Here is a 118,300-nt window from a genome sequence, read left to right as displayed (position 1 = left end):
CAGCACCCACCAATGCTCTCCTTACAGTGCCGAGAAGCATTAAGAAACACATTAAGAACGTTTGATCCTTTACTATCCTTGGTTCCTCACATGTCCATGTCCAAGTGCCTCATCACAAAGCACTCACCACTCCCTTGAAACTGTGCAGATCTTCTCTAATTGCCTCTTTCTTTCCCATAGTCTTGCTGGCAGCAATGTCTGAATGTTGCCAATACAATAACCATTCATTGGGATTTGTTTGCCTTTAAGCCATGTTGAGTTGGATCTGTCACATCTGGAACAATTTATAGAGCAGAGAGGGCTGAGGGTGAGCTCTAGTCCTTCCTCATGCTGTGCTGATCTTTGAGGCATTTTTGCTGTGAGCATTTCTTGTATAAGCCTGGTACAGGAGCAGCATGAAGAGCTTGGTTTGAGTTTCTGGTAGTGGGGAATGTCAGATTTTACAGCTGTGTCCTGACTGCTACGTTCAGATTCATCACATTCTGTGGAAAAAAGAAAAAAGTTAATTCTATGCCCACCTAATGAAGAGTTTTTGAGTCCATAATAAGCACAGAGGGATGGATGTAAAATGTGTGCCAAATGCCAAACTTGTACCTAAAAGCGGTAGAACAGAAAGTCGAAAGTGTGCAGACACAGCAGGGATGCATTGCTGATGTTCTACTGTGGCCTTTCAGTAAGCAGAGCTGGGCCAGGACACCCAGCTATGCCATGTTCTCCTGTATGCTCATCTGCTTCGTGTGTCCATTAAGGCAGTAGAGCTCTTGTGTTGCAGTCTGTTTGCAGGCGTTTGCTCCAACAAGATCTTTAGTTTAGCCATTTCCTCACTAGATACTTTGGGCAGTTCTCCAAGAAAGTGGCTGCTCCAAATACAGAAAGGCACCAGGAGAGTTGAGCAATGTGCCCTATAGACCTGTGTGCCCTTTTATCACGAGGCTGTGCGTATGACTTCATCCAGGTACCGCATCCTGCTATATGTGTGGCACTTTGGACTGATGGTCCAGTCCAGTCCTGGAAAAGTACTGTGAGCAGAGCTGTGGTACAGACCATGCTCCAGGGTGGAGACTTTTCTCCCAGAGCAGATGCAGTTTGTTGTGTAATGATGCCTGTGAGGTTGTGCAACTCCCTCACATCCTGGGAGGACTTGCTTGATGGCCAGGGTCATTTCACTTTCTCACATCTATCAGAAATTCCAGGCCAGGGCTCTAACAAGCAGCAAGTGATCTGGGATCTCGTGGCTGCTGAACACCAAAATATCTCAGCAGGAGGCCGCAGTCCTCCTCAGAACAGTATTGGAACCATGGATTGCTCTAGAAGCATGAGATTGTGACCTGAAGCCCATACTTGCCCAACATAAGTCACAAGATCTTCTGAAAACATCAGCTCTAGCCCCTAGATGACGATCCCTGCCCTGGACTTCAGGGAGCACACACAACATTCCTTTGGCAATGGGGCATGGGCACAAGGGGCACTGCATCCTCCTTGTGTGGGACCACTGAGGGCCACTGCATGCATTCAATCACAGGTGGCTCCTCCAGGGAAACAGCTGTGTAGCTCCAGAACCACTTCATGGTGGTGATGGGCCAATGGTTGGACTTGATGATCTTAGTGGTCTTTTCCAACCTTAATGATTCTCTCTTTCTATGATTCAGCAGAACTGACCTTGTTTGGATGATGTTGCTGGGTGAAATGAACACAGGAGAGCCTGGTGACTGTATCTTATAGGTACGATTCTGTATTTAAGCTATAAAACAGCATCTCACCTTCCCTGAACCCATCCTCACCTCTGCCCTACACTGATCCCCAACAAAGTGGTACCTGCACCAGTGCCACCCAAGCCTACAATCTATAGTGACTCATTGTCATCTAATCTTATTTAAGCACTTATTGACCAGATAACTCTCCATTAGACTAATGAGTCATTCCTTTACGCCCACCAAATGCATAGCTGGGATGCTGCTGCTTTCTGCTATTTATAAATTAAGGGGAGAAGGAGAACAGCATCAATCCAGAAAATATTTCCTCCGCAGAAGCATCGGGGTTCTGTCATTCCCTACAGATGTCTGTGACCACCACAAGGAGCAGAGCCCTTGCCATCCCCTCCTCCTCTGCATCAATGGGAAATTCCCAGCTGAGCTCTGTGTGGCTGGTTGCTGTTTGTGGTGGCAGCTCCATGTTCCACATTCAGGAATTGGGGTTTCTGTGTGTTATATGGAAAAGCAGAGTCTCCAATGACTGCTGCAGAGTTGGTACCACAATGTGGTATGTTTCTGCAGGCCAACAGAAAAATGCTTGGTGTAATGCAGCTATGTGTGTGCAAAATCCATGCAAGCATCTCTGACATAGGAGATGGGGCACTCTTGGTTCTTGCTGGCTTGGAAATGCTTTGAGTGCTCCTCAGCATCCCAGAAGATGAGGATTTCTGACCGAGGCATGAATCTGTTTTTTCCTTAATACACTTCCTTAGGGCTGAGAGCAAAAACTTTAAGAAATCAGTTGTCAATACGAAAGTGTCTCTAAGATATAATTTGCTGAGAAAAAAAGAATGCGGTTTCTCATCTGAGACCCAGATGTTCTGCTTTTTATATGCTCGACGTGGTCTACAACATGTGGCTGTAGCTGAACAATTCTGACCTCTTCCAGTCATGCTCTGTGGTCAGGGAGAAGCAAACGACCAGTGCCCTGGTGACAGAAACAAAAGTGATGGGAGAATTTCTGCTGACCTTCTCTGGTGTGTGCTGCTGATGGGTCCAGAGTGTTACACCAGAGCACAGTTTCACACTGACCATAACTTCACACAGAGCACTGTGCACAGCAGCTGCTTCCCACAGACGGGCAGCCCGAGGCTCCTGGGATTAGTGCAGCTCCTGGAGCTGCAGCCTCTGGGCTCGTTGGGATGATGCTGCATTGCTGTACTGCATGTGGGCCCTCAGGGGGTGCTGTTCTTTCTTTAGTAAGAAGCAAGATTCTAGTAAATCCAACCTCTAGATCATGTGAGACCCTGCTAAATCTCTGCTGCTATATACATTTGGTTTATCCACTGTGGTCTTCGGTGGACTCTGAAGTACTGAGTTATCTATAGAGATGGACTCCAAAGTGACCTACGCTCCTGTATGGAGCAGATGGTTCTGCTTATATTTGCTGTTTCGGACAGTGGAGAAGGCATCTCCATAGAGATATTCATTTAAAAGGAGATTTCTGAACTAATTCAAATGAATCCAGCCCTGGGGATGCTGCTTGTTCTTCCTACTGGCTGTGAAGAACGGCAGGCAGAAGTACTGTGCTTTGAGTGTTTGTGTTTTGTGCTGTGCCACTGCATCTCTCTTCCCACAGCTTTGAGAGCTCCAGGCGCTGTCAGTGTGAATTTTTTGTGAACTGTTCACCTGGAAATGAGAGGAGGAGCCATTGCTCATGGGAGAAACCACCCCAGGTGCTGCAACGCCCACCCCACTGCTGGGCACTGTGCCTGCCCTTCTCTCTGCCCTCCAGCAAGCTTGGACAAATACCAGACATATTTTCTCCTCCTATTGAGGGAGCACGCACAGCATCAATTAGGATAGGGCTTCCCCATGTGTCTGACACACTAATCCCCCTTTGAGAGCTGCACCAGTGGCTTTGCTTCCTGCACGGTACAGCTCCTCCAACACTTCCACTGCCTCCAAAACAAACAAGGAACCTACACAGCTGTGCCCAGTGATTGACATCGAAGAGAAGACACAAGAGACACAGCAGAGGAATGTGCTGCATGCAAACCTGGAAAAGTGAGTCCGTGACCAAATGCATAGGTCTTCAAACACCTTCAGTCCAACATCACAGCCAACTGCTCAGTCATCTGGAGTGTCACTGCCTTTGTCTCTATGGCAGCTGTGTGCTGTGGGAGGAAGAAGCCATACTTAAATGCAAAAATCACAGCTAATCCCCAAATCTTCATAGAATCAGAATCATTTGAGTTGGAAGGGACCCTTAAAGGCCACCCAGTCCAACTTCCCTGCAGTGAACAGGGACACCTATAGCGACATTAGGTGCTCAGAACTCCTCCAGCCTGACCTTGAATGTCTCCAGGGACAGGGCATTCACCACCTCTCTGGGCAGCCTGTGGCAGTGCCTCACCACTTGTGTTGTAAAAAAACTCTTCCCTGTGTCTAGTGTAAATCTCTTCTCTTAGTTTGGAACCATTCCCCCTTTTCCTATCATAACAGATCCTACTAAAGAGTCTGTCCCCATTAAAATATCGAAATGGCACTCTCAGGTTTCCCCTGCGCCTTTTCTTTTCCAGGCTGGAACAGCCCCAGCTCTCTCGGCCTGTGCCATTCTTCAGTGACTGCGACTGCAGACCCAAGCAGCTGCTGTTGCAAAGCTCAGATATTGCCATGCTCACCTGCTGCCCTTGGACGTGCACACACCACAGTCTCAATGTGCTGATCTGAATAGCACTCAGATTGGCTGCGTGGATACCAGCACCCAATTTGCTGTGAGGGAGCAGGTAGAAATGGCAGTGATGTGCCAGAGGAGATTCAGGTTGGATGTTAAGAAATACTTCTCCGAAAGAGTGCTCAGGTGCAGGAATGGGCTGCCCAGGAAGGTGGTAGAGTCATTGTCCCTGGAGGTGTTCAAGAAACATTTAGATGTTGTGTTGAGGGTGGTGGTTTAGGGGGAAATATTGGTGATAGACAGATAGTTGGACTGGATGATCTTAGAGCTCTTTTCCAACCTTGGTGATTCTATGATTCTGTGATGCACACAGAAGGCCCCTATGTGTGCTTAATGTGAGTTGGATCCTTGAGCCAGGATCCCCATTACATGTGCAAGCTTAGATACACTCACAGCATTACAGTACCAAGGCAGGATGGCACACAAACCTGCCATGATGGCTTTAGGAGAGTTGAGCAGTGCTGAGACGAAAGACTGCCACAGTAATGCACTTCTGACTACACAGGACCAAATTTGGGCTGCCTGATGCCTTTGGGCTCTGTTTATGCCCTCATTGCTCACGAGAGTTGAAGGAGAAAATGGAATGCAACCCCCCTGACCTTCTAACTCTTGCAGAGGCAGAGCTGTGCAGAGACATCTGGATGTGCTCCTGCAGCTCAGCCGTGGAAAGCAGTACTGCTCAGGCTTGCAAAGCAGTGTGAGAGTGTGTACGTGCAGTCTGCAGCCTTCTTCCTCATTCCCGGTTTTCTCCAGTGCAATGCTTTGCTATAGCCGACCTCTTCCTGCTCCATACCTGCAGATCACCCCTGCCCTGCTGCGAGACACTGATGCCAATCGGTGCCTTTGATCCGTTCCCCTTTCAACTCACACTGCCATCTTCTCCCTTGTCTTCCTGCAGGCTCTGCTCCAAGCAGAGACCATACAGCTGCCACATCGCTCATTAGTGCTAATGGCCATTGCACAATGCCCAGCTGCAGTGTGGCTGTACAGTGTGCTAGGAGTATATCTCACCTGTATAGTGCAGGATTGCCAGCCAATGCGTTTAAATGAGGGGCATCCCTTGTTGCAGCTGAATTCATCATTCATGGAAACCTTGAGAAGTCAAAGTAGGAAAAAGCCTTCGTGGTGTCTCTCTATTTACATCTGAGCTGTATCTGTATCCCCTCTTGCATGAGGCTTTGCTGCCCCACAGCCAACTGTTGCTGCACTGCAGTAAGGGTGGAGCTGGTGTGTGGCAGTTCGCACTGTTGAGGGCACATCGCAGAATGTGTCCTAAATGCGGCTGAGTGAAATGAGTGCTGGGGCTGAGTGATGAAGGCACAGGGCTGTGGGAGTCTGATGAATGCTACCGTGACTTGGAAACAATGGAAAGTGTTAAATAAGCCCTAATTCCCCGCTGGCACATGGACACACTATAAATAAACATTGCAGGCACGCAAATAGCGCACAGCTCCCAGGAGCTGGATCACCCTGCTGAAATAGCAGAGGTGTCTGCTGCTCGACAATGGAGGGATTATGTAGGGCCAAATGATGCAATTCATTTAAATGCACACTGTACGGCAACATAATTGTTGGAAACCATAGTGTTTGCCCCTTCACAGCGATTCCCAGAAGTAATTCCTGCAAGGAGCACACACCCAAGGCAGTCAGAAGTTCTGGAATGGCATTCTTGTTGCTCAACACCTGGTTATGCAGATAGAGGAGAAAACTGAGTGACACCTCAGCCCATAGAGCAGATAAGGGTGTGAGAATCCACTCGCTGGCTAGCACATGAAAGCATGATGACCTCGCCCCACGTCGAGGATTGCTCAAGCCAAAAGAGATGGCAGTATTGATACACACATCTTCGTTTATAGTCAGAGGGTAACACTCTTTCCAGTGTATGCTGCTGCCCTCAGACCTTAAGCCTCGAATGGAGAGAAGGTGCAGTGCCTGTTGAGCAAAGCACTTGCAAACTTGTTCACAGCTGCCTGCAGAGTGGGGTCACCAGAGTTCTGTCTTTCGTTATTCCATCCAATGGAAGACTTTCAGATAAACCCACATGTAATTAGAAGAGGTTGAAGTAACAGGTTCTTAGTTTTCTTCAGACTGAGATTGGTGGCTCTGCTGTATTATTCTCCCACAGGGTGAGAGGGTGATCATCCCCGCATTATGTAGAAAGGAGATCCTCTGGGTCATAGAATCATTGCATGTATTCAGGGTCTTCCTAATAAAGTAAAGCTTGAATCAAACAGAATTTTGTGCGTGCCCTCAGTATTTTCCAGGAATGGTTCCTGGAGTTCTTATTTTGGTCCACAACTTGAAGAAATACCAGTGGGTTAGTTTATTGACCAGCAGATGTTGACATCTGTGGCTCAGGAGTTGGAAAGAGGACAAGGGAGATGGCACAGTGTTCCTTCCTCCTTGTCCTAGCTGAGGTACAGAGATCATCTTGAAAATGTGAGATGCAAAGAAATAGGTGGAGGATAGAAGCTGGGACAGAAGCGACACCCAAACCCTTGCGCCAGCAAAACACAGGGAGGTTTTGGAGCTGATACCAACTCAAGAGTCCCCCAGGAAGATGCTTGCAACAGATGCTGATACATGTCCCAAAGCACTGAGGAGTCCCTGGGCTGTAGGCTGGCCTGCAGCTCCAGGTTTTCTACACTTCCCTAGCAATGAATCAAAACCTTAGTTCCCAATCCTGGCACAGGTTTTTCAAGTTACTTGAACGTGCTCTGAGGAAGAGACAGTAAAGGTGATGAATGAAGAAAGCAAAAGGGAAAACTGATTTTTCCCTTTCTGATCGTTTTTAGTCATTTTAAAAGCTGCACTTTAACTGACCAACAGAAAGTTATATAGGGGTCTCCTGTTGGTTGTAATGTGAGGTTATAGCAGAACACTGCTGCATGTTTCCAAACTGTGGGAGATGGACTGGACCCCTAGTTATAATGAGGTTCTTGATGCCTGCTGGAAGAAAAGGATCTTTGGGTATCTGGACCTGGCTGTCCGATGTCTTCACTTCAAATGTATTAACAAGTTGAATCAGTGGCCACATCAGATCATGTCCAGACTTTTCTATCATGGATTTGCTTCAAGTCAAATCAATGGCACTATCTGGTAAGCAGATATTCTTTGTTGATGTGCACAGAAGTGTTCAGTGAGAGGGCACTTCAGTGCGCAAGCATGTGTGCACTGGTGGGCGTAAGCAGCACTGGGTTCATTCAGAATGTTACCTATCCATTAGCCAAGATAATGAGAGAGTAAAGGAATTATTTAAGACATCATGACAATATGGAGGAAGCTGTTCATTGCAAGCTGGCTGAAGTATGGACAGAAATCCCTGACATACCCACTTGGAGACACTCTCAGTGTAGTGGATCCAACAAGCAGGTTCTCCCTTGGTGTTAGAAGTGGATGCCACTAGAGCACAGTCTGGGCAGCAGTGATTCAAGAAGTTTGTTTCAGGACAAACACTGCTCCTACTTCAAACAGCTGCAGATGGCTGCATGGTTATTCAGACCAAGCAGCCAGGGGCTGTTGACAGCCAGCTCCTGTCCAGGGCAAAAAAATCCCATCCATGGCTTTTTAATGCTTATTGGCTAGCTCTCACTCAAAAGGCAGAGCATGGCAGAAGTGCTCAAGGGTATTCATTTCATCAGAAAAATCTGTTTCAGTGAGAATATAGATTTTAAATAGTCCTTTGATTTTAAATTTAATAAAATGAATCAGTGGGAATGTTTGGGTTTACCCCCAAAATGCTGCTCTGCTTGTTAACTGGATGAAGGTACGAGGGAGGCTCCACCCTAGTATTGCTTTGGTTGTAGATGCTCTCTGTGCTCTCTGGAAACAGCAGAGGTTTCTAGAGCCATTAAATATTTCCGTGCGTGACTGAGGTGCACTTTCTTCTGCTTACCTGCACTGCTAACGCACTTTCCCCAGGAGATGGAATGTTTGCTGTACCAAAATAGCAACAGGATGAATGAAAGTTCAGGCAAGGCTATATATAGAAAGGGCACCGGGTTTCACCGTGCGTACATGAGCTGCCTCACACCCACTTCCTCATCTGCCATTAACCCGGGGAGCTGAATGAAATCACCTTTCTGCACTTCAGGAGAACAAGTATCAGAACAATAAAGAGACCAAATTGCTACAGAAAGTCACTGAATTTCTGTATAGGGAGGATGGAGAGATGATTATAGATATATAGAATGCTGTGCCCCAAAACCGGGGCTGCCAAATGGTATAAACATCAGCAATGCTCACATGGGAATCTAAGGATGGAAGAATAAAAATACCTCGGGCAGTTTTTCACCTTCCCCATTCCTCTTGAGCAGTCCCTCTGGTGCACGCTGTGGGGCAGAGCCGGCTGCAGCCAACCTCTGCTGCATGGTGCAACCGTCACCATAAAGGCTCATAAACCCTCTGACGACAACACACTTCCTGGTGTTTCCTCCAGACTGGCACCGTCCAGGAGATCTCTCGTGGAAGGATGTCAATAGTCAATAGCTGACATCAAGATAAAAAAGAAATAAAGCTGAAGAATGTGGCTGAGTCAGGCCAGATGAGATGAGGTGGAATTTACTACTTTTAGTCTTGCTTGTTGGAAATGGAAACCAGACAAAATCTCACTGAGAAGAAACTCCTGCCCAAAATGCAGGCTTATAAAAATGTAATGACGAGCCAAGGGGCTGGGTTTGTTATTGTCTCTGCATGTGGCCTGACATCTGCATATGCAATGGGATGTCCTTTTCTCTCTTTATTGAGGTTGTTTGAAGGCTGGCATGTGTAACACTTGGCCCTGTGGTAGTTTCGTGCTGTTTCCAGGTGCAAATGTGATAATGAGTAACAGAAGGCAGCACCACGACATGTCTCAATGCGTCTCGTCTGCCGATGGGAACCACACACCACTTGTGCACGGCTGTCTGAGCGAAGCTCCCTCTGATCCTTATCGTCTCACTCCCAGCAATGGAAGTGGCTGTACGTAGAGAAATTTTGACTTGAATAATGTTGAGGAAACCAACTGGAAATGCTGACAAAACAGTTTCCTGCCTCCTCTCTGAGCCGTGAGCACGCTGGGTATTTGCTCAGCCTCCTTTCCATCTGTGTGCTTGGCGCTGGGGCTGGGTGGAGGTGTGCTGCTGCACCACTCCTTGTTACCTTGGGATTGCATGTGCCAGGTCAGAGGGTCACTGCCAGTCTCTTCTCTCCCTCCTCTGTCCCAAAACATTGCCACAGGAAAACGGTCAGAGCGAGAAAAGAACTGTCACAGCGTTTATAAAAATGCTGCAATATGAAGCTGTTTATCCAGGGCTTGCACTGCTGTACACAGTGTGAGCAAGGAAATAATCTGTCTGGGAAGGTGCTGCTGTACATGAAAGCATCTGCCTGCAGCTAGATCCATCAAAGAGGAGATCTGCGGATTGATCTTCCCAGTAGGACATCTCCCATCTGCAGAGCATTCCAAAGTTCTTTGATTGGCCCCGCTGTTGAGCATGACTCCAGCAACATGATGAAACAGTGTATCACAAGGCACAGCTCCACCAGCACTGCCCCATAAGCAGTGCAGAATGTCCTGTGGTGAGGTGGTAGCAGAAGTAGAGCCCTGGTAACAGGGACAAGGGAGGAGCACATGGAATGCTATGAGCGCAGGCAACGTGTGTGGTGACATTGAGCACTGGGAGCAGCATTTCCCACTTTAATTCTTCATGGAAGCCCACCTATCTGTCAGGGACAAAGGCCAGGAGTCAGCCTGTGCCTGCACAGCAAACACAAATATTGTGACTTACTGTGACTTCTGCCAGTGGAAATGTGAACTCTTATTTATCATTCCTACCTCTCCATTCTGGTTCTCTGCATGCATGGGCACCTTCCTGCACATTTTTTTTGCATTTGCAGTGATGCCATGGACAACCTTTTTCTAACTTATGGCCCACAATAAGCTGAGCTCTGCTGGCTCATAAAACAATGGAGATGGAAGTCAGTAAGGATGTAGGAATAAGGTTAGTTGAATGAACTCAGCAAGCAAAAGGACAGTGGTGACATGTTTGATTCAAGTTGGATATTAGGAAAAATTTCTTCTCAGAAGGAGTAGTGAGGCACTGACGCAGCCTGCCCAGGGAGGTGGTGGAGTCACCGTCCCTGGAGGTGCTCAAGAAAAGAGTAGGCGTAGCACTGAGGGACATGGTTAGTGGGCATGGTGATGGGGTCCCATGGGGATGGGCTGGGGGTTGGACTGATCTTAGAGGTTTTTTCCAACCTTAATTATTCTGTGTGATTTCCACAGTGACCTGCCACAGCTATGTCAGTAGTCAATGGATAGTAGAGGCTGTCAAAGATATGGACACTGCAAAACACATTCCCTAGGGCTGAGTCTCTGAAGCTTGAACAGCCACATCAAGCAATTCAGAACATGGTATGCAACATGTCAATTTGCTGGGGACTGGGCTTTGCCACAGGACATGCCAACACCATACTAGAGATCTGAAAACCCTTGGAGCAACCACACCAATTTGCATGTTCTCCTCCAGGAAAGGATTTTATTTGGTGGCTTGGGACATTTATTTAGCACCAGTATACTCAACCTTTCAGAAAGCTCAGTCATTATGCTGTCACAATATGGTCTCTTGTGTCATAGTGAAGATACACTTAGCCGTTCCCTGTGTCTTTAATTTATGGGAGGGAACACGTTGTTCCCCAAGAGCATTTCCTACTGATCCACTTCTCCTTATCACCCAGTTTCCTTACAGGTCTGATCTTGACTCCTAACCACACCCAGGTTCCCATTGACTTCAAGGAGCAGGATGCTGTGGGGGCAGCGTGGAAGTCACCCAATAGAGGTCTCAAAGAGGAAACTGCTGAATTCAGCAGCAGCAGCATTTACATAGATCCCAAAGATGCTAACAGGTTTGCTATGGCAAACACAGCATGCTGCACCAATAGTGCTACGACCAAAGGAAGAAGGACCATTCATTCATTCCAGAGGAGTCCTGGGCAGGCAGACAGTGCCCTGTCCATTGGCTGAAGGCTTGTACAGCCATAATGACAGCAGTCATAACCTTTCTTAAAGCAGCTCAATTGTTGGATTTCCCTGAAGGTGAATGCTGGGCTGGGTGCAGCCCTATTCAGGAAACAACCCACAGTACCATCAGCTGTGATGGCAGCACTCCTCAGCTCACAGTAATCCTTCCCTTCTACAGCTGCAACTCCTGCATGTATGCAAGAATCTCATCTCATCTTTTTTTTTAATGAAAAAAAAAAAAAAAAGAAAAAAAAAAAAAGGAAAAAGAAGCATTTTTACACCCCATAGTCTTGCAAAAGATATTACAAAATGGTTTGCTTCAAGGCCTCCAGTCTCTGGAGCCATCAATCTTTTTCATCTTTCTCGCGCATCATTTACGTGTGGAACTCATTGCCACTGCCCATATTGAAAGTCCAAAGTGTGAACTGCTCCAGAAATGACCTATAAAGATCCAAAGCACATGCACCCAGGGATCATAATGGTGTGAGTGTTATGTTACTGTCTTTAATTTCTTTTTTCTTTTTTCAAAGTGTATATCCCACAGGCAAAGTGTATGTTATCAGTGTTACTTCTGGTCTTGAGAAGATGTTGCTGCACTTATCCACAGCAGGAATAGGGGTTGGGGTGGAGAAAGACCTTCCAGGCCCACATCGCATGCAAGGACCACTGCGATGCATGTACTGATTTGATGGAGGGGCAAGCCTTCACCTGTGTATGCAGTACCAGGCTTCTGTGCCAGGATCTGCACATTTCTTTCCAGCAGAAATCCTAATGGTCCTGGCATCATTGTCCTCAAGAGCCCTGAGACAGAGCTCAGAATTCATTCTTTGATGCCAAGGTCCAGCCTTGTGCTCTGCTGGGGGACAGCGTGACTATGGTGAATGCTACGTGAGTACCCACAGAGAAACTACTTAGTGGGCTTCTGCATGGCTGTGAATTCTGATTCATCCTAAGGCACATGGAGGGTCCTGAAGAGTTCCTTTCCGTCAGAGCCCCAAAGAAAAATGTACTGAGGTGGTATAATGCACAAGGGAATGTAGAGAGGTGACTGTGAGACCAATAAAACTGAAAAATCCATCCCAGGCAATGGTTTTTGGACAGGCCAAGCACATAGAGGCTATTTCCTAACACCAATCCCCAGGCCTTGACTTCCTGCTCTCTATCAGGAAGGCTATCTAGACATTACTCTGTGACAAAATGATGTGCAGCAAATAATGACATAGGGTCATTTGGTGCAACTTATGCAATTCTGGCTTGCAGAACGTTTGCATGACAATGAAATCCTTTCAATGGATTGCAAGGCATTTTCAGGAGCAATAGAGAAAAACTGATCCTTGAGGTATGCCTGTGCTGCAAGTGCTGATCTCCACCAGCCTTGTCTCATTCCAGCTTCTAACATCGTTCATCCACAACTGTGCCTGGGTCAAAAGAGAACCTTCTCTCTATTCCACCCAGAGTAACAGGCTCCTGCTGTGGAGCTTGCTGCTTGCTGAGGCAGCAGAGCTGGTGTTGTTCTCACAGCTGGCTTGCCCTTCTGCATTCCTTTTGGCCCAAAAGCCTTTTGGCCCAATGCATTTTGCCTCTTTTGCTACAGTGGAGAGAAAGATGGTATCGCTGTGCCAAAGAGAAGAGTTGCAGGTGGGAGGGAGGAAGGGGGATCACGTCCAGGAGGTCAGCAGCTCCATCACTCAGAGACAGCTCTGAGACAGGAATCACTGAAACCAGCAGAGCAAGCAGTGCTTTATCTCAGGCAGGTACCCAGACTGACCGGCTGCAGGTTGGAGCACTTTGCTCTCTGTCTATCTTCATTAATATAAAGAATTTGAGCTGGGGGTAAGAATTCTGATGTGTGTAGCCTGGGTTTGAGATATTATCATAGGGGGTGACCCTAAGCATCACTCAGATCTCACAGAGCTGGCAAAACCAATGTGGAAGTATGGAGAAAAGGAAGAATAGGAGATGCAGAAGGCTTAATAATCTACTGACAAATGTATTCTCAGAGCACATCTAATTTGCAGCACAAATTTAGGCCACAGGTGCTCTTCCAGTTGCTGGGAATGCTGAGAAGACTGAAGGCAGACCAGTATAACTGTCCTCACCCACTATGCTCACTGCCATGCTGCACAGACAGCCAGGTGGTGGAGTTCACCCAGAGCTGGTTGGATCACACGTTTCTTCAAATAGAGCCACTGTGAAGGAAGTGGGATACTTCCTGTATTTGGGTACCCTTGGAAGTAGCATGTCTGTACAGCACTCATTTGGCTGCCTTATGTGTATGCCTGATGACAGAGCCCCATTACACACACAGGCAACATTTTATTTCTGCCTCCTTTCCTATACAGGACAGGGCCTGCTCTAAGGATGAATCAGAGGACTATTGTCTAGAGCATCCCCTCTTCCACATCTGGGTTGGAGTACCCCTCTTGCACTGCAGCTTCCTCCCTCCTACTGGTGAATGTTTCCAGGATCTGGCAGAGGGTATAAAGAAGACCCACGCTGTAACCTGGCTTTTTTCCATCAGGAGAGCTCAAAGCTGGAGGTCCTTTCGCTGATCTGGAAACTGGGGCACAGAGAGGTGAAAGTCAACCAATGCACAATTGGCATCCAATACATCAGGATGTCATGGTCATACTGCGGCCACAGCTTGCCAATGTCTCCTTCTCTCAGGGGCAACTGCAGGACTCCAGATGGTCTCTCTGGACAGAGATGGGGCTGAGCTTGAATCTGCTGCACAATCCCTTTGATCTCTGAGCCTCAGAAGGTTGGCTGCAGCCCTGCAGGTGCTCAGAAGAGCTGGAACCATCCCCAGTGTGGGTCACCACAGCAGCTGAGGGAGTGTTTTGTTTCACTGTAACTATGGTTGCAGCAGCCCATAAATGTGCACATTTCCGTTCTGGAGCACCCATGGAGTGATACAGATGTCCCTGGTGCCTCAGGGCTGGTACCACACAGCACAGTTATTTGGTACAGCAGTGACACACCACTGCTGGGCATGCCAGGCTGTGTGTGCAAAGTGAGGAGTCACCCAAGGTTTATGAGAGGAAGGAGTGTTCTCACCTACTCAGGAAAGGAATTAGGTGAAAGGTGGAAGTTCCTCCATTTTCTCAGCACAAGCCCTACATCCTCAGTGCACAGAAACCTGGGGTTTGTGCTGGGGTGAACTGTGAAATTCAGAGTGAAGGATTCCATGATTTATCTCATTAATGATACATCCAGGCAATGGGCTCAATATGTATTTTTCAGCATCTGTAAAGGAGGACTCCTGTACCAGGAGTAAGAGTGTAAGTGCGTCCTTTGCCCACCAACGTTAGTGAGAGCACAGGAGCCTTTGGAGCAGCTTCGATGTGGCAGTGCTCCTCTGCTCTCCTGGTTGACAGGAACCAGAGCTGCAGAGGTGACACTGACACAGTGGCAGATGGCAGAGCTTCTTGCGCTGACCCTGGCTGGGAGGAGATCCTATCTCCCGACAAGTTTGTCTAGCCGGATAATGACGGTAATTAGCCAGGAGGCAAGGGGGCGGATCGGAGTGTTCTGCATGAGTAAGAGGGATGTTTTATGGCATGGAATTAGGAGGAGGATGGAAACTGTTAATATCCTCAAGAAAAGCGCTGGAATAGCACAGAGGACTGACCCTGGCAGGAGATCCCCCATTCCGTAAAGTGGACAGCTTGGAAAGAAAAGTAATGTTGTTCAGAATAAGCCCATACTAAGCCAGTACCAGCACTGAGCAGCAGCATGGTGACCCTTATCAGTACCCCTGCAGTTACAGAGCTGCTCGGTGGAGCATGCCTCCCACTGCGCCAGTAGATCATCACCTATCCTTATCTCATGTCGTTTCCAGTCAAATATTTGCAAAGTGCTCAAATACCGGGCAGATAACAGCCCACAGACACGGAGAAAAGAGAATGTTTAATTCAAAAGGGCACGGCTTCTCTTCCTGCAGAAAAATGCCTTTCTTTATAAAGCAAAGGTGAGACATTCTTTGCAAACAGGTAGCCCTGGTGGCACAAGGCGATGCAGTTTTGTCTTCTTGGGGTGCTGCCAGACACCCTGAAATGATAGTGTGGAAAGGAGGAATGTGAGATTTCCCCTTTCATCATAATGGTTGCTTTGAAGCCTAATTATAGCCATTTAAACACCAACCCATTCTCCATGCTGCTGCTGATCACTGGGCTGAAATGTACAGCCAGACAGGGTAGTCCTCTGCTGGAACTGGTGTTGAGGCTCACGGATTACACAGGAGTTTGGAAAGGGCATGGAGCAGTGGAGGACTGGGCCCAACTCCCCCACTGTGCTGAGATGCACCATGGGTCATGTGGCAGTGTGGCCGCTGCATGGTGGTGCTTGGCATGCAGGCTCTTGTTCATCACTGGCAAAAATGCATAGCTGACGGTGGTGACTATGTTGAAAAATAGTGTTTCGTAGCTGAAAATTTGCTCTATCAAATAGTGTTATTGTGGTCTTCGTATCTGTTGTATTTTCCATGGAAATAAATGGAAAGCATTACTTTCGAGCAACCTATGTTTTCTCTATGAGGCCCAAGACTATTCCACTGTGACCTAAGCAAGCCAAAAGGTTGGACATTCATGCACATGGTCACACTGTAACATATGTGAAGGCATCATGGGTTTACTTCCTCAGGTTATTTGGATATAACACAGTACAGTATAGCAGTGCTGCCTTGGGATGAGGTGGTGTCCTCTGAGGGCTGGAGCAGGAACAACAACCGCTGTCCCAACGTGTTCCCACTGCTGAGAACCAAAGCCCTTACTGAGATCGTGTCCTGTCCAGACACGTCTGATGTTTGTTCTTGCAGACACAACATGCAGGCAGGGATCCATCCTTTCTCAAGTGCATCTTTATTTCTCTTCTGCAATGGGAGATGAGCACAAACTGAGACGTGCGCTTGCTGAAAGGTTGGGAACAGGAAGTGCTGATTAATTTGCACAGTCACTGGTTTTGATGAAAAGTAGGAAATGTGAATAACAGCCTTTTACTGCAATTTTGGCATTAAAAAATGCCTTCAGGGTAATGCCCAACTTCATGCTGCGTGGAATTAAGCCAATGGCGTTCAGCGGAAAGTACAAGACAAAGGCTTGGTTCTGGGAGTGCTTTGCTTTGTTACATTCCCCATTCAAAACTAAGCTTTGAGAAACCACAGAAAGAGCAGCACCATCAATTTGCTACTAGTGGCTATTAATATTTTCACATCATTTTTACCTTTAAAAGGCATCTTCCCTCTTCCTGCCTGACATCTTCTCAGTGCTTAGGAAAAGCCCTTAATTAAAAAATTTTGAGGAATAAAATCAAGATTATCTTTCCAACCATAGTTTTCTTCTCTTTTGATTTCCTACTCTTATTTCATAGAATCATATACTCATGGAATCTTTAAGGTTGGAAGAGACCTCTAAGATCATTCACTCCAACCTACCACCATTATTGCCCACATATGCCTTAGTGCCTCTACCTTTCCTTTTCTGCCCTTTCCTTGAACACTGCAGGGATGGTGACTCCATCACCTCCCTGAGCAGCCTATTCCAGTGCCTCACCACCCCTTCCGAGAAGAAATTCTTCCTAATAGGCACCCAGTTCTATTGGCCTTGTTTTCTGTCTTCTCTGATCTTCTACTTCTTCCGTGGAGGAATGTGTCTGGTTGTACCGAAACTCTGAAAGCAACACCTGACTTTTAGATTGCAGATGAGTGGCTGAACACAGAAGCACCTGAGCATAAGTGAATCTGCACTTTGCATAGTGCACTGCTTATGCCACCTGAAGTTCAGTCTTGGCTTTAACCCCTGTGGATTACAGACCCAACACCTATGTAATGACACTGAGTGATTGGGGCTGATGTATAGATGTGATGGTATGACACCAAACATGCTACCCTAGCACTGAAAAGGACAAATTTCTCTTTGTTTTCACTTCAAACAACAAGTCCGTGTTGTGTGTTTGAGAATCTGTGTGTTGCAGAAAGGGGAAAAAAGCTAGAGACCTGATAGCCCACTGTCATGGCAATGGCCATGCATGACCTCGGGGTTGTGAGATACTGAAGTGTTGCAAACGAGCTGTCCTTTGAGCAGTGGAATTAATAAATCCCAGTTCTGTGGGTCCCTCTACTCCATCCAAGGGATGGAACACCTACCCTATGAGGACAGGCTGAAAGAGCTACAGTTCTTCAGCCTAGTGAAGAGAAGGCTCCAGGGAGATTAGGCCTTTCCTTATCTAATGGGGGGCTATAGGAAAAGAAGGGGACAGATTCTTTGGTAGGGTCTGTTGCGACAGGACAAGGGAAAAGGGTTTCAAGCTAAAAGAGGGGAAATTTAGATTAGATATAAGGAAGAAGTTATTTACAGTGGGGGTGGAGGGCACTGGCACAGGCTGCCCAGAGAGCCCCATCCTATGGAGGAATTCAAGGTCAGGCTGGTTGGGGCTCTGAGCACTCTTACGTAGCTGTAGGTATCCCTGTACACTGTAAAGGAGTTGGACTGGATGGCCTTTAAGGGTCCCTTCCAATTCAGGTGAATCTATGGTTCTATGATTCTATGATTCTGTCCTTAGTTCTCCCACCACCACAAAACCTCTACTGCTGCGTAAAATTGAGATGAAATTAGTCAATGTATTCAACAGTTATGATGAGGAGACTGACAAAGGATGAGATGTAACACACTCATAGTAGGCTGAGCTTCTTTGGAATCTGAGTTGAGAATGACCCAGACAGCCTCTGCCCAGCCCAGCAATTATCACTTCCAGCAGTAAATAGAAACACAATATAAACAACTTGAGTTCATCTCCATGCAAATATTACATTGGTATTCCATGCATGGGTGTAATGAGTGTTATTGGGGATATACAGTTCTGAGATGGATTTTATTAACCATTCCTGTGAGTGATAAGGAATCTATCGATACCAGCGTTGTTAAATACAATAAAGATGTACAGAGTGGAAATAGTGGCACGGGTTTCAGAATCACAAGGGAGAGATCTTGCGTCATGCCTAAACGTATCTGAAGAAGCTTGCCCTCACAGTGATGCCACCTCCTGAATAGGACCATGCTTTGTGTCTCTTTTCTCATGGTGGTTGTTCTGAGAGCTTGGTTCTAAAGTCCCATGTACTAATATTCTGCCATTTTTACATGTATATGTTCATTCTTAAGAACGTATCACTATGGAAATGGTACAAAAAGAGAAGAGTAACTTCAAGAAAGAAGTAAGTGTGAGCAGATGGCCATCACTGCATGTCCATAATCATTATTCAAAAAAATTTCTAAGACTTTTGGTATGGTTTGGGACCTCAGGCCTGAGTTTCCATAGCTGATGTTGCTGAATGGTGCACTCCTGCTCTTAGCTCCGCAGCTGCAGAAAATATTCCCCTGAAGCATTCAGTTCACAGAAGGACCTCAGGCTTTTTTTCTGCAGGGCTCTACCACCAAGTCTGGCATTGCTGAGCACCTCCCTGCTGCTCACATCAGCAGATGCTTCTGCCCACACTTAAGTACAGGCAAATCTGGGGGCTATGAGGTTGGTTTAAGTGCTGTATTTCTGTATCACCTGTGGAAGCTTTGAATCTGATGGCTTACACAGAGGTATGCCAGAATAAAGGGGCTGCTTACATGAGCAGCGCTGTTCCTCTGTATGGTGCAGCATGGGAACATGATTTGGGTAGAATCATAGAATCATTAAGATTGAAAAAGACCTTGAAGATCATACTATCCAACCGTCCACCTACTACCAATATTGCTCATTTACCATGTCCCTCAGTGCCACATCTCCACAGTTCTTGAACACCTCCCAGGATGGTGACTCCACCATCTCCTTGGGCAGCCTGTGCCAGTGCCTTGCAACTCTTTCTGAGAAGAATTTTTTCCTAATATCCAAACTAAACCTCCTCTGGTGCAACTCAAGGACATTTCCTCTTGTCCTCACTTTCTCACATCCTATGATGTGGCCACATGGTGTGGTGCAGAGAGATAACAAGGAGGTAAGCAACTCTCATAAAGTGATGTGCTGGGGTGGGAAAACCTGCCTTAATGATTTGTGCTGAAGTATTTCAGGTTGGTATAACCAAGATGGGACGGTCCAAGTCGCATTCCCACATCCTTCCTGAGGTGTATGTATTTTGTTGGAAATTTCTGTTCAGTGAAAAAAGGGCAGCTATTGGACTTGGGGTGGGACAAGGAAAGTGCCATGATTTTTGGAGGAAGAAAGACCTACTAACCCCGCTGTTACATCTGCAGAGGCTCAGGAGGACCAGAACAGCCACGCCAGTCTTCTTCAACTCAGGACATAGTTTGGGATCTCTGGAAGCCAATGTTGAATGTCAATGCCTGGGCTGCTCAAGGCATTGATGTCCAATTCCACAATTTTTTTCCCGCTCAAGGAGCCCAGCACCAGTGTTTCTGCTGGTCTTCTGTGTTAATGCACCTGGCCTGCTGAGCTGTCTGAAGGTACTAGCTGCAGGTTGTGTCTTGCTGGCATCATACTGTAGGAATGTGAGAGCTGATAAAAAAAAAAACTTAGAATGGAAAAATAGGATTTCTGCAGGCTGAATGGGAGAGAACTCACTCTCATCTTTGCTGTGCAAACAATGTGGATCTGTGCCTTGCAGCATGTCCCCACTGCGTGGCCACCAAGAAGCTCCACAGCATGTTCAACCAGCTCTTCCACCGTGCCTCTAGGCTGCAGCACTCTGTCATTATATCATGCGTGCCTGAAACATCTCAGCAGAATTGGAAGCTTGGAACAAAAAGACATGTTGCTGACTTTGCTCCCACCAACAAGCAGCAGAACTCTGTGGTTCCTGGGTGGCTTTTCGAATGGGTGAGGAGAGACAGACTGAGACCTCAGGAGCACCTGAATCTTCCTGCAGTACTTCTCCCTGAGTTCTTTTCTGGAGAACTGAGCTATCCCAAGAAAGTGTGCACCTTGTTATTGTGCATACAAAGTCTTTCATTAATTGAGTTCAGCCTGTGCCACAGACGAGCTTTGTCTGCGGTATGTGTGTGGGAGAGCACATGCATGCACACTGAGGTACACTTGTATCATTGTTGAATTCACTTCTGGGTAGACTTCAGATTCAGAAGGAAAAAGGAAAAAAAAAAAAAAGAAGCCTGGACAAATGCAGTTATAAACACAGCATATTCTCCCAAGATCCACACAGCCACCTTCATGGGAGAGCAGGAGTTTGTCTACAGGATGGGCCCTGTCATTTCTATCAGGAGATAATTTCTTGTGCTTTCCTCATTCCTTTCTCCTGAGTAATACCTTCTCCTGTAAATAGAGGAGAGAGGGAGGGAAAAGGAAACCAAGCAATTTCTTCACTGACTCACTAAACACGAATATCCCCAGAATATTTGTTTGGGCAAATAAAAAGGATTCACTGGACCAGGATCAAAGCCTATTGGTCCCCTGTTTGCAGGTCACCCAGCTCACCTGTAGCTAGCTGGCTTTGGCATCAGGAGGAAAATGGCCTATAGACCAGAGAAAGGCCAGGAGGCACAGCGTCAGCCCTGCCATATCTATATGAATCCAGCAGAAACTGAATGCTTTGGCATTTCCAAGTGGAAATCACTGGTGCTGAAAGTTCTGTTTTTCTCCTTTCTCCAGGTCAAAGCCAATGCCAAAGAAGAACTTATAGGATAAGATAAGACTAGAGGGAATGGCCTCAAGTTGTGCCAGGGGAGGTTGCGTTTGGATATTAGGAAAAATTTATTCTCAGAAAACATGGTTGGGCACTGGAATGGGCTTGGGAGTTGGTGGAGTCATTATCTCTGAAGGTGTTCGAGAGCCTTGGAGATGTGGCACTGAGGGACATGACTTAGTGGGCAGTATTAATGGTGGATGTGTGTTTGGGCTTTATGATCTTAGAGGTCTTTTTCAACTTTAATGATTCCATGATTCTATGACTTCTATCAGCACCAGAGCAACACTGCACGGATGTGCATAGGGATTGTTTCTGGGCTGCCCATCTCTTGAGTGTCTTATCATCAAGCTAGTTCAGAGCTTTGCCAAGTTCCCTCCATACCCAGACCCACAGTAGTTCTTTATCGTCTCCTGCTGAAATCAAGAACCAACTGGTATCCTGCTGGTGTCCTTCCAGTAGGTCCTGCTCTTCATACCCACTCCATTCCTGGAGTGCCTCCTAACAGAGAACCCTAGGGATCTGCATACAGACACAGTCATGGGTGAAGCAACAACCGAACAAAACAACGCAGCCCAGTGCAGTGCAAACCTGGGTAAACTCTCACATTAAAAACTGAGGCTGGAGATGAGTAGAGCTGTCAGACCTCACTGCTTCTCACAGCAGTGACACATTTCTGACTGTGCCAGAGGTGAGAGGATTGCATCACAACTGCTGAGAGTTTTCAGAAATCTTCAGCACGGCCTCCAGCTTTGGCCCTGTTGGGATCAGTGGGAAAATGCTGCAATGCAATGCTGCAACCTTAGGGTGTGCTCCAGGCTTCTGAAAACTGAGCAAGTATTTCAGTAGGACATCTGCTGTCATCTGTGAGACTTGTACCAAATGATGTTATTTTTGGAATAAATAAAAAACGTTTGGTTTGAAAAAGCTGAAATCAGATGTTTCTACATTTCTTTATTCCTGGGCCAATTTCACAGATCTCCATAGATCTCTTCATAGAGGTGTTCTGAGCAGAAGAGAGAAAAGTAGCCTGCTCCCTGTGATGCCTCAGTCAAGGATGAATAGCAAACACTTCACGAGCAATCCTGACTGCTGATCCTAGGACAGATTTCCTCCTGCACAACCCCCCATTTTGCAAACTCCTAATGAGGAACCTTCACCCTGAGAAGTGCCCCAGTCCAAGGACAGAGGTCAGCTGAAATGGAATGGCAATGACAACTCAGAGGCTATGCCAAAAGGGCAAGTTCCTGCTCACACCGACTCAAATTGTGATTCCTCACTGTCCAGCTAGAAGCTGATAAATTCCACATCAGACTTCACTTCCCACTGTCTAACTTACATCCCTCTATCTTCAGTGTCTGGATAGCTGTTCCTATAACAAATCCCATTCAAAGGTGTACAGATTTCAGACATTGTGATATGACAAAGGAGAGAGGTCCCACAAAGCATGTGGGTTTCCCTGATTTTTTCTTGTTTCCTGCTGGGACCATACACCTCTGGGTCTCGGAGAGAGTAGGACCTGGTTTATTTATGTGGCTCTCGTCTGTGCACTAAGCTCTTTAAATAAGGCAGACTGCTCTGCCATGTGGACGCACAGTGGGACCCCAATGAAGAGAAGGATTTTGCTTTTCCTTTAGGCAGTTCTCCTTCCACTGGCTCTTTAATTTGCATTCATATTCCAAGCCAATCTGAACTAAAAATAGGATTCCTTACTCAGAATGGCAGTGGCATGGCTCACCTGCTGCTGCATTCCCATCTCACACTGCATCCTCACACCTCCGGCTAGAGGAGTGTGCTGCAGCAATCATTCACAACTATGTGCTCTGTGAGCAGGTTTTGAAGCTCTGCCACCCCTTGGAAGCTCCCACTACTTTTTCTTTCATGTGCTAATGCAGTTTGCTGTCTTATCTCCTCTCACATCCTTGAGGCACTCCTCATTGCAAGGCTGTACACCAGCAACCCAACTAAGTGGGAAAAACACACAGAGATTCAACTGTCCTCCCGCTTCACCTGTACACTTTGGGGCAACCTGCAGCTCTCAACTGAAGAGTGTGCTCTTTTCACTTGCATTCAGGAAGAAACAATTTGCTGCTGGAAGGTGCATCCTTTGGCTTCCACCAGCAGCCACTCCTCCTCAATGCCTCACAAAATGTACAGGTGTGGGAGGCAGACAGACCTCCCGCCAGCTCTAGTTCAATGAATCCTACATGAGGTCTTGTTTTCTTTTTCAGTGCTCTTTTGCATTTTTGCACACCACTTTCTAACGCAGCGATGTGTTTCCTCCTGCTGTCCATGTGTTGCAGCTGACTGTCATTTATTTGCTCTGATAAGGGGTTAAATATGCACAGGTACACTTGGGCGTGTGTTTGTGATGCAGGTGGCAGAGATACTTTAAAGGAAGAACCTTCCTTTGTTCCCTTAATGATTCATTCATTGGGAGTGTGGGAATTAACCTATATAAATTTTTGCTGGTAGGTAGATACACCTAGATCCTGAAATAGCGGATGGGTGAGAACCAGGTACAGAGACTGTGCATTGCCCTGGTAGCAGTGAAGGAAACAAACTCATGTGGCAGGCTGGGAAGCAATGACTGTTCAGTATTTCTCACGGTGTGGTCTCATCACCTTGTTTTCCGGTGACTCACCAAATATCCTAAAGGGCTGTGAGAGATCCTCTGAGAAAGATCTGGCTTTGCACGAGATCTTCTGGCCTTCGTCTGGGGGCTGAACTCTGGTAGCTGGAACTGCTCAAGGAGCAACTGAAAGAACTCAGGCTCAGCAGTGAGCATGGCAGCTGTGCTTCGGCTGCACAGCACTGGGAGATGGGGTTGAGATTGCAGCAGAAGCCCAAATGAGAAAAGGATGGGCTAGCCCTGGTTTACTCACTGGAAATCTGAGCATCTGAGGAGCTGGGCAGGCTGACAGAAACACAAGGCACTGGCTAAGAGTTGAGGCTCCTGGGGAATGCATTGCAACTGGCAGATCAGGAGGGCATGTGTAGGAGACAGAACACACACAGGACAGAAACTACAGCGAGGAAGAATCATAGAATCATTACATCTGGAAAAGATCTCTAAGATCACCAAATACAGCCCCAACCATCCCCACCATGCCCACTAACCATGTCCCTGAGTGCTACATCCGCATGGCTCTTGAAGACCTCCAGGGACAGTGACTTCACCACCTCCTTGGGCAGCCTGTGCCACTGCATCACCACTTTCTGAGAAGAAATTGTTCCTAATATCTAACCTGAACCTCCCCTGGTTGAGGCTATTCCCACATATTCTATCACTGTTACTTGGGAGAAGAGGCTGATCCCCCCCACCTTCTCACAGTCTCCTTTTGGGGAGTTTAAGAGAGCCATAAGGTCTCGCCAAGCTTCTTCTCAGGCTGAACAGCCCCGGCTCCCTCAGCCATTCCCCATAAGAGTTGTGCTCCAGACCCATCACAGCTCTGTTGCCCTTCTCTGGACATGCTCCAGGACCTCGATGTCTTTCTTGTAGTAAGAGGCTGAAGAAGTAATAGAATGCCAGGGATGAACCCTTCCTGGCAGATGACTGCCAAGAAACAAATGCTTCCAGTGTCTCTGCTCCCATGGCCCTGTATTTGTGCTCAGCCGCCCCAACCACACCAACTAGGCCTCAGAGCTGCCATCGGCCACATGCAACCAAGCAGCGTACTTGTGGGCTGCAGGCGCCCTTTGGAACACATCAGGTCATGGCAGGAGGCGTGTGGGCACAGCAAGCCAATGCAAAGCATTCTCCTTTATCCTGCTTCACTCCAAGACACGTACGAGGTCACCGTCTGCTCAACAGTGTGCATGGATGATACCATCTGCTTAAGCAATGCTCTCCTCGCTGTGAAGCCAGCCCAGGTGCTTTGCATTGGAGACAGTTTTTCCAACAGTAATTAGCAGGGTGAAGGAGGAAGCAATTGTCAGGCATCTTTTTGCATGGGTCGTGGCATTGGCAGCAAGTAGCCCCATCCCTGCTTCCTCCTCCCCCAACAGCTGTGGGCTTCCCCACACCTCACTTTGGTGGCTGCTGCACAGGGCCACGTCACTAACAGGACCTAGGTTCAATCTGCTGCCTTCTCTCCTTCCCATCAGAGGAAGGATCTCCAAGGACCAGATCGGAGAGACTGCTCACTGTGATACTCCTCAGAACCAGGCCAGAGATACTTAGATCTGATGCACATGCATACAAAGAACTGACATCTTCAGGGTTCCCTAAAGCTTCACGCTGAAACATATCTACAGTGATTTCCTCCCCACTGATCCTGCTGTGATGGGAAGGCTCACAGCACAGAGATGAGTGTGATAACCTTGCAGCCAATCTGACACAGCCACTCTGAAGGAAGGGCTGCAGTGCCTCCTGTTGCGTTATCGGTGCCACCAGCGCAAAGCAGCTGAGTTTAGCTCTCACGAAACAAGAGCCTAGCTTGTCTGTGTTTTGGCAGATGTTGGCCATGATAATTCTGCAGCTGTGATGGTGACAAGATAGCAACTGGAAGAACTATCATTAGTGTTCCACTGATATCTCCCTTTGTCCTGCTGCAGCCAGTGAAGGGCTGACCCCTCGCTGGGTCCCCAGGGAGCCGCTGTTCTATCTCAGGTGGATCACCCAGTGCCATGCTTCTGATGCTGGAAGTGGCTTCCTGCAGGAGCTGTGCGGGAGGAGCTGTGGGAAGAGCAGCCAGAACTGGTCCCACCAGCCCTGGAGCATTCCTGCCCTGTGCTGATGCAACTTGATCCCATCTGGCAGAACAGCAGTGCTTTCCAAAGAGCTCCCTCCACCTGGAGCTGAACCTGGAGATGGCAGTTAAATGTGGGCCAAGGGACGGAAGGCCCTCACCCACTGATGGACACAGTGCTTGCTATCAGATTGGCTGCTCCCAGAACTTAGTTTTGCTTCATATTCACTATTCAGTGCATGCAGCTTCTCTCCAGTGAGACCATGGGTGTTGAATCACAGTGTAGAACTGTACGCAACCACTTGGGACACATCCCACAGAAGTGGGAATTGTTGGAGAGTGTTGTGCAACACAGAAGTGAGACAGGAAAGCACTAAGCTATTTCAGTGGCAATGCTCAACCCACTCCCACTCAGGATTTAGTGCATGGCAGCTTTACACGACATGTTCTGCAACTGAGGATGGCCTTAAATGCGTCCTGAAGATGAAGCAGCTGAACTGTGAGCATTGCTTATGTGTGCTTCAACACCAGGCAAAGAGAGAATGCGATCAGATGGTGTGGATGGCTGAAAGCTCCTTCCATCACTCCCCACCACCCATCCCTCTTGTGCTGTCTTTGTTAACAGACACACACCATCAAACCTTGTGCTATGTGCTCCTTAGTGTTGTAGTGACTTCTTATGTAAATTGTACTAGCCCACAGTAAAACCAGTTCAGTTGCAGTCTGCACTGCTGGGGTGGACACAGAACAGAGAAGAACTAAGATGCTAGTGATGTTTTTTTTCTTTAAAAACATGAAAACCGAAGACCCTGTGCAATGACATACTGCAAGACATATCCCCAGCAAGCAGAATCACCTTTCTATCTGCAGAGACCTCTCCAAATGCCAAATTCCAAAGGCTACCTGTTTGCAAGTGCCGTCATCCAACTTGTACACACAACAGCACCTAATTAGAGGTTTGAAACTGAAGAGTAATTTTATCTGTGGATCTCATAACTCTCAAATCTCTCTTTGAAAAGCATGGTTATGTAGCTGATGGTAACACTGCTTTTCCATGAAGAATCTCATAAACAAAAAGACTGCAAACATGATTAAGAAACATAAGCAAGGAGCCATTGTTTAAAGCCAAAGGGACATTATCACATCTCATGGCAGGAGTATTTGTTGGAGAATCAAAATGCAAAATCCTGTACTTCTGGCCTGCTTTGCCTAAGTCTAGCACTCTGCTTCTCATCTCACCCCTTTCCAGCTGACATCCCAGGTGCTGCTGTTTTGTTCAGGCAATATGTGAGTGCTTGCACAGGACATCGCAGCAGGATTAAACACACAGCTACTGTTCTTGAAAAGCTTTCATCACAAATGAGAGGGACTGGGCCCTGGGAGGACACTGTTGCCCTGAGCCCTGCTGTGGTTTTACTTCGTTCCGCTCCACCCAGGAGCTGTCTGCCTTTCATCCCCAACAATAATCATCTCTGGGCGTAAGACAGGAAAGTGCCTTTTGGCTGGGACAGCAGCCAGATCCACAGCAGGCAGATCCTGCATGAAAGCAACACAGACAGATAGCAGCAGGAGCCACACTAACTCTGTGCCTATGGAAATCACATCTGAAAGTTGCATTTGCAACTCTTTCTTTGCATTTTCCATGTGTGCCTTTAATCATTTCAGAGCATAAATCATGCTACTTAGAGATGCAAGGGCAGGGGATGCACAAGGAAGGGCAGTCTTGTGACTGAGATGTGGGAGAGCTGCCAGGTGCATTTCAGGTTTGACCATCACCACTCTATCTTATCATCCCAGCAGTGAAACAGGGAGTGCAAGGCAGATCTGGCAACACATTGTACAGTTTGGGATGGTTTAGAAGTGCTCAGACCATATGCCGATCAGAGCTGTATAATTGGATAATCTAACAGAACACTTCAAATTGCATTAATTGCTTTAGACACCTCAAAAATCACAAATCTGCTGTTTGTAACACACTACCCTGCAGTACTGGAGTGATCCATGTGGTAGATTATGAGGGGTCTGGAGCACAAGACTTAAGGGGAGCAGCTGAAAGAGCTTGGGTAGTTCAGTCTACGAAGAGGTTCAGATGAGACCTTATAGCTCTCTACAACTCCTCAAAAGGAAGTTGGGGTGAAGTGAAGGTCAGCCTCTTCTCCCAGGTAACAATGATAGAATGAATGAGAAGGGCCTCAAGTTGTGCCAGGGAAGGCTCAGATTGGATATTAGGAACAATTTCTTCTCAGAAAGAACAGTGAGGCATCGGCGCAGGCTGCTCAGGGAAGTGGTGCAGTCACCATTCCTGGAGGTGTTCAAGAACCATGGAGACGTGGCACTGCGGTACATGGTGGTGGGCAGTATTGGTGATAGGTGGACAGTTGGACTAGATGGCTTGGGAATCTTTCCCAGTTGTAATGCTTCTACGATCTCATTTCCTAAGCAGGAAGAACCTGATACCAAACACATCCTTGCTGAGCTCTTACAAACAGGAGGTTTGCCCATGAACCAATTGAATCTGTGAGTGACTGCACTCTGATATCCTGATAGAAACCAACCACCAGCTATGTAAGGAAAACTACACTAAGAGAAAGAAGCTGTACTTCAAGGTCTTCACCAAAGCATCCATAGGCAGGAACCCACCAGCAGATAGAGGTAATGACAGCATTACCTGGCTCTGCATGCCCAGAAAGAGGGCTCAACACTTACATTGATTACACAAACCCTGCTTTTTGGCATTAGCCCAGAGTATAGCAAGCCAACAAGAGCTGCTCCCTCTGACACTCACAGGCACAGCTGCCTCAGCTGAGCTACCTCCCCAGTCCTAGGCAAAGCCAGACCTGCAGTGAATGGGGATTACTCACTGGAGGAAGGTGTAACCAGCAGAGGAACGATAGGTATGCGGAGCTTTATTTGCAAAATGAGAAGGAATCACACTTTGCTTATTAAAGGATGTCTGACCGTTCTGTCACTGATTTATCTCATGTGAAGGACCTCTACCAGGCACAGTGCCCTTACACCAAAAGCATGCTCAATTACTGCACTCACTTGTCCGTAGGAGCTCAAAACAGAGCAGAAGATGAAACTGCTGGAAGGAAGGCTACAGAGCTCATGAATAGGCAGGAAGCAGTTCAGCTCATAGACAGCTGCAAAGCATGAAAGAACTCCCCAAATGCTCACCAGGGAAAAAACAGTGTGAGGAACTACTCAGTTTCCTAAAAGATCACAGAGTACACAACACATAGGAAAGGAGAAGGTAGTGTGCAAGAATAGATGGCCCTCACTGTACCATAGTTCTAGGATGTTGAGCTAGGTACCAAAAATGCTTTGCAGAAGCAGCCACGTGCACAGGAAATTGTGCAAGAAACATCAGGTGGGCACTTCATGCCTCATAGGGGGCAGCTGCAAAGATGGGTGTTCAAGGCCAGGTTGGATAGGGCTCTAGGCAGCCTGACAGCCTAGACAGCTGGTTGGCACCCAGCCCACAGCAATGGGTCTGAACCACCCCATCTTTAAGGCCCCCTCCAACCTAAGCCATTCAGTTATTTTACAACATGGTCATAGATGCTCTCCAGGCAGAATAACATCATCACTAGAAGGCCAAAAAAAAAAATGCAGGGGCAAAACCTTCTGATAAAATGTGGGACCAACAACCCATGCTTACTGCAACAAAAGCAACTGCAAGGTGAGAGAAGCAGGTTAGGATCCAAATGGCACCTATCCTGAAGAGCAGACCTGGTTGGGCAGAAGCATGGAACACAGAGACTCAACTTGAACAGCAGTAGTACATGGACAGCTCTGCTCCCATATAAGTGCCTCAACAGTGCTGGATGGGACTGACTCACAGCAAAAGGCTTCTCTCAGATGCAGCAGCCCAACTTTCAGAGAATCAGAGTGTAGCCTGAATCCTGAGAAAGGAACAGGAAATTCACAAGATGCACTGCAGTAGCTACACTGGTGTTAAACTTTAGAGTTGGGAAGGGAAAAAGGAAAATACATCTTGTGACAGCAGTGATTTCACTTGTAAAGTAGCTTTGCTTATAAAGTAACAAACCTGGTATTTACACTAGAAAGAAAACAAAAGGTAGAAATGACTGAGGAAGAGCAGCCTCATGGCTTTCAGGTGAGAGGTGTAATCCATTCCCAGGCTCACTGTGCTATTGCTCAGCCACCACCGAGATTAGGCTTGTTTACAGAAAGCAAGAAGCTTGGCACGACTTATAGCAACAGATTTCCTTGCCAGAGCCCTAATACCAAATGTCTGTGCAAAAGCTGTTTGGAGAAGTGCTATTTACTTTGGTAATGAGGTGAGTTCCCTGGAATGTAGCATTGCAGTGTTCCCAGAAGATGTTGCAATCTACTTACCTGTGTCTCAGCTACGTACCATACCACACAGGCACTCAGAGCCTGAGAACTGCTCAGCTGAGCCAGGAGACAAAGGACTGAAGCTCAGATCTTCCTTACAGCAACGTACCTCACTCCCACAACAAGCACACAACCTGGGTCTCCACTGAAAATTTGCTTGGTGTTTGGTTTCTTTGTAAAGTTTTCCAAGCTGCCACAAGCTAAGACATAGAAATTAACTCCAATAAGAGACCCCTTATGGGAGACAAACCCCACAAGAAGGTCCTCATAAATCACAAAACCCATAAATGTTATGAACTTGTCCTGTAGTACCTCTTTTTGGGCAGCACTGACCTCAGACCCCAGCTCTCTCCTGGTAGCACCTAACAGGAATACCAGCATGCAGTTGGACTAATGATTACCTGCAGGAAAAAGAGAAATTAAAGGTAGACTTTAGAGGCCAAGGCTCCCTTGCTTCTCCGAGTCATGGGCCTGGGGCTACTCCACTCTTTCTCATTTAGGATGGAATCCCAAGCCGCTGCTCCAATCCTTTGACCACACAGATGAAAGACTCTCCTACTTAAAATCCCAGCTCTCCACTTATTTGCTGAAACTTCCATTTGAAATTTTGCTCCCAATAAGGTAGTTCACCAAACCCCTCCCTGGAGTCCAGTACCTGGAGGATTCCTTTGTAGTTGAATTAAATGGACTTCCTACTGAAACAAGTACTGGCATCTGCACATTTTGTTTACAAACAACTTGCATTCCTATGAGAGCACTGAGCTCTACTTTGCACAGTGCTGTAGTTCTTCATAACCCTGTTTCATGCTCTTAGAAGTGTTGAAACTCACACTTAGAGGAGAAACCAAGCTCTAATTAGAAGTGTTTACATGTACTCCTGAGAGCAAGAACAAACTCTTACCATGGTTAGATTATGTAAAAAGTTTAATTATAAAATAAATAAGTTTGTTATGGAAGCATTAAATATTAAATACAATAATAAATATTTACACATTTACAGATATGTCTTGACAATTAATGGTGTTGCTCTGCTACCAGAAGAATTCTGCTCTGTTTATACAGAACACATTCGCTCTTCGAAGAAGAAACTGAACTCAACTACTACAGCGTGCACAAAATTTCACGGACATCAAGAAACTGAGGATAGCTAGGTCAGAAAGGTTTGAGGTAAGTCACGTTCTTCACATCATAATGAAGAACATAGGAGACCACTGCATGCTGAGTAACAATGCTTGAATTTAGTTCTTAAAAAAAAAAAAAAAAAACAACTGGTTTTTGGTCAAGTTCTCGTATTGCCAGATCTGATTAAACTGCTCAAAACAGCACCAACCATCTGGATTACAGAAGCACTGTGTTTCAGCCAATGGATAGAAGCTGCAACATCACTGTCCAGACTTATCAGCTTGTTTGATCACATGTATTCCTTCAGTGACAGAGCTTCAGATCTCACATCTGTTGTCTCAGCATCTTGAGATGAGTCTTAACTCTGCATCACACACACAAATTGATAGCTCCACTCACACAGTCCTATTGGGTTCAGAGGGAATACCTTCCACATGTACAGTAACAGAACCCAGGTGTGGTTGACAGACCTGTCACCAACACCCTGCAAGTCAGAATTAGAGATGAAGAGATGAAATTCTTTGAAGCAGATACCAGCAGGGAGCACAGCAACAGCAGAATTTGGTTTTGTCCACTGAGGTCTAGTGAGATGAGCTCTTCCCTTTTCTACCTTTGAGGAGAGGTATCTCCTCCCCTCCATCTTGCTTTCCTGGGAGCCACAGCTTCTGCCCCTCGGAGCTAGAGCTGCCAAAGGAGACTTGCTAGCAGAAGAAAGTCCATCCACATACAAGCAGAGTCTGGAGGTCCAGCACCAATAGAGAAAGCTCAGGAGTAGTCTCCAGCAGGTCTTGATAGCAGCCCTCTACCTTTATAGTGGCAGCTCCTTCCACATTGTTGTACCAAGTTGTAGCAGTTAACTGTCCTCCCCAGCAAGTGATTCAGCAGCAAATGGCACATTGGGCATCTCCCTGCAGCAGCCTGTTTTGATGAATCAGGGCTTAGTGGCAACAGCTCCAGCCCAGTGTCCAGGTAGATGTGTCAGGTAGCCAGAGGTCCCCTGCAGCTTGGTAGAGGCCACAGAGTTGTTCTGTAGAGGGAAGACCAGGCACATTAACTATCACTCAAAACATGAGCACTCCACACTAGAACCAGAGCAAGCCTACATCCAAGGCAGGCAGCTTTGCCTTTGTCTACAGTCTGTTAGCACCAGGAACTCCCTAATGCCTTGAGGAGATGTGGAAATGCTCATTCTTGCCTAGATTAGTTTTTATTCCCCAAAAGGGAATTTCAAATAGAGCTTTCCGTTAGTGGAATGGATTACTTCCCCTTTGGTTTTTAGCTGTCTTTAAAAGTGCTGTTGAATTCACATGCATAAAATCCAGTGGTTTTAGAAGACCAGTGAGCTGGGTCAAACACATGTAACCTACATGTTTCAAGGCACTTTGAGCGCTAAACAAAACATGAAAGGTAATGCTAGCTTTGCTAAACATGCATGCAACTCCTGCATAGGCAGCTCCAGCTTGGAAAAACTAAGTTGAAAGTTGGCTCACATACCTGCTTTCTCCTCATTTACACACCAACATGGCCATTTCTGTTCTCTTGTCGAAGTTTTTTCCTTTCTTCTTTCTCTTCATACTGAGGACACTTTTTCCTGACCCTGTGGAATTGGAGGGCATAAGATATCATTTTAAAGCCTGGCATCCATCCATCCCACGCTCTGTAGCTATGCTCTTTGGATCCTCAAGCAGCTCCTAGGCACCAGAAAGCATTGAGCACATCAATGTGAGTGTTTAGCTATTTAGCTATGAGATGTTATCAAGCTATTGGATACATCAAGGAGCCTTGGGTTAAGCAAGGAGCTTTGCCACACATATCTGGGGCCTCCTGATGCAAGCACCATCAGGTAGCAAGAGGCTGGGAGCATGCAGAGCACAGGGGGCCAGATTTTCTGGAGGCTATAGCAAACAGCTGCAATGTGCAGAGCCCTGGGAACTTCAAGGAATTCGAGTGCATGTGTCCCATGAATACATCAAAAGCCAGCTGCTAACAGCACTTCTCATTGTTAGGTCTTCACTAGTGTTCCCAATAGACGACCCAGCTTCTCTAGAGGAAGGTACAGTAACATCCATCTCACTGTTTAAGCCTGTGAGGGTTTAGATCATGAAGAGCTAGAACAACCATCCTACTGCATGGCTTGCTTCAGAAGCAAGCAATGCTCATTCTCACTACAGAACTGGTTCTTTCTCATAGCAGAGTGGAACAAAAGTGTTCCTCCCAGCGTGCCTCAAGTTTAGATCTAAATATGAAGCAGCAAAACAAATGCACACCTTGTTTCCTGAAATGCAGGGAAGAGTACAGCATGTACCAAATTATGTTGGCGTACTTTGAGATCTAAAATTAGACTGCACTTCTGAGTTCCACCTGCACTACCCAAGCCCTGCTGCAGTGCCAGACCTGGAGGACTGCTTCTGCATTCAGAAACACCAGAGCCAGGTTCCCAGTGCAACTACTTGAACTCAACACAAGTCCTGGAGAACCAACTGACAAGATGCAGAGGCACAGGCGATCGGAAGCTGCTGGATACTGCTTGTCAGCAGGTAGAAGAGTTTGATGGAATGCTTGAAGCATGCACTCAGTATTTTTTTTTTTAATACTTGATTCACAGCAGGACCTCAGGTTATCTACCACACTACAGCTGTTAATCACAGAACAATTGCTTCCTTTCTTAGCAGCAAGCAGTACAGCACTTCAAACTGACAGCACTTACTCTCCCATTTGATACCCCTGCAGTGCTAGTATTTAAATCCAGCAGCCTCCATTAATTAATGGTCAGCTGGAGCACTCATTCCTCCCAGCTGTGCAGCCAGCTGTTGGATCACAGCTACACACTGAGCAGCTATACTGCTGGCAGGCCTCTTCTACACAAGGATTGGGAAATGCACTGCTGCATCAGCATGAATGCTCCTCCTCCACCTCCTGCTGATGCTCTGCAGCACTAAGTGCTTTGGTTGTAGTGGGAGCAGGAAGACTTGCTTTAGAACTCCACATTCATAGGTTGGCCATAGCAAAAAAAAAAACACAACGGGGGGGGGGGGGCGGGCAAATGAACAGTCAGTAGCTTAGAGACTTCTCAGACCTTCTGCTCTTAAGACACATGCAAGCCAGAATAAGAACTTGTGCTTCTGGAGATCTTCCACACACAGGTAATTCAGATAAGCCATGCATATTTTGCAACTACTGGTCACAAGTCCTGCTCACACTTGAGCCAGACGTACACTAAAGAGCATAATACTTACTGCACTATCACAATGATAAGTACAGCAACAAAGCTGATGCTGGAGAGCAGGACAGCTACCACAACCAACACAGTCTTTGAGTAGTCTGCCACATCATTCTTCCTTTGAGTCTTCATGAACTGTTCACCACAGCGCTCACCAAAATAATCCTGATAACACCTGCAACAAACATCAATACAAATTCTTATCAGCTCCCATGCTATCTGGAGCCAAGGATGCCCACACATAGTCAAGGCTGACTTTGACATCCTTAGAGTTGCACATGAATCTCAAGATGCTCACTTGGAGCATGCTCATAGAACAGTCACTGCTCTAGCAGAAGGTTTGTCAGTATTTCAACAAGTTGAGATTAGTTTGGGCGTGATATCCCAGCAGGACACACCTTTCCATTCTTTAGGTTCAAGTTTATGACCAGCCGATGAGTTCAGTGGCTTGTTATGCATCTCAGATTCCATCAGCACTTAATTTACATGGCAGAAAGATTCTCAGTCAAAATACTGTAGGAGATGTATCTAGGCCAAGCTGACACCAATTTTTCCCTCTAAGCCCTTCTATGCCACCAGCACATGCAAACCACACCTCACTCACTGCACAGAACTTACTTGCAGGTTGCCATCTGAAGATGCTGTAAGTACACGCATTCACCATGGATGCAGAAGTTTTTGTACTCCATTTCACAAGGAGTCCCTTTCTTTTTGTTCTTCCCTTTATTCTTTCTCCTCCTTGGTTTGCCAGCATTCTTCTCGTTCCCCCTCTTCACTGGCTTGGGTTTAACCACAGGCTCCACTGGAAACAACAAGGTCACTCAGTCTAGCATTGCAGAAAAGCTAGATGCTGTGAAATGCTATTACAGGGTTTGGGAATGATTGCAGGAGAACCACTGAGCAGGAAGCATGGGATGCAAGTCAACAAAAGCTGAGTGCTTTATATCCAGCACAGAGACAGCAGGCTTCAAGGCTCGTGGAGTTCAACCCTGCCACCACACGCTGAGCAACACAGAGTGGTGTGAGAAGATGGGCTGTGAAGGCCACCAGAGATGGAGATAGAGTGAAACCGTATAGGTTCAAGCAAGGACCTGTGCTGAATATTATGAGGTTGCACTGAGCCAAACCATCCCTTCATTTTATATCAACTCAGACACAAAACTAACCAACTCCATTGCTCTAAACTCTCTATTTGCATCAGTGATGAAAGGCATTGTGAACTGCTAGATAGTCCCAGGCGCTTGTAGAGGCACGACAGCCTGCTATCCCACTTATCAGACTTGTTTCTCCCAAATAACCTGCAGTGCTATCCTCAGCAGAAGAGATGCTTCATTTCCAGTTCTCCTACTTTGAGAGAGATGCCAAGCGCACCAAAGGGTGAAAGCAGGATCATCCACAAGAGACAGGTTATTTGTTCTGCCACTTGCTGTTGCCCCTCATTATCTCAATTAAATCTCCAGAAGAGTGTGGTTTAAAGGCTGGTGGTGACTTAGTAGTCTGTGGATTTAAGGAAGGGCAATAGTCTTCCTTGCACTGGGAAAACAAGGCAGAGGAGTACCAACACCAGAGGAGTACTGTACTCCTCACCAACAGAGTACAAGCTACATGCAACAAAGCTCTGCAGCATTCTTACGGAGCAGTTCAGTCCAACTCTGGCTCTCCAAACAAGCCATCTCTTTACCACTAGCCATAAGAGAAGTTCTCCCAGAGGGATGCCACACTATTTGAGAACGGCAGTCAACCAGGTAAGTTTCAACAGGTCTCAAAATAGCAGACAGCTGCAGCAGTCTTCCCAGCTGCTTATTTCTCCATTGTGCTACAGAGATAAGTGTAATGGTTTCTAACTACTTCATAGCCCTATGTGTCTGGTGACAAGCAGAGATCCTGCAGAAAGAAACAAGGTGTAGCTCACTATTGTCTAGACAGAAAGCATTTTAAGTTCTAGAGCAACAAGCTTGGCTTGAAGTCACTTAAAAGCAGAATTGCCTTTAGCAACCAGAAGTCTGATTCAAATGGTATAAGCTATATTAATATGCAAAACCAGGAGCACTGCCCCTGCAGCAAGGTTTCCTATCCCTAGGATTGTGAATTCACAGCAGAGTCCTCTCTCCTGTCCTGTTCGACCTGATGCTGAGGTTCACACTTGGATAATTGAGGCTGTTCCCATTCCCCTCTTCAAGGCTGAGGTTGTCAGTTTGATCTATGCCCTGTATGTAAGCTGCAAAGCCAAGAAAGCCATCCACAGTTGAATCATGACTTGAAGGATGTACAGATAAACCTTTTGGCAAGTAGAAGAGCTGGTCTACAAACCAACCACCTCGGTAGCAAGTCTGGTTTCTGTGCAGTTATACAACACCAGTCACCACACCAGTAGTTCTGCTGGCCAAACTGCTCTCTAATCTGATATTCCTGCTCCCCATGGAGGCTTCACACTCCCAAAAAACTGGAGTGAGCATCCATTATTCCAAGTCAGCATATGGAGTAGAGTCCCTCTGGTCTTACCCACATCTCAGGGTGTTCCCTCCAACAGTGGAGCCCACCCTGGAGGGTAGCAGCACCCATCTACAGAGTTCTGTAGAGGAGCAAATTCCTTGGAGGCTGAGGTTCAAGAAGTGCCTCCACGGCTCACTTTACAGCCACACGACCAACCCAACGATCCTACCCCTGCCATATCACTGCTTGGGGGACTGTTCAGGTGTCCTCGTGGTTCACAGGCAGCTTTACAACACATGCACACAATTTAGCATGGCCTAAAGGGCGCTTAATGAGCTCATTTAAACGCCAACTTCGGGGCCGAGCAACACGCTGAGCTCTTGCTGCTGCTTCCAGCCAGGCTGTCCCCCCATCACAGCCCGGCTGGCAGGATTAGCGCAGAGCAGCGGCACGCTCAGCCCACCCGCAACTCTCACGCACCTCCACGCCCCTTCCCGACGCTCACCTCTGACCAGGTCCCCCACCAGGTACTGGTGCGCGAGCGGTGCCTCCTCGTACTCCTCCTCCTCGTAGTCGGAGCCCGGCGCGGGCTCAGGCTCCCTTGGGCTGCCGCGCCGCGCAGGCTCGGTGCCGTTGGGCTCGGATGCAGCAGCGGTTCGGCAGGCTGCGGGGACACAGACAGCGCGGTGAGCGCTCCGCAAACACATCGACATCCCCCCTTCCTCCTCCTCCCCGCCCTCAGCCACGCACCTGCGAGCACGGCCAGCGCGGCCAGCAGCGCCGCGGCGCGCATTGGGGCTCCGGGGGCGACGGAGACGCGGAGAGGACGCGGGCGGAGCGGATACTCGGCGGTGCGCAGCGCTCCATAGGGGCCGCCCGCCGCCGCCAACCGCTTTATAGGCGGCGGGGCCGCGTCACGGGGCGGAGCGGGCAGGTGAGGGCGGGGCGGGGCGCAGGTGAGGGTGGGTAAGCAGAGATGGAGTGTGTCTTTCCAAAGGCAGAGATATGGGCCTGGGGTTTTCTCTGCCCACAGTTGGGGTTTGCTCTGTGGGTACGGCCAAATAACAGTCTGTGTACTGAGACCTTTCCTCACGATGTGCTCCCAGGATGGGGGGATGCAGCCTCCCCAGTCAGTCTTCTGATTTCCCATCCTTTGATCAGAAGGAGATTGACCAGAAAAAGACACTTTAACAGGGTCTGTTGTGATAGGATAAGGGAAACGGTTCCGAACTAAAAGAGGGGAGATTTAGATTGGGCATAAGGAAGAAGCTTTTTATGATAAGGGTGGTGAGGCACTGGCGCAGGTTGCCCAGAGAGGTGGTGGAAGCCCTGTCCATGGAGATGTTCAAGGTCAGGCTGGAGATGCTCTGAGCACCTGATGTAGTTGTAGGTGTCCCTGTTCATTGCAGGGAATTTAACTAGGTGGCCTTTAAGGGTCCCTTCCAACTGAAATGATTCTGGATATATATGGATATATGCTGGATATATGAATTTCACATAATTTCTTCCAGATCAACATGAGAAGCACTGAAGGTTTCAGCCCAGCACTGTGCTTGATATGCTGCTAAGCAATGGAAAATAGCGCCCAAAGGGGAGGAAAGGTTGAGTGACCCAAGTGCAAGTGGCCGTTAGCTGCAGTGTTTGGAGAGCAAACACAGCACATCCCGTGCCTGACTCATTCCTCTCTCCTCCAATCTCCAACCAATTGCTCTGCTCTGCTGGCTGGCAGTGGCAAGGAGTTTGGCTCAGCATGCTCTGAATTTCTCCAGCATTTTCTCTACTTCCTCTTACAGCCTACACACTGCAGCCCCTCCTTAGAGAGGACACTCTGTGGAGGTCACCTCTTCTGGGGACATGCAAGGTCCCTCAGAGCCCCAGTGCTTTGCCATACATTGCCCACACCATTTCCATTGACTGTAGAGGGAGCCAAAGGAATAGGAAGATTTTGGAAACTGCATTGGGTTTCGCTCCCAGCTGAGCTGCTGGAGGACCACCCCAGGGGTGTGGAAGGAGAAGAAGCCATGAAGGAATGTAGGACTCTCCCCACGGGCCATCCTGCTGTGGTGGTGCAAGGCTTGCCTTCAGAAAGGTGCTGCTTCCCTGTGGGTGCAGAGTGCCACCTACTGAGCCACCATTTGAGATGATCCAAGTGAAACTACGTGCCCAGGGTGTGAAGTTATGCATGTTCAGCCTTCAAACAGGTAGAATACATAGATGACATTTCCCCTGACCTGACCCCGCTATAGGGGGAGCCACCTTGCTCCCACCCTGCTCTGCCCCTGTCCCTCAGCACCATGTAGCAGCCCTTGAGGTGTGGGCAGGACTTGCCCAGTGACACCAATCCTGATGGCTCAGCCCCTATGGGGCATCACGTCCTCCAGAAGTGTCCATGTGCCAACTGCGATCTCATTATTCACTTTCTTTACTTTTGATAAATCCCCAGAGAAATGCGTGAAGGGAAAGGAAGTTGCTGCAATTGCTGCCCATTAATTTTCTCTACTGACATCAAATGTTTGTTCTGTAGGGGCGGGCGCAGCTGAGCTCGGTGTTTGAGCATGAGTTATCCTTTCCCATGCATCCAGGTGAGAACAGGTGGAAGGGGGATGACTCAAGCAGTGTCTGTCTGGGCAGCTCATGACTTTCTCTCTACTTCTGATCTGCAGATGCCATATCTTCTGCTATCAGAAGCCACCTCACAGGCTGGGAGAGGGCTTTGAAGTGTGGTGTGCGTGACTCCAGATCCTGCTGATGCAAGCCAGGAGTGCCATAATAAAGGGGACGTGGAAGCCCAGCCTACATGCTGGGGAGGAGGGAAGGGGAAGGGCCCGGATGCTGCATCTCTGGAAATCAGCACAGATCATGCTCCTCTTTGCAACACACAGGCATTCAGATTCGTGCTCTGAAAATCTTCAACAGCAACGTTGCTCCTGAGATGGCGACAGTTCCACAGTGCACCCTTCTTTTCTCAGACACCTATGCTGGAGCAGAGTTTGAATGGGTAAAACCAGTTCAGAAATAATGTTATAACTCAGGTGAGACAGAAGTTCTGCCCAGTGCTGGGAGGATGTTTGGAAGCTGCCTGCTGTGAGCACTGCTGTGAGCACCAGCTCTAACTGCTCCATTTTTCATCAAGCATGCACCCAGCATGTCTCATCTGACCCAACACATCCTCCAATGCTTGCCCACTCGTTTGTGTTCAGTAACTCAGCAAATCCTTTGGGCAGATTCTGACCCCAGTGGTCATTGTAAGGTACTGAAGCAGCGAGCTGGGTGAAGCAGCATGTAATTACACCAGGACAGCTAGCCATCCTATCGGGGGAGCACTAGGACTCGCTGTCCATTCCTCCATCTCCTCGGGTGATCCACTCACTGGAATCTTCCCTAGCAATCTCAGGCTGTGTCCAGCCCACATCCTCCAGGAGGCAGCTCTCCATGATACCACAGCACAACGCCACTTCCTGACCATGATGCTCCAGGGGTAACACAACAAGGGGTAAAGGTATTAGACAGGAAACCCTAAAGAAACTGGGACCTCAGCTATTGTCATCAGTGTGAGCTGATGCACCAATGTCTCTCTGGCCCTTCACTTTGCACATCGGTGTTTCACCTGCATCCTGCACATAGTTTGATAGGACATGAGGTAATGGCTTCAGGTTGTGCCACAAGAGGTTCAGGTTGCATACTAGGAAACATTTATTCTCAGAAAGAGTGGTGATACAGTGGCACAAGCTGCCCAGGGATGTAGTGCAGTCACTGTTCCTGGAGGTGTTCAAGAACCATGGAGATGTGACACTGAGGGACGTGGTAGGCAATATTGCTGGTAGGTGGACAGCTGGACTGTTTGATCTTAGAGATCTTTTCCAACCTTAGTGATTCTATGATTCTATGATTTGATATTACATATTGAGAACACCATGTCACCAGTAAATGAGCATCCAATCTCAGCTCGGACAATGTGTGTAACTACGTGTGCACTGAGGCTGTTGAAGAATTAATGTCTATTGTTGGGAAAACATAGGCGTTTTCTTTCTCCGGTGTCTTACAGATTGAGTTGGAAAAGACCAGAGCACAAAACATCAGATTTTAAGAGCCCCACCACAAACATGCAAACAAACAAACAAAACCCCAAAGTCCTGTAACACTGCATTTTTAAATGTAAAATACAGTTGCCTCTAATACTTGCAATATTAGTTACATATCTTCTGGTTTCTTTATCCCGTGCAACTTTTGCACAATAACCCTTTTTTGCACACTGTGACAAAGTGACTTTCTGTCAGCAAAAGCCCTTAGGTGGTTGTTAATTATCTCATGTTGAGTGCAGCCCCGCCTTTGTAAGGAGTACTGTGTGGCACAATCAGAACCAAACACAGCTGCTGGTTTTCACAGCAGAGGGGCAAACTCTCGTAGCCGCAGTACAAGGCAAAGTTCCTTGGAGTGGCCTTGCACAGATAGACCAGCCATCACTTGGAATAGGTGTCAGGCTGCCCCTGAAGGACCTTGACTGTGGAAATGCATCCCAGATGGAGCACACTGGTGCCAAAGGAAGCTGCAAGAGATGGATTGGATAACTGAGTCTCTTAATGGGGTGAATACCACATCACATTTCTCACTTCAGTGACTTGAGCATAAAGTCACCACGGGATGTGTTATCAGCCCCTTTGAAAGCACACAGCATGTGAGTGAATGACACAGTGCTAAGCATTTTGGGAGACTCCCACCTCACATGAGGACTGGGAGTGTGTGACCAAAACAGCTGATGTTTTCCTTCCATGTCATGGGTTATTTCCATTATGGAAGTGAAGTACATGTGAGAATCATTTGGGAATTCTCTCTTGGAGGTGCAGCAGAACTTTCAGCTTTTTACTTGAATCACGTGAATTACCAGGATGGGGTTGGCATCGGTAGCGTCATGCCACAGCTGAGTGTTTCCCACTGCCCTCCCACTGGTGCATCAGTGGTGAATTTTCTTTACCTACATGAAGTCATTTTGTGTGAAAAAACAATGAATCACAAAGAGAAGCCCAAAGCAATTAGAAATTCCTTTCCTCTCACCTTTGCCAAAGCAGGATTTTTTCCCCAGAACAAAGTCTGGGCAAGCCTCCTTACGCACAGCAATGATTACGTAGGTTGCTCTGGATTTTGGTTTTTTTGTTTTGTTTTGGTTTGGTTTGGTTTGGTTTTTTTTTTTTGTTTTTTTTTTTTTTTTTCTTTTTTTTTTCCACAGACCATGAGTAAGCAAAGAAGCTCAGGAGAACACTCTACTTTATGAGCAGTTTGTTACGCTTCCTTGGAAATCCCATTGTGCTGGCAGTGCCTGAATTGGCTGCAGCTCCCGTGCCCCGTGATGCTGGCTGCCTCCAGCCACACACATCCATCAGTCAGCAGTGCTTCTCATGTCCCCTCTTCCTTCACATTTTCATCTGTCCCCAGCAGGCTGGAGCATGGAGCCAGTGCCTTCCCAGCAGAGGACTGCTGAGACATCGCGTGAGTAAGGCCTTGTTTGCATAAAGATGGCACAATCACACATGAAGGTGGCTTCCAAAGCACAGTCTCATTTCCTTCTGCTTTTGCTTAGGAAAAGTCCATATTCTTGAAACTTCTTGTACTTGTTGGCATTGATGTGCTACAGAGGTGTCCTCTAATGTAAGAGCTTTGGTGAAAGGTTTTCCCCCCACCCTGAATAGTGTCTTCTGACAACTTCTTTCAAGATGTATCTGTTTCAATGGTAGTGAACAATCTCTTCCGTTCTTAACACCAAAAAGTTATTTCCATGCTCGCTGAAGTTGCCTGGAATGAACATATTTCTATAGAAAAAGAGGGAATTTAATTAAATTGGTCTAAATTTAAAATATTTTAGAATTTAAATATTTAGACTCACTGAGCAATAGAATCACAGAATCACTAGTGTTGGAGGAGATCCTTAAAGGTCACTTAGTCCAACTCCCTGCAATGAGCAGAGACACCTACAGCTACGACAGGTGCTCAGAGCCCCACCCAGCTTGGCCTTGAATGTCTCCAGGGATGGTATTTCCATCACCTCTCTAGACAACCCATTCCAGTACCTCAACATCCGTACTCAAAAATACATCTTCCTTGCATCTAATCTGAACCCACCTTCTTTTAGTTTGAAACAGGTTCCCTTGTCCTATGAGGATTTAACAATCCTCATTTAACAATCCTATTAGGAATTAACAATAGACTCTGCAGAGCACTACAGCCAGAAAGACATTTCCGCTCAAATCAGTGGAATGCTGGAAAATAAAATTAAAAACACTTAAAAGAATGGGCTGAACTTGAAAACATGCACAGGGCTTTGTATGGAAACTCAGGAATAGCCAGATGGTTTCCATTAGAGAGTCGTGTTTCAGTAAACAGACCCACATGAGTGCCAAGTGCTCCATTCTGCAGGGGTTGTGTATTGCACACTGTGTGCCATGGTAAGCAAACACATTAAGGTTGTTGGAGGGAATTGAATGGACTTAAATACAGGCACTCCGGGGTCTTATAGGACTACAGTCACAGCGACTTGCACTGAATGTTAAAAACGCCTCCATGGATGCTATTTGCACATAAGCTCCACCCCATTCCTGCTGCTGAATGGGAGGTCCACATTTTCCTAACATGTCCCCACAGACGCAGACCTGGAGTGCTGTGCCATCAGCCATGCTGGGTGATTGCTCTCACCTCCTGGTCCAGGCTGGATCTGCATGGGAGGCATCGCTGCATCAGTGCAGAGAGGAGACTCAGTGCTGTCACTATTCGAGTACCACCGATGGGCCAAGCAACTCCTGTCTGAGCTCATTGCCAAAGCCTGGAAGGACACAATGACTCCCACATTCTCAGACTGTGAGCTCAAGTGGTTCGTTTTGAAGTGGATGAATTTGCAGGAAGAGTGTCTGTGGGGTGCCTAAAATCTATCATTCCATTTGGTATCGCTGTTAGGCTCTGCTGAGGATGAGCTGAGTTTCAGGACACCCGCAACCTTGAGGAACAAGACTTCTGTGGCTGCAGACATCTGCTGCCAGGCCCAGGCTTGGGAAGATGAGACTTATCTGGGAGAGAGATGTCAATAACCTGATCCCTTGGCTGCTCCAGGGACAGAGCACATGGGGGACAGGGAAGCCATTGGAGATGCATGTTGGATCAGGATGGACTGCAGCCACATATCTGTGCCTATGGGGTAGTCTGACTTCCCAACTTCAATTTCCATTTTGTGTTACACTGAAATTTCAGAATTATTTTTTCCATGTGGAGTTGGCAACACTACAAATTTTGACATAATGCTAGAACTGATTTTCTTGGTGCACACAAAAGTATCCTTTATTCGGTGAGCTCAGAATGTTCTCTCCTGTTTTCTACAGTCCTTTTCCACAGGGGATTTCTGCATGTTGCTCCTTTCTGCCATCTGGCTCCTGATGAAAGGATGAGCACACAGCACGATGCTCCACATCAAGAGATTAGGATCTGCAGTGAGATGGCAGTCTGCGATGTGACCACTAGGTGGGAACAGAACCAGCGGCAGAAGATTCATGGGTCGTAGCTGTCCAGAAATACTGATTAAGGAAAGACTTTTCTTTCTGTCCGATTTGAGATCTCTAGAACCTTTCTAGCCTTCCAGCTGCTGAAGGTCTGAAATACCCTTGGTTGCAGGGTTCTCTTCCCATTCCAAAACATGTTACGAGGGAGAATGCTCTTGGAGCTGGTGCAGGAAGGGTTTGTGAGCATCTGTCTCAGCACTGCCTGGAAAATGATGGCTTGCATTCCCTCTGCCCAGATTTCTCTACTGGTGTAAATTGGTCAGATCTTCCAGCATTTGACCTTGCTCACAAAAGTGCTCTTGTCTTCCTGGCAATCTTCCTACAAGGGCTGAAACTTGCTGCCTCTTCCACCACTGTTTTAAAGATGCTTGCTGTTGGTATTGATGGGCTGGCTGGATTGGGAAGGCCAAAGATGCATTATTTTGAGAGGCACTGAGTCCTCCCATTTGCTGTTCACTTTATTATGGTGTCCTTTTGACAATAAGATATCTCACCGACTTTTCTAGCCTTTATTTAAACCCTATCATTGCCTGATTTTCTGATAACTTGTTATAACTCTTTGGACTGGTTTTCACTGTCTCCTTCTCAGAAGCAAGTTGTTAGTATACTCGCTTCTTGTTTCATGCATCCCAATGGAGATCCATCTACCATTAGCTAGCTTATCTGCTAAAATAAGCCCTGTTTCCCTATCCTCTGCTGCCTAAATGACAGTAGTTCTGGAAGAAGCAGTTAAACTGGCTTTTCTTCCTCATTCATGTGTGGCTTATACAACTACCTCAATTTTCCGTTATAATAAAGAGCATTGATCATCAGCCTGAAAAACCAGAACAAAAAAAGCCACCATCATAGGACCACTAGCAAATATCTACAGACAAACAGTGGCTCCATGTTGAAGCTGCTGCTGGATCATTATTGCATCCTAAATTCCTGCTGCTTTTCATACCAACATCTTGATTCCCTCTGCTATCTGAATCTGAAGGATCAGACCAGCAACCACCAGGGTGAGGCAAAGAGATTTCTCAATATTTTTTGGCCAATTGTTTTAATCTCCCAGTTTGCTGAGAAAGCTTTTAATCACACTGGATGGAATTATGTAATCGGATTGTTAGAGTAATGTAGGTTTGGCACCAGCTTTATTAAAAGAATAATGACTATTTTTGCAAGGCCAAACTTACACTTTCCTTCCTTCCTTCCTTCCTTCCTGCCTTCCTGCCTTCCTGCCTTCCTGCCTTCCTCCCTTCCTCCCTTCCTCCCTTCCTCCCATGCATCCATCCATCCATCTCTCCATCCATCCATCCACGCATCCATCCATCCATCCATCCATCCATCCATCCATCCATCCATCCATCCATCCCTCTCTCCCTCCTTTCCTTCCTCCCTCCTTCCCTCCCTCCCTCCCTATCTCCCTCCCTTCCTCCCTCCCTCCTTCCTTCCAACCATCTCTCCCTCCCTCCCTCCATTCATCCACCCACCCATCCTTCCATCCATCCTTTCTTCATCACAAACAAAGATGATTGCAGCTGACCCAGCCCAGATGTGCAATGAGTGCGTGACCTGTAAGCCTTTCCAGCCCATTTCAGCTCCCCTCCTCCCTGTGCCCCAAATCTGCCCTTCTCACAAGCAGTACTGAGGTGAGGCACTCTGTGCAATCAGACTTGCCTCTGTGCAGCTGACAACCAGCCCTCCAAACATCCTCTGGCGCTGTGACGTAAGCCAGGATCACCAGTGAGTCTTCCTCTGGCTCTCGGCACACTGGTGGCATCGTTGGCTGACACACTGCAAGGAAACCCGCTGGGGGGACACATGACTCACAGAGACTTCAGACTGCCGAAGCACCGCCAGTGACATTACCATGCAGTACGCAAGGCAGGAGAGCCTCCGGCCAGAGAGAGCTCGGCCTCCCGAGTTGCATGCCTGCACCGGAGAGATGGAGGTGGTGCCAGCAGAAACCATGGGAGGAATGAGGGAGGTTCACTCTCAGAGAGAAATTACCCGGGTGTGTCAGAGGACCAGCCACGCGGTTGCAGGGCTGGTAGCCACAGTCCGGCTGGCACGCTGTGAGCTGGCAGCCCGGTATGCAACCTTGAGCTCACCGCTTGCTCAATCGTATGCAGGAGGGAAGAAAATACAGGATTTGAAGGGCTGCTATGGGCTGGGATTGAGATGAGCAACAGGTAGGTGGGGAAAGCCCAAGCCAAACTAAGGCAGTCAGCTCAAAGTTAGATGTAAAAAAATAGTTCCCACCAGGGAAGCCTGTGCAAGCATGGGGCTGTGGCTGCCATCAGCTGTCACCCGCAGAACAGGTTCCTCTGTGACATTACAAGAAAAGGAGAGAGGAAGTGAAAAGCTGAGGAGCATATAATGAGGGCCTGTGACACATCACCCAATTAGCAGGGATTGACCTGCAGTGCTCTTCTAACTGGGTACCAGGGAGATTTGTACTGCCTCAACACAGAGGCTCCAGGAGTTGGTGGTACCTCTGCTGGAGGGACCATGAGTGCTGGAAGGTGAACAAAGCGCACACAAGAAGTGCCTCGGTGCTAGGCACAGCCCTGGAGGCCATCAGGGCTCTCCTGCTATGCACTGCCAAAGAGATCTGCCACGAGTAATGTCGGACTGTGCTCAGATTGCATCTTTGTGTTGGTTAGCAGACCTCTTTCCTCCTTACTGCTGCATGCACTGTCCACTGAGGCACCTGGGGAGGAGAAGCACAACAAAATCAGGCAGAACCTGGGCAGAGCTGTTCCACTGCAGCCTGGTTCTGCCCAACCACACCTTTGCTTTGGTGCTCGTCAGTGGGAAGGTAACAGAGAAAGTAAGGCAAGGTCAGGAAGTGAGTACTGAGCTGAGAAGCAGCAGAGCTGTCATTTCAGTGACTCATCTTTTCCGAAGGAAAGGGCTGGCCACATGTCAGGGCACTGGGAAAACCCATCCCACCTCACCTCCCAACTTCCTTGGGTACTTGGACCACTTGAACAAGAGCTCAAAGCCTTGACACAACTGCCCTTCTGTTGGTTTGTTGAGTGTAAAAGAGCTCATGTGTCCCTTTGATGACTGTCAAGGATAGGCTGACACAGAAATAGGATGGTACAAGACAGGCCTAAGTCCTGCTGCCTTCAAGTTCACATAGAACTGTTTTTTTTGTGATGTCGTCCAGTAACAAGGACAGGCACCTTCATTTGCTTGACCTCAAGAGCATTTAAGACAGGACAGCATTTCAGTTGACGGAAAAAAAGGCAACTCTGTGATCTGCTGAGCATCAGCTCTCCCTACAGGTATGGCACCTTCTGCAGTAGCATTCTTGCTTTACAACATCTCAACCAAGCTTAGCTTCACTTTGATCAAAAACACACAGACATTCTGACTTTGTTGAGAACTTTTATTTACAGGTGCAAAATTGTTCTGAGCATATTCACAAGAATAAATATAAAATTACTCTTCAGAGTAAGACGACGACTTTTTACAAAAATATATCTCTTTCGCACAGAACCACTGACGTGGGGTTCTCAAGAAATATTATTTAATAAAAAAATAAAACACTGCAAACAAAATACTTGACCTATACTGATTGGATCACCAAACAATTGAAATTTGTAAAAGGATATAAATATTGTAAATATCGTTAATAAAAATAACATTTAAATACATGGGGAGCCATAAAGTCCGTCCGGATGAACAGAATGCTGCAGGAAGTCACATTTTCTTCTACAGGGCACCAACCTCCTTGTACTCACTAGCGTTGGTGTGTCTCTTCTTGTTTCGGTACCTGAAAACAGAGAGAAGTGTCATTTCTGGAAAGCCAGTCATCCCAAGGGGCTTTTTAAGGAACAAATAGAGGGAAGGAGGAAGACAGAGAACTCAACGTGACCTCTTCGTGTTTGTTCCAACTCTAGCAGCTGGGCTCTGCTTGTGCTTATGACTGGGTCTGAGATAACTTGCACGCAGAGCCTCATGTCTAAGCTTAGCCCTGAGGATTTCACACCTGCATTGAAATCTTGCTGCTGGTAGCGGGCTGTGAAATCCTGCTGCATCTTTGACTGCACTGGGGCTGAGTGCTCCAATCAATGATGTCATCTTCTCTGAGATGAGATGTGCCATGGAGACTTCAGGCAAGGAGGATGAATTTAGGCAGCTACCACCTACCTATCAGATCTGTGAGGCTCAGATCTCCCTCTGGAGCCATTCTGCCTACTTGGCTCTCTGTCTGCACCTTGCAATTAGTTATTAGCACAAAGAACAGTTCTTGATGCCCTTGTGTCTGTTGGTGGAACAATTGCTGTCCCATGTGCTCCACAGCTGGCAAAACAATGCTTGCCATATGGCACAGTCACCACAGCACAGCAGATAGCATTAGCTATGGTAGGACAAGAGGGAATGGCTTCAAGTTGAACCAGGGGAGGTTCAGGATGGATATTAAGAATAATCTCTTAGAGAAAGTGGTGAGGCATGGGAACGGGGCTGCCCAGGGAGGTGGTGGTGTCACCATCCCTGGAAGTGTTTAATGGAAGGATAGATGTAGTACTTAGGGACTTGATTTAGTAGGCAGTACTGATGGTAGGTGGATGGTTGGGCTGTATGATCTTAGAGAACTTTTCCAACCTTAAAGATTCCACGAATCTATCCAACTGATCTACAGTTCCCGATGACCAAGGAAATGGCATTACCAAGAGAAGAAACTAGTGCTTTCCCACTCCCTGCCTGCTCTTTCATCTACTCCAACACATTCTCTTTGACAAGAGAACCAACCTGCTCAGTGATCCAACAGGGTCAGAGAGCATCTGCAGGTACTTGTGCCTGACCTAGCCTTCCATTTAGGTTATACAGTCAATACATGGGGGTTTTTTTTGCATCATGCCAGCAGGTTTCCTCATACTCACTTGATTGCATGGAGATAGTTTAAGTACCTCTGTCCAACTGGACATCTTACTATATGCACACTGCTGAACCACGATGGAAATGCTCTTACCTCTTGCAGATGTAATAGCCTGCGATAGAGATGGCGATGAGGAAAAGCAGAACAAGGATGACTGTCAGTGCCACATACTCCGTGCTGAGGGGCTGTCGGACGAGTTCTGAATGCACACATCTGACACCGGAGAAGCCTACATCACACCTGAGGATAAGAGAGACATAATTGGAGAAATTGCCACAGGGTTACATTTCAGCACTCTGCAAAGCATGCCATACTGCTGGCTGTTTCCTTAGAGAGAAGCAAGTCCAACTTCTACAGTCAAACCCCTTGTGGGTCTTGGAATTCAAATCAATCAAGTAAGTGAGGAATACCCTTAAAGTGTCCAGAGGGTCTTATTCAGAAGAGACCTCACTGCCTTGCCTGCAATCTGGACCTCTTGCTATTGTACATGAAAATGAACGATGGGAGTAACATCACAATGAGTGTGCTGTGCCTATGGTAGGTTGGTGACTAACCTCACTTGTCTCAGACTTTCACTTTGGTTTCACTGCAGCCAGCTCATATGCTTCATACTTGCTTAAATCCAGCTGTGGTCTGTTACAGATACACTGCTTCTCTTTATGTTCTTGTGAGTATTTAAACACTTTGCTGGGTCGGTGGTCCCCTAAGCGTCACCAAGATCAGTTAATCCCAAAGACCACATCAGGGAGGCTGCAGGGTACACTGTGCTCGGTCCTTACCTGCAATAGTGCTCATCCAGATCCACTATGTACACACACTGTCCATGGAAGCAGTAGTCTTTCATTTCAGGTTTGCATCTGGTTATCCCAACTTGAGCCACACGAGGACTGTTCTCTGTCTGGACTGCAGAGAGATTTAGTTAGCATCTCATCAGTTTCATTTTCCCTTTCCCAAACAATGCGCAAGCATTACATGTCCAACAAGCCTGGCTATTAACAGAGCTGCAATGCAGTGGGCACTGCAGCAGGTGAGCCTTTTGGATAGAGTTGGACTTACACTGACTCTTCCCTTACAAATCCCACATCACGTATTTCTGCTTTCACAGCAGTTCTCATCATAAGACACAGATACTATGCTGAAAAGTGATACTAAATAGAACACAGCCTTAAGAAGGTTCATGTTCAACATTAGCAAACTCTCTGTGGGATGATGGGAACGTGGTTCAGCAGTAACCTATGGGTAGAGTTGAAGTGTTTTCCAGGGGCAACTCTGTGAGGCCACCAGCTTGAGGAAGATGGCAACCAAAGACTTGCTATTTGCAAAGAGAGCTGTGGAGTACGCTTACCTAATGCTGTTGTGCAGTTTTCCATTTCACCAGGTGCACATAATGGGATCACTGTTGTGCCCATGACCGCTTGCAATAGGTAACCTATGAGAGAATGAAGTCAGAATAAGGTTGCTGTTGAGTACAGTTATGCATTGGCATGACAAACCTGTATTCATCGCAGGAAGTGATCAACATGGAGAACTCCTGGGGTCATGGCTGTCCCTGGACAGAGAACTTCCCAGGACCCAGCAGTCAGCATGGCAGTGCTGCAGCATGCTGTGAGGGTCTGTACTCAGCCAGGCTCAGTGCCCATCACATTCTGTCCAAAGGAAGATCAAAACAAAGCTGCTGTTCTGCAGGAGACAGCTCCCTCAGGCTTGCTGCACTCTGCCTGAAATGCTGACCAGTTCCTGCACTCACTCCTCTCCACTATTCAAATCAAAGCCCACTTGAAAAGAGCTAACATGAGACACCAAACTTTCTCTGCTCACTGGATTCAAGAGATGTCAACCCACTCACAGGTCATGGGCCAGTGTCACTCATCTGGGGAGGGCCTTGGGAGGAAATGAGGACACTGCTGCCCTTCCTCCACCACCCACACTACAGCAAGAAGAGGATGAGAGGCAACGGCCTGAGGTTCAGGCTGGATGTTAGGAAACATTTCTTCTCAAGAAGAGCGGTGAGGCAATGGAATGGGCTGCCCAGGGAGTTGGTGGAGTCACTGCCCCTGAAGGTGCTCAAGAACCTGAGATGTGGCACTGAGGAACGTGGTTAGTGGGCATAGTGGGGATGGTCTGCAGCTGTACTTGGTGATCTTAAAGGTCTTTTCCAATCGTTACAGTTCTGTGATTCTAAGAACCGCAGTTCAGCAGGCCTGGTGTGGGTACCCACCACACGGGAAGGGACTGCAGCATGCAGGCAGAGGAATCCGGCTGCATTTCCCTGGGGAGCAGGGGCCCTCCTTCCCTTCTCCCACAGATGCAGCCAATGATGTGTTTTGACATCTTTTGGGGTGTCCTGTGATGCTGCACAGGACAAGCATTCCAGTATTTGAATGAACATTTCCAAGAAGGATCTAAAGGCTCCACAAATAGCCTACAAGAAGCAATGAAGGCTCATCCCGGCTGAGCATGAATCCACTTTGGGAACATCCCTGCTGTGGTCACAATCTAACCTGTTCAGCTACCAGCCCCACAACACGGCAACCTGCAGTTGGTGTCTTTGGGCTTTTTGCCTCCATTAACTCATCAGCTCCTGCATGGCTAATAGATGGAATGTGCCTTCATAGTTTCTTGATCACTCCAACTCCAGTTGTTAAAAATCTTCATTACCCCTCGTTGCTAAATGTACAGCAACTCAGGAATTCTACGCAGCTCATCCATTTCTGGTGATCAGCAGGACATCCCTTAAGATGCTATTCAGTTAGATGCTAGAAAGGCAGAACATCTGCCTCAGATGGACAGAGCTTCATTTTTTTTTTTTCCTAAATACATTTTTTGCACATCCAGGTTACTACAGGGCTTTAGAGAAAGGACACAGACTGGGTGCACCCCACCAGAGCCACAGGAACAGAGTAGTGACATGAGGGACCATAGAAGAGCATACCAGAGACAGCTGCTCCTGTTGCATGACTCAGCAGGAGCTACCTCGCACTCTGACAAGGCAGGACCTGAAAGTTTACTTTCAGGGTGGGATTTTTATTATTATTATTATTATTATTTTAATTTTTATTTAATTTTTACAGCACTTTGTGCTCAGTACAGATTTCATGAGGAGCAGCTGCTGGCTGGGTAGGTGAGTTTTAGGCCAGCAGAAGGTCTCTGTTCAGCCTACACACTTCTGCTTTGGCTTGCATGCTTCCTCCACCTAAGTGTGATCTGAGCAGTTCCTTTTTAGTCCAAAGCTCTCTGTTGGACAGATAACAGAACACAGCTGAGATACCCCAACCAAGGCTGACTAGAAGTACAACTGAGAGGCAAGTCAGCCCTTCTCTGTGCTCGGAGCACCAATGGAGACAAAATACTAGACACTGTAATTGACAGACACACAAAGCAGAGCAAAGCCTGCCCCATCCCAGCAGCCAATAACCTTCACCCGACTGCAGGCACAGGCCAGAGCACAGGTGTGGTATTTGCTGACACCCAGCAGTATTTTCGGCATTTGGGCAAAGTCCTTCCTGCTCTGCACCATTACATTTTGCCCTTTCCCCCATGCACATATTTTTCCTCTGACATCAGTGGGAGGGGGAATCCTGCTGGAGGATTAGGGATCCACATGCTGCAGCAGCAGAGAAAAACCTTTCCCAGAATAGTTATCAAGTGATGTATATCAAACGTAGGACCTGGGAGAGGTATTTATATTTTTATTCCTTTGCTGTTCACTAAGTAAATACTGCACAGGGTACAAGATAACAGAAATGAGGTTGTCAGTATTTATTAATGCCTCTCAGGAATGCCAGTGTTATGCCGCCAGCATGCAATGCCTGGTAAGGTCCTGTGGATATCACTCTACGATTAACTCTGTTTCTGGAATGGGGATATTGCTGCAGTTTGCTGGGCTCTTCACGAAGGATGAACAAGAGACAGAATGGCTCCTCAGATTCCTGCAGCCTTTGCCAGAGGTGATGTGCTATGGTAATTATCAGATCAGCCACTATGGCTTCCAGCTGCAGAATGAGGGACATACAGGACATATGGAACCAAGAACTAGTCTCTCTGCAAGATTCACACCACTTTAATGGGGAATTGTTAGGTTTCTTAGAGGTGCTAGGTCCCCATCATCACTTTATTTGGTTTCACTCATCCCTGAGATCACTGGTCATTTACTGATTCACTTACAGAAAGCTTCTTAATGCTATTTAACATTTGGCACCTCGGCACTCCCCCCATATGCTTGTCACTTGGGTTTCACTATCAAAGAAGTGCCAAACACAGTGGTACCCAGGTGACATCTCCCTGGTGGGCCTCAGTCCATTTAACTTGGGGGATGGATCCAGCTGGATCCCCACTATCTGGTCTCATGCACTCAGAGCCCACCTGACTACCTAAGGCCTTCTTTGTGCAGAGGGAGCAAGGAACACAGGTCAGCCTGTCCCACAGGCTCTGTGTGCACCACTACTACTACCATCCAAATTCAGTGCATCACCTTCTGTCTCTTTCCGCAGTGAACCACTCTGCCCTACCACACACCTCTTCAGGCCATGTAGACCAAGCAAGCCCTTTTGGCAGTAAAGGCCAGGTGGGGTGCCTATGCTCCAGGCGAGGATCACAGAACCATAGGGTTGACCATGAAAGCCTTGCTAACGGCTTGCCCTACTTCAGCAAGTGGCTGTGCAACTTTGCCCTCACACCAGCACCTCTGGAGTTTGGGTTATTCACGTACGCTAAACACATGCCCTGGGAAATGGGATGCAGTCATTTGAGACAATTTTAACCACTGCAGAGAGAGCACACCTCCCCATCCTCATGCTTGGGATATAACACCTTGCTTCTGCTTAGCGCACCAGGTGGGATGTACCTGTGCAGGCTGTTTGGCCATGCCCAGCAAACACATGCCTAACACTCCTCTTCCTGGGATGAGACATGCCAGGGACACAGGCTACTCTTCCCATCCTGTAAAGGAGATGTTGTCAGCCCTCTATGCCCCCAGCTCTGTACTCTGTGTACACGGTGGGAAGGAGGGAGACCCAAATAAATCCTCCCCCCCCCCCCCCCAGGGCAATGAGCTGAAGCATCTGTACATGTTTCTGGGAAGCAGTGTCTACACTTCATCATGTTGTGTATTGCATCCATGACTTCAGAACTGCAGACTCAGAGACACAGATGCCCTAAAGCAGCCCTGCAGACAGCAGCCTGTATGGGATGACCATCACTCCAGCAGTGCCCACACGATCCCCTTGAACTCTGGGCCAGGACTTACCCTTAAGAAGAGATTATTCAGATAATTACTTATTACGTGCACTGGTCATTTCTGCACTACTTCCACCCCCGTGCAGACCTGCACACCAATGACTGCATTCACACACCACCCTTCCTTTCAGCACGGGACAGAGGGCTCTACACTGCATGGGAAGGAGAAATCCATTATTGCTTCCGGCCAGACACACCACCTGATGCCATCTTCTGCATGTCCAGGTTCAGAGACCTCTGCAGTCAGCTCAGACACGACACAGGAAACCACAAAGTTCCCCTGAGCCACTGACAGCCTGGATACAGAGCTGATGATGGCCACTGGAGTTAAGTCCTGCCATGGGGCAGTGAAGCTCTGGAGCTTGGCACTACAGCAGCCATCAGCTGCTGTAGAAACAGATTTCCCAGCTGCACTATGGAGTTCTGCTTGAACTGCTGACCTGGGATAGAAAGGCAGCAAAGTACTCCCAGCACTTGCTATGAGGCCACCTCATTGTGACTAATCTGTCCCCTACCATTAGATTCTGTGCCTGCCCCGGAAATACATCAATCTGTCCACAAATCCATGAAGACATACCAGTTCCTTCCAGTGTCAGCTGTGTGCAAAGCACAGCTGAGTCACAGGCTAAAAGACGCTTAACCTGCTGTCAGTGCAGCAGCTGAGCCACAAGCCCTGTGGAAAACCTGGTCAAGAGAAACTCCTGCTGCAATTGGTCTTAGGGTTGGCCTTGGGACTGACTGCCCCATTGCCTCAGAGCCTGAGCCCAGCACTGCAGGCATAAGAATGCACTCTGTGATGAGGACAGAGCGAGTGCTGCAGGTCTCAGCCCTGCCTCAAGTCTTGCTGCACACAGTGTGCATCGCCCCAAAGGGTCACTGCCTCACAGCCCCAGTGGAGCTGTAGGGTAGTGATCAGCTATGTGCTCCGGGACTCTGGGTGCTATAAAGATGCGCTGTTTGGTGCCAGCCGTCAGGAGCACATGCAACGCAAGAGGTGCTCACTCCAGATAAGCTGGGGAGAAGTGGAGACGCCAACGGGCTGCTCTGCGGCAAGCAGAGGCCCCTCTATTTGGCTTCAGCACTGAACTCACCCAGAGCAGTAGGACAGCATGAGAGGACGGAGCAGCTCCTGCTACCGAGCTGGGAAAAGGGAAAGAGCGCACACCTTCCCCCATCACATCGCACCCCTGCACATCCAACATGCCAGGCACTCACCGAGGAAGAGCAGCAGGCTGCGAGTCCGCGGGCCGCCGGCGTCCATCGCTATCGGGTCGCTGATAGAGAGGAAGAAGAGGAGGAGAAGGAGGAAGGCAACGACAGAGCTGCGGAGCGCTGTGAGGCGGCCGCGCCGTCCCGGTCTTTATGTGCGGCGGAGAGGCGGGGCGCTGCGGTGCGGTGATGAAACCCGGCCGGGCTCGGAACAGGTGCCCGTCCCCGCCGCTTCCTCCCGCAGCGCATTCCGCCTCCTCCCGCCCCCCCCGTGCCCAGAGGCAATGCCCCGAGGTGTACGGGGGCACCCTCGGCCCGGACTCCGCCCCCCGGTGCACGTGCTGCCATTATCTTTCTTTCAGCAAACATTGCTGCGTGGCACTCCTGGCTGTAAAAAGGGCTGCCAAGCGGGCCCGGGGACTCGTGGCCACGGTTGAGCGCAGCATGGTTGAGGTTGGGTGTAATGGCAAGGGGTTAGGCCAGTGCAAATGGGTGCAGAACTACTAGGATGGGGCCTGGGGATGCAGCATACCCCAGCGCTGCCAAACGTTGACCAACAACGTGGGGCAGGCAGCCACAAACTTGCTGCCCTCCCCAGTCTCCTACCTGCTGGCATTTCCCGTCACCCCTCAGCCCACGCGTGCCTTGAGCCTGGGCACTAGGTGCAGAAACGGTCCATTAGGTTCCAACACAGTCCGCAGGAATGTGGCACCTCACCTCCACCTGCTGGGATGGCTGAAGGGCAGAGTGCCCCTCCAGCATTTGGCAGCATGGGCAGCTGCTGTACCAACCGACCAGCACTTGGCTGGGTTTAGTCCTTCCTGCATTCTGCTGAAGGCCGTTGCTGCACTCCATTGCTAGGTGAAGCATGACCTTGTTGCCCACGCCGTCAGAGTTGGGGGATACGCCACCCCACATCTCTCTATACGCGTTTGTGACAGATGAAATGGTTTTTGCCTGAACTGCTCAGCAGTGGGAGCTGTTTCTTTTCCTTTTAAAGCAACACCATTACCTTCTTCATCAAAAATGGTAAGGTTATATCCTATTTATTACGGAACTGATAAGCCTACCTCATAGTGCAAGGAATGTGACTGTTGATATCAAGGTGCAATTAAATAGTTGATAACTCCCATATTCATAGTTTCTCTACTACGCAAGTGTTATTAATACAACAGAGTTCACTACAGAGGATACTGGAGAACATGACAAAGCATGTCTCCATGCTCAGGTTCCAGTTCTAAGTAATAAACACATGAATTTGGGGAGTTTGGGAACAGATCTGATGCTTACAAGTCACTCTTTTGCTTTTTTTGGGAGCGCTTTCTTAGATCCACAGAAGCGTGGAGATGCTGAAAGTAAAAAGCTCAATGTGTTACTACTGTGTTACGTCAGCATAGCCTGTTAACTATGCAAACATAAGAGTTGGCAAGATTGGGCACCAAAATAGCTGCATGCAACCGAAGTTCACTTCGTGAGGAAGTAGAACATAATGTAACCTGAATCTTTTCCCAAGTTCATTTTTGTCCCTGCAGCACTATGGCCCCAATACGATCACTTCATTGCATTAAGGTGAGCAGGTGGTAGCTTTTCTGATGCCACATGACTGCTTTTGTTGCTTCTTTAATTGGGGCTGATCCCTTTTATTAAGGACTTTATTGTCTGCTCTTTTGGGGCTCACAGTGAGTAAAGGAAGTAATTGCAATCATAGGAAAACGTTTCTGCATGTGGGCATTTTCCAGGATGCCTTAAAAGTAACATCATTGCAGAACTTCCACTTTATAATTAATTTCACCCTTAAATTCCTGTGTGATTTATCCTCTGAAAAGAGAGCATTTAATTATAGTTCTGTACCGGTATCCAGATACCAGGTAACACTGACACCATTGAAGCCATTCATTGGAATTTCCTCTTTCAGATTTGAATCTGTGGGCAAGAAGTACCACATACAGATCTTTGCTTCACCTTTCTGTAATTTTCTCTGTCTTGTGGTGTATATTTCCACATCAGCCATCCCCACTTTCACGTTTCACCATCCTCTTCCACTACGTGGAGGTGCCTGTTTGGATACTGCCTGTACACACTCTAAGAGTTAATGTTCCAGTTGCTACTCTTCACATTGGGTAGCACCTTCCTGCACCAATGGATCCAATGTAAGGCAGATTCATTACATCCCATGAATCCAAGGGGAAAAGCAGAAGTTTGATGTACATTTTCCTTTGCTTGAGAGTGCATTTCTTCATGGTGATTGGCTGTAGAAGAAAACAGGCGCATTCCTAATAGTGAACTGTCACTTTATGTATGTGTTCTTGCATAACCAAATCCATACATGACAGATGACTCCTACTTTCTGTAAAACCCACATCCAGTTTTACACACTGCCATTGTAGCTACTGATCTGCATTGCTTTTTGTCTGTTGAGAATACCACCTATTTCCAAAAGCAACATATTTTTGTTACAAAGTGTTTTTGAAAAGAGAAGAAAATCACAACCTTGCCTTGAAGCACTGGATAACTTTACACGAGAAATAAAAAGGTGAAAACCATGACCACAGATACTGTAAGAAGGGATATACCTAATTGGGATCCATACTTGAGATAGACTGCAGGAAATGGAGTAAGGAAAAAGTCTTGAGCCAGACTTACTCTATAGAAAGGTCAGACTCAAATCTACTACGTCTGTGATGAATCATTTAGGGCCAGTGTACTTAAACAACCACGCTCTCCTATAAATGATGAGAGTTCAAAACGCTAACCCAAGGCTGAAAGTGGCTCTTCCTGGAAATGTGGGGTGAGGTCAAAGCTCCTGTTTAAAATAAGAATCACCTCAAATTCAGCAGGTTCTTGGGCAACTTCTTGGGCCAGCATTAAGCAGAAATTGAAATAAAAACAGAAACAGTGAACAAAAGAACTCTAAGTCCCATCTATCTTGATGCATCTCAGAAGATGGAAAGGTAAAGGCAAAGGCAGGTTTTCATTCTGCTGGCATATAGGAAATTTCCATTCCTCTGAGCAGCTCCTGAGTGTCCCAACACATGCCGCCGGCAGGAAGAGCTCCTTAGTGCTCATCTGCTGTTTTCCCTTTCCTAATGATAGCTCTCTGCAAAGTGGTTCCTTCGCCTCCAAGGAGGTGGCAGCTTCTTTCATTTACAGGATCTTTTCATGGCTTCTGTCTTGACATGCTGCTAAGCAAACCTGTATTTGTACCCATGTGAAGGGTGCACTGAACCAGGTTCCATCCATGAATTTAGTCAGTTTGGATTCTTTGCACCTAATTATTTGTTAAGACTGTGAGCAGGACCAAGGTGGAAGTGGAGTGATTTCCCCTCAGTGGGTGGCAAGAACTAAGCTACAAGCCATTCTGCCTTCCCCCTCTTTACCTGGTCTCACAACTGATACTTTCGTGCGTGCATACAGCAAAGGCTTAGAGAAGCATGATGCCACATTTTTTAATTGCCTTCCTCGTGATCTAAATGCATTTTATTGTTAGCAAACAGCAAGCATACCAAGACATGACAGTGTGTTGCTGGCAGCCAAGCTCGTGGCACTTCTGCTCAATGGCTCTGAGCACAGCAAGCCTCTGGGGACAGAGAAATGGCAGAGAGAGCCACTGCTGCAAGGTGGTGTGACTCAGCTGCACTCACTGCCTCCCGTTGGCTTTCTCCACAGCACTTAGCCCCAGCTGTGGGCTCTGCACCATTGCCCTTCTCTCCTCTCCTGCATCCTTGCTGTGGACAGCCTAGGGAAGGCGGAGGTCAAGGAAGATGCTCTGAGTGCAACCATCAGAGGGAAGGAGACAGCTTGCTGTGGCCTCCACATTTTGTCTGTGACTCAGTGGTGAGTGCCACTCGCACGCTTGGCCATGTGCACAGAGATGGGCACTCTCAGCATGAGGTGTGGTGCTGGGGATGATGAAGTAAACAGCAATTCACTGGAACTAGATCAGCCAGCACACATTCCCAACGCAGAACCTAGGAAAGAGGCACAGGTCCGCGGTGTATTTGTTTGGCCCAGTGATGGCTGCTAGGCACGAGAGCAGATGCACTTAGTGGAATTCCCCCATCCACTGGCATTATGGGACACTCCTATTACTGTTCTTATAATTACTGTTAATCATTACTATTACTGCAGTGACCAAAAAGAAAGCAGTCGGGATCAGGCCATCATTGGAGCAGTGTTGTCATGGAGGGATGATGAGACAGCCCGCCCCAGGGAACCCATAAATGTGGTGCCCAATTCATCACCACAGTCACATTGCAAAGTAGGACACTGTAGTGCCCAATGAAGCTCCCCTACAACCTGAGCAAAAACAAATCACAGCATTCCCTTGGGCTGAGCTAGAGCAACCTTGTTTGTGTCTGCTTGGAGCCAGGATGCTGGCATCACGCTCTGTGCAAGTGTGGCTGGAGGGTGAGGAGCTGGCCAGGATCATCTTGGGATCTAAGCACTCAACAGGATGTTTCCCTTCTGTATTTTCACTCTGCTAGTGCAACCTGCAATAGAACCCCATATTCTTTGGTCTTTGTGAATTTCACATCACCGGCTCCAAGAGCCAGCGGTGAGTCACATGCTATGTGGAAAAGTCCAGAGTTTGGGTGGGAATGACCAAGAGTAACTGAAATCATCTTTCAGTCACCTTCCCCTCCCATCCACAGTCTGAACACATCCCTGAGGATGATCTCTAGGTGATGGACAGAAGGAAGGGATGAGAAAGCTGGGTCATGGGTTGGGTACCAATGGGGAGCTGCAGGGAGAAGCTGCTGGCCTCTGTACAGCTGAGAAGGGTGGAGCGCTTCATCCCACACAGGGCCTCTTTGCTCCAACACTGATTTCCTTCCACCTCATTCCATTCCAGTGTGAGCTGAAGCTAAGGATGAAATCCTGGGTGAGGAAGAATGCACTCTGGGAAACACTGGACAAAGCTACAGAACAGTTTTCTGAATCCAGTTCAATTCCTCAGCAACAATGGTCCCTCTGAAAGATATTCAGAGAAAGCAGGCATCACACAAAGAACGTTTTGTCTTTTATTTTTAATTTCTTTTAATTTTTGTAAGATTCCAAATAGAGGCTGTGCACTGGATGCTCAGGATTTTCAGCCACCAACTTTCAGCATGCCTACAGCTGCGGTCACCCCTTCATACATAACACATGTTCCAGCTCCACACCCAGATTAATCCACCCTGCCCAACCAGGTGTACAGGCAGCCTGACATCAATCACAGCACAGAGCATTAAGCTAGCACCAGAGATGGCCTGTGCTCAGGTGGAACATGCCAGGCAGCAGAGCTCATGCAGAAAACAACCCAACTTTTTGCTCCATCCACACCTCCCAGCCCTCCCTGCTTTGTTCTCGTAACATTCCCCTGCGTGGACCAAGGAGAGCAATTTCCAGGAAGGACTACTGCATGCAAAGCTAATTGCCTGTCTTTCCAAATCAACTCCTTTAAAGGGCACGTGGGTTAGCTACATCAGAAAAGAGGTCTCTGCGCAATTCTCTCTCTCCTCTCTCATAGAGCACTCTTACACAATGCACTGCACACGGTGGCATGCATCTGATTACACTGGAGCAACTCTGATGACCGTGTGCAGTAACCATGTGACATGCCAGCATCGCTGACTGCATTGCAAATGTGGGAATTGTCCTTTACGTAGATCTAAATAAGGTTGGAGCCTCCAGGCAATGGCCTTCGATTGTTTACAGTTTTCATAAACAGGATGCTAAGAATTTGTAAATATCCATTGGAAATCCATCAGCTGTGGATTTCCAAGTTCACGATAGACCAGTTTAGTATACGCTCATCTGCAATGTCTTTCTCTTACTAAAACTTCAGTGTTAACATTGCATGACCATTTCTGACCACAAGGACATGTTAGAGTACATCCAGAGGAGGACCACTAAAACGACCTCAGGGATGGAACATGGAACACCTTTTCTACAAGAACAGGCAGAGAGAGCTGGGGCTGTTCAGCCTGGAGATGAGAAGGCTCTGGGGAGACTTGAGAGCAGCATTTCAGTATGTAATGACAGATAATAGGAAAGAAGGGGACAGACTCTTTAGCAGGGTCTGTTGTGAGATGACACAGGGAAATTGTTTCAAACTAAAAGAGATTGAGATTGGATGTAAGGAAGAAGTTTTTTTACAGTGAGGGTGGAGAGGCACTGGCACATGTTGCCCAGAGGGGTAATGGATGCCCCATCTCTGGAGACATTCAGAGTTAGGCTGGAGGGGATCTGAGCACCCCATCTACTTGTAGGTGTCCTGTTCATTGCAGGGGAGTTGACTGGATGACCCTGGAAGGGTCCCTTCCAACTCAAACGATTCTATGATTCTAATTGCATGCACCAGTGATTGTACTTCCTAGCTTCCACACATTGATTCTGGAGTTGGTACATCTTCAGATTGTTTCCTGGAGAACAAGTAATCAAAGAAATAAAGCACTATTTTTGTCATCATTTTCCATGTTCAGCGATAGCAAGGGAATTACACAGCTCTAAATTCCCATTGCTATGCCTTACCCAGAGGGTTTGTTTGTTGCATTACCTTTTGTTCTTCACAGAAACTTCCCTTCAGCTAAACAGAGATGGGGACATGTGAGTGTCCAGACTAGCACATACATGTGGAAAAAGTCTGTCTCTCTAAAATTTTCTTGGGACTTCCTTGAGTGTTGCAGAAGAGGACATTTTGGTGGTCAATGAGTAAGGATCTGCCCGTAAACTGCCATTTCTAGCACAAGCATGAACAGCCCACTGCTGGGTTTGCATTGATACAGAGCAGTCTGACAGCACATCCCCAGCTCCAACACTAGTGCCTTAAGGAACTGTAGCTCCAGACAACAGCTGTGATCGGTTAAGGTCAGGTAACAGCAAAGCATTCAAGAAATAATAATTGATCTAACATTCAATGTTACTCGAGCACATGAGCAAGTCCTAAGAATATCACAGAATACTGTGATACAGTATATTATTGTGAAGCCCTGATGACACTTGTTCTGTGTATTGCACTATGAACTCAGCTACACTTCAGATAGCTTTGCAGATAAATCAGGAGGAAACTAACTTACACCCACTGTGAGTGTATCTCTAGCTAAGAAATGATTTAATTCAATGCCCTTGAAGAGATATGAGAAGTATTTAAAGCATTAAAATTGCTCACCTTTTCCTTACCTGGCAAATTGATAAACAGAAACAGTACTACTCAATAGTGCCTAAAAGTCTGACGTAAGCCTTCAAAAGCAAAGGAGACTGGGAGTTGGAGGCAACCATGGTGGGAGTATGCACAGTCCCAGTAACAACAGAACATTCCAAATTGGCAGCCACCAGGTGCTAACATAACACAGTGCATTTGATGAAAACTGCAGAGGGGCAAAGCATTCCTAAAACCATTTGGTTTAAATCACTAATACCTGAAACTGCCCCTTGGCTGTTTGGGGGTGGGAGAGCTAAAGGAGGCAGGCAGCAAAGCAAAGGCAGATGTTGTGGTGTATGTGGAGGTTCAATTTGTAGCCACCACTCTGTCGCTTGGATACACTCACTGCCAGCTGGGAGATTTCATGGTGCTCTCAGAGAAGAACCAAGCTTTGCTTTCTTCCTATGCCTGCCTCCTCCCCCTTAGCACATGCAGGTAAGCCTGCAGTTCATGCCTTGAACCTTGAACCCTGTCAGCCTGTTGCCTTACAAGAAGTGGGAGAGCTGGGAGGTCTACATGAGGTAGACCTGTATTGAAGCTACTATCCAAATCTTCATGAGGTGTGGAAACCCTTGTCTGGATCTTCATATATATATATATATATACACATATATATACATATATATATATATATATATCATATGGAATTGTAATTCTGCCTTATTTGTATGACAGTATCATTTTGCATAAGGCTATAATCCTCTGCGAAGTTTAATCTGTGGGCTCAAGATTTTGTGTAGGGCATGAAAAAGCTCCATGTGTCATTGACTTCTGCTCTGGCTGAAAACAGAGGATCTACCTCTGCATGTAGCAGTCAGCAGTCATTAATTAGGAGGCATTTGGGGCTCTGTGCTGCATCCTTTGCTACAGCTGTTACACAGGTGCAGAACTTTGCACACCGGTCTGACCCATTGTTGGCAGCCAAGGGCAGGAACCAGACCAAAGCATGTATGAGGTTCTCAGGACCATGGTTTCCGTAGAGTTGTTTTTTCACATCTGTGTGATATCAAGCTCTATATGAACAGATATTTTTGCAAGAAACTAAAGACAAACTTGCTATTCAATATTATCAGAATCCTTGGGATGTTAGTCAGCACCTTAGCTTTGAACCAGCACAGGCTATACATGGGCATTAAAATTGGAATTGCTCTATCTTACATATGGATAGAACATTAGACTTCTTGAATATTGGACTGTATGTTTCCATGTCAATTTGTAGGAATAGGAGAGGCGGAAACAGCACACACACAGCAGATGCTCCTGGATTCTCCAGCGTTATAGCCACCACTCGCCTGTTCCAAAGCCTAGTGAAGCTGGTAGGAAAATGAGCAGCATTTTGGCAGGCTCTTTCCAAACTATCCTCATATTTAGAAAAATACTTCCGTCCTCCACCTGGGGTTTCTAACCTTCCAAGAATATGGAGAACACACTTCCACCTCTGAATTACTGCACCTCTTATCATGCTCCTCCTACGTCCCATGCTGCTTCATAATTTAAAAAAAAAGGAAAAAGAAAAACATACACCTTAAGAATCCCATAGCACTCAAAAGACAGAAATGACTGAACACCCAAGGATGCAGACAATGCAGGTAGCCCAGGACCACATCCATTTAAGTCAGTGGAGGTTTGCTGCAGCAGAGCTGGGAGTCAGGCCAGAGCTACCAGGGGAATCCCAGATGCCCACCTTAAGATAATTTCTCTTAAGAGACTTCCAATGGAGACATTCAATTTCTACACTTCACAGACACTTAATAGTTCCAAAAGCAACCAAACTAACCCTAAATGGTGCCTGAATAACTCTGTCAGGACTTTCCATGCTGTAGTTTGAAAATGGCACCTGAATTACAAGAGTGCACCTGAGCAGTTTATAGCTGTTTCCCACACTGGTGTATCTTTCCTCTGCCTCAGTGAACTGAGAGGTCAACCCAGCACAAACTGCCCTGGGTAACACCCAGGGCCACACAGCCCAGTCCAGCTACCCCTAGACTGTATGTTTTTGCTGAGCTCATGGGCACTTCTGTGCCCATTCCAGAGCACATGCATATATGTGTGCAAGGTCATCTCCCCAGCCTGCGTCACTGCCCATTCTTATTTGGAACAATCAGGAAGAAACTCCTGGTGTTTCTTGGCTCCTGCACATATTTTTCATGCACAGGGGAGCACCCAGCCCACATAGAACATTTTTTGCTGCTGTAATCTTGATGGAAAAAGCAGTTGGTGATGGAGGAAGGCATTCAGATGGCTGAGAAGTGCCTGAGGGAAGAGAACATTCAAACATATTTGCACATGAGAAATCACGAACGTGCCACCAAAAAAGTCAGAAGAAGCATTAACAAGGCGAGGGGAAAGAGCAGGAGAATTTCCAGTCCTACAGCTCCTTGGGAGTCTGCTGCTTTGTAACATACAGTCCAGTTTCTCCTGATTTGTTTTACAGGATTAGTTGGGAAGTTACAAATCTCACAGGTCCATTAAGCTCAGTGCCTTTTGCCAGGCTCAGCTCACATTTCACATCATATTCATGCTTATCTTGAAGTTCACAGTTCTGCCCCTTGCCATGAGAAATCTGCAAGAGAAATTGGTAGAAATTCCTACCTGGAGATTTCCACAGCCACCACTCCATCTATCACAGCCATCACTGGTCTTGCTTCTGTGCATAGACCCGGATCTGAATTGAAGTTAGGCAAAAGGATTGAATGCCATGGCACAGCCACCAGGCACTCAGCTGGGAACTGTGCCTGCAGTTATTTTCCTTACCGGAAAAAAAAAAACAGTATTAAAGCAGGCTGGATATTCTTCTAGATCTGTGTTATTCAGCATAAGGGCATGCAGATCAACACCAACACTGCATCAGGTGCTGTGCCAGAACTGCAGCGACTGCATCCAACAAACCAACATGTGAGATGCTAAGGATTTCCAAAAAGACCCGATGCAGATAAGGTCACGTGGCACCTTCCTCATGTTTTGCTTGCTGAACATCATCCTTCAGACAGACATTCCTTCAGTCTTCTCAGGTTGGATGTTAGGAAACATTTCCTCTCAGAAAGAGTGGTGAGGCTGCCCAGAAAGGTGGTGGAGTCACTGTCCCTGGGGGAGTGTTCAAGATCCACAGAGACGTGGCTCTGAGGGACATGGTCAATGGCTATAGAGGGGATAGGTTGCTGGTTGTATCTGGTGATCGTAGAGGTCTTTTCCAACTTGAATGATACTGTAGTTCTATGATTTCATGACACGAGCACGTGATGCCATAGTCTCAAAGAGGGGAAAAAGGCACAAGAACTGTTAGCCAAAAACAGCATGATCTGGCTGTTTGCAGATTAGCAAACCAGGGATGCCCTGAACACACCAGGTCCTCCCTGTTATGCAAAGACACCACAGCAACCTGCTCAGCCTATGGGTTGGCACATAGCCTTCCAAATTGAGATTAGTATTTATTGGACAGCTTCCTGGAGCAGTGCTCATTCACATCTGCCACTGAGCTCTGTCAAACAGCTGGCAGAAGTCAATGACATGTGGTTCACCATGGGATTTTTCATAACAATGAGACACAAACAAACTTAGCGTTATGTACAGAGATGATGTCAAACAAATTAGCTTTGCCTGAGTTAGTCAGATGCTCTCGCAAAGCATGGTGCTGTCTGCTCATGTCACAGCCTTGGCTATGCTGTTTCTCAGAAGGAGCTACAGAGAGGCATCTGCACAGCAGCACTGAGGAGAGCAGAAAATCCCAGAGCTCTGAGTCAATTGCAGAGGTGGCCTTATTGTCACAGTGGGGGGGAAAAAAAAAAAAAAAAAAGAGATGGAAAACTCCCAAAAGATGGAACTCCAGAGCTGAACTGTATAGTGAGCATTTAAAACTGCTTTTGCCCTGGTTTGTGAAATTCTCTGGCAAATTTTTGATTTCCTTTCTTCCTTAAATTGAAATGTTAATTTGTCTGAATCAATCCAGACAGAAATCTTTTGGGACTGGCTACACAACAGCCTCAGGGTGGCTGAGGGAACTGCTGCTCCTGTGCAGATGTAACAGCCAGACACAGACCATAACCAACATTTACAAATGAGCTGCAAGGAAAACTCCATGACAAGGGGTATTACACTCACATTTTTTTCTGTGTTCCTGCCTACATTTTGACTTCCTTTTCTATGAGAGCATTTATCCAACTAAATAAGGAAGACAAAAGATCTAGATTTTGGGCTATGGAAAAGTGACCAAAAGTGCTAACAGATTTCCATCCTTTCACTAGTGAGAAACCCAGCAGATGGCAGCCCTGCCCCAGGGGGGCTTCTTTTGGTCTCTTTCAGGTACTACACCTCTGCTGTTTCCCTTACAACCACCTGGGTCCAGGCTGAGTGGCCTGAGGGCCTAGGATCTACACGTGTGCTTTGCCTTATGGCACTTAAGTCTAATGACTTTGCTTTCCCAGGATTGTTTCCTTCCTCTTGTTCCATCTGACTTCCTCCAGAAGAGGTGTTCTCTCACTGTCGTTATCCAACCTCACCTTTCTTGCAAGGGTCTACCTGCCTACATGGCCACGAGCACATGAACTGAGTGAAACATAGCTCTCCACTCAGGAGTCTGGGCCAGAGCTCCAGTGGGTGGGTGCTCCTTCTCTCTGCACAGCCATTCCAAAACGGGCTAGGAAGAACAGTTCTCCAAGCAACACCACAATCAGTATCTTCCTCTTCTGGTCAAACCAGAGGCATCAGCAGTTCTGTCACATGTCCTTCTGCTCACCAAAATCTGCTACTCACAGAGCCTTCTCGCTCTCCTGCAATTCAGCGAGAGTAGGAGCAGCCAGAGTCTTGTCATAGTACAAGATTTTATTGTTGTCATGATAATTAACAACTACATACAACGAGCTTTTAATGAGTACCTGCACTCTTTTTTTCTCTCTGTTTGTTTGTTAACTGGGTCATAAAGGAGTTCTGAATGATTTCCTGGATTTACAGTACAATGGAGACCTCTACAGGTGCTTTCCTCCTCAGAGCCAGGCTAACGTGACGTGTATGCACATCACTGCAGGTGCCATCGGTGCTCCACTGCTCAGAGTACTTACAGAGTTGTGCAAGCAGCACTTCCAGTCTCTCTGTTGTCAGGTCCACATATTCAATCACAGCTTAGGGCCACCCAAGGCTTTGAGATGCTAGCGATAACCTGCACATTCCACCTGTGCATTTCTTGTTTGTCAAGCTGACCTTTCTCAAGACAGCCATGAAGTTGTTTGCTCTGAGCCAGGAGTTCCCAAGGAACACAACCATTGGAGACCCTATACACAATGGGCTCAGTCTGCAGACAGCATTCTTAGGACACAATCCAGTGTCATATGGCTCAGACTTGACACTAGGTGGCCTTATGCCATACACATCAGCACTCTTCAGGTGAGTTATTTTAATATGCACAAGCAGCAGCTGTTCTGCCATAACAAATATTATTTTGCAAGGACAGACATTTTTCCCACAGGTTTGTACCCCATTCTTTTAAGGGGACCTTGCAGGGGTAAGAAAACTGCAGGGTATGTAGATGTTTCAGATGGAAATGAGTGTTAGCTACTGGACAGGTACCTGAGCCCCATCATTAGTAGCAACAAACATGCCGAGATGCTGAGAGCAGGCACCTGTGCAGCAGGGACAGGACTTGATGGCCTGAGGACAGACAGGCTGGAGTGATGCACTGCCAGAAAATGCAGTGTGGTTCCAGCAGCCAGGATCAGATCATAGGTGCTGTTGGCCTTTGGGAAGGCAGTCTCAGCCTTTAGCGTCTGTCTGTCAGTTCTACTGAGCTGCTGCCGCCCCCAGTAAGCCTGACACAAGACTGCCCAGGAGCCAAATATCACAGGGTCTTCTCCTAAAGAGGAGAGCATTCTTGGCATGTGCAGCTTCCAACTGTGTGCCATTACAGGAGTCTGATAAACAAGGCAGGAAAGATGGTCCCACTCCTCTGCCAGGCCAGTTCTGCAGGAAATTCCGCACAGTAAGCAGCAGCAGGCAATACCAGCCAGGCAGCATCTGTCACTGATGGAGGCAGGGCTCAGCACAGCCAACTCCACAAAGCTATCTGAGACAGCATAGATTTCCTCAGCGTGGTCACTGCATTGAGCCACACTCAATGGTGAGTCGTTCCTGCAGCGATGCCTCAGACCCAATTGGCCAGATGAAAACCTCAGAACTACAGCAACAACTCTTCTTCCACATAGGCTACAGACTGTGAACACTGTGCAGACTGACAGAAAGCATCATCTGGGTGGGTGCCCCCAGAGCAGGCAAGATGCTGGCAGCCTGCTCCCAGGTCCAGCTTAAGCACATATAGCACCGAAGTGGGGAGTAACCCACTTCTGGAAGCCTCAGCACCATTTAGAATAAAAAATATAAAGCAAAGATATCCTATCCCTTCCTTCTCCCCACCTTTGTCTCTTTGTTATCCTCTCCCTACACTTACACCAAGTCTCATTTAGCATAGCAGGGGCCCATCTGGCATTCTGCTCTCGAGCTTTTCTTCCATTAGTTTAAAACCCCAACCAGCTTTTACAGACTGCCCTTACAGAGCTGACTAAGTCCACAAAGCAACCAGAAGAAAACACTGCACAGTGTTTAACTTTCTCCCTAATTGAAGTACACACCTTCCAACAGTTGGCTTAAATATTTATCAAAACATAGAAAAAGTAGCTATGCCTTTCTCTAGGTACAGAGCATCTCACTGCAACGAGTAAATTTTTTTCAAGAAGCACTACTGTATAGTCAAATACATCAATGAGAGAATTCACAAATGGTTAAAACACATACACAAAAACCCATCGCTCTGTGACAGCAGGAGAGACATTCAGGAGAAGAAGATGAACCTGCATGACAACGTTTTGCAGCTTTTCCTCTTTTGGACTGACCAGCAATTACAACTTTCTCAGAGGAAGATATCTCACTTGTGCTTTCCTGATGATACGCAATTTTTAATAGGCATTTCAGTTCAGGATTCATCTACTGACCAGGAACCCCCATGTGAAAAGCCACCAACTTTAGACCAGCCAAGTGCTTAAGCACATTTACCCTTGCAAAAGCCAGTTTTTCATATACATTTCAGCACTACCACTGTAGTCTCATAAATACACAGTTGTTTTTTGTTGTTGTTGTTGTTTTTTGTTTTAATAAAAGGATCATATTCATCATTTGGTAAAAACGAACTCATGGAACAAAGAAATTAAACTTCCCAGCAATTCACCTAAATTAGGTGAATTGCAAAACAAAGATTGCCAAGGTACCTAACTGTCTTTCCCTTGTAGATGACTAAACATGGAAGAAGTGTCTACAATTTGCAACAGCTGAAATGAAAAAAGTATCTGGGAGCCATCTCCAGTCCCATTAGCATTGGCAGGTAACTCCAAATGTCAGTGAGAAATCACAGTTAGTGTCACCAACATTGGAACCAATTTTCTTCCCTTCTCCATGAACAAAATCTTCTCTTCTTGCCTTTGCACTTCTTTGTAGTAAAGATGAAGCAAAACAAGCATCTGATAATAAATAACCTGTCTGGATGGAGTGGAACAAAATCCTCATGCTCATTTCTTTCCTTCTTATTAGAGTGATCACATCATGCATGTAATATGAGAAAGGAGTAAAGCTGTTCTGCTTCCTTGGCAAAGCTCTAGCAAATTTCATAACATAATTCCAGCTTCTGTAGCAACCAGAGTCTTGCTCTGAAATCAGAGTACAACAAGGCAAGGTTTGCTTTAAGTTTCAGGAATGTAATGAGCCACCCTATGATCTTTGGGAGGAGTTGTGTTCTTTGTCGTGAGTGCACTCAATAATCCATTGGCAGAAAGATGTCCAGTTCCTTTTGAAAGGCAGTCAACACTGCAACAGCAGAATCCAGACAGCTTCTCATCAGCATGTGATGTTCAGAATACAGTTTCATTGTGAAACAGGTGGTCTTTCTCCTCCAGAGCAGAAAGGGGAAGGAACAAAAAAAGACAGAAAAGAGCAGAGCAGAATACTCCAGTAGGGCTTGAAATGACTGAAAATAGGTGAAAGAAATCAATCCTTCCCTCATCAAATCTGAAGCACAGGAGAGCATTGAGAAGGCTGCAAGTATTCTCCGCTGTTTTGACCCGCTCATCTAGCAATCTTGTCTAAAAACATTAAGTCTTTCTTCAGAAGCAAATGGAGCCCATCAGTTCTGCAGGAGCAGAATGGAGAATCATGCCCTCACTCTGTCATTCTCTTTATTTCATCCCATCAGCGAGGCTTGGACATTGCTAGACTGCATGGAATGGCCCTCGAAACAGAACTGCCTCTTGTTTACAGACACACTGGTAAGCATTTTGATGCCAGGGCTTCACAGCGCTGTCTCTCCCATGCAGACTTTGTAGGGAGATTTCAATTTCCTGCATCTAAAATAGAAGACATCGTAACATTTTAATTAGACAAATTTGAAACCATAGTAGCCTGAACAGAACTCAATTTAATTGCTTAACTCACTGAAGTAGCCCCAATGAAAGCCACTTTTAGTAACATTGTACTGTGCTATACAACTGGCAGAACAGACAGCAGAAGTATTGAGCATCAGTGCCTTTAAGATCACACAGCAGTGACAAGAACATACTCCCACCGCTCTTGTACAACTCCGCTGTCCTCCCCACCATAAATCAGATCAATTCAACAAGGTTACATATTTCCCATACCTCTTCCTTACGTAGCAGTAGATGATTGCAAGTATCCCACTTGTGAGTATTCCTATGCCAATCCCCACAGCAATGTAGCGCTCATAGGAATTATGCGCGTAGGAATTCAGTGTTAAATGCTCACACCTCTCTCCATTGTAACCTGCAAGGCATCTGCAAAATAAAGATATACCATGTGAAAACTATTGAGAACTTCTGCTCTCTATTTCAGAAATACATGCTGGTTTTAAGTAGCTTTAAACTATGTTGAATGAGTCTGAACTAGGAAGGTTGGATGTGGTGCTTGGTCAGAGCCTCTTCCTCAAGACTACCAGTTGTCCCAGTCCATCTGGTTTAAAGCTAGCTCCAGTACTGCAGTCACAGCACCAAATACCATCTAAACATACCCTCATAGCAGAGGGTGTGGAAGAAGAGTTGTGTGCCCTGCTGATCCTCAGCTGCTGTGATCTCTAAAGTTGTTCAGTACTTTAGAGATACTCAAGCACACCATGGTTCTGATTGGTATGGAAATAGCTGTGAAGTGATGGAGCTTCAGCTGACATCTTCAAATATCCTGGCCTCTTCACAATTCTGATGTGAGATACCATCAAATCAACACCTCTCTCTCCCCTTTCCTTGGTATCACATTAGCACTCCAGACTTTGCCAAACTTGAAGCCTGAAAAAACTTCACTGGCACATGTAAGTTTTGCTTTGCTGAAAATTAGTCAAATTCCAATAATAACTTGTGGCAGACAAAGAAACAATGCCACTGTTGGCAGTTCTCTAAGAAAGATACTTTAAAGCAATGCTGTTTACTTGCATATGGGTTTCCTCAGTTCGCTGTGGAAAGCACAGAGCCCATTTATGCAATAACTGTGGTGTTCTTCCAGACAGGCCTGCATGAGCTTCAGGAGCCTTGGTTGCTCTGCATAGTCTGCTGTGAACACAGAAAAAGGCCATGTTACATCTAGAAGAAGTACAAAAATGAAAGCATTTGAAAGTATTTTCACAACTCAAGATGAACAGACATCTCCTGCAGAAACAAACAATATATGTTTGCTGTGATGTGTCTCTCAAGATGGTTCGCACAATGCTGATCAGAACAAACTTCCGCAACATATCAATTTGGCTTTGAGGAAGAACAAATTGCTAAATAAGTTACTTCTTAATGAGGAGTGTATATAAAAATGATATGGAAGACTCACCCTGGCTAACACTAGTATTACCCAATGTGCAATCCATCAGAAAAAACATCCCAAAACATCAGGGGTTAAGGATACAACAACAGCATATGATTATTCTCAGCATGTTTCCCTGCTAGAATTCAAACAATGAATTATTTTTTTCTTCCAATCCCTAGACAAATCATTGCATTCCTGTCCCTCAGTGCTGCAGCTACAATTTCGTGATGAATGGTTCTCCGTGGTTCTATGTCAGCAGAGTGTCCAGTTATGGTTTTAAGTAATCAGCACTCCCCATGTGGCCTTTCTATGTGAGAGTAAGCCAGGGCCACAACTGTTCAGTGTTTAAACTTGAGGGCTTTAGTATTTCAGGGCACTGTCTTAGAGATGACTGATGGCGATTTCCTAACTGAGCATATGCCAACACCAGGCTTCTGCGATGACCACAAACAAAATAATATCATGCAGGAAGGTGACAAGGTCTGCTCAGTGATGAAGCAATGGGGCAGCAGCAGAAACCCTCCTTCTGACTAAGTGCTGAATCAAGCTTCAGAGATGGTACACTGAAGAACAGACTGTCAGATATGTATGCCTCCAGCCCTTCTGTGGTCAACTCGAGATGTCAAGACACATTTTTCAGGAGCAGTAAGACCAATTCCCCCATTTCCTTAACAAACTCTAGTCTGAGTCATTCCTTAGCCACAATCCATCTGTGTACTCAGCTTGGTGACTTTCTGTCCTTGGCGCAGCTGCACCCCGAACATGGCAAGTGATGGTGAACAGCTGCTTTGTGCTATGACCTGCTGAGGCACTTCACAACTTCATCCATGAAGTTGGTTTGGATATCAAAGAGGTTTGATACTATAATTACTAATCCAATTGAACACCAGTGCTTTGAAAATAGTGTCCTCCAAAATCTGAGAGAGAAATCTGACTTGGAGAGACTTATAGAGGAAAAAAAAATTCTTGGAAAAGCACAGATGGACTAGCTCCTTGTTTCCAGGGAAAGCTGTGGAAGTGGTAGAAATCAGCTTATTTTGAAAATAAAGTTGTTGTTGGCTGAGAAAAGGATTAAAAGAAAAAAAAAAAAAAAAAAAAACAAAACCAAAAAGATGCGCTTGTGAATTTTTACACTAGGGATAAAGCAGACCTACAGCTAGAAACAGTGCTAGAAGGTATCCACCAGATACACATTTTTGGCTGTTACAAAATGACACACGTGCTGATGGAGGAGCTGAAGGTTATGCCCTGTTCTCTGTATTACACCCAGTAACAGTAATGAAGTAACAAGGCTACAACTGCTAGCCTGTCCCCATCTACTGGAACCAGCATGCTGTTCCTGCTCAGAAAGCCTCATGCAGGGCAGACACACTCGCAACCCTGGATCACGCTCTCTGTGAGGGAACCACCAGCAGTGAAGGCACATGAGCTCCAATACAGAGCTCTGGAACTCATTTGGTTGGCATGGGAGCACTGCAGACACACTCTAGAGATGCCAGCCAAGACACTGGGCTCACTGGCCAAGAGCACAATCAGGAGAGGACCAGGCCTTGGAGAGGTAGATTTAAGGAAGACAAGGCTGATCTTATGAGAAGAGATTCATGATGCTACTCAGTCCACAGGACAGCATGATGAGTATGATGCTAATTGCTGGGGAAAGTACGAGATAAAACACAAGGCAAGAACGTTTGCAAAGAGCAGCATGCTGAGATCCAGGACGCAGGAGAACTGCAAGGGCTGATTTTCACAATGTTGCAAGCGAGACCTTCAGGGAACAAACCATTCACACTCATTCACGGCTCTCCTCAGCTTCCAGCACAACAGGGCCAAACCACACAGTATGAAGCAGTTCAACCTGACCCTCAAGTAAAACCTTTCACTGCCCATCCCTGCTGCTCTTCCACCAGGCTCTGAGAAGACATTTACTGCATAGTCATAGTATTGCCCTTAGGTCTCTGCCATAAAGAAAAAGAAATGGAAAAGTTGCAAATACAAGTGTCAGATATGTGGAATGTGCAGTTGCCTCTGCTCAGACTTCAGCCCAATATCTCTCCTGGTTTACACCACTTCTGCCAGGAGATGGCAGCCTCCCATCCACCCACTGCTTGGGAAAGCTGCCTTTTCCTGTGGGCAGGAAAACCTCTCTCCCCTGTGGATCGTGGTGGTTAACATTGTCTTAGAAACAAAGGTCAGCCCAGAACAGAAACGTGACTAGAAAGTGCTGGAGACAAACACTTTGTTACACGGACCACAGCCTCCATAGTTGTCAGTAGAAAGAGCTTTGTCCAGTTTTGGTTGCAAGATCTGATCTTATGTGTACATGAACAAATCCTAAGTGTTAATTATTCGGACATTGCAAAAGTACAAATGATGACCTTCAAAAGAATGATGAGTCTCAAAAACAAAGATTTTCTAACCCATCCCAGAGCATGATGCTAACTCCTATCATATTATCCACCTCGATACTAAGCAAGCTGTTGAACAAACACATGTGCCTTTCAAGTCCCGTGAGGAAAGACAGACAAGCATGCTGTGTAAGCACCTGACAGCTGCCTGCAATTGAGTCACTCAAACAGATCCACCTGGCAAGATATGACACGAAGTTAAAACCTGCAGGTACCTGAAAGCCGAGGTGCGTCAACACAGACCAAGTGGCAACAAGAAGAGTGAGCCACCAAGGCCACTACAGCTCAGCCTTCAGTATGATGCTCAGAGAAGAATGAGAGCATCAGAAGGGGAAGAAAGGAGTCAGATCCAGGGTCGGAACCTTCCCTACAGTCACGTAGAGGAAGGCTACAAAGACCTCCCACAGCTGAAGCTGTGCCTGAAATTCTCCATTCTTGCTTAGCCAGCTCCCAGCCAAGCATCCTCTCCAACCATCATTTTCCCCTGTGAGTGATCCAACTTGAACCTTGAGTACTCTGTTCTGTTTTGGGCTTCTCACTACAAGAAAGACATCGAGGCCCTGGAGCGCATTCAAAAAAGGGCAATGGAGTTGTGCAGAGTCTGGTGCACAAGTCTTATGGGGAGTGGCTAAGGGAACTGTGATTGTTCTGTCTAAAAGAGGAGGCTCAGGGAATACCTTATGGCTCTCTACAGCTGCCTCAAAGGAGGTTGTGGTGAGGTGGGGATTGGCCTCTTCTCCTGGATAACTAGTGATAGGACAAAAGGAAATAGCCTCAAGCTGCACCACGGGAGATTCAGGTTGAATGTTAAAAACAGTTTGTTCTCCAGAAGAGTGCAGAAGTGCTGCAATGGGCTGCTCAGGGAGGTGGTTGAGGTACTATCACAGGGAGTCTTCAAGGAAAGGGTAGATGTTGTACTGAGAGACACAGTTTAGCGGGAACTAGTGGGGATAGCTAGATGGTTGGATTGGATGGTCTCAGTGGCCCTTACCAACCTTGGTGATTCTATGACCATGGAACCTAACATTTCCTAGCCCCGGCACAGCTACACAGGCCCACCTGAGGTGTAAAATAAGGAAGCAGGACATGATCTTGTAGGAGAGATGCAAATGGATTTGTTCTTCCTTGAGCACAAATGAACCTCCCACAGAAAACTGCCAGCTCCTCCAGTGAGTCCTACCCAGGCATTCAATTTCTTTGGTGATCCTTCTGGCATTTCTTTCTCATCTTCTTGCCAGATGTTTCCAAGGGAAACATTCTCTAACTAGAAGTACGGGTACCTGGTTGATTTGCACAACTGCAACTAGCAGAAATACACATGGAACAATTGTAGTCATGGTTGTGCTCCTGTAAACAAAAATCTCTTATTTGTTAAAATCTGACCCATAATTCCTGCTTTCTAGAAATACTACTGGGTACTTCTGGAGTAACAACACATATTACTAGTTCATTAAATTCCTGTATGCTCTGAAATAACCAAATCACAGACAAATCATTAAGCCAGCATGCAAGTGTTGTACTGCTAAGTCAAACTATTGCTGTCAAAAATCAACAGCAACTTGATTTCTGTATATATATACACGTGTGTTTGTGTTTATACTACACAAAGTAATAGCGTAACATTTATAGCATACAGATGAATGCATACATATCTGTAAAACTGTACCACTGTGAGAAACTAGATACAAGAAGAGAACAGAGTACAGCAGCTTGACTTGTTACAAGAAAAATAAACAGCATATGGATCTGCTAAGAAAACTTGCAAGACAGATGACCTAAAATTAGCACAAGATGATTCGCATGCAGTATGTTCTTTTAAAAGTACAAAGACATTAATAAGTATCACAGTTCAAATCCTTTCCTCCTTTACTGACCTGCCAAAACCTCAGGTCCAGATTGCATGGCTCTCCCCAAAGCAGTGACATCATTAGCACCTGAAGTAACATCAAGAATGCAGCTGGCAGGTTAAACACAGTGTTCTGGGCTCAAATGTTGGCAGGTAAATAGCTTGAGTTCACATTTCAGTCAGAATAGAAAGAGAAAAGAGAGCTAACACTCTGAGAAGGGCTGCAGAAGCCGTGATAGCCAAGAGCAAAACTGCAACAAAGAAAAACTCCTGAGTAACAGCAATAAACGTAGCATCACTTTACATTGGTTTGCTGCATTCTCACTTGAGCGCATAAAGATTCAGACTGAAGGCAGACAGAAACCAGGCATTACTGAAAAACAACCATCAAAATTCCAGGCAATCTATCCCAAACAGCCTCAAAATATCTCGTTTTACTCAGTGATTAATAAACAGAACAAAGCACAAATACCTTCAGTGTTGTTTTTCGTCCAGCTATTCCACATTTCTGTGCTGAGGGATGAAACAGTGAGAGCCGCCTCCTCACTCAGTGCCCCCATTGCTGTATAATGCAAACAGATGCTGACTGAAACAGAAAACTCAGCATGGCTATTCAAGGTTCATTTCATCCAGATAACGTTTACTCATTTTGTGCACTTCTGATGCAGTGCAGAAATACAGTTTAGGAAATTCTTGCCTCAAACCTCCTTTTGTTACAGAGCTACTATTGTGATTGAAGGGAAAACAAACATTTGCAGAATCCCTAAACGCACATCCACTCTGTTCTCTATTCTGTTACCTATGCAACTTATGGCACAGATACCTGCAATGTACTACAAACAATGTTGCACCTATTTAACAAAGAAATTTCTCTAGGCCAGGTCTTGGTTCCATTCCATCCTTCCAAACCTTGCCCAGTTTCAAAAAGTAGTGAAACAAATCTGCTTCACATTGCCATGGTTCCCACCCCTACTTATATATACTATATATAGCTTATTTCAGAAAGACTAAACTCTTCCTTAGGATAGCCCAGTATACCACGACATGGAAAAGCCCCTCCAAACCCACCTTTCAGCAAAATGTAGATGAGCATTCCAAATGCCATGGCAAGCAGCTGCTTTAACACCTTTGCAACTCTCCTTCGCCGGTGCTCGTTGGCTCCACTTATCTGTGCTGCTGTGTTTTCTCTTGCACTTATACGCCACGAAGCGTCATTTGCTGCTCTCACCAATCAAAAAAAGGTGCGTCTGGCAGCAAGCTCAGCCCTTAGGGCAACCACACATTTATTTAGGAAACTGCTATTATCTAGCACTGGGATCGGGTTTTCTCTTGAAACCCCAGTTTCCTATTACCCGTGGGCATTGTTGTGCATGCAGAGATGCAGTTTTAGAGAGACCTAGCATCTGACAGAGCAGATCAATGATATATGGCAAAACCAGAAGGTTGCAAAACAAACAATATCGTGAAAAATGAGATCTTTGGTCCCTCGGTGATAAAGCCTTACATTACTTCCAGGGGGGTGGTCAGCATTCAGCCTGTTGCTTCAGGTACCAGGAGCCAGGGTCCAGTCCCTGCTGTGCTCTAGTTCCTCCTGCACTTTCAGCTCCTCCTCATCCAGAAAAGGAACAGTGAGAACAGCCGTGCTGAGACTGATAAGTGATCAGACAGAGATAACAGTGATATTCCCCATCAGTGACTGCCAGCAAAAGGCTTTGATCGCAGCTGGAGCTGTGCAAGGGTGGCCACCTGGAGAGCCGTGCAGATACACAGTGAGAGTGATCATGCTTTTTACATTAAGAACCTGTAGGTCTTTAATACCTGATACACATGTTTCTTAACGCCACTCTCCACAGCCCTAAAAGCTGTCAATTCCTTTGTCACAGGCAGCTCAGAACAAGCAGGACTGCTCCCTCTGCAATGTTGTTACATAGCACTGAGGCAGATCACCAGAAAGGTCCAGTTCAGTAATGGAAAAGCAGATCAACAGCCTCAAAACTTTTCACTCTCACCCCAAGAGAGCTGCTATCTTCACTTCAAGTTTCAGTTTCCCCACTGTGAGCTTCAGAAAATAAAAAAAAACCTTTTCACAACTTAATCTTTTCTTTAGCCAAAACCTAATGACAGATGCTCTAGCAACTCCGGTCAGCTTGAGTTCTCCCTCTGCACCAAGCTCTTTGGTGATGTATGGGATTCAGTGTAACCACTTCATAAGCTCAGGGAAAAAACACAAGCTGGTTATGCACACTTTAATTATGTGTTCTGATGCTCATGGGCTGCATTCCAGGAGGCTTTTCCCTTCCTTCTGTATCCTGAATGGCTGCATGCCTGCACATTGATCGAGTGCAGCCTGCGCACTCCCCACTTGCCAGGACTGGCGTTTGTGCTACCTGCAGATCCTTTGCTATCAGTCCCAAGCAGGGAGCTTCCTTTCAACATACTTCTACACAATGGGAGTTTAATCCAGTGTGAATGGGAGCAGTGGCTCTGTCGTTGGGCAATGCAGTGGGTGCGGCAAGAAGAGGGCAGCAGATGAGGCTACGGCTGTCCCCACCTGGCCTGATCCAGGCACACGAGCACTTTGCAGGCTGGAAATAAGAATCATAACCCTTCTGCAGATTGCAATGGAGAACAGATGCATTTGGCAGCTCTGAAAACAACTTGCCACAAAGCGAAACCTTGGTCCTGCTGGCTTTATGTCATACTAACTCACTCGTGGGAGGTGAAAAGAGAAAAAGCTGAGGATGCACTATAAGCTGCTGGGAGGATATGACAGAGGCAGACTCATTCCAGTGACATAAGTGAAGTGCCTCGAGTTGTTATTCCACCAAAAATGCAGACTCTATTTTTAGCTAAAGCAAAGTAAATGAACACAGATTTGGAAAAGCAATGCAAACAGGTGAATTAAAGGTAATGAATGAACACGCAAAAGGCTCCTGTTGTTCCACTCTTTAGATAGAAAGGAAAAAAAAAATCCAACCCAAACTGTATCAAAGTATCTCACAGAAAGGTTAGCAGAACAGGCAAATTTTATTCCATCTGAGCCAATGATGGGTTAAATTATCTGAGCATTACCTGCACATGCACCTGGATACCCCTAACATTCTGATAACCCCTCATTTTGAACAGATACATGGGTGTCTGCACCATTGGTTCCATACACTTAGTAATGGATCTGTCAAGCGATTCTGCAAAAAAACGCATTTATGCAAAACTCTCAGAGCATCAGAAGAAACAAGCAGCACAGAAACAATTCTCCATCTTTTTTTATTTTTTATTTTGGTATGCACTTTTTTTTTTTAATAAACAGAACTTGTATTTAGCCACACCTTTTTGTATTCTTACTTTTTTGAGTAGTCTTGAATCTACTGGCAATCACTAAAGACTCTTGATTAAAATAAAGTTACCCCAACCAAGATAAAAATATGGAGATAGCAGCCCAAAGCGACTCCCACTGGCTTCAATGGGAACCAGGGTAGGCTCTTCAAGTCAATACAGCATATGCATATTAAAAGTGGCATCCTAGCAGTAACATGACTCTGACTCTTACACTGCATGAGACTATTCTGAATTCACCTTTGGAACACCTTAGGGTACAGAAACACACTGATAATCATTCCTCTCCCATTTATTTTTATGATTTCTATTTCGTTTTACAGCAAGCATCTTATCTCACACAGTCCTCTCTAAGAAGCAAAATATTGTCAACAAATACTCACAGGGCTCAGCCTTATACCAGGAATTAAGAACCCTTCATGTTGCTTCAGAAAATAAGAGAATAAACAAATGGCTTAAATTCCAATACAAGCATTTCTACCGTGGGTAAACTTTTGATTTTCTCTTCCTCTTCCCCTCCATCTTATACAAAAAAGTACGTACATAGCAGCTTTAACGGCATTCTATCCAACTGAAGTCCAATCCAACCACATCATCTACTCAAAACCTTTTTGTGGCATTATGCATGAAAATACCATCAACCAAATTCAGACATGGAAAGAAAACAATTCTGGCCTCACAACTGCGAGTACTTCATGCAAACCTCTTGCATACATTTCAGAGGAGAGTTTAGCCAATATTGAAGTACACAGGACAGCTTTAAATGTGTACTGAGCATTTGTATTCACTGCCAGAACTGTTGTCTAGTAGCTGAAACAAATTCAAGCCTTTTGTTTCTTTCAGACTCCAGATCACTGTTATCTAAATGTTTTCCAACTTCAAATTACACTCAGAACATTCCACATTTTCCATAAATATCCACTATGTTGAAACCTACTTTTCATACAGATTGAGCATATCTAATGCTTAAATAATCTCATCAATAGCATCCCATTTCAAAATATACAAGCATAATTCAAGCTCTGGAATTCAAGTTCAGTTTTTCACTTCCACACACACAGCTGACCAAGAACATGGTGCCAACAAAGTCTGCACCATTCAATTCAGTGATGCTCACAGTAAGTCAGCAGGAGGTAACATAAAGTATTGTAACATTTTGTAAACCATCAAGTTCAATATAGTTTACATGAAAAAATAAATACAATGTAGAAATAAATATCTTTCTAGTAAAAAATAAAGGTTTTGTATAACAATAAATAGAACTTGCATTCTTCTTCTGAGACAGCCCACTTCCTCTAGTAAACGAGCTTCTTAGCAACTATCAGCGTGTTCTTCAGAAGCATTGCAACAGTCATAGGTCCCACCCCTCCTGGCACTGGAGTGATGAAGCCAGCCTTCTTCTTCACTTCTAAGAGAAAAGAGAGAAAGGAATTGACTAAGAATGTTTCCAGAAAATTTTTTCTCATTCATTTTTCCAGATAAGTCCAACTGTCAACAAGCTTAAAGGACCGTGATTTGGACAATACTGAAGAATATGTGAAAAGTTACCACAGAAGTCCTCAAATCCACAGTAGTTCCAGGATGAGTTTGAGGGACACGGTTTAGTGGACATGGTGGTGATGCACTGACAGTTGGACTAGATGGTCTTAGTAATCTTTTCCAATCTTAATGATTCTATGATAGGATACAATCAGGACCAGAGTTGCACGGTAGTCCTCTCCTTGTCAATGTCATTATCAAGGCACCAGTTTTGGGCTATGGTTTTCCCACCAGCTTAAAGCAATCTGTCTGCAGAAGGCTGCCTTTTCCTCATGGGAGTACACACCTCCAGTCAGCCTGTGGTCAGCCACCTCAACTGCGTGCGTTTCTGAGGAACTGCAAGAGCAGGAGTCCATCAAGAAGAACAGCTGAGCACAAGCACAGCCTTCTTCCCCCACTACAACCTGAAGCTTCTAATGAAAATACTCTACCTGTTCTGAAGTTCTGAAGGGAACTTCAGAAAGCTACAGTGGGAGAAAGTACAGCTTCCTGGTTGGTTTGTTTTCTGCTTCTCAACATGGGCAAAGAACAAAACAGAGCTGAGTCTGTAGAAAAACAAATTCCCATTGCAACAACAGCCATAAATGCTCAACTCCTTTAGAGAAGGTGTGGTTTTGTTGTTGTTTAACAAACAAAACCAAAGTAAACCAAACCACAAAACAGCCTTATTATGGTGCCTACATCAAACTTGGACTGGGAGGCACTGGTCTTACCGAAGTGTCAAAGAAAGAATTTTGACCACTGAATTAGCGGCAACTACCTGGGCTATGTGGCTGTCCAAAGGTAGCATGTACCTTGCTAAGAGATAGATACACCTTTATTCTTATTTTTTAAAGCATGTAGTTAGAAATGCACTTTAGTTAACAGTGGCATTCTACTGATTGCTGTAGAGATTTTCACAAGTGCCACCATGAGTGTGCATCACACCACCCCTGCTTTTTTTTTTTTCCCCACCTCCTTCCTCCTTCCTCCCCCCCCCCAGTGTCTGAAGTAAGGCATGGAAAGTAACTGCAAGCATGTCATATAGACACACTCTATGGTGAGCATTACTATTTGAAAAGCAGCTGAGAAGAGCTGTTAATTACACCAGGGAGGGCTTTGATTACTCTACTAGCTGTACCACCAGATATACTGTTTAAAATACTTGGAAAGCTTAACAAATTGCAACTTGCAATGCTTTTTGTTGTTACTTTGTTTTTGTTGTACATGCAAGTTGTAAGAAATAAATTAAGGTCCCATACGACAGTTATTCTTAATATTCTCACACACTCTTACTAATTATTCTGAACTACCTGCTCTTTGAGATTGGTGTTTATGGTTAGCAGCTACTGAAAATCCCTAACTCAATGTCATAATTATTGAAATGTACCCACATCTGAAGTGAACACCATCATAATTGCCATACAAATTGTTTCAGCCATTTAAAATTGAAATAAGTCTATTTCCATGGCAATGTTATATGCTTCTCTTTGTGGTGTTATTTGGAATACTCTTATCTTAGTTACCAAATGCTGCAGTTCACAGCTGCACATAAGCCTTCTAATGCACATCGTGCACAACATCATTGCCTCTCATGTTAGGAGCTGTACTGAGGAGCACAGGCACAGAGCACAGTGTGCTGCTCTCACAGGTTGCAGAAGATTTTCTCTCCCCGTACTCTATCATTACGGAAATCACTGTGGCTCAACGTGGCAGAAACCACAGTTTATATTTTGCATACAACCACCTGGATACCTTATTCACAAAAGCTGATCCAGATATATACACAAAGGCTGCTCCAAAAGTAATGCCTCCTGTTTTATTGTGTTGGCCCACAACATAAGAGGTGGATGTCAGTTGCACAGCAGTAGAGGTTGAACCTTCCCACAACTATTCCACATGCAGTTTCTTGTTCATCACTGAACAAAATGCATATCTAACAGTGGTAACTATGTCAAAAAAACAGCGCTTTGTAGCTAAGAATTTGCTCTATGAAACAGTGTTATTGTACTCCTTGTACCTGTTACAGTTTCCATGGAAATAAACAGGAGGCATTACTTTTGGAGCAACCTGTGTAAACAAGTGACAGTTGTCTATGTTTAGGAACTACCATCTGATACATCTCCACCCAGAAGAGTAAATACAGGCCAGATGAATACAATTCTCTAAGAAGAACATTAGTGAGCAAAGGGGTAAAAATAACATCAAAAATGCGAACAGACTCTCCTTCTCTTATGAAGAGTAGAAAGCCAAAGCAGTCCTAAGGCAGCACTTTGGTGTGACCCACCTCACGTCAGTAAATCGGGTGCTGCCCCTTTGCTTCCTTCAGGAGGTCTCGTTTCTGCTTCCCAGCAACGGTAAAGCTCTAACCTAGCTTCTGGAGACCAGCAATTTGTAAAATGTTGGTATACAAATGAGATGTCTATGGGGAAGGAGCTGCTATTTTGCAGCTTCTTTAGAATCTTCAAATCTTCCTTTGATTCTTCAGAAGAAATGAAATGTAGATTATTTCCTCGACAAACAGGCTCTGCTGCTTTGGAAGCAGCCCTTCATTCCTCTGTTCCTTTAAAGCAGGAACATCAGACACGGAATAGGGTTCATCACACAAACCCAGGGCAAGTCTCAACCTGAAGGTGGCTCTGAGTCTGGCGCATCTGCATTGAGTGATGCAGAATAATTCCTGCCTAAGCATTGTTTGCACATGGCTTTATTAGTCCCTGTACAGCTTCTCCAGGATCACTGCATCCGTGCAGCAGTGCACAAGTGTGAATCACGTGCTCAGCAATCACAGTAGATATCCCATGATCTGCTTGCTTTACACAGTCTGGAATTTTCCTCACTGTGCACTGTGGAATAGTAACCTGAAAACAATGATTCCATTTCTCAAAATTCCTTCTGTTTGATATTATCCCCCTAATGCTCCCCAGCAGAAAATTAAGCAGCACAGCTACTTTCAGATGCAGCTAATTAGCACAGACAAGTGGGTGAGATATTGCAACAGCCTTGGGATAAAGAGCAGTGGCAGCAGAAATTAGAGGTCCCAGTGAACATTTCCTTAGACCCCTGCATGAGATGTGGCCTCCTCTGTGAGAAAGAACCTCGATTTCTCCAACCCAAAGCAGAGTGACACTAGGCAGTGGTGCTCCATGGCCTCCTGGCAGCCACCACCCAGAGCTAGCAGTTGCATTTAGCAAACATTCTGTCCACAGCCCTCCTTAGAAGCTCAAGTAACCATCCATTGCAGCTGGGATCCTAGTGAACTATGAAAATAGCCTCCAAGCCACCATTTAAGAAGTAAGGAATGATAGAAAGCCTTTGGAATTTGCAAAATAAAAGTCTTGCCTTAGCAAAGCATACCAACAGGCAGATCTTCCCTTGAGTTCTACCAGGCAACAACACAGAGACAGTATTATACAGTTTGGACTTCTATTACTTAGACAAAGAATGTCACCTCTTCAAAATGAGCTCAGCTAAAAAAAAAAAAAAAAAGCAGTAGTGAAAGTAGTTGGAATACCCATGTTCTGTTTTCAGGACTGCTGTTTGGATAAGCAGCATCAAGAGATTGTTTGGAAAGGATACAGAAGTTTGAGAAGAAAGAAAGCTCACAGCCTGGAAGGTAGTGCATTGAATGTGGAACAGCAGAAAACAACTGTCAGAATGAACTGTTTCCACAACACCTGCACTTCTACGTCCCACCAACTCTAGGTAAGACACAATGCCAACACTTAAGTAAAAAATTTGGCTTTGAAGATGATCATGGTACATTTTTTCACTACCCAAACAAATTTCAAGGCACTTGTCAGCTCACCCAATGGATTGGTAGGAATTAGTGCTGTAGTTAATCAGAACAGGATACATTTCCCTGGTTCTTACTAAACTTATGTGCCTTTTGGTACACTTGTTCCATCTAGAAGTGAGCCTGGTCCATTCTGTATACTTCAGCTTCATGAACCTCTCCAGCTCATTTCCAGCTATCAGTAGCCAACTTCATTTCTAACAACATATATCATGAACACCCAATACCACCAAGACTTGTGTGTTCCATGAACAGCACGCCACAATTCAGCAACAGTGCCACCTTCTCACAGGCTGTGAAGATTGCAGTGACAACTGAAGTGCAAAGCTCCTCCCTTGTTTTAGTACAGTCCTTCAAGACCACGTTGCCAGAAGCCTTAAGAAGGCAAACCTCAGCCAGCTGCTCCCAGCAGCACCCAGGGGTAATGCCAGAGTGTTTGGCCAGCAAACCACAGAAAATGTTTGGGAGCTCTTGGTGCACAGCTTCAGAAGCAGCTCTGTGCTCCTAGAACACGGGCAGATGCACCACTACCACTAGGTAGATAGGGTGGGAGCTGAATGAGGATAGCAGTTCTGTGTATTGGAACATGGGCAGGTCCACCACTGTCACTGGGCAGGTCAGGCAGGAGCAGCACAGTAGTGAGCACCTCTGTATCAACGATCAGCTCCAGCAGTGCTGCGCCACCACCCTGCTTTACAGTGACTCCTGGAAACAGTGCTCCGCCCATAAGAGCTGTTCCAGTTGCATGCTCTCTTCAAGCTACATAGTCAACCTCCAAATGCACAGTGTTTTCCTGTCTTGCTCCTCTGGATATCTTGTAATCTCACATAATTGCACTCTGGGCACCTTTAACCACTTACAGCCAAATGGGACATGGCTCACACTGATGCCCACTTTAGAATACAGATCTCAGAGCTTCAGAACTCATCTTGAATAGGTATTCAATACTCTTGGCCTGTGCTAAGAATATTTTCCACCAGGTATTTCTTACCTTGAGTTTATGAATGAACAGTATTAAAAATATATGTATTTGTAATGTCATCTTGATGTAAGAGGTGAAAATAAAGTTCTGTTTCAAACCCACTCCCTAGAGATCAGAGGATAGCATCCAAGTATTGCTAGGATATGACAACCAAATCACAACAGTTCTCACCCACCTATTGAAGCTTATTTGCACTCCCAGAGGTTCTCAGCCAAATGACCTTGTTAGGTCTGCCATTCCCATCCATTTCTTACAACAAAGGTTTGACATAGGATCACCCAGTTCAGTCTCTCACACATCCCCTTGCTTCCACTCCAAATATTTCCCTACTTCAGGAAGGAGATGATGAAAGAACATACACTAGTGGGCTACTTTACATTACACAGCTGATGTACGTCATGCCAGCTTACATATTGCAAAAAACATTTTGACACAGGCTTAAGCATAAATTCAGTCAAGTGATCAAAAGGAGGATAAGGATAAAACAATTTGGTACATAAATAGCCTAGCTTGTTCCATTTCCTAACTGGCAAATAGAAGATTTGACACAAGTGATATAGTTTGCATTTTTTTTTTTTTTTTTTAAACTCTGTACAGAGGGACAGTTTTTTTGTTGTTAGAGATTTAGTGAAACTTTCACCGATACCAATAAACCAACAACAACTTCCCTTTGGCAACGCACAGCAAAATGCTACTTGGAGTTGCAGTGGCATAATCGAGGTTGAAGATCCTCCCTCCTTTTTGGATCTTCCCTCCCCCCAGGTAAAATCCTGAGAGCAACCCACAGCAGACATGACAAGACACATACGGTGCATCGCTGAAACTCTGAGTCATGGCACGGCCACTGAATCAAGCCCAGCATTGCATTCAGAAGGTTATGCATTTAAAGAAAACAAACAGAAAGGAGACATTGTCAAGTTTCTGAAAGTCATATTCAAACATGCTAAAACAAACAATCAGAAACAAACAAAAAAAAAAAGAAATTCCTGGAACTCCTCTCTATACTTCATTTTAGTTCATTTCTGAATATGGAAAATCATCTTTTACTTCTGATGGCACAGGGAAGATAACCACACAAAAATTGCCCTGTAAAATGTATTTCTACTGGAACTATTCTACAAATGCAGCTATATATTTCTAAATGCATGCTCAAAGCATCACTGAGCTCACGCAGGTCATTCCATAGACTTCAGCAGACAGATATAAAGTTCATTGAAAAAAAAAAAAAAACCAGGCAGGAATGAAACAAATGATATAATTTCAAATACATCTAGTGGGCTAGAAACATTCTGAATACAATTAAGCTCTGAGACATTGTGCCAGCCAAGATGTTAATAACTATTAAAAAAAGCAACAAAAATGGTGGCTGATTTTCATACTTATCAAAATAAGGAACTGTTGAGAACCATTAATAATGTGGGTGAACGCTGTCTAAGCTTCCCACACACAGCTCTGCCAATAAGCTTTAATTTTCAGCTGCAACAATCCTGCTATTCCAGTCTGGAGCTCCTCCAGAGCAGAGAGATTTAATCCAATTACACTATGAACTCGCTCTGCAACACATTCAACATGAAAAGATCAATATGTAACATCATACGTTATCTCAGTCGGGCTTGCCTGGACCAAGATTTTCAAGAGCTTGAGATGAACCCACCTTAATCCTCAGCCTAAAGGATACTTCTGAAGCAGAAGTGAATATTTTCAAATACAAATTTGAAGAGGAAGACTGAAAGCAGGCTTGAAAACTTGTGGCATAACAGCATTTGCTACGATCAGTGAGAAACATACATTATGAAAAGGCAAAAACTGTGGATTGCTTCTGTGTGCACGCACGTGCAAATACTTTTGGGAGGCTTTAGAGATTCTCAGAGTATGAAAGAAGCCTAGAGACAAGCATCTCTAGAACTGTTGCCACCATACTGCTATAAAAGCTCATCGGTAACTCTCAAAGTTTGCTCATAGAAGTAGTACTGCCTTTCCTAAAGAACATATAATTTCTTAAGAGCAGGCATACAAACAAATTGCTTGTTGAGAACAAGCATTTCTGTCAGTGCTGAGACATAGGCTATTCAAAGCATTTATTATCAATGAATCCACTTGGTTCACATAAGGAGTGTTTCACTGACCTTCAAAGTCCACATCTCCAACTAATTTGGTCTTTCCAGTTAGAGGATCATGGATATGATTGATGCCTACATCTATCACAGCTGCACCTTCTTTGACCATATCAGTTGTAATCAACTTCGGGATACCTGCAATCATCAAGATATTTTATTAACATGGCCAAATAATCTTAGGCCATCAGTTCCAAATTATTAAGTTTGCATGCACCCCCATACCTCCCTCCCGTGCTGAAAAATAATAATATATATTTCACTTAATTATTAAGCATAGTGAGAGAATCTGATCTATGCCACCAGCTTATTTTTCATTCCTGTAATATATGAATGAGATAGATAACAGAAAAAAGTATCCAACTCATATCTACCCACAGTGTCAGCCCACTCTGCAAGAGAGAACCAAAGACTTCCAAGAACAAAATCTTAAGTTAATTCCTGGACAGATTCAAAAAAATGAAGCAACTCCTCAATTGTTATGGCAAATAAGTATCTGAGTGCAAAGTCACTACATGCTATCAGAGAGTAGGTAATATAAAGCCATCAGCTAACATCTGCATGTTATACAATTATATCTTAAATGCAACATCTGCAATCTTCTTTGTGCACCTGCTTTAAAAGACTTCCTAAATTTATTTTCTTCTATGCAGCCGCCCACTCTGAAAGACAGGAGATTTGAACTTGGAAACAAATTCAATTTTTGCCTTGCTTCTTGGGCAAGCAGCAAGCTCTATGTTATCTGAGGAACGTCTGCCTCAGTAACAGAGCATCTCCAAAGGGGGATTCTGAGCTCACCCTGCTGCCCTCCCCCTGAGGGAGACTTCTCTGAGGTGGGGAAAAAAAAGAAAACAAAAAGCCACCACCAACAACAAAAAAAAACACATTAAAAAAATAAAGAAAAGGAAAAGAAAGCAAACATATATGTTTTGAGACCAGTGTTACTGGAGGCAAGCATTAGCATATGAGTACTATGACTCCACTTGAAGTGCTGGACCTTGGCCAGCTTGTCATTTGAATCCAGGCAATAGAAGAGCTTTTCTTTGCTCTCCATTTCTCACTCCCCCATAGCACACAGCCTTGAAACTCTGATTTTAATGTTGAGCAAACCAAGACCTCATTTTTTTTTTTTTTCCCTATTCTGATGATAAGATCTGGATACATCTCCTTCATCACACTCTTGTGCAATCAATTGCAGGCTGACTGCTAACTGGATAATGCCTCCGTCTGATGGGGTTAACGATCTGTGCATGATAGGAATGGGAGCATATTAACGGAAGTTGCACAGTTACACCCTTTGTAAAATGGCTTGATAATAAGCCAAATACTTAAGAGCAACAAATAAACTAACCCCCAAAGCAAATGAACAGATCCATTTACTTAAGCCTGCTTTGCATACCAAGCAGGGAGAGATAAGCATTGGAGTAGCAATTCCTAAAATGCAGCGATTGAACAATGTGGGAATTTTTTTCCTTTCCAGCTTTGTAGAAAACAGCTAAGCATGCTTTAAACAAACAAGCAAACAAGTCCCATAAGATCCCAGTTTAGGTATAAGGACTGTGAAACAGTAAAATACTAGAAATTAAACCAGCCACAGGCTGAATCAAGCAGTCCAGGAATTTAGCAGTGGATGGGGCAAGAAGGAAACTTTAGCCAAAAAAGCAAAAGCTGTGTGGTACAGAGCTTAGGCAGCTCTGGCTGGAAGCAGAGAACAAGAAGGAAGGAACTACATCAATAGCTACAAAGAAGAAAAGCTGCACAGCCAATTCTCTAGGGTGGAAATAAACAAGAGACAACTTCTGAAGATGGGCATTCTCAAAGCCTAGAGTAAAAACGTGAACATCTGATTTGACTTATTTGACAGCCATGGATGAAAGTGAATAAGAAATTCCTCACAGATAGATAATAGGAATCTTCCTACTATACACACAGTACACATAGTTTACGTAGCAAGGTTTTGGTAGTAAGAGGCTTTTCCAATGTATTTTCTCTCTCACTTCCTTTGAGAAGAGACAGAGTGGCAGTGGGCAGGGCTGCACGCTGTTTGAAAAAAGCCCAGAGCTGGACTGTGTATCACTTCAAGTCTATCTCACATTGCATAATAACTGTTGTATCATGCTCCTCTTACAAAAGACACAGGGAGAATGAATGAACGAGAAGAATGAATGCAGCTAAATGAAGCAGCTAAATGCAGCTAAAACTGAAGTGTTTAACTACAAGCCTAACTGATGACAAACTGTTCAGCATGTAAAAAACCTTGAACTATATTAAATCAGCAGCATGAATGTTGATATTACTGCTTTATTCCCAAATAATGCACATGTTATTTTTCATTCACAATGAACCCACAGTTGGCTAATCACATGTGGGAGAACTGAGCCACTTCTTGTTCCTGACCTGGCACAAGAAAGAGATGACAGTGCAGTGAAGCCCTGAAGGAATGGACATCTTGCTTCAACAGGAAGCAAGGAGCTTCAGACATGTGCCTAGCTGTCTTCCTCTGGAAAATAACTTCCCAAGATTACATTTCAAGGATGGTGAGGAGGGAGAGAAGGAGCACAAAAGAGTAAATATGCTCATATTTCTCCCCATTTATGATCCTCCTAAACCATACAAGAGAAGGAAGATATCTCAAGTTGCACGGATACAGAATTTTATCAAAGACTGGTTTGTTTTTAAGTTTAATTTTACTAATATCTATTGATGGAAATAAAAGTAAAACCAAAGATTGCTCAGAAGTAGCACTGCTTATTTCTTTGTCCTAGAAAATCCAAACAAAGTATTTCACAGGTCTTTCAGAGCCCCTCCTTTTGCCATTTGTCATTTTCTTCCTTTTTACATGATAATTATAAACAAACAAAAAAACCCAGCCATGAATAACACATGTGTTACCAAAATTACTATTTAATTTGCTATGTTTGCCCTTAATTCAAACAGCAAGAGAAAGATACCATTGTCTTTTATGAATGGCACCTCCAGCTGATTTAAAGAAAACTTCCTGCCAAAAATTAGATGACTCATGATTTTTGCACAGTACAGAGAATGTCTTAATTTACATAATTACACCTGTATAAACTACACACCAACTGGTTCCCAATCTGGAGTTCACTCTGGAGTCTCCCTAAGGGAAAGGTGTCACACGTGATGAGAAACAGTTTATGAGTCTACAAATACGAAGGACAGGAACGAAGTGCCAGATCACCTGTCCATCTTACAAGAAATCCCGCACACCATGACACCCTTGGCAAGCATGAGCACCATTTATTTGGTAAAAATACATGAAATAGCAAGTAGTGCCACCAATTGACTCCAAGCTTTTCTTTTTGGGTTTTAAACATTGTTTTTGGTTGTATTAACCACATTACCTGCAGCTACTATGACAATGTCAGCAAGTTGAGTATGGATCTTGAGCTGTTCCTTTGGTGTGTGCCTATGCGCAATGGTCACTGTAGCATCTCCTGAAGCATAAAGATTGACAATTAATAGATAGAAAGGGCCTATATAGCAATTACTTTCAAGTACAACTGTCATTTTGGTACATGAAGAACAGTAAAGAAAACCATCAAGTCTGCCTGGTGATGCATCACTTGTTTCAGCATCGGCAGAATGCTCACAACATCTGCATTTTACATATATGAAAAAGCACTTGCTCTTAAAAATTGACACAGGATTAATTAATGCATACACTTCAAACTGACATTATTTCTTACTGATATTCCCCCTTACAAGAATGAGCTTGGCTGATAATCTGACCAACAAGAGAAAAATACAACCAAGGCTCTCCTTGGCCTGAACTATGAGGTTAGTAGCTATGACAACAATGAGACTCTAGGGCCAAGAGCCTTCATAGAATCACAGAATGATTTTGGGTTGAAAGTGACCCCTTAAGACCATCTAGCTCCAATCTCCCCTGCTACAGGCAGGGATACCTCCCTCTTGACCAGATTGCTCAAAGCCCCATTCAGCCTGCCCTTGAATGCTTCCAGGGAGGGGGCATCCACAAAATCACTGGGTAACCTGTTCCAATGTCTCACCACCCTCACAGTAAAGAATTTCTTCCTTACATCTAGTGTAAATCTACTCTCTTCCAGTTTAAAACTATTTCCCCTCATCTTATCGCTACCTGCCCTTATAAAAAAATCCCTCCCCAGCTTTCCTGTAGGACTTCTTCAGGTACTGGAAGGCTGCTATAAGGTCCCCCCAGAGCCTTCTCCAGGCTGAAAAGCCCCAGCTCTCTCAACCTGTACTCCTAGGGGAGGTGTTCCAGCCCTCTGATCATATTCGTAGTCCTCCTCTGGACCTGCTCCAACAGCTCCATGTCCCTCTTGTGTTAGGGGTCCCAGAACAGGATGCAGTACTCCAGGTGGGCTCTCACAAGAGCAGAGCAGAGGGCAGAATCACCTCCCTCAACCTGCTGGTCACATTTCTCTTGATGCAACCCAGGATATGGTTGGCCTTCTAGGAAGAGCACAATGCTGGCTCATGTTGAATATCTAATCAATCAACTCTTCCATCTAAACAACGATTGCACACGAGGGTCAGACAGCCAAAGCTTTTTGTCAACTGGAACATCAACAGATTTCATAGAGAAGAAATGTTTTTGAACTCACATGCGTAACACAATCAACATCAGCATCAATATTTACACAATCTGTACAATTTCAGTTGGATATTTTCCCCACACACTCAAAATATTCTAAGTAATCATTTTACTTAGGTCAAATGCAACAACAGGAAAAGACTAAAAAGGTACTGGGATTTTGTAGATGCCTGACCAGCTCTTCTATCTCCTGATAAAGCAAAAACTGCTGAACCTGTACTTTACACCAGAGCAGGAAGTGTTTGAAGTTATCACAAGTGTAAGACCACATCCTTTTGGGTAAACTCAAAAGCTCTGGGGCCTGCTCCTGCATGCACCCACATTGCTTGGCACAAAGCTACAAATAAACCCTGCCAGCAAGACATGAAAAGCCTTGTGCAGATCAATAGAGATGCTGAGGAAAGACCACTACACACAAAACAAAATGTCATCGGATTAGTGACTAAAATAACATATAGAGTCCAGCAGCAAGAGTGGTAGTCTCTCTGAGACTGCTCAAAAAATGCAAAGATAAAAGCTATTGAAAGAGATTGTTCCCAGATTCTGATGCCATTCTCCATCAACCATTTGTTCTACTCAGTGTTCTTGTGTTCATCTCCACCTTCCATCCACCATGAACTCATAAGCCACTTTATTAACCATTAAATAAAGATTTTTGCCATCTCAGACATTAACACCACAGATGCTTCCTCTGGAATGTGTCTGTCTAATCTGTGCCTCTTATCTCATTAACTCTCTTCCCCAAGAATTTCATCTTCAATCTGTCTGCGCTCTGAATTCACTGCTCTTTTCCCTTATCTCTCATCGCTCCTCTCCTTCAGTTATCACCAGTCCCTTTTCAGCCTCTGCAATCATGGAGAAGCAGATGAAGACATTTGCAGTTAATGTCAACAGAGAAGTGCATATGTGCATAAACTATTTCTACTATTTCTATAAACATAAGGGGAATTCCTAGGAGTTAGAAGTCTTTCACCGATTTTCTATAACTTCCCCTGCACTTAAGTCCATCGAGAGCTTGGAATAAACAACTGCCTTCAAACTACCTCCGCACTTTCTTAGGGTAAAAACATCCCAAGCAGTACATAACGCCTGCATGTCTACTTTCCTTCTTACTCCCCTCCCCCCTTTCTGCAATATCACCTATTGATATCTAAAGTAACTAATAATAAAAAAATAAAACAACAAAACTCAAGGGGAACAGGACAAAGGAATGGAATAAGGATAGAATAAAAAGGAGAAAGATATCCTGCCTCACACTGCAACCCCTACTACCAAAACCATACATTACGAAGTTCTTTTGATCTCTTAAACTCTATTCAAGGGCTCTGAGAGTAAACAGTGATCCAAAGCTATGTATATTCATAGCTTCTAAGCAGTAAAATCAGTACTATTTTCCTGTCCAGAGCTTAAGGAGTCTGTGGTCAGCTCCTGAAGCCAAAGAATTGCTCTCATCACTATTAAGGAGAGGTGGGGAAAAAAAAAAAAAAAAAAAAAAAAAAAGATTGTCCCTACCTTCAAAATAGCAGTTCACCTCAGAAAGAGTGGGTTTTCCATTTAGGTGTGATCATGCCAGAACAAAGAATAAGTAACTTAACTTTGATAATGCTACTTCTGATAGAAAAAAAAGAGGATATTAGCAAATAAGGCCTAGCACCATATTGCTATGTTAAGTCACTAGTTCATAAAATAAGAAGTGTCTTGATCTGTCTATGGATAATACACTGTTTTGTAAGGAACCCTTCCCTATCTAATCACATATTGCCACCTGCAGGACACTGCAGCTGCAACATAAAAAAACATCACAGATGAAGACAGACTGCAGCTTTTCATTTTTGCTTATCTCCAAAAAACTGAAAACCTATCCGAAAACATACCCTTTAAAGGAACCTTTAAAGATAATCTAGTTCCAACCTCCTTGCCATATGCAGGGATTTCTTCCACTGAATGAGGTTGTGCAAGGTCCAAATCACAGAATCAATCAGGCTGGAAAACATCTTCAAATTTAAACAGAACTTGTTTCAAAAGGAGGATAAAATGATGACATAACATCAGAAAAAGCCCAGCCCAGAAACTGACCTTTTCTGCTGAGAAACCATCAGCAAATGCATTAGCAATTAATCTCCTTGCTCCAGGTGTTAATGTCATACAAGAGAAAGGCTTTCCCTTTATCCAAATGCTCTGGTGAGCTTTATTTTAACTAGTTCATTAATTGTTAAAATGGAAACATTACAACACCTGACAACACAAACTTACCTCCAGGCCTTTCATGCTCTCCATCAGTATGCAGAAGCATTGAAATGGGCATTCCAACATTCTTAGATCTTCCAGCTACAACAATATTTTTCCCAAATGTTTGTATTCCTTATGAGAAACCAAAACAGAACACAACATTTTATTCTGCTATTTTGAAATACTAAACCCCTTCTTCTCAATGCCAAAATAATAGCAATTATTTGCTATTGTGGACTGCTGACATCAGTGTGACTTGGAAACCCACAAGGCTGAACTTAAAGTATGAACCCACAAAATAACACTCAGCTTTCACAGCAGAGAAACAAAACTGGCAAGTAATTGAGTTTTTCTGAATCATCCTTTGTAGGCTAAAAAATTTTCTTTCCTGACCACAAAGTGAAATGAAAGCTCTCTTGTCCATTGGTAGGAGCATACTGTACTCAGAAAAATAGCACCTATTTAATTCATCTTTTCCCCTTCTAGTAACCAACTGAATATTCCCATTTCTGTTCTGCACTTTCCCCCTTACCCTACAGGGATTTACGCATTGCAGTCTTTTATTTGATAGCTACACAGGAAGTACAGAACAACTCCTTAAAATTCTGTGCAACACTAAACAGTAGAAAATAAGTTACTATTCAAAATGCTTAAAGTCTTTGACATGAACTATAATCTACAGGTAATATTTATAACACTGGCAAAATTTCCCATCCTCCTTGGCATTTCCTTATTATTTAGACTAATCCTCTAAATACAGGCTCTTCCTTAAGAGCAGTACCTTGAAGACAGCCCACACTTGACTCTATCCTTCATTCCTTCTATGTTTAATAAAAAGAAAAAAATAATTAAATACAGATGAACTTCCTACCTGTCCGCTTTATGATTTCCCAGACAGCAGCAGCAGTGGCAGGTATTACAGATGGCTGATCGAGACACAGACGTCCAATGTTGATAATGTGAAATCCATCCACATCCTTTTCAGGTGCGATAGCGTTACAAACTGTCCGCTCATCTATATGGTCTGGGAAACATTGCTTTCCAATTACACTTCTTTCAACTGTCAAAGGTCATCACTCCTATCTGAATCATTATACAGACAAACACACGAGTTCCATCTAGCTAGAGTAACCGTCTCCCCTCGAAGATAGAATTTGCAACTCCAACCAAAGTCTACTGAAAATTAAATGACTCCATCTGTAATATTGCTCATGCTATAGATTCAGTCCAAATTATAGGCTGACACTAAGCTGTGATTGATGACAATAACTGTAAAAGTAGAAGCTTAAGCAAGATAGCTCTTGTATGTTCTGCAAGAGTTATCATCACTTGGCTCGAAAATGGTTTAAAAAAATCATAGGAAAATTTATCTTTTAGTGCATATTTCCCATAGCAAACAGGATCTATGTCCTAAATTTTAATCAAATGTAAGGAAATCATGAACTGATTTTTTTTTCTTCCAGTTTTGCTTTCAGTTTCCACTTTACAACAAAAGTGGCTTTAAGAATTTGTTAATCATTGGGATCCAGTTATGTCCTACTTCAGAAAATTGAGAACACAAATAATTGTTTGAAACTGCTGAGCTCACAACATAAAATATGGCTTAAATGGTGATACCTGATTATGAAAAAGATATGCATTAGCAAGTGTCATCTCTGAAAAGTTACAAAATCAAGTTCAAAGCCTGCACAGATTTGGACACTCCAGGGGAAGAACGCTGTAAACCATGTCCCCGTATGACCTATAAAGGAAATTCTGTTTGAGAAATATATTTATCTAGTGATGTTTCAGTCAATTTTAGTCTACTGCTTCATTGTTTAACAATTTCCTAAACTTTTATAAGAATTACACTCAAAGTTCAGTATCATCTCAGAGTTACTATTTATCTCTTATATGATGACAGAACTTCCATTCCAGGCAAGATCTCGACTAATCTCACACTGAGGAAGGTTCAACCTCTACTATCACACCACCGTTATCTGCCTGTGACATCATGGGCCAACACAATAAAATAGGAGGCATGACTTCTGCAGCAGCACTTGTTAACCAAACTTGCACGATGACACTGGCCATCACTTGCCTAGCTACTCCAACATGCTCTCTTATTTACACAATAAGCACGTGCTCTCCAGTCTAGACATACTAGAAATGAAGTCCAGTTCTCAAAAGAGAAGATTGATGAAAATAAAAACAGGGAACAAAAAAAGATTCTGAGAAGCGTAGGCAGGGAGCAAAGAATAAACTGTTCCAAAGCACAAAGGGACATGATGTTTATCCTAATTTATCCCACAATTCTTTGCTGCTTACAACTAAGAAAATGTCAACTTTTTCACATTCTATCTCAAATCAACATCAAACATGTCTTCCTATCTTCCAGGCAATTTAAAAGATAGAGCAAAGTCTCCACAAAGCCATTACCACATCAGAAGTACAGTGCTCCAGAGGGGCACAGAAAGGAAGTTTTCCTCAGGCAAAGATGGTAATCCTCAAAGTTAAGTTGCTGCAGCTCACAGGACTGAAAGAACAAAGCTATCCTCTGCTTCTATTTTTATTCCAGTGTTGATCAAAAGCCACACCTGTGTGTGGCTTATTGTGAAAAATAAATAAATATCAACACTCCACACAACAACCGCCCTATTGTGGGATTAGCAGACACTGCTGATTAGGTTTTCACAACTTCTGGGCTTTGCATCCTTCTGTTACAGGATAAGTCAAAAGGATTTTGGAAAATCAAGTACATCAGTTTTTTGCCCATCTCTCACTCAAGTTGCATGGAGGGGATACGGTGTTGCCACAGGAAATAATAATTCAGTAATCAAAGTTATATCCAACATCTATTGTAGAAATAATTTCCTGAAGATTTTCAGTTCATGATGGTTTGGATATTTACCTTTACTAGATAAGTATACAAACAATGTAACACTGAAAACGTAATACTATTCATCAAATGCCTCTAAGGTTTTAGTAAGGCAGACAGCAGCCAGCCCTAAAACAACAAGTTTCACAGGCTGAATAGACTATTTATTCCTAATGTGGTTATGGTAACAGACATACCACAGTTTGTAGGGAAGTCACCACTTACTTGAGAATTTAAAACATTCAAACATACCAGCAACAGATATCTAAACTGACATAACTAGAATTATGTTCTGATCCTTCCTTGTGAAACATTCAACAAGCGTAAAAATGACAAGTTGCAAGGCTCAAGTCCCTTACTAAACTATTAAAGCAGACTGCTCAGGAGGGGATTGCAATGACTTTGTATTATGTCACCAAAAAAAGAAGTACTCCTGTAAGTGGTACCCAATCATTTGATGGAGTATCAGTGCAACTAAGATGTATACGATAACTCCCATTCCCGGAGGACACAGGAGTGGATTGGGAATCCAGATGAACTATGAACTATAGTCTGTGAACTATGCAACACACAGAGAGGAAGATTTTTATCCCCAGGTGCTTAACCTTTTGTATAAGTTCTTAATATCGAGGATAAGTCATTAAATCACCTGTTTGCCCTAATCTGTTATTGCAGGGATAGATGTTTCCCAAACCAGCCCACCCTTTCAAGTTGTTCCCGACTTTGTGTCCAGGATTTCCTCCTCCTTCCTTGTGTTCTACTTCCACCTAGTGGCTAACTCACTGCAGCAGATGGCAAACTTGTCCACAATCATCAGTTTTCTCATGTAATACAAATGACAGAATAATGAACACTAGTTGTTATTACAAACATGAACAAAACACATGCTTCAGTTCCTCCATGAACTCAAAAAAAAAAGACAGTTCCTGCCCTTCAGTGCCCAGAAGCTCCTGCCCAGTGCCCACATATCTAAATATGTGATAAAAGACAAGATTTGGAAATAAAGAGGGGGAAATTCAACACATCACCCAGTCTATTACAATGATTCTCTTAGCTTCGGCAAATCCCTAAGAGAAAGCATACACTGGTTTAATGAAGTTAGAGACTGATATGAAGAGCTACAAATTTTAGCACTAAATACCATATTGCCACCTGCTGCTGACTGATTCATAAGAGTGAGATTATTGTACAGAACTAGAGTGGGGAAAACAATCGACAGGAGCATGCTAGAGGCTTTCAAGTCTTTAGCACAATGCTTATCTCAAATATTGGTGAAAGCACACAACAGGCAAATAAACATTTAGGGCACAAGCAAGAACCACTCTGAGAAAGACTGTCCCACTATCTGCTAAGCAGCATATCTTGGCACGATGCAGGGGAGGAAGACATGGCAAAGGTTTTGGTATTCAAGACAAAATACTGCAATGTGGTAGGAAAAAATAAAATAAAATCAGAGAAGTTAACTTGACAAAGTTGAGAGAAGATTTGCTATTTATACAATAACAGAAAAAGACATCTCTTCATCAAGCCCCTCATTATCTATTTGCTCTCTTTCTGGAGCCTCTGATGTCACTATGATGCACTTGCAACAGCAAAAGTTGTCAAACATTTTCCTCTTACATGGATCATATGTAGGGAGTGAGATAACACCCACCTGGGAGAGGCAGCTGAACTAATACACCACTAACTGTTGAGTCCTTGTTGAGTTTTAATGTCATATCCAACAGTTCTTCCTGAGAAATATATTTAGGCTTCAGTATGACCTCACTAGAAATTCCTGACAGAAAAAGAAAGACACTTATTTGTATCAGGAAACTTAGGGAGAGCTTACTCACGTTGTATAAAAATCCGTTAATGTTCAACAACTGTCTCGAATAAGACTCTCTGGTCTTTAATGCTATATTTCCAGTTATCAAGAGCAATCTCACAACAAAGTTAGTAGTTTGACACAGCAGCTTCAAAATTAAAACAAAGACAGAAAATATTTGGAAATCAATGCATATAATAATTTGTCTATAACCACACTCTCGAGAATTATGAGTAAAACCAAATGGACCTAGCTTTGCTAATAATGCTGGCACCATTTAATGGCTCTTCTACTTCTGCAGAACCAAACTTACAACAGATTTTTCAAGTCACAGGAGAAGATTGCAGTTCCACCAAAAACAACAAAATGCTTTCTGTTTAAGCTGTGATGCTCTCTCATTCTGAGGTGATTGAGTCATATTCCAGGTAATCAGTCCCTCAGCTTTACTATTTGATTTATATCTGAAACTCTGCCATTGACATACACGGTTATGAAACTTTGTTTTTGGATGAGATTGCCTGGCTTTACTGCAGACCTACAGCATCCAACAAGCCAGAAATTCCATGAGATGCACCACATACATATGAAGGTAAATATGATGTTATGAAAAAAAAAAAAGTTATTCCCCAGCACTCACGTTTCATTTGCAGTTTCTAAAAGTAACAGTGCAAACTACCTCCCAATAACATTTTAAGGTGCTCCGTTAAATTTATGCCTTCCATGCACATGACATAAGAATTACTTTATATATCACTGCAACTTTTTCACCTTAGCTAAAATCGGAGAAGGTGAGGAAGAAAAAGGTGTGACATGAGATGAAGATCCAAAGGGGGTTCTCTTCCCCACTTTTAGAATATTTTAAAGAACAGTGTCCTGTGCTCACCAAAGGAACGCTTATATTACCTAGTACATACCTACAGCTGCAGCTGCTTTTACCTTATTTCTGACATAGATATGACTAGCTGGGTTGTCTCCTACTAATATGACAGTGAGATGAGGTCTCTTGTTCCCACAGGATATCCACGATTCCACATCCCTTTGAACTTCCTTCAAGACTTGTTTAGCGAGCTTTGTCCCTGAGATAATGGCTGCTTCATCACTAAAAAGACAAAAGTACACACAATAGTCACATCTGGACAGTCCATAACCATGGCACTTCTGAGCACACCATCCACTGCATTAAATACTTGCATATGCTTTGATGCATTAATTTGATAGTAATTCCAATACTACTTGAAAAATACTCATGCGGTTTCCTGCATGAAAGACAGAGGGAAGCTGAAGAAAGAGTCTTGTGCCTTGAGCTTGCCTCAGCACCTGCCACCCACCCCCTTTTCCTCTCTTTCATTGCTGTCATCAAGACTCCAAGCACAGATGTGGAAAGCCCCATGCACCCCATCAGTCTGCAATAACCGAGAAGCCTCCAGCATGCACTGCTTTCAAATGCTACGATCTGCCACTGCTGTATCACGTAATCCAGCCATTAAACACAGACTTTGTCGGATGAGAGATAGAAGCAGGAAGGTACACAGGAAGGAGCCTGGGGCAGGAAGAAATCCTCAAAAGTACCCAAATCCCAAACTGTGGCTTCATTTATGCAAGTCTTCTACATCTGACTGACAGATGAAATCCAGGCTACGCTTGTATTAATTACCACAGAGCAATTCTATGAAAACTTTGCTGCACAGGAAAAAAACAAAGTATTCAAAACCACACAGTTCTGGACCAGAACTAAGAGTACCCAACTCCTGCATTTTTCCTACTGCTCACTCTCTTCAAATAACGTAACTTTGGAGCAATAAAATGACAATCATACAACACAATAAATGAACACATTGTTGACCTCAATTTTACTCCAGCTTTAGATACATCCAAGGTTATCTTTGACATTACTTAACTTGATTTTTTTGTTTTTAAATCAATACATGTGTTTTTATTCTTTTCCTAATGGCCTACTCTGTACTTTCTCATTTTCCACTTCTCTCCTTGCTGTTAGTCAGGTTTAGGCCATGTATAGCATTGGCACAAGACATCTGTTTCCATGTACTTCTTTGCCAAATAAGTAGTTAGTGCTTAACAATGTAGCAATGGCATAAATGTTTAAGGATAGAAAGAGCTAACAACCTTCTGGTGCCAAAAAAAAGGTTCTCAATTCACACACAAAAGCCAATAATACTATTTTTGCTCTAAATGCATGGCCAAAGTACTCATTCTCCTCAACTTTGGGCAACTGATTTCAAGTGTATGGCTCTCTCTTAAAGGTATAACCACATACTCATTTAGTAGGTCTCAAAGATCAATCCAAAGCAAATGAAGAGAACTACAGTACTAAAAAAAAAAAAAAACAACCAAAAACAACACAAACAACCAGCCAAAAAAAACAAAAACAAACAACCCACAACCATGCATGCACACAAATAGAAAACACTCTCTTGCATCCTACAAGCAAGGATACAAGGCACATTCTCTATCAGAGCCAGGAGCCTGTCAGCAGGCTCTCCCATGCTTGGATCTTTCTAAAGATAGCATAGAGCAACTTCCACAAGCCTAAGTGACATGAAGTTACAAAGGAGAAAAACTTTAATGGAAACTCATACAGGGGTACCCCAGATACCAGGGACCAAGTCAGTGCCACGCATTAGTTCACACATGCAGAAATGAGCAAGCAACATTCCGTCTTTGCATTAAGGTGTGCAACAGTCCGACTGTCTGTGAGCTATTCCTTTTTGATGTTACAATAGAGACACTCAGAAGACACAGAACGAGGTACTAACTTAAAGAATAGCTTTATTTTTTTGTATTCCTAACTTTAAGGTGCTTTGGAGTGAGATGCTAATGAGCAGGCACATTCACAGCAAACAGCCAGGAGAGCAACTCCCAGTCTCAGAGAGTATCACAGTGAAAATAAAGTACAAAGAAAAGGAATACTTGGCTGAAATACCAAGCTAGCACTTTGGAGACTGACCACGAACCATGGAGCAAGTGAGACAAATCTTTGGAAAATGGAGCACCTCAGGAAGATACAGATAAGAAGTTCGTCAAGTAATGCATTCTTCTCTCCTCAAAAGGAAGGGAAGAGCCAACCTCAGTACAAAGCCATTCATGGACACCCTTTTTTTTTTTTTTTTTTTTTTTAGCAGCGCACAGTAGTTCTATAAAGCTTCAGCAAGCCAGTGCTCTATTTGTCATGAGTCACGGGCGATTAGAAGTGCTCCACATACCCACCAGCTTGGCCTTCTATTGGTAAATGGCATGACTATACCCAACTTGTCAATATGGCTACCTCGAGAACCATTACATGTAGCACATGCGACCTTTTCATCAGCCTTCCCTGAGTACCACCTCAGTGGCCAAGCACCCATGAGTTTGGCCTCATCTCAGCCAGTATCTAAATCTTTACAAATCTGATGGCAACAAATGAACAAACAAACAAGCATACAATAAATATTACAGTACTTAGAATACAAAGATTATGTTCTTGTACACAGATACGCGCTACCAATCTGCTGTCTATTTGGTTAAATGCAACAGCAAAGACCACCTCGCCTTTACCATTAACCATACATATTCCAGTTACACAAACCCAGATCTCTACCAGCACTTAAACAGTCAAATGAGGACCACTGAGAGATGCCCTAAATTTATTGTCAATACAACTGATCTATCTCATCTGATTATCATGACAGCAAGCCAACATACTATTCTTAGGAAAGATTTCAACAAGCAATTAATTCTGGCAATTAAATTTATCTTTACATATTGCGCTCAATTACTTTGATATCTGTTACTTGAACCTTGCCTGTCACATCAAACAAGATAAGAACCTGTGCTGGCATTTTGCCTGTTTTCTAGGAAGGCAGCAGTATTTATTATTTCTCATCATTACTATTAATTTCTAGCAGGTTCAGAATTTTGTCTAGAGTTCTAAGACAAACATAGAAACTCAGAGTATGTGGAAATGTGCACTATGTTTTGTCTAACAGAAATGTGTTTTCAGCTCCTAATAAAAATCACTCTGGGGAAAAAAAAAAAAAGTTGTACAATCATTTGGAAGGTAGCTTGCAAAAGCAATAAAACTTCCTGGTCAGATTAAGAATGGAATGACTTCCCACCTTTACAAGCCTGATCAGTATTTGGTTTCTCTCCTGTCTATGTCATATTCTTTGGGGAAAACAAGCCTGTGCTTTTAGAACATGCAGAACAAAGTTTTGAGCTCTATATTGCCTTTACTATAAGAAAGTATGAGACCACAGTGCAACAACTTGCAATTAACAACCTGCCACATAATTGCTCACATCTGTATATGTTTAGGAGCACAGCTAAACAAGAAAAAAGGCAATTCCTCAACACATGGCAAGAACGTCAGGTCAGACATTTGAAAAAATTTTACTCTTTGAAAGAGCAGTGGTGGATTGGCACCGGCTGCCCAGGAAGGTGGTGGGGTCACAGTCCCAGGGGGCATTCAAAAACCGTGGAGATGTGATGCTGAGGGATATGGTTAGCAGGCATGGTGGGGACAGCCTGATGGTTGGACTTAGAGATCTTTTCCAATCATAACGGTTCTGTGATGCTGTGCCAACACTTCTCAGGCTTAAAATCTCATTTAGCTCCTTGAACAGAGACAGGACTCCAGAACTACAGCAAATAGTAAGGCATCAGGTGCAGAGGAAGATTGCAGTGCAGCAAGTCAGTCCAGGCACTGTAATCAACATATCCCCACTGAAAACAACCCCAGGTAGCCTCTGAGCAGTGGGACAGCAGCCAGCACCGTCACTGTGCCCTCCACCCCACTGCATCCATGGGTCACGTTCTGCATCCTCCTCGGTTGCGCTGCTGACGATGCGCGGGGCATCACACAGCGGTAAGCTGCTAACTTAGACTTGCGTCTACACGGCAAGCCTGAAAGCAGGAGCTGTCACAACAGGATCTTCTCCAGCCTGCTCACACTTTGTTTCCCAATGGAAGCATCCCTAACGCTGACCCCATGCGAGCACCCGCTGGTATCCGCGCTGGAAAACAGCAGCTCCCAGCAGGTGAGCACAGCAACAGCGCGCGTCCATCTAGAAATACCGACACTGTGCCTAAAGTATAGCCCCATCCGCCCCGGGGAGGGCCCGGCCGCCCGGGAACACGAGCACCGGCAGGGCAGGGCCGGGCCTCCCCTCCCTTCAGACAGCGCGAGGAGGAGGAGCAGGGAGGACGAGGAGGAGGAAGGCGGCGTGCCGTACCTGGCGGCGCTCCGGGGGACGCTGCCGGCGTGGCGGGACGCGAGGCGAGGGAGGGCGGCCCGCCATCGGCACAGCGGAGCCAGGCCCGGCCGCAGCGCGGAGCACGGGGAGAAGAACGCGGCCGCGGCCATTGCGCTGCGGCGAGCGGAAGCGCCGCCGCCCGGAGGGGCCGGGGAGGGCGGTGCCGGTCGCTGTGACGGGCAGCGGGGCTGGGCGGTGCACTCGCTACAAGACGGGCATCGAAGCGGTGGAGCGTGTCCAGAGATGGGCGACGGAGCTGTGAGCGGTCTGAGGCATAAGTGCTGCGGGGAGCGTGTGAAAGATCCGGAGACTTAGCCCTGAGAGAACGTTACTTCATCACTAAAAAGACAGAAGTACACACGATAGTCACGTCTGGGAAGCCCATAACCATGGCATTTCCTTCCAGTACTGTTTGAAAAATAGTCACGCAGCACAAACCTGGCAGGGGAAATAGGTATTCCCCCTCCCAGACCTGCAGAGCAGTCAAGGCCCTCCAGCACATACAAGAGCATCCTGCCCTCCGCTCTCTGCCTTCTCAACACGCGTCACCAGCCTGCTTTGACATCTATCACATGTAGCCTGTCTGGCTGCACATCTGTCAGACCTTTGTAACTGACGTGAGAACATTCTGACACACTTGAGGTTTTCTGTCTCAAGGAAGTTTTCTACTCTCATTCTTTCCAGAAATCTCCCTCTGCCCCTCAGCCGGTGTACAAACACCAAATTAAATCCATGATAGGTACAACATGACTACAACCAGCATACAGCCCTAAAGGGAAATGCCTTATTTGTTTTTGCTCTTAAAAATGTGCTTCTAATGCCTTCAAATACCTGAATAGAGACTGCAGGCTTCCTTTTGTTCCCTAAAACAGCCTTGCAAGCACATCTTTTTGTAGGACTAACTTAATGTACAATGGGAAGCTAATTTTAGCTCGAATTGAGCCAGTATTTAACAGGCTTGCAGCCAGTTCTAGACTGTTTACACATAGAAAATGTTCTTTTTCCTGCTGTTCTTTTAAGAATGGGTATAATAAACTCCACAAACTTAAGAAATACTCAGGGTCCCTAGGATTGAAGGTAGAGCACTGGATGCCTTTTCTTAACACGTACCTCATCAGGCATTCACAAGTGTCTCTGTGATGATTATTTCCTGTATAAACAGACCATACTCAGTCTTCTATCAAGGCTCAGGCCTTGAATACAATCTGTGCAGTTCCTGAAAGGATGACTGCTTTTACCCTTAAAGGACGTGTGGTTAATTAAGTTCACTGAAGTAAAAATGTGAATTCAGATGTGATACTAAATAACTTTGCTCTATGCTACTATGTAAGTAACAGCTCCTGTTATTTGCTTACCAAATATACTGTATTTTGTGATCAGTGAATTTATAACCGGATGTTTTTCTGCAAACAGCTTCTGCTGTTTGGGTGTTTCAATTCCACAACTAATTTCCAATTAGACATTCCAATGCTAACCATTAAATAAGGTTCTATCCCTTTCCTGCTCACAAGTGAATTTTAATTAGAGAAGCTGCAATAATTCAGCTTCTGTGCACACTTTGTTTTCACTAGAAGGTAAACTCAAGATTTATGTAAAACATTGTTGGTGAGTTTCATATTAAAGTGTCCAATGATAAAGATTTGGGACTTTATGAAAAGCACTTAGGAATGCATTTGAAACAGAAGAGTGGTGGCAGCACACTGAGAGATACTAGTCTGACAGTTTTCCCAGAATTATGGTACGTATACACATGCTTTTATTTGTTTGTTTCCATTTTTCAGACCTTGCGCATGAGTACTGATTGCCTGCCTCGCTGTACTTGTTTGTTTTGCAGGACATTTTATACTAAATTTATGTGATTGGTTTGCAAGAGTAGAACTCCCAGCATCCAAATGCTCAAACTCTGTCTTATGTGCATTTTCTCCCTTAATGCATTATCTTCAGAATTAATGTATTATCTTCAGAACAATGGTACACAGCTTAAATACATTTGTTAAGCTTGTAATTAACAAAGCTCTGAAAATAAAAGACAATAGGGAGGCATGTTATTGTATGGCAAAAATAGACTAATTTAAACTGAATGTAGTTTTAAGCCATGCTACTATCAATTTCTCTGAATGGAACTCATGAGAGAACAGAAAGATATGGAAGATAAACACTCTAAACTCTTGTAACTCCAATGGTCAGAAGGGCATACTATTTTTTTTTTTTCTTTTGCATATACATTAGAAAATAGACTTCAGAAAAATAAAGATCTGAAAATATGCAGGTGCGTTCAGAAATGTTCATCATAGCACATGAGTTGTAGTGTTTCAAAGCTCTATAACCATAAAAAGTACTCTCCAGTCTCTTTCCTGGATGTTTTTTTTCCAAAATATCTTGCCTAAAGAAACAAAATATGCTTTACAGTTCACAAACAATAGAGAAACATGAGAGAACAATAGGCCAAGACCCTACCTAAATTCAGAAATGAACTGCTTGAAAAATTCATTTTATATAATCAGTGAATATTAGGATGCTATAACTACGAAATACACAAGAGAGCTTAGCAAAGCAGATTACGATAACAAATGGAGAATAAACAGAAAGCTTACCCCTAACCTGGGCTCACTTACAAAACTCCAGCAGAGCAGAATCGCAGAAGAGATCCTTCCCCCCTGGCAGTCAGCTCTTAAATGGGTCTAGGAGAGGTGCAGCAAGGTTCCACCCCTTCCAGCAGCACAGCTGAATTGCCTTCACCTGTGCTCCTGTGGCTGACTCATGGCTCGCCTCAGGTGATCAATCAGAGGTTCAGGCCGTGACTCAGCAGTTCCCATACACATTTTAAAAAACACCAACAAATTACTTTATAAATTAGTTTTGAAAATTATAAATTCCTCCAAGGCTGTCATTCCATACCCTGTTAAATCCTCTGGTTTCTTTCAGGTAGTCAGATCGGTCAGCAAAGGTGCCTCTGCCCATTCACAATACCATAATCTGATTTATTGTCATCGTTTAACTTCATTTAGACAATTGTTTGGAGAGGTTTGACAGCCATGTGGAACTGCCTTAGGACATGAACAGTAGATCTCACTGAAGCTAGATGTTCTTGGAATATATACAGACAATCTACCCAGCAGCTTAAAAGCAGCACTCATAACTACTACATCTCAAGACACTGTTTGGTGCCAGCAAAACTTTTGTTGCTGGCAGATACTGGCTCTTGCCAAATGAAGTAAAAGTTACTGTATTTTCCTGCAGGAGGAAAGAATGTTTAAAACTTGCAGTAGTTTATTCAAAGAGTAAAACCTTGAAGGTATTTAAGGAAAAGTCCAGCAGTGCCCCTAGGTGCTTGGAGAGAGATAGAAATGTTCTTTATAGTTTTTTTGCATTGTGTGTATACACATAGTGCTCTGAGGTGTATTCTCTTAGTGTGGACATTTACTTCTAAAAGTAACATCACGAGGAAAGATGAGATAGGAGGAAACAATCACGGGATGAAGAGCTTGCCATCTTCAGATTTATACGTCATACTTTATTGCTATTTTTAAAACATCACAAATATTTGTTTAAAAATTTAGATAGTTTTATAAAATCCCAAAAGCTTTAAAAACAGAACTAAGCAAGCAAAGATTGTAGTAAAAAGTGCAGAGAGGGATGTAGGGGGGAACAGTTAGGTCATGGCCTGAGCTGTTGATTGAGCATCTGGTGGAGGGTTGGCCCAAGAAGCACAGGTGCAAACAATTTACCTATGCTTCCCACATGACCAGAATAATGTATGCTTCTCCCCCCTCTCCTTTATTTATTTAAAGGTTAGCCTCTGACAGGAGAATGTCTTCTGGAAGAAGGTTACTTCTTGAGGTGGTGTGCTTTGCAGGCAGAGATCCTTATCATCAACTGGTTGAGTTGCCTTTTCTTTCTCTATGTATGTATGTATGATAATGTCACAGCCTGAACTACTGATTGAGCACCTGGGGAAAAGAACCGTTAGCCCTGGGAGCACAGGTGAAGGCAATTTAGCTGTATGACCAGAAAGGGTGGAGCCTGGCTGCACCTCTCTTAGACTTTCATTTAAGGGCTGACCTCTACTCTGGAAGAGTCTTTTTCTGGAGGTCCCTTTCTTGTGGAGTTTTCCCTGTGAGCTTAGATCTTCAGTAAGGGGTGAGCAGACCTTTTTTCCTTTCCTTTCTATTGTGTTAGGTTCTCTGTCGCTATGCCTCTTGTGCCCCTTTTCCATTGTGTTGATCTTTCTGATTGTTACAATGTGACTATTGCTGTTCCTTGATACTGTTTAAGAACTTATTGGAAGCAGTTTTGCTCTTCACAGCACAAACAAGGGCTTTCATGGAAGTGCTAGTAGGATATGTATCTAGCTTTTTCTTGTTATACCTGTAACAGAATTCCTAATACCTTGCTGCAAGCATTTATCTAATGTCTGTGTAGATGTAGCACTCCATTTTAAATGGCCTTAAGATTTGATGCTTAAAAAGAAAAGTAGTGATCTCTAATTTTTCTCACAAACTAATCATGCTCAGAATATAAGGAATGAATAAATATGAAGCCACTATTCAATTACAGAGACAAGCAGGAAAAGCAGAAGATAAATTAAGATTTTTCACTTACTCTTTTGGGTCTTCAAAATTACTAAAGTAACCCCTTAAAAAATCCTTTAGTGAAATACACTAGCTTTTCATGTTGAAGCTTTTTAACTAGCAATGTCTATAGCATCAGACTAGGTAGTTTCCAATTCTTTTTTTGTCTGTATAGTATTTTGAGTATGTTTTAAAAGTATTTGTCTTAGCATAGGTAGCATTTCTTTTGAAGAACATTTTTGAGAGTGTTTTCTGTTATTTATACTTTTTTAAGTGCAGGTGAGGAAAAAAACCAACCAGAAACTAACTTTAGGATTGAAATCATTGCTGTTCATGAACTGGTATTAAAAAAAATAAAAAAAAAAAAAAATTGGGGATTATCTCTTTAGTAATTTCTGGTTCAACTTCTTAATAGCTGTTGTGTTAGAAGAAAGGAAGAAAGGTCATGCTCTTCTCCATCAGTAATCTGATTAAGTTTCTGATATAGTTCATAGATTCTCAAACAGTCATTTAAATTAAATTAGATGCCTTCATATATTTATTTATTATCATTACTTTCACCCCATGAGCAAGTTAAGAATACAATAACAGAATCAGATTAACTCATGAAAGTAGTGTGAATGTTGCTTCTTATGAACTTTATTTCTGCTTTCATTTTCTGAAGTACTCACTGTGCTCAAAAGTGGTGTAAAGCTCCTTGATGAAGCTGGGCAAGCCCTCATCCAAAAACCTTACACTTGCTGTTTAACTCTTGAACCACTAGTTGAGGGTAAAAGGGAAGAATGAGTTTGATAAAAGCTAAAGACAGAATTGAAATATAGCAAAGAGCTTTAGGTCTGAAGGAATTTCTTATTTTCCTTATGGAGAGTGAAACAGGTGTTTTTTCCTGGCTAGAAGAAAGTAGCATATCAGGGCTGCAGCAGAGGTTTTCATATTATTCCTTGTCTGAAAGCTGAAAAGAGCTTTGGAACCAGGAGAAGGACTGACCAGAATTAATTATTTTCCTCTTAAGGGTGTGAAGTAGTAGGAAGCAGAAGGAAAGAAAAAAATGGCCCCCTCAAAGATTAGATGGCTTGGTAGATGTCAGAGTGGGTGGCTGTGGAGTATTTCTCTAGGGTATTTTGTAGCATTGAGAAGACTCAGACAGAAGATTGAGCTTGCAGAGGTGCTACTTTCTACAAAGTATGTCAGTATGTAAATTTCTGAGCAGCTCTGCGGGGTGGGGTCTGTAGGGGTCACAGAAAGTGAGCCAGCTCCGTGTGCTTGTGGCAGGGCCAGTGAACTGCATTTAGTGTTGCATTGGAGGGGAAATAGCCATCAGGTCAAGGGAAATGATTATTTCTCTTTGCTTGGGGGGTGCAGAATTTTATCTGAACCATATCTGTGTAGTTTTGGATTTCTCACTGCATGAAGATATTGACTAATTAGAGACCAGCTGAGCTCTACCAGTACCTTCTCAGGGGGCTGGAGTACACAATGACCTTGACTGAGAGCAGGGCTTACTTAGCAGAAGAGAAGGCAAGACTTTATATGCAGCATCAATTGCTGTTTTCACTTAAGGAGAGGAACTTATCAAGGAAGCAGTGGCTCCTTAGAGAGCTGCACAGAAAAAGGGAGAGGGACAGCTCTGTGCTCAGCAAGGGAAATTTTGACTGTATTAAGGAAAAAATAATGAACAAGAGCAAGCGCATAAATGAGTTGTCCAGGATATATGTGAAACTTTATCAGGAATACTCTTCAAGGATGGAAGATGCTGGGGAACAGCTCTCATTTGCAATTTGGCCTTACTTGGAGCAGGTTGGATGAGCTGAATGCCAGAGGTCTCTTCCAGTCTGTGTGTTTCTATGCATTTGAGATCCACATTACTTGTCAGCTACATTTCCCTGTCTATTTTTGAGTTCTGTGCAAGATTCTTCATGTAACTTAACTGAATTTCAAATTCCGTTTTGCATATGCTTCAGCTCCAATCTTTTTCACCTTCTGATACTGTTATACCTATTTTTAAGAGGTGCTGGCAGAGGAGTAACGATATAGGGTTGCTGATTTGATTGCTTTGGCAGTAGGAGATGGGCTTCTGTGCAATAAACTTTCTCATGATTTGTGGAGAAAATGTTCTTTGGCTGCAAAGTTATTTGGCAGTGTATAAGATGGTGTAAAGTTGTTTGATAAGAGTACTGGTAAGCTTAAACCTTGCTTTTTGAATATGTTTCCTCAATTTAATAGCTGGTAATATTGCAATACAAGGAATTATATATTTCTTTTGCCTTTGGGTGTTTTGAATGTTTTTTTTTTACTGTTTCAACCTCTGCTTTAAGTTCGCTCATGCAGACTTCACAAATAATTAGAATTTTGTATAGTAGATGTAGTCTGGCCCATCTCAGGCTAAGGAAAGAGCAGTTAAAAAAGCAGTTAACTGTGCCTGTTCTCCTACCTCTCTCCAATAGTATGATTGTAAGTTTAGTCACCATTTTATACAGCTTCTCCTTGGACTTAAAGGGTGAGCGCTGTAAAATGTTTTGTACACCAGAGTACTAGGAAAATATTGTTTGCTACTGTTAAGTAGAATTGGGCATGGAAGAAATTAAGAACTGTGTAAAATAAATGGAAGTCTTATTTTGTAACTTTCTTTTGTTTGAAGGGTGTAAGATCTTTTACTGTCTGGAGGCTGACTGACTAGGAAAGAAAATTACATCAACAATATATGACAGACTATAGGAAGAGAAACAAACCACTGGGGGGGGGGGGGAGTGAAGGGGGGGGGGGGTAGGAATTAATCAACGGTTCCACATAAATAAGGACATTACCTGTGTGACAATCTGGGGAAGAGAAATATCTTGAGAATCCTTAATCTGTAGAAGCATGCTAGTTCAGCTACTTTACCCTCACAGGTACAGAGGAAGTTGACTTCTGATAAGTCACTTTCAGTTTATGTTCCTGTTTGGGAGCATTAAAAGGAAAATGGCTTGCTTCCCTCTGGAGCTTGATTTTTTTTTTTTTCCTTTTTAACTCAGAGTTCTTATCTCAGATAATTCAACGTTGCTTCTCTTCAGAAGGTAGGGATCTGATTCTGTGAACTGTTTGCAGAACTGTCCCTTGGGTGAGGAGAACCAAAAGATTTCAAGTTCTCCTCTTAATACCTTGTCAACATACTCCATTTGCAGCAAGTAATGAAGTCAGTGATTTTCAGTAACTGATGTAATATGCTCCCTATGGTTAACACAGCTAAGTGGGTGGGCAGCCTACTTCTGACTAAAAGCAAAGGCTGGTATTAACAAAACAAATAATTTGGGGGAAAAAGCGCTTTTTCTTTGCATGCAGTCACATATGAATCATTAACTTTATATCACCTGCACATTCAAATTGTTTGTTTTTCAAGTAAATATTCATCAGCTTGAGAGAAATAACAGCTACATGAGGATTTCCTTGGCTCTAGCTACATATTTTGATTTCTTACTTGGTCAACAAACTTTCTTGGTAAGATTTATGGGAGACCATGGTGGTTTTTTCATTAGTTGTACTTTAAATCCCTACTGATGTTGTGTCATCAGTTTCATTTTTGTTTCTTATCAATCTAGCCACCCACCAGTGTACACTAATTTCCCTTTTAGACTTTTAAAAGAAGAAAAATGGAACTTACATACCTGTTTCTGTATTAGACCATTTAAAGTACACATGTATAGCTATCAGCAGCAGCTCTAAAATTCAAGCATATAAAGTCAAACATCCCAGAATACAATCTGCTTGTTTTTTTTTTCAGAATTTATGAATGTACTTTGTGTACTACTCTGTTTAGACTGTATACATGTGGAGTATATTCCCTGCTCATTTCAGTGAGACAGACTTGCTCAGGCCACAGTGATCTGGGCTGTATGCTTTTCCTTTATAAATGTCAGTTGGTTTTGTGAATTGAGAGTATACCCATAGCAAAACTTATGTTGGAAATAAGTTATGTCCTATGGATATACACAGCATTACAACACTTGTGGTGTTTGAATGTCTTCTGTAGTTCTATTTATAAGTATAGGAAGCAGTTTATGATGCAGCAGTGCTCTCAGGGGGAAGCTGGCATTATAGCAGAATCTGAATAAGGCAAGAAATAGAGAAGCATTCCTATAAGTGCATCTGTCAAGCCATGAGGTGCAGGATAAAATGAAGAAGTGACAGGTTGCACAGAAAGAAATAGCATAATATGAAATGAGTTAGTGATGCCAGCAATTCTTAGTAGTTGAGAAGATAAGGGCTGCGAAGGTGAGGTGGCACTACATGGTTTATGTGCAAGAGGCAGGCAAAGTGATATTTTTTAAAATGTATATTTTAAGCTGCTAAGGTGAGTTTGTGTGTTCAATTTCTATGTTGCCCAGAATGAGCACTGTAATTAGAAAAATCTGTGTTGCTGTGCTTAAGTAGTTTTTCAGTGGCTTACTGTCTCTTGTGGTCCAGCTCAAATAGGATGACATGCTGTTCAGAAATATTTATTGAGAATCAAGAGTCTTGCTTTTCTTATGCCAGTTGTATGCTGGCAGGGTCTATTAATTTCAATTAGTAACTCCTGACTTTCATTAGTAGAAATTTGTAAGTATTTATAATAAAATTAAACTTAATTTTAAGAGAAGATATTTGTTTTGTCTCAGTATGTTTATTTTCAGCCTAGTCATAAGATACTATGTTGGGTTTCAAAAGCAAATCATGCCATGCAAAGTACCTGAATTATTCATATTTGAATTGAGCTGTGGTATTTTCTTTATGAAAATCACTGAGAATGTAAGGAGTATACAATTACGAAAAAGCAAATTTTATAGATGATATTAGCATGATCCTAGTTTTGAAGACTTCTAAAAATAAAACAAATAAAAAATGTATGAAATAAATAGATACTGGATATTATGTTAAAACAATGTTATTTTATCACCCATATTTTCAAGCTTATTGAATATTTCTATCTGCTGTATTTTTACTCTAATTGAGCAATTGCAGTCCTAGCTATTCATTTACAGTGGTGAATTCTTATTTTGGAGCTCAGTGTCCCTTTTGGAAGGATGTCTCAATGTTTAATGGTGGAACTTGAATAAAAAGTTATTTAGTAGGAGTAGTGAATACTGTATAGTGCATTGCAGGTTAGAAGTAATCTAAAAACAATGAATAACGCTGTCAAAGGAAGCTTGTTGAAGTAAATATACTTCAACAAATATTGTAACTATTAAATGATAATCATCTTAGAGCACAGCAGTAAAAATACTCAATGTGTTGGTTGTCAGGTCAACTTATAGTAGTCACTGCTCACTGCAAGGATAATAGCTTATTAAGGGGCAAAGAAAATAATATATGCATTTGTTGGAGTATGACTGATACAACCCTAACTGTACTACAGCATTCCTGTGTTCATGACAGCTTTGCTGTAAGGGACTCAGGGCCATAAATGTATTTATCAGCTGCTGTGTAGAAGGAAAATCTATTGCAAGAAATTTCTTGTTATAGGAATGCAGAAGAGGTGTTGACCATTGAATCAAACAGTGGGTTCTCAGGATCATTGTAATCAGGGCAGGCAAAATACCTTTTTGATGTTGAATATGCCTGTTAAAGCACTTCGCCTGAATCTCATCAGTAGTTGGCAAACTCGAGTGCTTTAGCAATGTTCTCATTATTGCTGTGTCTATAAAATGGCATAGTATGTTATATTGTTTTTCTGTATTCTCAGTGCAAACTAAGAATATATTGTAATTCTAACCTGTTAGAAGTATAAGCAATGTGCAAGACAAATCTTTGTGCTTTTATACAGCACATCCTATACTGGAAACTTCAGTTTCTGTGCTAATTCAAATCACTTTACTGTGCTTGAAAAGAATGTGCTTAATCTGTGAGCTACATATGTACCTTTATTTTAAGACTTTGGGTGTGCAGAAGCAGTCATGTTCTTTACTGTGTTTTTCTAGCAATAGATATGTGAATGTTGTCTGTTAACTGTTAACACAGTTATTATTCATGGTGGAGAGCTCAATGTATTAAATGAGCACTTTATAAAATATTCTTTTAACTTCATACATGTTATTTATCAGTTTTAAATGGCTCCTTGCTCTTATATTATGAAAGAAAATAGATTTACCTCAACTTTTTTACCTCAACAATTCCTTTTCAGAAATCATGAGCAATAGCTCATGAACTTAATCTTCTGAAAGATTTTGGAGAAATGCCTTTAAATTATATGCAAGTATATGCCTTCTTGTCTTCCCTACAGCTTATCATGCTTTAGGAGCATGTGTTGATTTATGCATGACCTTGCTGTATGTCAGTATGCTCCCTGATAGTTCCTCTTCTTTTTGAATATACAATCATCTCTAGTTCTATGGTGTTGTACCTAATCTTTCTGAAGAATCATGTTAATAAGGCTTTTGTTTCTCTTGAATGCAATTTCATATTGAACATACCTAGTATCTTAAGTTCATCACAGCTATACAGTGCCTGCATTACTGTGTTAATAGCATTCCTAAAATTATTACAATTATCCTTGAACTACTGAATAGTATACTGTATCACATATTCTTTTGCTATTCCTGCAACTAAATTGCAATGGCGAGGTCATCAATATGTGTGACTGACGACAAATACAAGCAGTTATCTGTGTATAAATGTGCCTGAATTCTGTAGGCAGGATTACTACTTTGCAAGATTTAACTTACTTTGTAGCACAACATGTACCAGTGGAAAAGGATTAGTATTAACACAGGAACCCTAACTTTACCACTGAAGACATAATTGCTGTGAAATAACTGAAAAGCTTTTACTAAATCTCAAATTACAGTCTTTTTGTTCAAGGAAAGTAGTGATATAGCTATAGAAATTATCAGTATCATAAAGATAGATAAAAACTAGAATGAAAACCCACTACAGACAGGCTGTGGCAGATGTTATTTTTGGAGCTTGAGTATTTCTGTATGACTTGTGAATTTCTCTCATGTATTACTATCAAAGAAAGGAGGAAATAGCTTAACTTCAAGGCAGTGCCTTAGTCCTTTACATCTTTACATCTTTTTCCACCAGAGGGTGGTGACGCACTGGAACAGGTTGCCCAAGGAGGTTGTGGATGCCCCATTCCTGGAGACATTCAAGGCCAGGCTGGATGCAGCTCTGGGCAGCCTAGTCTTGTGGTTGGTGACCCTGTACATTGCAGGGGGGTTGAAACTGGATGATCATTGTGGTCCTTTTCAACCCAGGTCATCCTATGATCTAGCTCAAAGCACCTGTCTCTCTTCAGAAATAAAAACTATTCATCTGTCATTCTCCAGCTTGAAACTGGATGTTCCCAGGTACTGTTTTCCAGGTATTATAACATCAGTTGCCACAAAACAGTAGGTTCACTACTGAACTATCACTGTTAAATTGAGTTGTAGGGAAGAACTAAAATAACTAATTGAAGTTAGTACAAGGTATTTCTTTAATGGTTAAGGTTAATATAACATACACTGTCAAGAGATTGATAGCAAAGGTGATAATAAGGAGATTGTCATGATCACAGTCCTTAAGTCCATAGATGTTCAATCTTCAGACAATTGTGATTCAAGCTGAATTCAAATGATGCATTGAATTAATCAGTTGATTTCCAAATTGTGTAGAGCTGCATTAGGACAGACAATCCATAAGCCAAAAGGGCAACAGAAATACATATGTGAGCAGCTACCCCATCTCCGTATCTCTGGTGAGGGATAATTATCAGCTGAGAAGTGGTTATCTCCATCTGAGCTCTAACAATGTTGACAGATTCATATTGCAGAAAGTATTCTGAGGAAGCAGGATTATAGTGTATAGGTCCTGATTTTTAAATAAGAATAAGAAAACTGTTCCAATTTGTTTTCTACAAAGCAGTTAATGCAGTGCAGCTAGACTCAAAATTAGTTCAGAGTAGGAAAAATGGAGCTCAAATACTTGTCTGTAATAAGTAGAACCCTAGCTTAACTCCCTTGACTTTATTAGGTTTACAGTAGGGATGAACTTGACTCATTTTCCTTGGCTGAAACTAGCCTCCAGTTGTTGATGTTATGAAGTTAATTGTTTGGCACATCAGTCCATGTCAACAAAGCTTTCAGAGTGCTCAATGGGATTTCAAGTGTCAAGCTGTGAGGTTTTTAAAAAATAGTGAGTTTACATTCAGGTAAAACAGTGCCCTTCAGCCGTAATAATGAATCACTTCTTTGTTTACAGATGGGTATTCATCATGAGACATAGTGTGTGTAGACACTTTT

The 118,300-nt window shown here is 44.4% G+C and overlaps 4 protein-coding genes across 4 annotated transcripts; all 4 read right to left on the bottom strand.

Moving 5' to 3' along the window:
• Nucleotides 1-31,067: 31,067 nt before the first annotated feature.
• On the bottom strand, nucleotides 31,068-46,193 carry AREG (amphiregulin). The gene is made up of 7 exons (XM_042870592.1): nucleotides 46,091-46,193; nucleotides 37,644-38,123; nucleotides 37,399-37,557; nucleotides 35,079-35,262; nucleotides 34,477-34,635; nucleotides 32,735-32,837; nucleotides 31,068-32,267 (listed from the first exon to the last, which is right to left on the bottom strand). The coding sequence occupies exons 1-6, from the start codon at nucleotides 46,191-46,193 to the stop codon at nucleotides 32,750-32,752; spliced, it is 1,173 nt and encodes a 390-aa protein (XP_042726526.1). The 3' UTR covers nucleotides 31,068-32,267; nucleotides 32,735-32,749.
• A 1,602-nt stretch (nucleotides 46,194-47,795) lies between these two features.
• EREG (epiregulin) lies at nucleotides 47,796-55,887 on the bottom strand. The gene is made up of 5 exons (XM_042872227.1): nucleotides 55,755-55,887; nucleotides 50,650-50,733; nucleotides 50,084-50,207; nucleotides 49,398-49,544; nucleotides 47,796-48,197 (listed from the first exon to the last, which is right to left on the bottom strand). Exons 1-5 carry the CDS (start codon nucleotides 55,798-55,800, stop codon nucleotides 48,137-48,139), a joined length of 462 nt encoding a protein of 153 aa, XP_042728161.1. The 5' UTR covers nucleotides 55,801-55,887; the 3' UTR covers nucleotides 47,796-48,136.
• Nucleotides 55,888-71,087: 15,200 nt separating this feature from the next.
• Nucleotides 71,088-78,115, bottom strand: EPGN (epithelial mitogen). The gene is made up of 5 exons (XM_042871765.1): nucleotides 78,079-78,115; nucleotides 77,483-77,572; nucleotides 72,395-72,515; nucleotides 71,598-71,750; nucleotides 71,088-71,306 (listed from the first exon to the last, which is right to left on the bottom strand). Exons 1-5 carry the CDS (start codon nucleotides 78,113-78,115, stop codon nucleotides 71,252-71,254), a joined length of 456 nt encoding a protein of 151 aa, XP_042727699.1. The 3' UTR covers nucleotides 71,088-71,251.
• A 2,143-nt stretch (nucleotides 78,116-80,258) lies between these two features.
• On the bottom strand, nucleotides 80,259-105,605 carry MTHFD2L (methylenetetrahydrofolate dehydrogenase (NADP+ dependent) 2 like). The gene is made up of 8 exons (XM_042871868.1): nucleotides 105,475-105,605; nucleotides 101,161-101,345; nucleotides 100,094-100,216; nucleotides 96,454-96,606; nucleotides 95,607-95,714; nucleotides 92,119-92,211; nucleotides 88,766-88,891; nucleotides 80,259-81,751 (listed from the first exon to the last, which is right to left on the bottom strand). The coding sequence occupies exons 1-8, from the start codon at nucleotides 105,603-105,605 to the stop codon at nucleotides 81,639-81,641; spliced, it is 1,032 nt and encodes a 343-aa protein (XP_042727802.1). The 3' UTR covers nucleotides 80,259-81,638.
• Nucleotides 105,606-118,300: the final 12,695 nt, after the last annotated feature.

The sequence above is a fragment of the Lagopus leucura genome, unplaced genomic scaffold, assembly GCF_019238085.1.
Source record: "Lagopus leucura isolate 7727_CA_CO unplaced genomic scaffold, USGS_WTPT01 Super-Scaffold_100004, whole genome shotgun sequence".
NCBI classification, from domain to species: domain Eukaryota; kingdom Metazoa; phylum Chordata; class Aves; order Galliformes; family Phasianidae; genus Lagopus; species Lagopus leucura.
The sequence above is the reverse complement of the archived record's forward strand: the minus strand, read 5'-3'. Positions and strand labels throughout refer to the sequence as shown.

Coding starts and splice junctions, on each gene's coding strand:
- MTHFD2L (XM_042871868.1), bottom strand. CDS start 105,605: ATGGCCGCGGCCGCGTTCTTCTCCCCGTGCTCCGCGCTGCGGCCGGGC. Junction 101,346..105,474: donor GTCCCCCGGAGCGCCGCCAG/GTACGGCACGCC, acceptor TTGTCTTTTTAG/TGATGAAGCAGCCATTATCT. Junction 100,217..101,160: donor AAAAGCAGCTGCAGCTGTAG/GTATGTACTAGG, acceptor TTTTTCTGTCAG/GAATTTCTAGTGAGGTCATA.
- EREG (XM_042872227.1), bottom strand. CDS start 55,800: ATGGACGCCGGCGGCCCGCGGACTCGCAGCCTGCTGCTCTTCCTCG. Junction 50,208..50,649: donor AAACTGCACAACAGCATTAG/GTAAGCGTACTC, acceptor ATCTCTCTGCAG/TCCAGACAGAGAACAGTCCT. Junction 49,545..50,083: donor CTGGATGAGCACTATTGCAG/GTAAGGACCGAG, acceptor TCTTATCCTCAG/GTGTGATGTAGGCTTCTCCG.
- AREG (XM_042870592.1), bottom strand. CDS start 46,193: ATGCCACCAGTGTGCCGAGAGCCAGAGGAAGACTCACTGGTGATCCTG. Junction 38,124..46,090: donor TGGTTGTCAGCTGCACAGAG/GCAAGTCTGATT, acceptor CCCCTCTTTTAG/TTCGGAACCGTTTCCCTTAT. Junction 37,558..37,643: donor CGCGCTGGCCGTGCTCGCAG/GTGCGTGGCTGA, acceptor GTGTCCCCGCAG/CCTGCCGAACCGCTGCTGCA.
- EPGN (XM_042871765.1), bottom strand. CDS start 78,115: ATGGCATTTGGAATGCTCATCTACATTTTGCTGAAAG. Junction 77,573..78,078: donor CATCTACATTTTGCTGAAAG/GTGGGTTTGGAG, acceptor TGCATTATACAG/CAATGGGGGCACTGAGTGAG. Junction 72,516..77,482: donor GACGAAAAACAACACTGAAG/GTATTTGTGCTT, acceptor CTGTGTTCACAG/CAGACTATGCAGAGCAACCA.